Source organism: Streptopelia decaocto (assembly GCF_964273445.1).
Source record: "Streptopelia decaocto genome assembly, chromosome: 6".
Lineage (NCBI taxonomy): Eukaryota > Metazoa > Chordata > Aves > Columbiformes > Columbidae > Streptopelia > Streptopelia decaocto.
Window position 1 is genome coordinate 4,874,876 of NC_138660.1, and position 123,303 is coordinate 4,998,178.

The 123,303-nt window shown below is 41.7% G+C and overlaps 6 protein-coding genes across 9 annotated transcripts; 4 read left to right on the forward strand and 2 right to left on the reverse strand.

The window, feature by feature from the left end:
- Positions 1-26,474: 26,474 nt before the first annotated feature.
- On the forward strand, positions 26,475-40,206 carry MYNN (myoneurin). 3 transcript variants are annotated; one of them, XM_082055903.1, is made up of 8 exons: positions 26,475-26,523; positions 27,235-27,533; positions 29,420-30,222; positions 32,013-32,172; positions 33,718-33,896; positions 34,127-34,210; positions 34,613-34,699; positions 36,333-40,206. In XM_082055903.1, exons 2-8 carry the CDS (start codon positions 27,268-27,270, stop codon positions 36,599-36,601), a joined length of 1,848 nt encoding a protein of 615 aa, XP_081912029.1. In that variant the 5' UTR covers positions 26,475-26,523; positions 27,235-27,267; the 3' UTR covers positions 36,602-40,206. The 3 variants fall into 3 exon arrangements, with proteins under 3 accessions (XP_081912029.1, XP_081912030.1, XP_081912031.1); XM_082055904.1 differs by lacking the exon at positions 26,475-26,523 and adding an exon at positions 26,734-26,975; XM_082055905.1 differs by lacking the exons at positions 26,475-26,523; positions 27,235-27,533 and adding an exon at positions 28,501-28,583.
- A 571-nt stretch (positions 40,207-40,777) lies between these two features.
- LRRC34 (leucine rich repeat containing 34) lies at positions 40,778-52,256 on the reverse strand. The gene is made up of 11 exons (XM_082055461.1): positions 52,139-52,256; positions 51,731-51,852; positions 50,754-50,875; positions 49,539-49,603; positions 48,747-48,830; positions 47,062-47,190; positions 45,582-45,677; positions 43,917-44,071; positions 43,670-43,825; positions 42,391-42,517; positions 40,778-42,097 (listed from the first exon to the last, which is right to left on the reverse strand). The coding sequence occupies exons 2-11, from the start codon at positions 51,844-51,846 to the stop codon at positions 41,894-41,896; spliced, it is 1,254 nt and encodes a 417-aa protein (XP_081911587.1). The 5' UTR covers positions 51,847-51,852; positions 52,139-52,256; the 3' UTR covers positions 40,778-41,893.
- Positions 52,257-52,261: 5 nt separating this feature from the next.
- LRRIQ4 (leucine rich repeats and IQ motif containing 4) lies at positions 52,262-56,363 on the forward strand (the record flags this gene model as incomplete). Its single annotated transcript, XM_082055282.1, is given in 7 exon segments — positions 52,262-52,348; positions 53,648-53,701; positions 53,704-54,006; positions 54,009-54,061; positions 54,063-54,283; positions 54,286-54,391; positions 56,258-56,363. Coding segments are annotated over 7 exon segments (930 nt in total).
- Positions 55,788-70,768, reverse strand: LRRC31 (leucine rich repeat containing 31). 2 transcript variants are annotated; one of them, XM_082056106.1, is made up of 11 exons: positions 70,469-70,768; positions 69,103-69,360; positions 67,696-67,845; positions 67,379-67,546; positions 64,732-64,899; positions 63,690-63,857; positions 62,761-62,928; positions 61,495-61,662; positions 60,117-60,284; positions 57,998-58,943; positions 55,788-56,148 (listed from the first exon to the last, which is right to left on the reverse strand). In XM_082056106.1, the coding sequence occupies exons 1-10, from the start codon at positions 70,479-70,481 to the stop codon at positions 58,624-58,626; spliced, it is 1,749 nt and encodes a 582-aa protein (XP_081912232.1). In that variant the 5' UTR covers positions 70,482-70,768; the 3' UTR covers positions 55,788-56,148; positions 57,998-58,623. The 2 variants fall into 2 exon arrangements, with proteins under 2 accessions (XP_081912232.1, XP_081912233.1); XM_082056107.1 differs by lacking the exon at positions 63,690-63,857.
- Positions 70,769-86,705: 15,937 nt separating this feature from the next.
- Positions 86,706-95,095, forward strand: SAMD7 (sterile alpha motif domain containing 7; the record flags this gene model as incomplete). The annotated part of the gene is made up of 8 exons (XM_082055510.1): positions 86,706-86,808; positions 87,744-87,870; positions 88,016-88,152; positions 89,216-89,294; positions 91,756-92,429; positions 92,851-92,972; positions 93,844-93,954; positions 94,823-95,095. The coding sequence occupies 8 exons, from the start codon at positions 86,706-86,708 to the stop codon at positions 95,093-95,095; spliced, it is 1,626 nt and encodes a 541-aa protein (XP_081911636.1).
- A 9,024-nt stretch (positions 95,096-104,119) lies between these two features.
- SEC62 (SEC62 homolog, preprotein translocation factor) lies at positions 104,120-121,688 on the forward strand. Its single transcript, XM_082056575.1, has 8 exons — positions 104,120-104,238; positions 111,664-111,772; positions 112,174-112,279; positions 114,830-115,034; positions 116,594-116,686; positions 118,594-118,654; positions 119,574-119,693; positions 120,245-121,688. The coding sequence occupies exons 1-8, from the start codon at positions 104,203-104,205 to the stop codon at positions 120,709-120,711; spliced, it is 1,197 nt and encodes a 398-aa protein (XP_081912701.1). The 5' UTR covers positions 104,120-104,202; the 3' UTR covers positions 120,712-121,688.
- Positions 121,689-123,303: the final 1,615 nt, after the last annotated feature.

Sequence of the window (123,303 nt, forward strand, 5' to 3'; positions counted from 1 at the left end):
GAGGCGGGCAGCCGCCGCCAGACTGAGCGACCGCGGGGCAGCCGCTCCGCTGCCTGCGCAGCCGGGAGGGGTTTCGGGGGGGAGATCTCCCCGGGGCAGAGGCTTGGGGGGAAGAAATGACCCCTTTTTTATGCCTTTTTTTTTTTTTTTATGGGATACTAATGCTGTTCTGGCGTCCTTGCAATATTTAAATAGTTTATTCTCACCCGGCTCCAATTATCATAGATCTCTACGTATATACAGAGAAAGATATATAATTTGATAACACGTTTTATTATGTATGCGCACCATTAAATCGTACACTTTCCCAGCACTCACACTTTCTTTCCCCACCTTGAAGTCGGCTCAGTCACCACCATTTGGGCAGAAAAAAAACCGCTTTTAAAACAGTAACACCGACCGCTCTAATCTGTTTTAATTACAAGGTTTGCCAATCAAAGAGGGAGCGCGCAGAAATTGGGAACTCCTTTAGGGGATGGTTGTGTCCGAGGTATGAATCAATCCAAGCTACATATAGATTTTCCTCTGGTACAACCTCCTTGCATTAAACAGTTTTGTTCAATACCTTCCATGCGCTATTTATGTTCCCATTAATATCTGTTGCAAATCCTGCCAGACACCATAAAAGAAAATTACAATCTTTCAGACTCGGGGCTGCGCCAGTACATACACGCTGCTCAACTTTTTGTTTTAATAAAATCCTCAGCATCAACCCTTCCCCCTTCAGCCCCCTCACACCCCCCATCCGCCCCGGCTGCCGGTGCTGTGGATGGGGGCCGCCCGCGGAGCGCCCCCGCGGGCCCGCACTCCCCCGGACCCCAGTGGTGACAACCTCCCGGGCCGTGGCGTGGGGACACCGCGGATCCCCCGCTGCTCCCCCAAACGCCCGGCAGACAGGCGCAAGCACCTGAACCCGCTCCGCGGAGCCGTCCTTGATGCCCATCGTTATTTTTAATTTACAAATTGGATTTTTTTTTTCAGGGCCACGCAGCTGCTCTGTGCCCATTAGACTACCTCAGCGCAGCCAGGCAGGGATGCACCTAATGCCCCTTGAACAAGATGGCCAGGACACTGCGCGGCCGCGTACACGCACCGGGCTCGGCCTCCCTCAGCCAAGGACTTCCCGCACCCCCCGGGGTGCGCAGCCGGGGCTGTCCCGGGAGGAGCTGGGCCCCTCTGCCTCAGCTCTCTCCGTTTGGGAGAACCGAAAACACTCGGCAACTTTGTAAAACTTCCCCCGCGCCTGTCGCCCCCCCTGGTTTAAACGGAGACCCGGGCAAAGCCGTCGCCCGGGCAGGGGTGCATGTCCTTTTCCCTGTCCAGGGAGCCCACTCCCACTCGGGCGATCGAGTCCGGCGCCGAGGGGAGCACGCGTGGGAGCCCCGTGGCCGGGCCGGGCGCACAGATGCGTGTTTCCCGGGCGAGCAGCCCTGACCCGGCCGCGCCCGCCTGTCACCGCCACCTGTCCGCCGTCCCAGCGGCCCCGGGAGCCCGGCAGGTGCCGCGCCGCTCGCCCCGGGCACCCGGCCGCAGTCCCGGGACGCCCCGCGGCCGCCCCACGCTGCCCGCCCGCCCGCGTCGCAGCCCTTGGCATCGCCCGTCTCAGCCCCGCCACGTTCGCCCCCCTCCCCGAAAGGTCCCGGCCATCTCCCCGGGAAATCCGTTTCGTTCGTACGGGGAGGCTCCTCCGCGCCGGCTGCCGCCGCTCCCGTACGGGTGGGAAGCGGCTGGCTGCGGGGATGCGGGCTCCTATTCGGCAGATCCACGGCCAGAAAGAAATATTTAAATTTGGGGTTTGTTTGGTTGTGGTTTTTTTTGTAGTTTTTTTTTGTTGTTGTTGTTTTGATGGAGGGTTGGAATTGTATCTAATTTCTAATACAGGCTGGGAGACAAAATGCAGCCCCTGACACCCAGGTTTCAGTTCATTCCCTGTAACAGGAAATTTTCCCTTCCTTATATTATAATTGAACAAGCCCCGCAGCCTACTTGAAGAAAAGTTGGAATTCTTCATCGAGGTATTTGTTGTGCTATTGTCTTTGTGCAGTGAACTTTACGTCGTGTTATTCAATCTCAATCTATATTCTCCTAGCTACCAGTAAGATTAATTTAATCATTGTAATGCAATTATTAATACTGTTTACCCAACGCTTGATTTCAGGTTTGCTGTTAAGAAATTCAGCTTCTTGCTGGGTGACCGAAAAAACTATGCAGGGATTTTCAGTCTACGTTGAAATGAAACAGTCCTCTTTATTTAGTCTCAGAACTCCAGCTTTCAGCCACGGGCTCAATTAGCCAAAATGGAAACAATTTTCATTCATTGCAATAACTCACTGTTCTGCTGATCACTTTCAAAATATACACTTTATTATTATATGCTGACCTCGGTGCCGCGAAGTGGCAAAGCTAGAAAGAGGCAGAGGGATCTCTCCAGCCCCCTTGGGCTGTAATTATTAGAAATTAATTGGGTTCAGGACCCTGGGTAGCATGGGTAAATTAATAGCTTGTCTGGTTGTTTAAATCCGAATTCTCAGTCCACAGGAGAGCCGGGGAGGGAGGTTCTCCCTCCCCAAACCCGCCCCGGGAGAGCGCGGCGAGGGCTGGGGCAGCGCGGACCCGCCGGCTGATTTCCCTCCTTCTTTTCGCCAACGCATTGTTTTCGGGGAGCTATTTAGGGGTTAAAAATCAAAAATAAAGATCTTGTATACTTGGAGCTGTCGTGCGGGAGTAAAAGTGAAAAGGGAGCCTTAGGCAAAAGGAAATTACTGCAAGCCCGCGTGACCTTTCCGAGAGGTAATCAATCAAGTGATCAACAGGGATATTTATCATTGCTAGATGGGGCTACTTTACAAATGCACAGAAAGGGGGGTGTGGGGGGGGGGAGGTGGCACACACACACACACACGCAGACAAAAGTTTGGATAAACCCGATAAGTCTGAAGACAAATACGGAGACTTTAATCACTGGGAAGACTGCACATTTTCTGAGCCCTCAGAAGGTAAGGAAGGGAGAAAACCGCTCCAAAGTATTCCAGTAGAAAATGCCTCCTGTGCTAGGTGGTCACATGGAAGCTGTCCACTCTGCTTTGCAGCCCTGGGAAAGGCTGGGAACGACAGATGTGATTTAAAAAAAAAATAAATAATTTTTTTTTTTTAAAAAAAGGCACCAAGTACAGGGGAAAATAATAGAGAGAGATTGAGGTTTTGATAACCGGGCTCGGTGTTTGTTTTTATGTAATGTGTTTTTATTTGCTGTCTCGAAACTCGGAGACTGCGGAGCCCAGTCCTGCCTGCCTCTAGTCCCCGAAACGGTTAACTCCGAAAACAAAACAAAACAAAAAAACGCACCCCGTGCCCCCTGCTATATGAAATCAGCGATCTGGTTCAATTAAACTTGCTCTCCGTAGCATAAAGCATCCACCACAATACAGGCAATGAAAACCAACAATAAAAGCCCATGCATTTTCTGCGCAGTTTCCTTCTCCCTTGTAAAACATGCCGTCGTGTAAGCACCAGACATTTAATTTTGCTTCCTATAACTTACCGGATTCCTTAACAAACCTACTATGACCACTTTTTTTTTTTCTCTTTTGCACTCTGTTTCACGCACACGCCTGCACAAAGCCTCCCTGTTTGCGCTGCTGCCTTTAAACGACTTTGGCGGGGGTGGGAAGCAAACGCCAGCTCCACTGTTACCCCCCGATAACGCTATTCGACCCGTCTTTGGGGAGAAATTCGTGGTTAACGACTGCGCGCCCTCAGAGCCCGGCGCTGCCCTGCGGAGCTGCGGGCAGGAACAGCCGCGGTGCCCCGCGGAGCTGCGCGGTCCCCGTCCCCGCGGATGGGGCGCGTCCCGGCCCCTGCGCGTCCCTGCGCCGCGCTGCGCGGAACCCCGCGGTCTGCGGCGCCCCCTTGCGGCCGCCATTGGGCTCTCCGGGCCGGGCTCGGGGGAAAATGAGGGGGGACACCCCATGCTGCCAACCGCCAGCAGCAGGGACGAAAATAAACCGAAAGCAGGTTTTAAAGGGATATAATGTTTAAGTCAGTTCTAGGCTCTTGGCAGGAAGCAGGGCTGGCTCGGGATTTCCAACAGGCCTGGGATTATCCTGTCCCCGGTAAAAGTGCCACTGAAAACAGCGGGGCTGGGAAGAGAGAAATGCATTCATAGGTTCAGAGCAAGTACAGAACACCAGTGAGCCATGCAAAATACTCCTCTAGAAAAATTTCCCTGCGAAAATGGTACAAGATGCCAAATGCGAAGCAGATCTTGTTTTTCCCTGTAGGACGGATTTGGATTTTCACAACATTGAGATTGAAAGCAAAACAGAAAAATTAACAGGGTAGTGGCTAGCTTGAAGGACGAGGGTGGAGGTCAGTTTGGTAAAAGGGGACACCAGAGAACTGAGTTTGATTTTCTAAGTCATCACAGATTTCCTGGGTTACTTTGCTTTGGTCCCCTAGTCTCCACATTCCTCCGTCCCTCACCTGACGCAGAGAGAAGCTTGACCAACCCCAAGAGCTGGAGGTCTCGGTTTTAAGGTATCAGCCACAGGAGGGTTTGCAGACCTCTGCCCTCAATACCCAAGAGGGTGGCAATGCATGACCATCCCCAAACATGCCACAGGACTTACATATTACCTGACCGCAACCAAAATCTCATTTACCAATTTATCAGAGAGAGGTACAATCAATATCCTCAACCCAAGACTTAAAGCACTTTCCGGCTAAAAAAGTCAAATCCTCAAGAGGTTACCCCCAGTATGTCTCGTTCTTAAAGGAGCATCAGTGGAGATGTAATTGGAAAAATTAAAAAGGAAGAAGGGGAAAGTAATTACAGGCCACTAGAGAGAAACAAACATGTTCTGAATGTAGACAAAACATTGAACAGAGGGGAATTAATAGTACTACAAATCAAAAGGGAAAAATGTCAGCAGAGATCAGCAGAAAGTGAACATCCTATTTGAAGTGAAAATAGAAATAATCAAAATCATGGAGAACCACAGAAAGGGGAAGCAATTTGAAAAGCAACCTGAAATTAAAAAAAAAAAAATCAGTAAATTTTACCGTGGTACCAAACAATAGTTCAATCTGATAGCTGAAGAGTTAAAAAAAACTGAAGCCACATCACACAGGTGGGTCAGCAGGTGAGAGAAATCCTCAGCTGATTAGACATAAGAGTTTAGTGATTTACACTAAGCTGGCTTCCATTATGCAAAGTGAACTGGGCAAGTCTAGAAAATCCCCACAGAAGTTGAAAGGGGGTTTCCTGGTGTGTCCCATGACTTTCCCCTTCATCTCTTGCATCCCAGTAGGAAAGAGCTGGGAATTGGTGAGATCTGGGCTTTGAGAAGTTGTTGTCCCCTTGGGGCAACAGAATGAATGAAGATGGTGCAACATGCACTGCTCAGCTCTAAGGAGTCAGTGAAACTCGCATGAAGCACGTTTTCTTTTGCTGAAGCCACGTTCACAAATAGGGCTCTTCAGTGCCTTGAAGGATAGGCAAGCTTTGGCTATTAAGCTGTTTAATGAGAATAGTATGACAAAATACAAGGTGGGGAAATGGAATGGGGTGATGGCAGAAAGGCTTCCAGCAAGTAGCACAGAAATAAATGAAAATTTCAAGTAAGAAATTAAATAATCTGTTTGTGTCGTGAAAGAAGGATCATGACCAAGGACTGTCATCACAAACATGGAGTTGGCCTTTGTTTGTGTTTTACCTGCTTTCATTCCCAGTGCTACTACCAAGCAATGAGCGATCTTCTTTCTGCTGGTCTTTGCAGGAACCACAATGGCAGGTTAACACATCAGCCTTTATAAAATCCACAAACCCATTTTTCCCTTTAAAGCATAAGGAACACATTCATAATTCACTCTCATTTCTCTCCAGTACAAAAGCACAGGGTCAGAATTAATGAGTAAAGTATTTGTGTGACGTTTTATATTGTATTGGCATTTATATAGTGCTTTTCACAGGCTTCATGTCAAAACCCTTTACAGGGCAATAAATCATATACCTTTCCTGATGAAATTGTATGTAGGCAATTGGGCACCTATCCTGCCCTCAGCAATGTCCCGCGTGCGAGACACGGGAAGTGTGATGAAACCTGCAGAAGTGGGTCTGAAAAAAATGGATGTAGGTCAAACCTTCCCCCCTTAATATCCTGCAACATGTTAAAAAGTCTTTAGAGCCCACTTGAACAGCCACAGGAAAGACCTAACCTTAACATGACAAAGCTTCTATTACAGTCTGAATTACTCAAGATGCAAATTGAATTGTGAGTCTTACACTTAACCCAGGTTTGGTGGTGTTTTTTGCCTCTGAATTTAAACAAAATGTCCATTTACATGGAAAATAAGGATTTTTTTCAATTGAGTTCAATTCTAAATATAGTGTTCATTCACAAGACTGAGCCCAAGTATCAAATTTTGGATCCTGAGCTTTCTGTTAGCGTTCATAAATATCTCTGCTAACACTAAATTTGCAGTGTAACAATGCATCTCTGCCCTGCTGGCATTTGCTTTCCTATTTGCAGTTTTTCAGATAACAAAGAGTAATGAAGTTCTGAGAACTGTAAGTCAGATTAGACTGACTCTTTTATACATTTATTCGCATTCCTGTCATTTTTCCAAAGCCACCTTTGGGTCAGAAAAAAATGGAAATTCATTCAAAGTGTTTTTGGGGAGAGATGGCTGGGGTTGGTAGGCAGGAGCCAGAGCTTTGCTCCATTGCCCATCCAGGAGAAAGACAGCGCTTTGTCCAGGTAAGAGCTTTTTGGGTTCCACAGGTGTCAAAGGAAGCTTTGCAGAGCGTCCCTCCTGGCAGACTGTACCCCCCACCACTTAAATGCAATTGCCCTGAGATTGCTGAGAAGCAAATGGAAAATCTTTGCAGTAGCTCAACACCATTTCAAAACCATTTTTCCACTTCCCCTATCTGTAACACATGAAAACTGATAACATTCTGTGCATGCTGGCTGATAGTTCAAACGCATTAGAAACCAACTTAGTTATGATTTATTAGCCGGAAGAGTTGTTAGAATAATTTCTAAGCGTGAAAGAATACAAAAAAAGTACTGTTCCCCAACAAACAGACTTTTAGATTACTTAATCTAAAATCAAAGTAATTCAGAAGTAAACCAAAAGTAAACAGGTAAAAACACATCGGCCTCTTCCATTAACTGCCACAGGCTATGTTAAAAGTGGAGGGTTCTTGCATCTTTTTAGAGGCCATTAAATTCTTGCGAGCTCCAAGCACAAGCAGTGCAGATGTGCTGCCACGTAACAAACTAGCGCTGCCTTGGCTTTATTCTGAGTATTGGATCACAAGCTCTTGACTTACAAGAGCTCAAATTCACACACTGTTGTTGTGCTCTGATGGCAACGTAGCATAATATTATCTCTTGTTCCTGTCTCAGTATACAACTTATTTAGTAGTTTAAAGAATGATCTGTAAATAATATACATGCATAGACTTCACTAAGATGGATGACAATGATAATTAAAATGGTCTTTTCAGTGAGAGACACTATCAGCATCAATAGTTAAAGCGGAATTTTAAGAGTAACCAACACATTAGAGGCTGTAAATTCTATTCTTTCTGGCAGTAATACATTCGAAGATTAAATTAGACTAAATGTTTGTTACAACAAACAGATTTATGTTAGCATTCAGTATTATATTCCCAGTCAATGTTTATTATGCTTTTGGTCATATTTATTTTAAAGGTCTCATTTTCCTACTTCCATAATTTTTTGATCAGTTTTGTTTAAACTGGAAACCTTTTACTTTTCACTTTAAAAATACTGTTTCTTCTTGAAACTTCTAGTAGGTTATGATATCTGAAATGAGCACTAAGAAAAAGGAAACAAGCTAAAATAAATTACTATCTAATCTAACCCATCTGACTATTTCCAAGGTACTTATTATTGTGGTATCAAAGCACTGGATCTCTGATAGCGTGTGATCTTTGATCTTAGATCGGACCTCTGATAACATTTTTTAATTAAACATCTTATTTGATGCCTGCTGTAGCTAACACACAAATAGGATCACGTAAAGAACAAAACTTAGGAAAACAGGGAAGAGAAGAAGGTGGCTAGTCATAGTATGTCTATTGTACCAAAACAAAGAACCCCATCCTCCAGTCCCTGCTGAATTAAAATGATCAGGTTCAAAGTTCAAAGACTGAGTAAAAACTACCTAGAAATTAAAAATGCTTATAATCTGTTAAAATCAAAAGTGAAATAAAACAATTTGCTCTCAGCAAATTAGAGGTACTCACAAAAATAGTTCAGAAAACCTACAATTTTTTAACTTCCTTTGCCCACCAGTGCCCAGCAAATACTCTGTTCTGCTGCAATCCTTCAGCAGTTTTGTTTAAGACTTCCACACTGGCTGAGACAAACCACCCTTGTTCTCTTTGAAAGGCATTTTCAAATTACTTTTTGCATAGGACTCATTAGTATTAAAGCATGAATGCACTGACAAACTTTATACGGCTATATTCATAGTTGATTTGATAGCTATTTCTATGAGACATTAAGAAGGAAGATATCATTAGAGCACTGCTATTTCAATTTGTTGAGGCTTATATGAAAGCACATATCGACCAACACATTATATCAATACAGGGCATACACAGACACCATTTACAGCTGACAGAAGTTAAGTGTATTCAATTCCTTCCACATCAGATAGGAATCACTCCTTTGTATGTTATATGCTGTTACGTCTGCTTAGGACATAAGTACAGATACCATTGCTCAAACCTCCTTTCTACTATATATGGAATCCCAAAAATATTTCAAACACATTTAAACCCAACATATTTTAAAGCCCTACTGCTCTAGATGAGAGTCATCAAGTACAGTATCATGATACTTTGGCTCCAATTTTCTTTTCTTTTTCTTTCTTTCATTCTGCACTCATCATCACATGTGAGCACACTCTACTAGCACACTAAACATCACATCTGAGCACACTCTACTGACACACTAAACAGCTGTTCAACCATTTTTTTCCTCAACATCTTCCCAGAAGGGGCTGCATAAACTCTGTAGTGATTTGTAAGATTATATTTTTCACTGTGATACAACCCTGTGTATCACCGTGAGTTCTCTGGCAGCTCTACAGCCCCGAGGAGCAGCCTCTTGGCATCTGCTGCGTGGAAGAAGGCCGACTATAAACAGTAGTCATCTCACATTTATCTGAGGTCAAAATTCAGCTCTTTTAATTGTCACACAGGTAATAAAAAAATTATAGCTGCAACTTCAGCAAGCAGTAAATAACGATAGACATTCACATTCCAGAAAGAAGAACGGATGAAATTTCCAGTTGTTTATTTTACAATGTAGTTGGCATTTCTAACTGCAGTGACCAAAAGAGTTCATGAGGGTGAAGAGTCAAGTCAATTTGTGGCTCCCCTTGGAGCAGCTGGGCTGGTGCTCATGAACAATGAGGTCCAGCAGAGCGCTGCCTGGAGTCCCTAGAGATGCCACGGCCTAGTGCCAGCTCAGCACCCACAAGATCCTCCCCAATAATATGGCAACACTCTGCCTGCATCTGTGTTTGACCAAGAGCAGCCCCTCTCTGCAGCAGGAGAAGCTGGCTGAAGAATGAATGACAAAACCCTATAGAAGAGACAGGAGAGCAAAGATCTCATTTTTCTCTTTCTTTATATTTCCTAAGGTAGCTGTGGTTTAGCCTTTTGGTTTTCATTTTTCAGGAAAGTCCTTAAGCCTATTTCACAGCAGTCTTTATGGCTGAGAGCTCATTCATCAAGAGCAAAATCTCAGATGCAAACAAAGTTCATGACAGAGTGCTGAGGTGCAAAGTTGAAAGAGAAGAAAAATAACTTTTCCCATCCCAGAAATAATTTCAAAATTTCAGAAGCATTCCCAATTGCAACAAGATGAACTTAGAAGTGGGATTTGTTTGTTGTTTGGAGCAGTTTAATTTGTTTTTATGAAAGCACATGAAAAGGGCACTCTAACAACATCACGACCCAGAACTAGGGCTCTCCTGGAACGTGAAGACTTTGAGGGTTAAGTCCTTCTTCTCAGGCAGGCAGAGCAGGGTTAGAACACACTCCCTCTAGATCCTAGCCTGAAATCAAACTTTTTATTACAGAAGTTTCACTGAAACTGGCTTGTTCCCACAAAGTGTTTCAGTGGTGAGAAATAAAGAGTTCCCGAGTGGAAAGCACTGCCAAAAAATTCCCAATCATTTCTAGCCGGTGAGCAAGCAAATGCATTATTTTGCCATCAGTGGAGAAGAATCTCTCTGTCCCAATGGTGCTATAGGGTTGTGCTTCAGCTTCCCCCTAGTAACTGTTTGTGTGTCCATACTGCTAGGTACCTAAAATAACGCAGGGTCATTTTCAAATGCATTTGAGCAGTTTGTATTGTAAATGCTTGTATAAAAGCAATGAGCATGGCAAAAGAACACAGACAGAAAGCTACCGTGACCTCTTTTCTATCCTTTTACAGCAATCTCTTTTCCCCACATATACACATACACACCCATTTGTGATGTGTGAAGAGATTTTAGGAATAAATGTTTCACAAATATTTACTCTTCAAACTCATATGCTTTTAAAAGAGATCCAGCTTTGGCCTGTGACACTTAGCACTTGCCTCTTGTTCACATGTTGGGAAAGGCCAGAGAAGAGAAGCTCTTATGTTGCCTGAAATTGAGTGCAAGGTGATAACTCCCTGATTTGTCAAAACTCAAAGTCTTTGTGGAGGATAAATCCTGAGAAGGAGCTGGTTAACATAGCACAATTGCAGTTATGAATCTCACTGAAGGTTTGGTGGACACTAAAGCAAAGGACAGTGTGAGTTCCCCTATCAGCTGAGCACAGCTGGATATTTTGGAGAGGGCACACTTTTCTTGACCAAACTCAGAGAAGTGGCTGTTTCAGAAGTCAGAGATGCTGAGCCAGCACTTTTAGAAACCACTCTTGTCTTTATCACTTGCGAATACCGGATGCAGTCAAACATTTCATATTAACATCCCCATGCTACATTTACTCACGCTACTCCTTATTATACAAAATCAATAATAATAGCAAAGTTTTCCAGTTCGAATGCATTAGTCAACACACGCTAACTGCGGCTTTTTCCAAATTCCTTTGCTATCCCCAAACAGGCAACAGAACACCTGCTGTAATCCCTGACAAAGCAAGGACTGCTACTCGAGGAAAAGCCCCTCTGTGTTACAGGCTCTGCTCTCAGAGAAAATCGTGCTGAGCAAAGAAATCCTGCTTTCTCTCTGAAGAAGATGTTGTGTTCCCAAAACAAACTTGAAAGAACTCAAATACGTCATTTAATTTTTAATTAATTCTATCTAGACACACAGCAGTCTGAGAAGTTATAGTGTTTTATATCTGACCTCCTTATGTTTCACTATTTACATTGTGTTGTTCTCTGGCTATTTCCCAACCTTATTCATTCACCCTAGAGATCAATTTATGCACCAAAATAAAGTATGATGTTATCTTTGCTCTGTACAGAAAAGCGAAACAAAATTTCTCACGGGAGGCAGGGGTTAAGATACTGGACTGGGTGTCAGAGAAGTGGTGTTCTATTCTTGGCTCTACACTCACTTGCTGTGGGAGCTTGCAGAGCAAGATACAGAGCAGGAATGGAGGCTTTAGCCAATAAATTCCTCCTCTGTAACTTTTACTCTTTCATTATGCATGAGAGTGAGTTTTTCCAGTGTTCAAGCGTACATCTGAAAGCTGAGGAAACACGACTCAACCAAAATACAGAACCAGCAGAGAAAGAAAATGAGTGGAGAACATCAATTATAAAGTTTTCTTGGGCGCCTCTGAAGTACTGAAACAGAATCTCTACTCACACAGTAAAGACAGAGGACCAAATTCAGCCCCAGTTTCAGTAGGCAAACTTCCAACTATTGCACTGGACCTGCGCAATGGCCAGCTTTGGCCTGCTCTGCCTCTACTTCTTGATCCATTTTCTGCTTTAGGCAAGTTTTCTGAGACAGCAAACAATAAAGACTCAGGCCAGGGCTGAGAGGTTTTTCTTTGTTTTTAAATAAATAGGAACCTACACTTTGGTTTTTAAATAAATAGGAACCTACACTTTGGTTTTTAAATAAGCAATCTGACTTTTCAGAAGTAAAAATAGATTTAATTAAGGCAACTTTGTTTCAAAAACCATAGCTAAGACCATATCGAGATCTGGAGTAGCTAACAAATTGCCTAAATTAAGAATGACAAACTCTCAGTTAACTCCTACTGTAAGCGCTATTTCCACGCCCTTCAGTAGGAACAGATCAGAAGGTACTTTTTGCTTTAGGTAATAGCTGTGACTTAATGCACAAAGTTGCAATTTCTTTGTTTGGGAGAACTGAAGAAAAGGTAAGCATATAGGATCTCCTTTAGGCATGGCTGGGGCTAGGCTCTTATACCTCTACGCTAGCTAATGATTGAAGAGCCAGATTTTTGCAACTGGAGTTAAGCAATGTAAGATGCATTGTCATGAAATGGATTTATCCCAGTCTCATTTATTTTTAATCATTTTACCACCTACTCGGAGAATCTGCACCACATTCTGCTTTGAGTCATGTTCTAGATGTTCAGTGCAGACTCACCTCATTTGCTGACAGTTTTATAGCTGGTTCTTGGATCATTTAGGCAGAGAGAAACAGAGCACTAACCTAGTTGTAGAATATTGTTCAATATTAACTTTTGTCTAAATTCTGTATATGATCTACGGGAATAGCATATACCTCGTTTTAAAATTTTAAGAGTCATATGACTGATCGGTAACTTCACAAAAGCTCCTGCTGTACAGTGTTAGTTCTCAAACACAGGTAACCTGGTTCTATTATATAACAAAATATGTTATCTTGGCCAAGGCAGGAAAAAAAAGAAAATCTTATTCTGACAATCCCTCAAAATGCCAAGTTTTCAGAAACTTTTGGTCTGAACGTCAGTCTCATTAGAGGTCCTTTAAGGTGGCCCAATATAGGATCTTTCAAGCTATAAGTAATTTATTGGAGATGTTAGAAGTGAACATTGACCTCCCTACATCGCAAAGTGTTTGTTCTCTCCTACCTTTTTCCTGGCAAATCTCTAGAATGCTTTTTATTTTTCAGAGCCTGTAAGAAACTGCCCCAGCCAGCTCAACTGGCTTCTTGATATGTAAGACCAATCCTCCCAATTTCATACTTTCTAAAATTGTCTACAGTTTAATTGCTAGAATATTAGGTAACCAGTCTTTAATCTAAGTGCAATGCACACTTGATTTATAACAATTATTTCTTAATAAAACATAATTATAAAAAAATCAAGACAGTCTCAGTGAATGTGCAACTGAAACTGTTAAAATACCTGCGGGGTTACTTCCAGTCTTATGTATATTAAGCATTATACACAACACAGAATTTCTTGGGACATTATCAACAAAGGACATTTTTTTAAAAAAACCTGCTTTTTACAGATTGCATTATCAAATTCAATTTTATTAGCCTGAATCTTCTGGGAAGGATATGATTTTAATAATGCATAAAAGGTTTGCCTAGTAGTTGGCTGTTGGCTTTTACTTGATACTTAATGTAATCTGTAATTACTATAGCAGCTCCTATGTTGGCTAGTGTGTTAAGGTCACTGGAAAGCTATACTGTGTTGTACTCTGTGTACAAGAACAGTGTTCTGGTGATTGATGGCTACACCCTATGGAAATGTTTTAATTTTGTCCTTGAAGCATGCCTTTAAGGAACGCTGTCAACATGTGTTCTTCCTTGTCAAGCAGCACATGGTCCTTAGGAATCTGCAGACAGCCCAAGATCTGACTTTCTACCAGTAAGCATTAAAGAACGTCTCCTTCGGATTTAAAATTTGGTTCCCAAGTCTTCAGCCAATGAACTTACGTCTTATTTATTACATAGTGTGAATTTAAAAAGCACGTTTTACCTTGCACAAGCATTAAGATGGAAAACAGTTGAAGCCCTCACTATACTTTAAAAAAAAAAGTGTTGCAAGACTTGGCTTCAGGAAAGTAGACTTTCACCTTTTTAAGTATTGTTGCTTCTTGTAATAATTTTTCTTTACACTGTACTCCTGAACTATATGAAATATTTGGCCAGAATTTACAGCAGAGAAACACACTTAAAACATGGTTTGAACTGGCTTATATTACATGACTAAACTGTATTTTAAAGGAGTTTAACATTACCGTGCTGTAGCCAGGCCCTTCGACACAACAGGCTCTCAACCAGCAAGTCACCTGCAGCTTCACATGTCATCTGCTTCAGTGGTGCCACCGAAATCAGCCTGCAAGTAGAAGCAAGGCATTGGAAATATTCCAAAACTGCAGTATCCCCAAGCTTATTAAACTTGGACTTTATACTCACAAGATTTCCATGAAATAGATTGACAACTAAAACAATCATCAGTATTAATCACAGAATGAGCAATTTAACTATTAGTCCACATCTGTTTATGATCCTCACTGGATGTAAACCAACTTTTTGTCCTGGTGATACAAGTTCGCTACAGTAAAAATGGCGTTCCCGGGGGAAAAATCAATGTAGAAAGTCCTCTGATTGCAGAATGAAAAATCAACTTGGTAGGAAAAAAGGCTTATTCTGAGGAGCTGATTAATGGGTGTGTTTTTTTCTGTACTACATAACAATTTCTGTACTAGATAACATTACCTTTACATTACATAAGTTTATTTCAGACAAATTGTTCACTGAAAGGTTCATGTATTTTCACAATGAAAATCAGGAGCAAGACTCGACTTGTCATTTACCAATATTTGCCATACATTTTGCTTGTTTCAAATCCATGGCTGCTGCTCCCTCTGAAAGCAACTAGAATACTGATTTATAAGCCATATGAAGAGAAAATTGTAAAATACATTATCAATAATGTTTTAGTATAAAAAACATCAATAAAGAATCACCACCTTTGCCTGAGATTTGTTTTCAAGATTCATGTTTTAGCTTGTTGGTTACCTATTTTCCTCACTTAAATTAATTCATTTCATGTTCACTAAATGACCTGCTGTGGACACGGGTGTCCTCATCTCCAGTTCTAGCCAAGAGTGATGATATATTTCTACATCTCCCAGCTCATACTGACAATGGTGTAGATTCTTCTCAGGAAAAGATGCATTTAAATTGTAGACAAGAGTCAGGAGGATTTTTTTTATAATACCAATTCATCTCAGCTCTTATTGCAAGTTTAAACCTGCTGAAGATCAACACAGATGGGAAGCGAACATGTCGTTGTTCATGTCTAATGAACGAATAGGGAGCTTTTAAATGTTGCTCTCTGTAACTGCTAAATGATGAGCACGTACAGATGATAAAGCTCTGCCTTGGAACAAGCCTTGTGCTTCTCTCCACTGAAAATTGATTGTGTTGTATTCATCAGCTGTGTTGCATCATTCTAGTCAGCAGGAAAAAACCCCAAACAAACACCTAATATTTCTACATCCTGTGTGACCAAGTCTGTGGGTTTACTTTTTTGCCATAAATTAAACCAATCTAAAATCAACATTAATACAGAAGAAAACTGCTATTCAACACATCAGTGAGAACCTTGGTTACCTGTAAGGCCACTACTGTAATCCCTGATAATTTCTTGGGAGAAGAATCAAAGAACGACAACATGCAACTTCAATAAAAAATACAGCCAGAATAAATAGAGAAAACATGAAAACAGTGATTTTTCTGGCATGCCATTTGAAAGGAAGAGTTAAATTAATACATTAAAAGATCCTATCAGCTCTGATTTGTTGGAGTTATTAATTTACCACCTTCTTGGAAACATGTAGATAAAGACGTGTACCTTAGAGAATACAAGATAAGAGTGAAAGGAAAGGGAGAGAAATTAGCCGTTTTGCCAGTTCCCTCCCTTAATTGTCAAGCTAAGGTTGTTTAAAGCTGCCTAGAGGAGGATAATATGAAGTGGTAACTAAAGTGCAGGCTGATGATGCAGAAGATAAAAACTTCAGGATTATACTTAAACATACTTATCTTTAGACACAGAAGAGGCTGTAAAGCCAGCTGAACGATATAAAGCTGTTCTAAAGCAAGACAAATGTATACTCCATGTGTTATAAGCAGTTCAAGCTGCTTCCTGTGATGAAAAACATGGACTGTACGGTAGACATACTACAGCTAAGTACAATAGATCCCATGATACAGTTGTTTAAAGGAATATTAGAGTGATGAAAGAAGTGATGGAATTCTGCTCTTTAGGAGGCTCAGAGGCTGAACCAGAGAGAAAAGGCTTAAGCATGCAGACTTGGTAAATTTTCCTGATGCTGAAAGTTTGCGACCTAACAGACAGTTTTATGCGTGAAGAGCCCGGCATCTCAGGAAACGATACAGCTCTATTGCCCCAGGCAACAGGCAAAGAGGATAGCACTGCCTCAGCTTCTCATCCACAGCTGCAAAAAGAGGTCAGTCTCGTTATCACCATTTTATAGACAAAGAAGCTAAGAGGCTCAGAAGGGCACATCTGGAGTCAGTAGCAGTCTTGGGACCAAACCCCCTTCATCACTTCGTTTCAGCCAGTTTCTATCCCTTCTGCCTCACTTTGTGCCCCTTCCCAGAGCACAGTGAGGCGTCCAACTGTACAATTCAGATAATACCAATACAGTAATAAGAAACAACCTTATTAAAATACTAATTGCAGCACTAAAATGTTTTCTATGAAATAATCATAGCTGCCAATATTCCATCATTAATGTACACAAGTCTGATTATCTTTTCAACAAAAACAGAGGAATGTTAGCCTTTAAATTCATTATCATTGCAAAACAGAATGCTATGATAAGCATGAGAATTTTGGTTTGCAGCTGTAAAATTCCCAAAAGTCTTGTGACTCAGTTATAACTTTGTTATGGATTATTACCTTCCTCACTCACATAGCTCCCACATTCACTTTTGGGAAACAAAGTATATATTCCACAAAAGCAAATAGTAAATTTATTTAAGTAAATGAGAAATGGGGAGGGCAGTTTATCCTACAACATATCGCTGTATACTAGAAAGGCTAATATTTGCACCTCCAGTTTCAAATTGTACAATGCATTTCTTGAGGCAAAACTAAACCCAAATATCTGCAAATGCTAATCTCTGACACTATTTTCAATGGAGTCAAGGTGTCGAACTAATTTGTCAAGTTGAATCCTAAAGTTTATAGGCAGGAAATAATATTATTTTATTTGTGTGAAGATATGTTTTCATTAGTTTCTCAACAAAACATAAACTGAAAATTACTACCATTTTGAGCAAACTTGAAAAGGAATAAAAATCTGGTGTTAACCAACACTCTTTAATCACTTGAATTTATCTAGAATATACCCTGAAAAAAATGAATTTTTAAATTCCTTTTTACATAGGAATGAAATGCCATTATAGTACCCTCCTGTGAAGCTTAAATAGCATCTTTCAACATTTCTGCTTTGAAGTGTATTCTAGAAAAATGTAGTTAAACTTCAGTTTTCTGTTTCATGGCAGTTTAGCTGTACTTGAAAAAAAGAAAAAGTTTTTACAAATAGTTGCACTTCAATTCCTACCCAGGAACGTTCCTACTTGCACGTTAAACTCTCTAATGCACCGAGTTCTGCTCTCATGTTTTACAAATGAACGGCTACTGCCATCTACTGCTGGAAAAAATATCAACAGCAGGAGCACATCCAACAGACCTTCCCATAGTACAGGTAAGATACAGAAACCAAAGACTGCACCAGCCACAGGGTGCAGCTTATCCTGTTGAAATATTTGAAATACAGAATTCAACTAGACAAAGAGCAGCAGAAAAAGGTCTTCTCTGTTCCCAAACTTTTATCATTTTTAGTTCTGGTATAAGTAAGAACTGTACGGGAATACAAATATTGACAACTGTTATTTTTGTATAGATCTGAGAGTTTGTTAACGCTACCCCAAGTACTGTGGCCAGAGTTGCATATGCAAAAAAAAAAAAAAAAAGATTAACAAATAAAGCTTAACTTTAAGATACTATTAGACCCAAGTTATAACCACGCCTCTGCAAACTGAAAGCCATAAATGCAGGAGGTAAAAGCCATCCCCCAGCTTTCTATGCAAAGGCCACACAATACAGAACTCTTGCTTGAAGATGGACCTGATCTGACCCATCAAACAGGTCAATGTCACCCCGCACAGGACCGAGACCCAGAGCTGTTCCGCCAGGCTGTGGTGTCAGAGGTACAGCACTGCCTGGCCTTGGTTTTTCAAACCTCTTTTGGACAAAATCATTTCCCCATGCAAGTGTGTTAAGCTGAATACAGAGAACTGGGCAAAGAAAGACAGAGAAAGTTATCATACAATTAAACTACATTTAATCCATAATTTTAGCATTTACAAAGATTTGATCATACGACTTCACTTTTCCATGAAGTCACTTGTTTAAAAATTATTTACATGTATGCTTCTTCTATTCCCTTTGCTGATAAATATCCTTAGATACGACATCCGACCTCACTTTGAAAGCATCCCTTCTTGAGGCCATCTACAAACAGAATTAGGGTAGGGTTCTATTAATGTTTGCCAGACCTGTCAGAGGTTAAACAGCCTTTGAATTAAACCATTCTTTACTCTTTGATAATTATTATTTCTCCTTAAGACACTTTTGTTGTCTCATAAGCAAGGTCAACTTGAAATATTTCAATCGACTCGGTATCGCAGTTCAATGTTAACTCTACTTGCACTGTTCTTACAAAGCCCACATGTGCTATCACCTCTGTGAACAACTTGTGGAAATATCCAGCAGAATTTTAGGTAAGTGAAAAAACTCCAGCTTTTCTGTTGGTCATTTCAAGTACACAGCAAAGTGTACTTCAAGTTTAAACACAAAGTCATACCAACATGTGAATCTATGCTCGTTTCCTTAAGTTTGCCCAGCTATGTGTACAAACCTCTTGAACTGATTTAAATCTTCCTTGTTTTGGTTTGTTGTTCACTGGCACATCACATAAAACCCAAACAATTGTGATTGATTTAAAAAGAATGCAAGAAAGCTAAAACAAACTGAAAACGGCTTAACGAAACAAACATAAGATAAAATACTGCTGCTTTCAAATACAGCAAGTTTTTCAGAGAGTGGCAAAGCATTCTTGTTGAGCTCAGGAGGGGTAATGGTGTTGAGAGGTGACAGAAGGCAGAGGCCAGGGTAGAGCAGCAGTGGAACACAGCTCACCGTGTGCTGCACGCTGCCAGAATAAACCACAGCTGAGACCTCGTGCTTAGAATGTGCACTTGAAAATGCAGTAATAGGGGAGGTACAATCATCCCCCCAGAGCCCCCAAACAGGTCAGTACTTGAAACACTCTCAGAAAAAGGCTATTTGCATGAGCACTCTAATATTACACCTCCTGCTACCCTGTCAATCCTATGGGATTTCATCCACATTGTGCTGATTGTTTTTCTAGGTTCTCCACAGGAAGGGAGTGATTTCCCACAGGGACAGAAAACTCTCGAGTGTTTAGAAATAGCACACTGGAAAGATGACCACGCAAAAAGAAGGTAACCCCATGGATGTATTAGTAGGGTGCACTGAGGTCATTTTGTGCTGCCAGCGCAATCTGCGGTGCTTTATCACCTTTGCCCAAAGCACTTTCCGTGTACTCAGCCCGATAAGGCTAATGTCATTTGGCTTTTCTCAAACAGTGAAAACACCCACCCTAAGCAGATGTGAGCAAGACATCCTTCAAAGTTCATCACCTAAACATTCATTAGAGAACCTCCTGATGACTTGGTGTTAATTTCTGGGCATTTGGCACTTGAAAACAAGTCACACAGGATGCACAATCCTAATTCCCAAACCATCTAAATGGCAGCACAGAGCACAAACCTCAATAAAGCACTTTCATAATTTTATTGAGCGCAAGTGCTCCTATACTCCTAAGTCACCGCCTCTCTCTGTATCGCTCCGTGTCACATTGAGGGTAAACTTTCTCAGTATGCACACATTTCAAGCATAACATGAGATTTTTTTAAAAACAGACTAATCTGAAGGTGTTTACAAGAGCACTTGTGATCTGCAGGGGAGAAAATCCACTTACTGCCAAGTGATTCAAGGCTGACGCGGAGATGGACCCACTTCCCCGAGCTGCCAGCTGAGCTCAGCTCAGCGCCATCAAACACAACATCTTTGACACACCGTGGTGGCCACGTGCAAAACGGTTTAAAACTCTTCAGGGAGAAATCACTGGGAACTTCTGTTTTGATTCCTAAAAAGCCACAGCAGCACCTTCTCTGGAATTTTTCACAGGGGTTGGTAAGGCAGCTGCAGGCTGTTTACACATAGAGGCAAGTTGTAGCCACAACAGCTACATTTGTTGCAGTCTCCACAAGACCTTATTGCACACTTTTCCTTCCTACTATAGATAAATAGAAACAAAAGTAGCCCAAGTTCTCAGTTTCTAAACATTTCCTCTCCGACACATCAATCTGCAGAGCATCCACTTTCTCATGCGTACAGAAACTTGGCAGTTTAAGCTTATCACCTCTTTCAAAAGTGACAGCAGAGGAAAAAAAAAATCACTGTAAATGCCACAAATCAGATATATTTAGGAAACAAGACTTTCCTCGGGGAAATGACACTGGTAAGACGAAGAGTTTCATTTGAAAAAAATAATGTACTAAGCACACGAAATATCTTGGCTTTGCATGTTTAGTTGTAATTCTGAAATGGAGTCTTTGATGCGAAGTGAAAGCTGTTGCTCAGAAACGAGATAAAACAATGGAAACACACAAGTTACTTTGAAACAAGAATGTTACCAGAGGCAGAGCCAACACCAGCTTTAACTAGATCAGCTTTATTAAGCAACATTCACATTCCACTACCAGAAAAGACCTTTACATCTTCGAGTGTGCGATGTCAGATTCTCCCATTTCCACTTATTCTGGCAAAAGAAGGTTTCCTTCAAATGGAATTTAAAAAATTAAGCACCCAAGTTCACTCCCACCCTCTGTACAAAGATTAAAAAAAAATAAGAAGGCCACAAGATGGCACTGGTCAAACACTCGGGAAATTATTGATCGGTGGGTAAATATGAGCAGTGGGTCATGCCCAAACCCAATTTCTAGGGCCATATCTCTTCCCTGCTGAGGAGAGACCTGCAGTGGGACAGCGGAGCAACGCTTGGCTTCCATCGCACATGGCAATCATGTGTGTGTGCATTTCTGGTAAATTTCTATAAGTGCTTGATACAGACCAACAGAAAAGGTTCGGCCTACGGTAAGACCTACCTTCAGTATTCAAGAAGAGACTGGACAACACCCTCAGACACATGGCGTGACCTGTGGGGTTGTCCCGTGCAGGGACAGGAGTTGGACTCCATGGTCCCTGTGGGACCCAGCTCAGGACTTTCTATGGTTCTACCAATTGGTAACTGCACAGCCCGTTTCCACGCTGGCGAGCGGCACAGGGCGGGCTCTCTGCACGACTCCTTCGGGGAGCCGGTGCCGTGGCTTGGAATGCAACAGGAGGTTTTGCTGCGTGGCAGGTCAAAGCCTCGGCACGGAGAGGAATGGCTGGAGACAAGCCCCGACACTTTCCCCCTCACATCCACACCTCAGCGAACTATTTGTCGCCGGCTCGCTGTACTCGGAGTCTCGCACGTTTCTGCAGAAATTCAGCTCTGCGCTTCTAAAAATCGAGTTAAAACTCAAGATTTCCTAAAGCCGATGAGTAAAATTCAAGAGTTTGAAAAGCCGATGGGTAAAGTTCAGGATTTCTTAAAGCCGATGAGCAAAATTCAACATTTGTGATTTTCCGTGGCCGCAGAGCTCTCCGGATGAGCGAGCCCAGCCCCCTATCGCCCACCCTCTGGGAGGGAGGGAGGGTGGGGATCCAAAACACATCTCCCGGGGAACTCACACTTGGGGGCTCCGCTCGGCTCGGCTTTCCGCCGGGTCCCCGCTCAGTCCCGCGATGCCCGCCCGCCCCACAGCGGGGGCTGGGGAGGGGGCGGCGGAGGGCGGTTAACGGCCCTAACGGTCGGGCGCGAGGGGGAAGGGGTCGCGCGCCGCAGCCCGGGAAGGGCGAACCCGCGCGGGGCCGCCGCGCGCGTGTCGGAGCGGCGCCGGCCGCGCGCCCCACGGCTGAGGGAAGCGGCGGCGGTCGGTGCCGGGGGCGCCGCTCCCGTTTTGCTCTGCTGGGGCCCCCCGGTTCGCGGGGGCGCGCCCCTCCGCTCCCGGCCGCCGCCGAGGCTGACAGAGACGAGCTCTTCGCGGCGGCAGTGGCGGGAGCCGGCCGACCGCGGCCTCCGGGCGGTGCGGCGGCGGGAGCCTCTGCGGCGGGCCCCCGGCTATGGGGGGAGACTGGGACCCCAGGGCGGGCCGGGGTGAGGAGACCCCTCGCTGACGTTTTTTGATGGCGGAACCCCTTCCCCTCCACCCCCCCTCCCGAGCTACTCCCAGCGTCCGCTGAAAGTCAGCGAGTAAAACAGCGGACGGGCGCGGGGAGCGCAGCGGCGGCCATTAGGGTTAGTCACACCAGGGCCTCCCCACCCGCCACGCGACGTGGGGGCGCCCCCGCGGGGCGTCTTAAACCCTCCGCGGCCACGCCCGCCGCGCCTCCATTGGTCGAGGGGGCACGTTCCTCCGCCGCCATTGGCTGCGGCAGGGAGAGGGGACGGGAGGGAGAGAGTGGCGGGAGTTTGGAAGGCTCGGGCCATTCGTCCCCCCGCCGCACCACGTGCTCCCGGGCGCGCGCCTGGCCGTGCCCCCCGCCCCCTCCCCGCCCCTTCCCCGGGACCGGGCCGTGCGGTCCGGGCCTGGACCCGGAACCCGGAGTCAGGCCTGGGGCTTAGGAGCGGGATCTGGGGTTTAAGGCCGGGACCTGCGGCCTGAGGGCTGCACTTAGGGTCAGGACCCGCGCCCAGGCTCTGCCCGATTCGGTCGAGGACCCCTAGGTGAGGAGCCAGGCCCAGAAACTCCCCCCTTCCCCCGAACCGGGGCTGCCCCAGCCCCCGTGCTCCGTTGGAAGAGGGTATTTATCTCCGCCATGATCTCTTTGTGCAGGGCGCGTTCCTCCCGGCGCGATACCCGCTCCCTGGAGCGCTCGCCTGGACTCCACCTGCTGCATCACCTTCCGCAGAACGGCTTTTGTGTCTTTGCTTTTTGACCCTGAGATTTCCACCGCAAAGCAAAGTGTTTCAAGGCTGCGCAGACTGGCAGGTACAGTGGAGTGTGAAGCAATAGCGTAGAATGCTCCGTTTTCCTAACTTTAGTCATATATAGACTGTACAGCATTGTTCTGGTAAAGAACCTCTTTAAAAACATATTCTACGCCTATTCACAAAGATATATTCTTGGACTAAGAAGGAAGTAACTGTGCCAGACGTGATTTTTATTGCACTTTCAAAAGGCACGCTATGTACACAGACTTCCCCCTACACACAACCTTCCAGGTAGCTGTAATCTCAGGCTCTTTTCCATTAAGCGTTAAGTAACATCTGTTATCAAATCACATGTATATTATAAACGTTTGCCATGCACCGTGTTAGGTTCGGCCTCCCTGTACTCTTTCACGATAATCCGCATTGTCTGGAAGGCACTCAGGGAAGCGAGGAGCCTTCTGTCCAAACCAAAAGCTTCCTGTCGGGGGTGACATTGACTTTCACCTTAACGCCACCTGGGACCAAGCCAACTACCTCCTCATTTAAGCGTTCAGCTTTGTTAGCAATCAGGACACATAACCACGGGCGTAGTTATATGCGGTGCTTTATTTCAGCGCTGGGAAACCAGGGGTTCGCACCCAAAGCTGGCTTCGCTGGTCAGTCTAAGTTACACAGTATTTATACAGTCCATTCACATACATATTCATATATTCATTAAGATATGTAACGGTTACTCACTGTTGATTACAACATCGATTGCTACATCTTGGAACTATTTTGATCATGTGCAGTGTCCTCACTCTATACGTATTTAGGCTAAGATAAAAGCTAGGTTGTTAAGATAAAGTATACTTGAACACGATATGCTTGAACATCCTCTCAGGGACAGTTTACAAAACTGATTCATCCTTCCAGGAACATTTTGTAAAACTGGTCCGCTTACTAACAGCTTCATTCCAGGGCAAGAGCTGAAACCACCAGGAAGGACTGGAATAGAAGTAAATCTTTATGCCAACAGCACGGCGATGATTCGTGATACAACTGGAGCAGAATTTGAAAATCTACCATTAGGAGGGTGAAAGGGGGTTTCAAGACAGCAAAATCTTTGATGTGTTGATATCTACAGGAGTCAGTGGTGCTGGACAAGTGCTCTTCCACTTTGGTGTCCACGGCAACACCAGCATCTCCCCTTGGTCAAGGTAGTCTGGGGAAGAGCCGGGTAAAGAACATTAGGAAAAAGCACTTTGTGAACATTTAAATGGGGTGTATTTTTTCAAAAAAAACACTGCGAAGACCTTTGGCCCTTTCACAGGCCAAACAACTTCAGCAGCTGTGAGATGGGTGTTATTAATATTGGGGCAGCAAGCGACTGGGCAGAGAAGTGGCTGCAATGTCAACCTTTTTGCACCAGGTGCTAAAGTTATGCATAATAGATCTTGTGATCCCAACATGCCACTAAGAACACAAGTGCATTCCCACAGGTGTTTTTCCACATTGACATGACAGACGTTGCAAGCATGAAAAGAGCTGGTAAGGATGCTGATTTTTCCCAACGATGCTCTTTTGTGGCACCTCTTACCCACACATCCCTGCCGCTATGAGAAACCTCTGCGTGATGACAGCAGTGGTGTTAAGAAATCTTGCGGCTCCCACCGCCAAACAGAATAGTGTCGCTGCCCACTTCCAAATTCCTTCTGTTGCCCCTTCCCTGTCACTGCTTTCTTCTGGAGCCTTTCCTATTTCATTCCTCTCGGCTTTTCTTTCTCCTCCCACCAGCTGGGATTTGGCTTGTGTTTCCCTTTGCAAAGGATGGCAAAGCTGAGTTCCTTTCTACAGCTCCTTCCAAGATCAGGCATTTCAGTGCCTGGAGCACAAGACAATCCAGGCGGATTAGTCATTTCCTCATTCTCCGAGCTCCAGCCGTAGCCCGAGGCCCGCAGAGGAGGCGCTGCCCGATGTAACTGTAATGCAAAGCTGGCAGTGTCAAACAATTCTATTTCTCCTCCTTGGCTGGGGCTGTTTCACTCTGATTTCTGACAAACACGCTGAAACTGCTCCGCTCTGTTCCTATGGGAGCTGCAGTGCTTCATGTCCCTCTTTGGCAGCCCTGCCCCATTAGTCCTGCTCATCCCACCTGCATTTGCTGGTGCCAGCTTTTTAGCTCCTTTTGTTGGTGCCTTTCTCCATGTCTGTGCCTCATTTCCAACACAGTAGTCCTTCCAACCCCTCTAACCACAGCAGGAGGTAGATTTGTAAACAATGGTGCTTCAGAATGACACGTCAGTGTGATATATTACCAAACGGTATGGCTTTTTATCTACAAATATATTGAAAATCAATGAGAATATTCCAAGAAAGAGCAAGATCTTGAAGTTTCTCGTTCCTACCAACGCTGTTACTCATGGTGTGCACGGAGAAGGGGCAGTGGGTGACATCCCTGGAGCACCCCACAGCTCGGGGGTCACTGCGGTGCCGAGGGGAGGCCCTTGGTGGTGGGGGCGCCCCGGGGGTGTTCGGGGAGCTGCCAGGGGGATGATGCGGGTCCCTGGGTGAGCCCGGGGGTTGGGGCAGCGGTGCGAGGTCGGACGGAGACTCTCGGGGCAGCAGGGGCGGCGGAGTGGGATCGCAATAGAGCGGCCGCCGAAAAACCTTTGGCAAGCGGCGTTTCCGTAGTGTAGTGGTTATCACGTTCGCCTAACACGCGAAAGGTCCCCGGTTCGAAACCGGGCGGAAACACCGGCAGGGTTGCCGTTTTTCTTCCCTGCGCTTTTGAAAGTGAAGGAGCGCTGCCCCCTGTTGGGCTGCACGCTGCTAGTACCGCATCTCTGAAATTTAAAAACACCCTTCTTAGATTAACTTTAACTGCACGCACAGCGACGCTGAGACCCCTGAGGGCTGCCGCGGTAGGAGGTACGTTAAACCCGTGTATTTTACCGATCCAGGGCGCACGGAGAGGATCTGCAGGGCAGAAGCTGCGTTAGGTCCCTCCCGCCCGCCCCTCGGGTACCGCAACGCGCCCCGCGCGTCCCGCCGGCTCCGCTCCCGCTGCGGGTCCCGCTCCGCTCCGCCGGGTGCGACTACACCTCCCGGCATGCACTGCTCCTCGCCGCGCTAACGCCGGGCCATGCCGCGGCGCGCTGCATTATGGGAGTTGTAGTCAGCACTTCCCCGACCCTCCCGGGAAGCCGTTCGCAGCGCAGCCCAGCCCTGCCCTGCCCGTTCCCCTCAGAGGGACGGGTCGTGGCCCCGTTCCCGCTCCCATTTCCCGTTGTGTCCTCTCCCCAGCCGCCCGGACGGGCGCGACACCGGAAGTCACCCCCCGGAAGCGGCGCGCGTGGCGTCATCAGAACATGGCGGCCTGAGGCGAAAGCCCCTTCCCTGCCCGTCCCCTCCGCAGGTGCGTGAGGCGCCGCCGCCGCCCTCCTGCCGGCCCGGGGGCGGCCCCGCCGGCGCCGCAGCGGCTCTCGGGGCGGGCGGGCAGCGCCAGGGGCGCGGACGGCGCCTGGTCAGCCGGACCTGGCCGCGGGGGACACGGGGGTGGCGGGGCCGGGCCCGGCGGGGGGCGGGCGCTGCGGGTCCGTCCCGTCCCGCGGCGAGTGGAGCCGGGGGGCCGCGGCTGCTGTTACCCGGCGGCACCGCGGCTGCTCCCCTGGCACCGGGGCGGCTCTTCCCCCGGACCCCCGATGGCCGCTCGGGACCCCCCGTCCGGGCTCTGCCCGTCCCCGACCTCCGCGGCGAGGAGCGCGGCTGAGCCCCGGGAGCGGCTCGGGCCGAGCCTCGGGCGGCTCGTTTCTGCAACGGGCCCCTTGGAGCCCCGTGTTGACACGATGGCTCGTAAGATTAGGCGAGGTAATCCTCTCATCTGGGTGCGGGAGTGGACACGTCTCTGCCCTCGCCCCCTCGGTCAGTCTCTAAAATTAGCAGCTCCCCAAGTGAAGAAGGACCCACCCATCTCCCTGTACTTGGCACAAAAAGCTCCACTGCGCCAGCCGTCCTGCAGGATTCAAGTGCAGAGTCTTCTCTAATCATTAACTTACTCTGTTAGGGTGGGAAACAAAGTTAAATCCTGTATGTAAATCGATTTTTTTGTTTTGTTTTGTTTTCCCAGATCAGGACGAAGAGGCTGCATCTCGTTATCAAAATGCAGTGTTCCCATCACTGTGAGCACCTTTTGGAGAGACTGAACAAGCAGCGAGAAGCCGGCTTTCTGTGTGACTGCACTGTTGTTATTGGCGAATTCCAGTTCAAAGCACACAGAAATGTGCTTGCCTCCTTCAGCGAGTACTTCGGGGCGTTTTACAGAGACGCATCTGACAATAATGTTGTTTTGGATCAGACTCAAGTGAAAGCTGATGGATTCCAAAAACTCCTGGAATTTATTTATACGGGAAACTTAAACCTTGACAGGTAACATACGCTATTAAAGGGGGAAGCAGAATAGGGAAATAAACTTTGTGTTAAGGCAGCACTGGGATTTTTGTTCTTTGTAATAAGTTCTGGAGGAACAAATAGTAGCAGGTATGATATGTATTAGACGTTGAAGATAATCTGTTTTTATGTTTCAAAATACCGAATGGTATGTGAGTGCCAAAACAAAGATATGTTGTCTGATATTTCACTGATTGATAGTTTCACTCTCTGAGCCTTTCTGTATTAATTGGAAGGGATTAACAATCTTTCATGATCTCCAAGAGGGTGAAGGATATGTGTATTCTTTCTAAAGTTGGATCGTAGAAGTCAATTTTTGCAATGAACACACAGAAACCATGTGTGTAGTAGAGACTGAAGTCTGAGGAATGGATGAGGATAGGCACGATTTTAAAAGGTTCCAAGTGTTACAATTTGCACAAGCCTTTACTAAACTCTCATATTGCAGTGCCCAAAATGTCTCACAGAAAAAAGTGTTTGCCCCTTTACTGTGTGGATTTTGTGCACATTGTGTGTTTTCGTGTACAGGGAGAATTCTTCTCTCTTAGGGAAAGAGAGAGAGATTATCACATGGGAGCTGTGACACTTAGAACTATGTAGACCGGGATTTTAACTCTTTTCTCAATGTCTGCTGTCAAATGCATTTCAAAAAGCCTTGTTGCTATTGGTGCCTGAAAACTCATCCCTGATAATTTAAGTACACAGATGTAGAGTGTTTGGTTTTTAAATTAGCCACAAGTATTAATAGATGAACGTGCAGAGCCGTGTGGTGAAGTTAACAATTGGAGTGTTGCAAATTACGCAGAGCAGAAGTGTGCAGCGTTCTTGACGTCTCTCTGGGACCGCAGCAGGAGAGTTTCTGGATTCGTTCTGAGCATCTGAGATCTCTGAAGGAAGTGGGAGGTGAAAGTACAAGTCTCAGCCAGGGGGAGGTGACACCCGCAGCTCTGCTCACATGCAGCCGTCACCTTGTCCTGTGTCCCTCGAGGCGACTGCTGCAACTGGCTGCAAATGCGGTTGTCCTCTGTGGTGGGTACGCGGGGGACACCAGGAGGGTGCACTTCGAACTCAGCGCTGGTCCAACACAGGACACTGAAACAGTTGTGTTCATGTACAGAGCGTAGTTGTGGCTACTTACTTATTGTTTAATTACATTTCCTGTGTAATAGATTGATAGAATGATGTTATTTACCATTAATCTCTCTTCAGAGTGCTGTAGATTCATTGGTGGTACAAGTTGCCACCTTTTCAAAGTTATTTTTTTCTAAACCATCAAGGCCTGTGTTGCAGGAACTGAAAATAGTGCATAGCAGTTGAAATGAGGACTTGCTTGGTGTTAACGTTGTCTTTGCGCAGCTGATACAGAATTAAGACTGTTTGCAAATCGTTTTATAAAACAGGATTAATACCTGCCTCCCAGAAGTGCTGAGGTGAATGCGCTGCTTGCAAATTGCTTAAGGCTTTTGGCAGAAGGATTATAGAGTGTTAATTTATGTGTTTTATTCTCCAATGTTTTATCTTTTTTGCTGTGATTTCTGAGCTTTTTGGACCAACAACCCCATGTCTAGCCTCACCGCCTTACAATTGGGCTTTAAACTTAAAATTCTACAAAAGGCACAGAACTTAAAGTAAAATTCTCAGTTCTGTGGCTCTGCAGACCCCACTGGCTGTGGTTCAGGAGTAATCGTGGTACTGGGGTCTTGCAGCACTACAGCACTAAGAGATTAGATCTTCCTCTATATGTTCTTAAAGTTACATTTTCTGACAGTGTAACTTTTCAGTAGCTGTATTTGATACAGTTGGTACAGAACAAACTTTTGCTATGTCCAGAATATTGTCACCCAAGTCTTTTTTTTTTCTTGCAGCTGGAATGTTAAAGAAATTCACCAGGCAGCCGACTATCTCAAAGTAGAAGAAGTGGTCACTAAATGCAAAATCAAGATGGAAGACTTTGCTTTTATAGCTAATCCCTCTTCTACAGAGACATCCAGTATCACTGGCAATGTTGAAGTGAATCAGCAGACTTGTCTGCTGACTCTCCGAGATTACAATAATCGGGAGAAAGCAGATGCTGCTTCTGCAGAGTTGGTTGAACCGCAGGCAAAGAAAACAGCTTTAGAAAAGAAATCTCCTCAAACCAAAAAGCGAAAGAAGAATTTCAGCTCCCCCAAAAGCATACAGAATAAATCCGGACAATATCAGAACGACGTGACCGAGAACGCATCCGTGGAAATGTTTTTAGATGCGAATAAGCTGGCCACGCAGATCACGGAACAGGCTGCCCAGGGCAGTGATAACTCCGAACTACAGCTGGCAGCTGTGGTGGAAAGCGAAACGTTGGCAGCTCAGGATCTTTTAGTTCAGACTATTGCAGCAAAACAGAAACGGGGAAAGCCCCAGCAAAGCTGTGCGCTGAAGGAGCACTGTCTGTCCAGCATAGCCAGCGAAAAGAACACTTACCAGCTGGAGACTTCAAGCGAAGAGCTTGACCAGAAGTTCTCCAAAGCTAAGCCGGTGTGCAACACCTGTGGAAAAGTCTTTTCAGAAGCCAGCAGCCTCCGTCGACACATGAGAATACACAAAGGAGTGAAGCCGTACGTGTGCCAGCTTTGTGGGAAGGCATTTACCCAGTGCAACCAGCTGAAAACACATGTAAGAACTCACACAGGTAAGCCGCTGGCCTCATCTCCGGGACTGCAGAGACCTGTAATCGCAGCCTGTGAGCGCAGGACTGAAAAGGTCTTTGCATTCTGACTTCTTCCTCTAGAAATGTTAGCTGCTGCTGGTATGCATATGGGGATAGTACCTGTATCCGGGTAGCATTACATTGTTTCAGCATTTTTCAGTACAAAATCAGAGTTTCTACGTTAAATAGCTGGAGTGGACTTTATTAGTCTGAGCATCTTGGTTTCTGGAAAGACTCAGAAGAGCTGGCTACCCTTTAACTCTGTAGAGTGATGAAATGCCAAAAACTATCACCAGTAGAGCATGAAAAACTCACTGTACTTGATATCAGAATTTCTGTTGCTTTTTTAAAAAACTTCTAACATATGTTTGACAACAAAAGTGGGAAAAAATGCAGCCTTTGATGAGTAGGTAATTTCTCCCATAAGGTCTTCCAAAAAGGTAAGGGAGGTGGCTGAATTACTACAGCATTTGGGATTTTATTCCATAAAATGTGCAGCTGAAATGTGCAATGGTGTTATGATCTCTGCATTCAATAGCATAACGAAAAGTTTGTGTTGTATCAAGAGCTATTGGACAAAGCATCAAAGAAAAATCAGTTATGAACACTGAAAAAGTTTGCGAGCAGCCGGTTGCTGGAGCCTGGGAAGAGATACAGGCGGAGCGCGGTGCTTGCTCGTCTTTTCGTGTGTTCTCTCTGGAGATGGAAGATTTGATACTGGGTTGTTTGGTTCTTCAGGCTGATCTGGTGTAGCTGTTCTGCTGCTGTTGCCTTTGCTGCTGGACTTAGCCCAGCGAGCAGCAGAGGGACCTGGTTTATGTAGTTTTCTTCCTTTTGTGACTGGCATTCAGGATTCTGAAGTAACAGTGAAAACAGATTAAAAATTGTTTATTTCTGCACCTTTTCCCCTTTGGAAAACTCTGAGCAGAGGCCAGCGGTGGAGCTCTTTCCAGGACGCTGTGAAGATTGAAAGGGGTGAAGTAGGAGGTGCTGAGGTGCAGCTGCAGGAGAAGGATTTGCTTTTTCACTAACCAAGGGAGAGGATTTCAAATATTGTCAGCCACTGATTAACCAAAGATTCATGTGCAAGATGGAGCTTGTGAGGAGCATTCAGGGACAGTTTGCTGCACTTTCAACTGTTGAGGGTGTTGCACTGGGAATTTTTGTGTGGCTACGTAGGGAATTTCACGGTGCTGGTTGCTACATGTTAAGTACTTTTATTGTTGATGTTTTTATGTGCACAGTATACTGAAGAATTGTTGAGTTGCTGTCATCTAAGACTGTGGAGTTGCACAATGAGAGTGTTTCGATCACTAAGAAAACATGAATAGTCAGAGAAGTACCTGTAGCATCTACAGCAGCTGCTATCGAGAAATATGGGGGCACTAGACTGTACGTTGTAGAGCTGTTGCGGTTCGACAGGCAAGAAAAAGCAGATGATTTACTGGTCCTTCATCTTGAATATTCAAAATCGTGAATAGACATAACCAGCAAAAAGTCTGAAAATGTAGTAGTAGCATTCTTCATGTGGGGAAAATGGCATAATTAAAAATAATAATTATTACCTTTTTCCTCTAAAAAGCAATGTGTTCAAAAATGGTCTGTTATCCGCTATACTCCTGGCGTGTTCCACTTCGGTGGACTGAGGATGGGATGTTTCAAGATGTTCTTTGTAAAAAGTATTACAACAGACACTTGAGCTTTGCTCAGGTAATGGATTGGAAAGTGTTCTTAGCAAATGCAGAGGGTACAAGGGTTTTGTTTTTCCCTAGGGGAGAAGCCGTACAAATGTGAACTCTGTGACAAAGGCTTTGCCCAGAAGTGCCAGTTAGTGTTCCACAGTCGGATGCATCATGGCGAAGAGAAACCGTACAAATGCGATGTCTGCAACCTGCAGTTTGCAACTTCAAGCAATCTGAAGATTCATGCCAGGTAGGCAAAAGTGAGAACCTGCAAATACTTACCTATGTGTTTATTTAAACAGAACAATTTACTCAAGTGTGAGCAAGAGTTACATGCTCACATAATTTGGTCATGTCTACTCCGTTTCTCTCGGCTCTTCTCTCATACTGGCTAACAGAATAATTACAGCTATGTATTTGTTTATTAGGGAAGCAGCTTGTGATTTATGAATGTTATGGCATACGTACTGGTATCCTTATGGCAATGATGTGGGAGTGGTTTTTGTTTTATTTTGGTTTGGTTCAGACTGCTGGTAGCATCAAGGAGGAGAGAGTTCCTTCATGGGAAGTGAAACAGAATGGTTCTTGCTCTTCACTGTCCTTTTGCAGGAGCAGGAATTATGTTCCCTTGTTGGGAATTATTGCTTTATCTTTCAGTACACTGTAATGCAAAACTTGTTGCATTCTCATGGTCCATTAACACATGCAGGGCCTGTAGTTCAGTTCAGCTACCACTGAAATCACGAGCGCGCTGATTCCCAGAGTCAACAGACGATTTTTCACTCCGTGAGAAACTGCTATCTCAAAACCAAAGTCACCGTTTTTTCAGTTTTTTAGTTCACAGAACATTAGCACAAGGAACTTTGGGAATAAAATCACAGAATCACAGAATCGACTGGGTTGGAAAAGACCTCAGAGATCATCGAGTCCAACCCTTGGTCCAACTCTAGTCCATTTATTAGATCATGGCACTAAGTGCCATGTCCAGTCTCAGTTTAAAAACCTCCAGGGACGGCAAGTCCACCACCTCCCTGGGCAGCCATTCCAATGCCTGACCACTCTCTCTGTAAAGAATTTCTTTCTAATATCCAGCCTAAATTTCCCCTGGCAGAGTTTAAGCCCATGCCCCCTTGTCCTATTGCTAACTGCCTGGGAGAAGAGACCAATCCCCACCTGGCTAGAACTTCCCTTCAGGTAGTGATAGAGAGTGATGAGGTCACCTCTAAGCCTCCTCTTCTCCAGACTAAACAAGCCCAGCTCCCTCAGCCTCTCCCCATAGGTCTTATGCTCAAGTCCCTTCACCAGTCTTGTTGCTCTTCTCTGGACTCGGCTCCAGCACTTCAATGTCTTTCCTGAACTGAGGGGCCCAGAACTGAACACAATACTCCAGGTGTGGCCTCACCAATGCAGAGTACAGGGGAAGGATCACTTCCCTTGTCCTGCTGACCACGCTATTTTTGATACAGGACAGGATACCATTGGCCTTCTTGGCCACCTGGGCACACTGATGGCTCATGTTGAGCTTCCTGTCAATTAGTACCCCCAGGTCCCTTTCTGTCTGACTGCTCTCCAGCCACTCTGTGCCCAGCCTGTAGCGCTGCAGGGGGTTGTTGTGACCAAAGTGCAGCACCCGGCACTTGGCCTTATTGAACTTCATCCCATTGGAATCAGCCCATTTTTCCAGTCTGTCCAGATCCCTCTGCAGAGCCCTCCTGCCTTCCAGCCCCCACTAATTGAGGGAAGGTGTTGCTTTCCTTTCTGCCCGGAGATCACTGGTGTCTGTGTTGTTCGGCAGGAAGCACAGCGGCGAGAAGCCCTACGTGTGCGATCGCTGCGGGCAGCGCTTTGCTCAGGCCAGCACTCTCACCTACCACGTGCGTCGCCACACGGGAGAGAAACCTTACGTGTGTGACAGTTGCGGAAAAGCCTTTGCTGTCTCGAGTTCTCTCATCACCCATTCCCGAAAACACACAGGTGAGCAGAGATGGAGCACCGAGGTAGTGGGACAGGCCTGGCTGCCTGCGGAGGGGCTGGAGACCCTGAAATCTTCGTTGGGAGTTACTCTGGAGTTGTCATTCAACTCCTGTCTCCTGTTCTTCCCTTTTGACTCCCTTTGGATGTTACCTCTTGTTTCATTTGGGTCAGTTCTTTATGTATATTCTGGTTTATGCATTGAAATAACAAACTCCTTGTGTTTCCTTTAGGAGAGAAGCCATATATCTGTGGCATTTGTGAAAAGAGTTTTATTTCCTCCGGAGAGCTCAATAAACATTTTCGGTCCCATACAGGTCAGTCTCCAGACAGGCTGCTTCCTGCACTATAAATAATATTCTACCCTTACCCTTTTGCCTTTAAAATATTCCATATTGCGCTGTAGCAGAGTTTCTTAATTTATGTATCTCTCTGTTTACAGCATTTAAAGAAAATACTTAAATATTCACTTAATTGCCTTTTTTAGACTAATATCTGTGTAACAGCATAGGTGTTGATGTAACATTCTAACATTTGGGTTCTTTTGCTTAGTTTTAATCTGTTATTCTGGAAACAATTTTATTCTGAATACAGACAAGCAGACAAAATAACAGTTACAAAGCTGCATTTTAAAATATGACATTGAAATCTATTATCCTACATCTCTGTGTTTTCTTTCAATTTCAAGGTTGTTCTAACAGCCAAACTGTTTTTCTCAGGTGAAAGACCATTTATCTGTGAAATGTGTGGAAATTCTTACACAGATATAAAAAACCTTAAGAAGCACAAAACAAAAGTTCACACAGGTGAGTTCCTTATGCAAAGAAAGGTTAAGAAACTACATCAGTTATTGTTTTCCTCCATGCTGAATAGGGTTTTTTTGATAGTAGCTCTCTTTAGGCCCAAAAGCATCCGGTTTAGAGGTACCCAAACCTTTTAAAGCATAAAGTACATGCTTTAAAGTAGATTCAAGACAAATTTCCAAGCATTTGCATTGCCAAAGCAAACACATGTTGACCAAAATAGAAGTGAATTGCTGCTGACAAGAATTTCTCTATGTGAATATTTCCTTACTTGTCCCAGTAACTCGGGAGAGCTTCCCACATGAAGGCATAGTCTGAATTGTAGGAAGCTTTTTGCCTCTTCTGAATATGTTTTAGGAGTATGTCTTCACAACAGTAGTAACTGAGGTGAACAAGGCACGCTGGTTACAAGGGTTACTTTACATCTTGAAGGCACAAATATTTTTAATGCAACAGTGAAAGATATTTTTAATATATATGCAGTTAATGTTAATCCAAGTTAAAGCAAACACACAACATCAGACAGCTGGCAGAATGTTCCCAGCTGCCAATACTGCTCTGAAAAGATTTTTCAAATACATTCAAGTCCTATTCTAGATACCAGATTTTGATCAGGAAGAAATTTTATGTATATTACTTACCTGTGGTACAAAGCACAGAGGTGTTCAGATCTCCAGCCTCTTTCAGCACTGGCTCCAGATGCCTCGTTATCTGTCCATCCTTCAGTCTGTTGCAAATAATTTCCTTGCATCTGTCATACAGAAGGAGTAATAGGTGTGTGTGTACATCAGGATCTGGACAGACAGAGCAGGTGAGGGAGAGGATGAGAAAACAAGTCGCAGACAGAGGCAGCTTTGAACGTGAAAAACTTGAGCAGCCCCATTTAGCAAGGTCCCAGTGGGGCGAGGGTGAGGTGAGAGCAGCAGCGAGCGGGTCAGCCCTCACGGACACACAGACAGACAGACAGCAGGCAGGAGCGCCGCACCGCGGAAATAACAGGCTGCAGAGCACAATTCCATAGAGGAAGGGTCAAATATCCCAGGTGGCTTAGTCAGAAAGGTGTCCAAGAGCAGTGGTGGGCTGCATTCACACAGGAAGGCAGTGAGGAATCCGTTAGCAGTGATTTAAATTAAGAATAGAAACTATTTTTCTCAGGTGACTGGATAAAAACTGTAATGGTTCTGAGTAGGATGGAGTTAACAAATGTTTTCTTCCAAATAAGTTTATGGATGAATGATGTACTGTACATTGCTGTCAGTTAAAAGAGAGAATGTTTGGGTGTGGCTGCAGTTTTTCGTTTTTCTGGGACAGAATATCTTAAGAAAACCTTAATAGTTAAACCTGATCTCCAAATCTTTGTTCACTGTGATGTTAAGGATTTGTTCTCTGCACAGCACCAAATAGACATCAAGTAGGAACGTGTGAGCTATGTAGTTGTCATGCTACAAGTAGCAGAGGATGCGATTCTCAGTGCTTACATTGTATTTACTGCTGATTTGGGCTTCGCAGCATGTGGAAGTTACTGACAGCCCAGCTGCCCGGGCAGCGTTTGACACTCCAAGTGTCTGACGGTCATTTCAAAGGGAATTTGCAGAATTTTTGCAGGAGCTTTTGAACGTTTTTCTTTTCCCCCCAGGATCCGAAACTCCCCCTGATTGTAACGCACTTGATAATTCTTTCAATGAACAAGAATCCGTTCAGAGTCAGAAAAGTCCTTTATCGGAGTCCATAGACGTGAAACCCTCAGAGATGTCTTTAGCACTTCCCCTTCCCATTGGGACTGAAGACCATCAGATGCTGCTGCCCATGACGGGCAGTCAGTCTCCTTCATCAGAAACGTTACTAAGATCTGCTGTGACTGGATATTCAGAACCTCAGTTTATTTTCTTGCAGCAGTTATACTGACAGTGCAGTACGGAGCCATCGAGGTAATTTGGTCATGAACTTGGGTACTTTGGTAAGATGAACATAAGCAAGCCAGCAGTCACACTTTTTGAATTGGACCTGGTCTTTTTTTTCTTTTGTGTGAAGACACTTGTAAGGCATTTCCTTTGTGCCGTGCTGTCTTTTGGGTTTGCTTGAATTGTGCTCATACACAATCAAATTTCTCTTTGCAATTAACACTGATTTCTGGGAGACGATTCCTTTCCAGCAACACCTGCCTTAAGAATTCTCTGTTAAATATCTTGATGTGTTTTGGAGATCTCCTCCCATGTTCCTGCTGATCCGGTGCGTCACAGTGTCATTTGAGAGCAGACGTTTAAAGCCATATTTGATAGTTTATTAACCCAGAGGTGTAAGGGGAAAATAATCATTTGAATGTATTAACACTAACAAGCTTGTACTCCTGCATTCCAAGGCGATGTAACGGTACGTGACGGAAGGTAGGCCTGTGCTCTGCTGAGGTGCTTGCAAAGAATTCCTGCTGTGTGCCAGCAGTAGCCATCTTGAGCTGAAGTCTGACCAGAGGGAGAGAAAGTTTTGGGTATATTTTCCTGATAAGGCAAGTAAAGGAGTGGTTAATTATTTTTTTCTGTAGCGTGGTAAGTCAGAGGGTTCTAGGGGCAGAGATGCTACTGGGTATTCTTTCCAACAAGTCACCTTTTTCCCCTCTTCTTTTATTTAAGTGAATCCAGCATTGTTTTATCTTGTCCCAGATTTATTTTTCACATCCTTAAAATTCCCCCGTTTTGGCACAAACAGCAGCATTTGCTCAAGAAAGCTGGAACGTGGATATTGTAGATGAGATTAAAAGATGCATTGACTTAATGTAACACATGACTTATAGCTTCATAATCCTTTTTTGTTTTTAATAGTAGTGCTTCTAGTGTTCCACAGTAGGTACAGAAAAGGAAATAAATCCTGCCCTTCACTGTGAAAATAATAAAGTGAATGCTACATGAAGAACATTAAGGAAGAATAAACAGATCAGATTGCTGTTCTACAAGGCAAAGGGTTGTTAGAGTAGGACTGATTTATTTTAATTGAAGTATTTATGTATTGCTTTCTATCTCATGTCACTTGTCCACAGTAACTGCACAAAACTAGTATCTAGCAAGACTCATGAAAGGTGTGTTTTATTACTGATAATGTACATTTTCAAGAGCAACATTTTTAGTGTCTTGGTAGGGTCATCACTTTAAGACTTGTTGACAATAGGAGTACTTTTATACTCTGTTTTGCCAGTTTGTGCCATTAACATAATGTAAGCATTATTTAAGTAATCGTCAAATTAGTAAGGAAACATAATAATGTACCAACAATGCATTTAAAGATAGTATTTGTTGGTTATTTACTTGGTGCTAGCATTTTACTTCCACTGATGCCTTGTGTCCAGACACTGATAAATAGAAGAGCATAAGACATACCTCTTAACCAATTCTGTTCTACGTGGAGTAATAATTAATCTGCACCTTAATTAAACAGACTTGTGACAAATTTCTTGGAGGATTCCATTTAAATATTCTGCAAATGGTCTCGTGACTCCTCAGCATGACTCTAGATTTTTTGAATTTTTTTTTCCCTCCCCTCTTCCTACATTTGTAGTTGTAATAGACCTTTAACTGCTTTGTGTTGATTGTCTTAAGATGCGACATGTTTAAAACTCAGCTTCTCGATCGTATTCTGTGCTTTAATACATGGTCAATTTGCTGATAAAGTCTACTGCGGACAGCAAGGAGTACAACCATACTCACCAGGAGCATTCTTAATGCAGGCGCTTCTAACTGTCCACTAAAGCTAATTACTGCCGTACCTGCCCACCCTTTATTTTCTTTGCTATATCTGCACTACAACATTTATGACCAGCTCATTTCCTTCAGAATGCTGGCAAAGGACAATGGATTAAGTTCTCTGATTTTTTTCTTTCCTGTTTGGCATTTTCCCCTTCTCCCCCCCGCCCCCTTTTATTTTCTAGCTCTGTTATTGATGTAGCACCTGAAGGATTCCTTAGTCTTGCCATTTGTGACTGAAGAACTATAAAGATGAAAATCTTGACTGTTTTAAAAAAAAAGTGAACTTTACACGCTTGTCCTAAGGTTCCTCTTTACTTTCTCTCTCTGAAAATAAAGCAGAAGTCTTGGGATAGACATAGGCTTAGTCATGAATACTGACAATAAACAATACCATACAATTAATAAATTTCATATTTAAACAGCTTTGGAAGATAACAAAAGCATATTATTAGTTTATCTGAGGAAAAGTATCTGAAGATTAACAGATCCAGGATAAATAACAACAAGAGAGAACTAGCTCTGGAAAAATAGTTTTTAAAAACCCACATTCCTGCATAGAAAATGCATTCCATAACTGTGTGTGTTTGGGCTGGTTTTATATTTCTGAAATTATAGCTTATTACTGTATTCTTAGATTTCAGACTTTTTAAAAAAATACAGTGCTTAGATTTATACAGGATTTGTTTAGATACTTATACCAGTAGCACTTGCTTTATTAGTCATATAGTTTTCTTTATAGACAAGAAGATAATTATTTTTTACAAGACAACAATTTTAACCTTTCTTAATAGAATACACAGGCTTGTAGTTTTGTCTTGGAGCAATAATTTAGTTACCTGCACTCTTGAGTCCCCATCTGAGAGTTTTGATTTTTATCCTCACCTTTCGTGAAGATATCTCACCTGCTGAGGTATGATCTCTATGAACTGTATTCATTTACTAGAATATAGATTTTAAATATATATATATATATATATATGTATATAACTATTTGTAGGTGTGTTGAGGCCAGGTGCTGCAGGACCTGAAGACACAGGTCCTTATTGTACCTTTTGCCAATAGTTGCATGGAAATCAGCTGCACATCTAATTCCTGGGCTTACAGATTCCGAGTTCATTTTGGAGGTACAAGGTTTATAACAGTATTGATAACTGTCTGTAAGGGATTAATATGGGAAAGCATGGAATTTTTTTAGGCAGACATCTCCTTCTTGAGACCTACCCACAAAATGAAAGAGGGAATTTTAATAATTCCATTAACAGTAATTTAGAGAAAATGACATGATTTGTCACACTGTTGTTTCAGGCAGTTTTGCACTGATGTCAGTGCCAGTTTTGCCTGAATAAATTATCTGCATCTGGAAATTTCTGAATTGGCTGTTCAGAAATCTTACTTGAGAATAATTCTTTGTGTGACACTTACTTCCAAATATGTGCCTAAATGTGAGCACTAACCAAGCATGACAACTTTTCTGAAATCATGTGTTTCAAAAAAACTTTCAAGGATGGACAAGTCCCATGTTAAGAATTTCAGGGCTGCAATCATGGAGAGGCTGTTGATAAGCCTTGCAGAATTAAGTTCAGTTAAGGACGAATAACTGGTTTTTTTGTTAAATTATTTTTAAAGTATCTTTCATGTATATACATTTTTTCCTCTGTTATTTGTATATAGCTCAACTCTCAATTTTATAATCCCCTGGGAAGGGAGGGGGTTGTACATATTTAGCCTGAAGTGTTTTCTGTTAGACTTTAATAAACTTGTTTTGTAATTTTCCCTTACCTGGTGTCTCCTGTTTATAACTGCAAGGGGTAGCAACAGAAGGAGGGAAGCAGCTTCACATAACTACGGTCAGAGCGCCCTGTCACCCACGGGAGCCCTTTGCGCAGCTACTACCACAGCAAGGATTACGATATTTTCTTCTCATCAGTAAACAAACCTAAATTAAACACAGACTTTATTCTACTTTATTTGAGGTGTTTGGGGGGGGGGGAAGCTGGTTGGTTTGGGGTTTGTTTTTTGTTTGTTTGGTTTGGTTTTTACTCTGTTATTTATTCTTTATACTAACTTTTAACAGGCATGTTTAGAGTTGCAGAAGATCACATTAGTGAAAGCATTTGAGCAAACCTCTGCTGTCCTATTTGGTGACTTTCTGTTTAGGAGCATAAATCAAGTCACTTCTACAGGTACAAGATGAGTAGGTGGAAAGAGGAAATGATTTAATGATTCCCAGGTTTTTAAGAAGCCTGTATCCAAACCATTAAATGATTTTTAACTACCATTATATACATATGTCATCTTATTCATGTATAGGAGTTGCTTCATGGTTAGAATGACAGAAATATTTTTAAACAGTTTTCAAGAGACAGGAGGAAATAATGAAACCAAGCTTGGTGTGTTTCATTTGTAGTACAAGAAACAAGTACGTCCTGCAAGTTCATCAAAATACCACTTTGCTCACTTTAAAGTTCCAGTGTTACGGTTGTGAAACACGTTCATTTAACTTGGTTTTAAAACAAAAACAAAACAAAAAAGAACAAAAGCACACCATTACTAAGTCAAAGGAGAGAGTATATAAAGAACAGTAGCAACAAAGGGGTTTACCCAAACCTCTCAGCTTTAACAGGAACCATTTTTTACAGCATATCTGATTTACTGTCAGGCAAAGCTGGTGCCCAGCAGCACTCCTGGGTATCAGTTCTTGTTGGTTTGATCTGCCTGGCTGCACTCCAGCCTGCAGAGGTGCAATAACATTCGCTACCAGTGGGCTCTCCCGGCTATGTGGACACGGGCCTGCAGGGACTGTAGCCTGGGAAGGACAAGGAGAGCTCTGCTGCTGCGGGAGAGGACCCTGTGATCATGGAACTTCATCCACAGGCGCTGCTGCTGCTCTGATCCAGCCCCTGCCTCTTTATAAGATAAGAAGCCTTTGATAAAAATCCTGATCTGAGAAGGTGTCCTAAACAGAGCAGAACAGGTCAGCTGCTGGGAGTTCAGCTGACATGTTTGTGCTGCTGCACAAATTGCTCATGTGCCTCTGGTCAGTGACTGTTCTATTCCCTGTTGCTGCTATGAACACCTAGTGTCACTCTTGGTGCACTGCGCCATGGTGAAAATGATTTTCCTCTTCACATTTTATTTTAATAAATTCACCCATCACCTGGGAACCCTGGAACTACATCTAACTGTGGTAAGGCAAAGGAGATGGTGTGCAATAGAAATAACTGCAGCAAAATTAATGCCTTTTCATATTAATAGGCTGTTAGTAGCTTGGGCATCTTTAGCAACAAATTTTAAGGTCACTGGTTTGATATTTTTTCTCCAATGCCCCCTTGAGTGCTTTTAGATTCCTTCTAAAGACCCTGAAGAAACAACATGCAGCAACTTTGATACTGACTAATCCATTTTACTAGAAACCAGATAGGAAAACCTCAAGCACAGGGAGTGCATCGAGCTGCTGCCTCACTCACAGGTTTTCTGAAACAGGTGCAATCGCCAGACTGGCATTAGCGTCTTTGTCCATCTCCTCCCCAAAACTGGGTGTCCAATAGTAATGCTTCTTGAGGCCATGGGAGAGCTCCGCAAGGCGAATGTGCCCATCCACTTCAAACGGTTCCACATCTGTACAGTTCGGTTTCAGGCGGCCTGTCTGAAGTAATTCTGAATATGCCTGAAATGAATAATAAGAAGAATATGACATATAATATCCCACTTTGACTGCAGTGAAGGCTCTGGAAGATAACACACAATAGGCAAGTAATTGATCATTTCATTATGCTGACGTGCAGTGAGTCTCATTACAACAGCACCACCATATTCTAATAATCTTTTTTTTTTTTAAAGTAAATAAAGTATCTCACTGTATTCACAAACTTCTGTAGTCTTCCCAGTTACTGTAAAAACAAATAAGAACAAACAAACAACAAACAACCCTCTTTGAAGAATTCAGAAGCAAATACTTACCATGCAGGTGGCTTCATCAAATGTGTTCCCCCAGATGTAAATATAAGAAAGTTCTGTGTTTCTTTTCATTGCATCTGAAAGAGCTAAAAGTCCTTTGCCACATATATTGTTGCTTGTTACTGACAACCTAATAAACAAAGAAAATAGTTATGCGAATGTGTGTCAAACCACTGAATTACCATCCTAATGAAGATTTAACTGATTTATTCTTATTTTATATTTAATTGTTGTATATGTATATTGAAATGCTATCTTTGTTATTAATAATGCAATTATTTATTTGTATCAAAGCCAGTCCTACTATAACATTTTTGCAGGTTGCAACAGGCAGTTTGGACTACGGGTTTGTACTATTTCTCAAGGCATTTCCATGCCCCGTGCACCCAGGTTGTTCACTATTTAGTTCTTCAGTGTCAGTGCCTCACTGCAAGGTGACCAGGTCCCATCTCCAGCCTGCTTTGAAGCCCAGGCCTTGGCATTTAGCCAGGCTAAGCTTTGATCTTCGTGGAGCGGCAGTTATTTTTATGTTGGTGAACCTGGAAGGCTTTCAGAGGCACCCAGCAGCCGCCACCTCCTCAGTCTGCTACTTAAAACTAATGGCTTCAGGTAACACCTTTGATCAGCTTTTACATCCTGCCCGTGTGCGGTTTAACGCGGGCTACAAAATACACCCTGATGGAGAGATTACAGTTCTTTTGGGTTCACCTGGAACCTAACTTAAACAGAGGATTTTCTTAAGTGTCGAAGATGAGAATTGACAGATATAGTGCTTTATGCCTGCATGGAATCTGATTATCTTAAAATTCTGAAGATGTACAGCTTTCGGTTTGTTTTTGTTTATGTGCCACACCTAGGCTTTAAAGATGCAAAAAGAACTAACAAGATCTAATTGCCTTTCCCACTCCTTAGAACGACTGTAAAAGCTGTGAATTGCATGTAAGATGAACTGCTACAAAACTGATCTAAGTGTCAGTGCAAAAAAACCCCATGAAATACAAAAACAAGCATGTCAGGCCACACAGCAGTGGATACAAGATGGAAAAAAAGGCACCTGCCAGTGTCCCAAGACATCTCACAAGCCTTGGGGCCTCTAACACAGCAGGAGATACCAATGCTTAGCAAAGGAATCCCACCCAATCTGATACATTTTTTTTCCCTGAGAAGGAAAAATGAACTAAAAAGTTTGGAAACTCCTGACTTGTATTTCGATCAACATCAAAGCACAGAGCTTTGATATCAGTTCAGCCACTGCAAAGTCCAAGCTTCTTATAATACTAACGCCTGAAGAGTGTTGTTGTACAACGCCAAGGCTTCACTCAGGTAGATGGCTCCATCATCTTCTATTCGGTTTGCATTCAGATCTAGGATTTGAAGGGTTTCATTCCATTCTAATAGTTTTGCCAAAAATTTTATACCATCACAGGTAATTTTATTACTGAAAGAGAAATGAATACATTTTTTTCAAAAGGTGCTAAGAAAATGAGTTTCTAAGGTTAGTCAGGGCTATGTCACTTCATAACTCTTACCAGCTAAGATCAAGGTATCTCAGGGTGGAGTTCATATACAGCGCCTCACACAGTTGCTGTACACCAAAGTTTTTGATTTCATGCTTGCCCAAGTGTAGTTCCAAAAGAGAAGAGTTAATTTTCAGTGTCAGAGCTACATGAACTGTGGTCTCTTCCTAAAAATATACAGTCAGTTTAATTAAGCTATACTTTAGGACTAGATGTGGTCTTCCTTCAATCAAAGAGAAATGCACAACTAACAGCAAGATTTGGTCGTCAGTGTTGTCCTATTTTGCATATTGCAGCTTTGTATTAAAAATAGCCAGGAAACAATACGTTATGATAATGCACAACACCAGAAAGATCTTTGCATATTTACAGTACTGTATACCTCCCTGCAAATATCAGGAGCATCAATGTTTGAATCAGTATGTCTAATGAGTTTTCTTCCCATTCATTGCTTTTAAAAAATTGAATGTTTGAGTCAGTCTTCATTAACATTAGAAGTATTTTGTTATGACACTAATATATCATTTCATAAAAAGAAACAGGATCGCTACAGGAAAAAGTATGTCCTGTCACTGTAAGGCAAAATAAGTTAGTTTTGAAGTTGTGATACTTAGTTAAAAAAAGAGACTGAATATGTTGAGTCAAAAATAAGGGAACAACACAGAAGCCTCAGAAAATGAGAGAGTTGAAGGTGAGAACAATGGCAAATAGTCCGCCACAGATACAGACCAGGCCCTTAGTGGTCTGTATTTTCAATAGTAGTAGTTTAAATTGACTTCTACAACTGGGTTTAGATAGATCAAGCCCTGTCCTAGTAGAAGAGAAACAACTAAAAATCTGTTTAAACTGTTAAATTCACTTTTGGGAATTTAGGAAAATCCAACCTTCATCATACATTAATTTCGTTATCCTGCCATCAGGAAAATACTGTACCTGTTGCAGACACCTGACAACTGCTGCCAGTCTGCTGAAACACCACTGTGACCAGCTCTAGAGCCGAGACTTCAGCAGGACCAGCCGTGCACACAAGCTGCACGTCTGCAAGCAAAACCCCGCGGCTCCCTGCACCTGCGGTGCTGTCCCCAGCAGCCTTGCTAATTTGCTTTTCCATGCTCAATTGTTTTGGAAGGTTTGTCTCTTTTTTTTTTCCCCAACTAATGCACTGCAGATTTTACATGGATGAGGTTCATTCACTTGTTAAATTCATGCTTTAAGTGAAAGAAAAAAACCGTACAGCATAGTGAACGTGGCCTTTCTTCTTTAGGCTGTGGGCTCTGGTATCGCACTGCTCAGATAAACAAGAGTCCTTTGTTCTTCCCCTCATTTCCTGCTAAGCAGCATTTCTTCCTCTGTTTACTGAATGACACATAAAACCCTCCATGCCCTAAGAGCAGAAGGAATACCTGGCTCTCCAATAACAAGCTGTCTCCATTAGCCTATTATTTAACAAATGCATTATGTACCAAGAAAGACATTTTAAAAAAATTAACCTTCTAGTTAAACAGGGGCAGCCTATGACTGTACAAAACTTGGCACAGAAAGAGAAAAAAATATCTCTTCAGGCATTTACATCACAAGGAAACCCAGAGAGCCGTGTAGTCCAGCTGGCCATAAATACATCAGTACTGACTTACGCTTCTCTCTTTGCTGAGCTGACACTACGGTCCACTTACATACCCTTTGGCTGTGTAGTAAAGGACGATTTAGGTTTATTGCTTTGACTGATTGGTTCAGATTCAGGGCTGTTGCCAGGGCTATTAGACACTCTGTATCCTAGAAATGAAAATAAATAAACTCTTAAGAGAAACTTGTCCAATGTATAGATCAAGCTACCAAATTACTGTGGCTTCTCAGAACTGATTGTCAGAAGATCAAAAATATCAAATAGTCTCAGATTTGAAATACTATTATTTCTGACTCCATGAACTCTGGAGAAATGCAAGTGCAGTAGACAGGTTCTTACAGACACATAATGTATTTTCTGATCATACCAACGTCAACTCCCTATGGAATCAGAGAGAGGAATTAGACTAAGAAGTACAAATTACTAGGAAATTTGCAACTCAGAAAATAAGAAGCAAGAATAATGCATCTCAAAGATCCTTGTCCATTTAATTGATTCTGTATTTTGGTTTTCCTGATTTATGAAGCAAAATCAGCTTGTGTGTGTTCCCTAAGGTCTTTGGTAAAGGTAAATTGATACTGAATGTGAATAATATGATACAGAGAAGTGAGAGTCTAGAATGCAGGCCAATTCAGATTTTTTTTTAAATTTTCTTCTAGTTTGCTCACTAATTTATATTTATGTTACTTTCCAATTAGGCTGGTCTACACCCAAAGTCATTTAATTTTAAACGAACTCTCTATCCTCTCTACCAAGCAGATACGTGTTAAGCTTTCAAATAAATCCTACACTGGCTGCACTTCCCTTGTTTGTGTATTCATAACACCCTTCATGCTTTCTGAGAGGTATTCCCCCTTCTTAGTTTAGGAGCAAATGCTGTAATTCCAGGAAACAAATACAGGCTTTTAAAAGTCATCCACAGGTTTTTCCTGGCTAGAGTGGGAAGCGCCCTGCATTAACCCATTGCTACCCCACTGACCTTCCCTGTGCACTGTAAAAGTCTCAGTACTCGATTTTAGGAGGCGGCAAGTTGTTTAAGATCAAACTGGGTGCCCTTCTACTTAATTCAGCACTGTTGTGCTCATGTCCCACGTCCTTTATGGATTGAGCTCTGATCGGAGCAAGAGAGCTCTGGGACTGGATGACTTACAGGTGTTATAGCACTGCACACTTTAGAAGGAAAAGAAGCTCCAGGGCATAAAAAGTCCTTTCTTCAACAAGAATTACACAAGACTTAGCATAACAAAAACTAACAGCAGAAACAAACCTTGGAAAATGGGAAAGCCAAGCACTTGAATTCCCAGGGACATAGTGGGTCTAATATATATCATAAGCTATGACTTCACAGGTGTTTTCTGCAACATGCCTTTCCAAGTATGCATTGCAATTTTAAATATTGTTTTACTTCAAGCTAGCAAAAAATGCAAAATCAATGGCAACAGATGGCATTTCCCCTTAATTAAGTACTGCAGGACCTTTGTCATACCCTTGAAAGACTTATGTCATTGCTGATAATTTTACTGGGTTACTCACCAAATCACAGTCTCCAAGATCCAGCCTCTCTAAGGTTGAATTAGATGGTAGCATTGTGGCAAAGGCGAGCCCACCTTGTCTTCCTATTTTGTTTCCAGTCATTCTCAAATATAGAAGTGTTTTATTCTTCTAGAAAAAAAAAAAAAAAAAAAAAAAAAAAATCAATGTCTTTGAAATGGCCTGAAAAACAACACTGTCCTTTTTCCTGTGAATCCTGCTGGTTGTCACACAGACAAAACATCCCTCCAGAAGAAATGTGTCTAAGCGATAACACTGACTAAGCAGTTGGCTCAGGCTCCCCATAGTGGAACCAAATGTAGGAGAGTCTGGAAACAAAACTTGAGCATTTGAAAACTTTTGTTTCTCCCAAGTTCACAAATTCGCATTCATGAAAATAATCCAGGCAGATATTTCTGCCTAAACTGGCAGCTGAAATGCAAATTATCTCAAAATTATTTAGATCTAGTAAGTGTATTTTAAACAAAAATATAATTTTTCTTTCTTTTTCAGAGGCTTTTAAACCACATGACCAGCCAAAGCTCAACGAAGCTGATTGACTTCAGCAGGATGATGTGGCGCAGAGTCAAACCAATATCTAAGTCTTTGCAGGGCTGGAGACTTCACTGGCAGTATAAAGTTCTGATCAGAGGTTGAGAAAAGTCAGCATATTTCCCCTCACCCTCCACAGAATTTCAACAGATATTAAATATCAATTCATCTGTTAAAGCGTTAAATGCAATGCAGAGTAGTTTTGTAATTTTAATTCCTCAGTACCACCATGATCACTCATTACCAGAGATTATCACCGAATCATAGAGTCCCAGGTTGGAAGGGACAACAAGGATCACCTGGTCCAACCTTTCTTGGAAAAATCATGGTCTAGACAAGGCGGCCCTGCACACTGTCCAGCTGAATCTTAAAACTGTTCAACATCGGGGAATTATTAAGTAAGAGATTACAAAACAAGTAGTAGTGTGAGCAGCAGAAGCTTTTTCAGCCAAAGGGTTGCCAGGTTGCTCAGCAAACCCAGCAGATGCTGCTGGGGGGCTGCACAAGCAGCTTTGAGGGTTTTTTGCAAGCCCGGTGTTGTACAATCTCCTGTACAGCCTCAGCGTTTTGGAGGTATGTCACAGTGAGCTGAAATCAGTTCAGAGTTCAAAGACTATGAGGGAGGAAGAAAGAGCTCGCGTGAGTCTCATTTCATAAACACAACAAATCTTACACACAAGCCTCATTTCCTTGGCAAACCACATTAAAAATAACAAACATGTTTTTATGCTGCTGCTGCTGTAAGGCAAAGTTTTGAAAACACATCTCCAGACATCTTGAATCAAGATAAATATTGACATCAAGGCACAGGCAAATTTAATACAATTTTTTAAAAGTTATGGCATTTTATATCCTATAGCATAGCGTTTTTCACACAGAAAAATCCAGCTGTGATAGTTGTGATCATTAAGTGTTAATAGCAGCACAGTGCAACTTTCTCATGTGTGAAATCTGATTCCTGAAGAGCGCCCTGGGAAAACAAGCCATCCCTGTGATAAAGCAAAATGCTGAACGGACTGAAGACAGAGGGCCCTTTGAGCCAGCGCTGATGTTGGCAGGACAGCCAGTACTGCTCATCAAAAGCAAAAATATCAAACTGGATGCCAATGTCTAAAATCTCCCAGACACATACTCACACGGAGTGCTTCTGCTATCAGCACCGCTCCCCTTGTGCCAATATCGTTAAGCATCAGGTTCAGGTACCGCAGAGTGGAGTTGTTCTAAGGAACAAACAAAGCAGAAAGCAATGAAACTTCTTTCCACAGCGTGCCTACATTTTTCAAAAATGTTGTGTCATACACATACTTAAAACCTCTGTTTGCTGCATTTCAGGCAGCCCTTGATTTGGAGATGTGGTTAAAGAATGCCAAAATAAGTGAGATTATGATGGAAAGGCTTACAGAAGCCACCATGTGCTCAGCATGAACAAACAAGGCCAGTGGTCAAGCTCAGCTGCAGATCCTCAGACATTTTGTGAACTCAATGCCCCCGCTGAGTTCCAGGAACACAGGCAACTCACCATTTTTCATCTGTATTCCTGTGCTTACAATGACAGAAAGGCAGCATTAAAGTTTCCTATGTTTAGACCTACAAAAAGACTAACAGAGATGATAAGGCATCTAAAACAAAGGCCCTGGCACACTTGACACTATGTTTAATTCAATAGTAAGCCTAAAAGCCTCACAGTTTATTCCACTGTTCTTTCTTCATGACACCCCAGCCACATGTCAAACGGTTTTCTACCAGAATTTATAAATCTCCCCAGAGAATGCAATCTGAGATTCTAGTGGGATGGATTTGGATGTGAAAGTCAAAATGAATGGAATTTTGCCAAACCAATGCATTCTTGTCTCAAATTTACCACAGATAAACATTATCAGAGCCAAAAAAAATTACAAGTTGCTGAATGATAAACATAATTTTGTCACCTCAAGGAATTTTGCCATGTGCTTTCCTCCAGCATCAGTCAATACATTAAACCTAAGATCCAAACCTGAAAAAGATGAAGAATGAAGAATGTGACAGATCACAGAATCACAGAATCACAGAATCGACTGGGTTGGAAAAGACCTCAGAGATCATCGAGTCCAACCCTTGGTCCAACTCTAGTCCGTTTATTAGATCATGGCACTAAGTGCCATGTCCAATCTCAGTTTAAAAACCTCCAGGGACGGCGAGTCCACCACCTCCCTGGGCAGGCCATTCCAATGCCTGACCACTCTCTCTGTAAAGAATTTCTTTCTAATATCCAGCCTAAATTTCCCCTGGCAGAGTTTAAGCCCATGCCCTCTTGTCCTATTGCTAACTGCCTGGGAGAAGAGACCAATCCCCACCTGGCTATAACTTCCCTTCAGGTAGTTATAGAGAGTGATGAGGTCACCTCTAAGCCTCCTCTTCTCTAGACTAAACAACCCCAGCTCCCTCAGCCTCTCCCCATAGGTCTTATGCTCAAGTCCCTTCACCAGTCTTGTTGCTCTTCTCTGGACTCGCTCCAGCACTTCAATGTCTTTCCTGAACTGAGGGGCCCAGAACTGAACACAATACTCCAGGTGTGGCCTCACCAATGCAGAGTACAGGGGAAGGATCACTTCCCTTGTCCTGCTGACCACGCTATTTTTGATACAGGACAGGATACCATTGGCCTTCTTGGCCACCTGGGCACACTGATGGCTCATGTTGAGCTTCCTGTCAATTAGTACCCCCAGGTCCCTTTCTGTCTGACTGCTCTCCAGCCACTCTGCGCCCAGCCTGTAGCGCTGCAGGGGGTTGTTGTGACCAAAGTGCAGCACCCGGCACTTGGCCTTATTGAACTTCATCCCATTGGAATCAGCCCATTTTTCCAGTCTGTCCAGATCCCTCTGCAGAGCCCTCCTGCCTTCCAGCAGGTCGACACTCCCTCCCAACTTGGTGTCATCAGCAAATTTGCTGATGATGGTCTCAATCCCTTCATCTAAATCGTCAATAAAGATGTTAAATAGGACTGGACCCAACACCGACCCCTGGGGAACACCACTAGTGCATATCTACAATTAATTGATCTCTAAACAAAAAGAAATAAAGACAAACTAAGGCTGAAATCAAGACTGCTTATGTTTTCTCAAATTCACAAGGCAATGTCAAACATACCTGAAAAAAAAACTTACCTGTAACAAATGCCGTATTGTGTAAGGCAGAAGTGAGAGCTTGAAGATCGTCATCTGTAACTCTTTGCACAGGCACTAGACGATTATTTCCAGCTATTTTTATTGTGATCCCCTTTGACCATCTGACATAACACCAAAATGTAAACACATGGGGAGAAGTACAACAACAGAGAAAAATTAATTCTCTCTCCAGATAAGAAGTGTACCCACACTTGCCCTCACTGCTGCATTTGCACGCAGTTAACTGCTGCCACTGCCTTTGGTAACACCACGACAGACGTGATTCAAGCTGTACCTCAGCACTGTCCTTTTTGATACTCTAAAAAGCACACATGCACAGAAAGCAGGAAGAAGCAAGATGAGGGGAAGGCAGATAGAAATAAAGACTGTCTTGGAGGTTACCTTATCATCTCCTTTTTACTTGTTCCCTTTATTTACTTTCTCCTGCCCTCAGAATCAAAACCTACCACAAACCATTTCCCTACACTGTACTTCTCAGGTTTTCTCTCCAAAGGACAATTAGCTTTGATCCCAGGAGCATCCCTGAGAGGAAGCCCTGCCCAGCCACAGAATGAGACTGAGTTTTGGTGGTCAGAGTCACTCCAGGGAAGCCTTACCAGCTGGAAGCTAACTGGATGCAGCTGAGGCTCTTTAAACAGGAGCAAGACAAAAGGCAGGGAGTTAGAATGACTAGATACTGGGTTTGGCTTCTCCAAGGGACACAAAGGCACCATCCTGTACATTTTTCACTTTTTTTGATTTCTCTGCTTGTAAAGCTGCCCAGAAAGGATATATAGCTACAAACTTCTGCCAAGATGTCAAAATGAGTCAAACCAGAACTTCAGCAGTAAATGCTAAATATGATTTGAGTTTAGGCCTGAAACTGTATGAACTTCCTCGTTGTTCAGTTCCTAGTCTTGCTATCTTGTTTAAAGGTTTCAGAAGCATCTGAAACATGCTGTTTATTATTTCCTTACGTTTCATCATTTTTATCAGCTTCCTGAAGCATGTGAGCAACGAAGGGGTTTTCAGATTGGCCCAAGTTTTGGCAGGCCTGCACATACTGCTGGTGAAGATTTGGACGAAGTGACATGACCTGCTAGAAAACAAAACAAAGTGTTAGTGCATTGTTAGGGCAGCCTAGCAACATCATCCTGGACCCAAGTGCTGTTCTGCCGGGCTCTGCATAACAATAAAAATGGGATTGGTCTGAAATGGTTACAACACTTGGAAGAGATACAGAGAGACAGGAAAAATGGAGGAAAAAAATGCAGATTTGTGGATACGTTTCTAGTCTACCATTGCGTAGGATCTGAGCTAATATTCGTACACGTAGGTCCTTTTTCCCCATAAAGCAGTGGGGTCCCCAACCTCCGCAGGCCTACCTGAGCAATGAATGCCTGCGTTCTCTCTCCGGGCTTCTCCAAGGTTAAGAATGTTTGGTCACAGAGCCCATCTCCAAGGAGAACACCCCGAGGAAAGGCAGCCAGGTCCTGGCACAAGGCCCCATGGCTGTGGTGTGGCAGCCAGTGCAGTGGAGACATGGCCACATATGGTGCCAGCTGCAGAGGGGAGATTTGGCAGCTTACCCCAGAGTATTTACTTAGTGGTCTGCCCATGGTCTCCAAGGAGCCTTTGCAAAAATTTCCGTGGTTACACGGATTAGCAGCTACTTCAAAGGTGCCTGTGCTGGTCCTTTCCATGGAATAAATCCTTCTGCCAGCTTCACCACCCCAGGAGGGAGTGAGCTGGGGCAGCACATTCTCCTGTCCCACAGCATGTAGGGCTTGCTCCCAAATACTGAACTCAGGGCCAATAAAAATAAAATTATCTCAGGCAAAATCTAAATTAGACAGGTAAGCCCAGCACAAATGTCTACCTGTGGTGGTTGTTCAGTTCTTTTTCCTCATCCTGGTGACACCTGGAAACCACCCATCTCTGGAAACATGACATCCTCTTGGCATGGTTATGGCAGCAGAGAAAAGGGTATCAGTGGGAGACGACTGACAGCTGTCTCTCGATCTCCACTTTCTCATCATTCCCTAAATGCCAGCTGAAAGGTTTCTACTGTTCAGACATCAGGGGCTGGTCAGGTAGTCACCACTTTCCACCTGTTGCTCCTTCGCTATCAACAATACAACTTCATGGGTTATCAAATATCAGATTCACTGGCATTTCTTTGGCTCAGAAACCACTAAGTTACAGAAGAAAGTGCCACCTTTTTGCAGTAAGACTCTTCCAGTTTTTCAATCAGCATTGCTGAAGACAGACCTCAGTCAGTGTTTGTAAATACAGGCCTTAAAGACTCAAGGAGGTTGTTTAGTCCAGCTTCCCTGACATCACAAGGTCACCCTCTGAATTTGGCTGTTGGGGCAACTTTGGGATGCACTGGGATTCAAAGATATGGTCCCACTGTATTTACTGCAGGATTTGATCTTAGCAAACACAAGCAGCTTTTTGCAGGGGTACAACTGAGACTAGAATGTGTTCCTAAACGCTGAATTCTTACCATAATTATTTAGCGTAGGAAGGTCTTCAAGTACTGTTCATTTCTAATTTTTTTCTTTGCTGAAATTAAAAATAAGGAGTCTCAGCAGAGCCAGAAGGCCAGCGAGACGCTCACTGCCCTAAAGCCAACTCTTGGTTTTGAGGGTGACCACACTGAGACCGCAAAAGAAATACCAGTGAATGAAGCGCCAGAGAATGAAGCCTGTTCTCCGACACATCACAGGAGATTTTTTTATTGATTTAGCTAAACCATCTCACCAGAGGCCTTGAGTCTAGAATATCTGGAAGAGCTGCACGTGGAAACAAACACAACTGTAAGCATCGCTAGAGACATCAATTGCCTGAGGCACATGTAGATCCTCTACTTGGATCAAAATCACACACAGGACCCATGTGAGGAACTGGGGGAACTGAAATATCTTCTGAGCTTAGATTTAAGTATTATAATCACCCCCTCTCCTGTATTTCACTGCCAGTTATCAGCAAGTTGCAGCCCCTTTATCAGCTCAAGCTCTTGCATGAAATCCTAGAACAGATCTGTGAATATGTTCATCACGTGGAACTGCTTGCTCTTTCTGACAATAATCTCAAGTGTCTGTCGAAAGAAATAGTGAACCTGACAAAGCTCAAATTTACCTCCAAAAAAAGTAGACTTGAAAGTTTTCCCAAGGAACTTCATCATATTGCTAATTTAGAAATAATGTATGTGCAACAAAATCTAATCAGTCTCATCCCAGGAGAGGATTTTTGACAAAGTCAGTTAAGCTATTTTTAGCTTTTAATAACTTATCCTCCATTCCTCCTACACTGCCAGAAGCTGGCTGTGCTGGATCTGCCTCATAATCTCCTGCACAAGCTCCCCCCAGGTTTGAAGAGTTTCACTGAAATAAGAATATCCAGACTGCCTGCTAACAGCCTGGAGAAGATCCCACAGCAGATCTGCTGCTGGCCATCCCTCTCCCCTGTTTATCCGAGGAACACCCAACAGCACACAGTACCTGGGTCCTTCACCAGATTAACCAGTGTCGGATACTAGATCTGAGTGAAAATTACTTTGACGAGATTCCTAAAGGAACATGCACCATGAAAAATCTGGAAGTATTGGCCCTGGATGGCAGTCAGATGCAGAGGTATTTGTTGCTCTGGTTTAGTTTTTGTTTTATCAATACCTCGCTTTTGCAAAATCTAAGCTCTTCATTACAACTGTCACCTTTCCCTACTACAGTGAGAAGGCATGTTCCACCTAATGTGCACCTGAGCCTATGTTACTCATTATCACTGACATCTGAGTATTCAGACAGGAAAAGCAAGAACATGAAAACACCAACCTTTGTGTTGGATCATAAAGATAAAATACTGACTGGAGGGATTGCTTCAGTTTTTTGCATTTTTTTTCTGTGTATGCTGGAAAATAAGAGCTGCATTTACATAGAATCAATGTCACAAACTGAAACAGAGCAGAAGGTAGCTAACAAATGGATGTGATATTGTTAATGCCTTTAAGATCACTAACATTTGCTGTTCATTTGATAATGAACAATTTTGCACCCTAAAGTGTAACAGTATTCATGGAACATACTCTAGGGCTCAGAACACACCTTCCTTTTTATATAATGTAGCATTTCCAAGATTTTCACTTGTGCAGTTTTCTTCTGGAAGGTTACATTTACAGAAGTAGTAATTTATGCAAAAGAATCACTTTCAGATTTCATTCCTTTAAATCACTCTCCCCTGCACTTTGTGTTCAAAGGAAAAGCAGCAGACAAATGTTTCTGCTAAGAAATAAAATTAACCCCATAAGAAATCTTTCCAGCAGAAGACATGAGCAAATCGCAGGTAGGAGTGATAGAAGGGGGAAGATCTTTTTCTGATGCAACATAGCACTTCTGTGGACTTCAGCTGCTCCCAAAAGCAGGACTGAAGGTTCTCCTAATCTCTTAAGGTACATGGTGCAGCACCAGGGCTGTCAGAATAGGAACCATATCAAAACTCTGTGTCTGAAACGCATGTTGTCTTTGTGTTTAGTAGATATTCCCAAGGTAGTATCAGTTATTTAATGAGCTTTATATTCAGAAATGATCAATACCTTGATTGGAAATATGGAGGAGGATTCTAGGTAGTCAGAACATATGCAATTATATCAGAACCTGCATTACCACCCTGCCTTTCAGAGGTGTAAAAAGCTGTTTTGAAAGTATCTCTACACTTTTGCAAAACTGTTCACTGATGTTTTGACAATCTGTAGTTAGAGTATTTTGACTGACTGCAAGCTGTCAAATCCTTAGTGTTATAGCTCATCTCTCAGATAGCCTGGCAACAGTTTGTAAAACATCTGTGTATGGCAGGCTTATTTGAAAGCAGAGAGGATGCAATATTCTGCAACTGTTCTGGGTCCTGGCATGTCTTAACACCTTTGTTACTCAAAAGAGTCAGGACCAACTCTCCTTACTATAATTCTAGCATGTCAAATTCATATACAGCCATGTCCTTTCACAGCACTTTACAGAGAGCTGTACTTACTCCTTAAGCCCCTCCAGAGTTTTATTTGCAGCATCCATAAAGCACAGAGCTGGACTAAGACAGGCCACTGTGCAGACTTTAAAACACACAAGTGGGTGGATCAGAACCCTTTATTTAGTTTAACTGGTCAGAACTGCAGTCCTGCAGTCCTTGTTCAGCGAGTTGTCTCGGAGAAGGTGGTGGCATCCTGAAGCAGGTGGCAAAGGCAACGTCACTGAGATCCAGCTCTTCCTAGAGCTCCACCTCCAGGCAGTGCTCTCCGAATGCCGCAGCTACATCTGCATCCAGGGCATGGATCTTATTTCTGTTTGGTTCTTGAATCAATTGATACTGAAATCTCATCAATATGCTTGTTGGCAGGAGAGAGCTGTGAGTGAAGAAAAGCGGGATGGCTCAGTTTTGGTTTTGCATTCTACTACATGACTGATGCTGTTTTGATTGTTTGGAGGTGTCTTACAAAATTTTTTCACTTTAAGTGAAGACAGAGGAACAGAGACAAAGGATGATTCAGAGACTACGAAGGAGGCAATCACTGGAAGTGAGAGCTTTTTGGGAAGATTGGCAGATAAACATGACATTTAGTAGAGGGATTTAATAAAAGGTTTTTAGTGGCACAACAGGTATGATGGAACCAGAGGGCAAATGACTGAGAAAGGGATCAGCAGCAAATGGAGAGGTTGCCAGCAGTGAGTCCGTAATATGCTCTGGAGCTGAGAAGAAACCCAACTATTACTATATGACAAAGAAAGAAACTCCAACACTGAAGTCCAGTTCAGTCAGTAAGAGTACAACAGATACCAGACACTAAATATGGCCCAGCTGCTTTGCTGAATTAGAGAGAGGTTCAAATGAGAAACAAGTGATTCAGAGAGATTCTCACAGAACAGTTAATGGATTAATTTCCCAGTTGGACCAAAGGCAGAGTCACAGGAAGAAGGTGAGTGATGAAGAGATTGGTGTTCTTCTGTTAAAAAGAGATGATGGTACTTCCACATTAGGATAACTCTTGAGTCACTGCTTGAAAGTCTCTCTTGTTATCCCTGTATGAAACAGGGGCTCTTTGCTTCATTTCAGAGGTTGAAGAACTCTGTAGAAAATAACTGATCCCACACTGCACCAATTCCCTGCGACCGCTGGCCAAGACACTCCAGTTCATCACATTTCTCAGAGCTGGGGCAGCCAAGTGCACTTTTCAATTGAAACCAGGAAATCCATAGAGACCCTCACATGAAATCATGAATTAAATGATCAAGAGGTATCAGCATAGCATGGTCAGCTGATGGTTGTAGCCCCTGATCAGCCAGAAGCTCATGTTGGAAGGGTTACCCAGACTGAAGGCTGAATATTGATCTGCACCTGCATGGCAGAACTTGCTGAGTGAGGTCCTGGAAAGTTAGGAAAGTGCAACTGAATGATGCCATTGTGCCTCTCCTCCAGGAGATTGCTGTAGCATGTAGATACACTCAGGGCTAATTGAGCAGCACTTTATCCCTCAAGCTGCCTCAGGATTTCTCTAAGACTCACTCAGTGGGCAGATCTAATGCCTTTACTTCCTAAAATACCTTACCAATGAATAATCCCACATCAGTCTCTGAGCTCACATGTGGGTTAACATGCTTCATGACACAAGTGACTATGCCAGAATTTGGCTCTGTATTAAGCAAACACAATAAAATGCCAAATAAGAGGTTATCAAACAAAAAAAAGGAGGAGACACACATCCCAAGTTGGTGCTTTTTCTAACAAGTCTTGGGCACAGAGCAGGGTGCTCTGCTCTTAGCTAGAAGTTGCCCTGTGGCTTTGAATAATAGTCTTTGCTTATTTCCTTCATCTTTAGGGTGAGGATATGTCACAAGGTATTGTGAAGATTAATGGATTAATCCTGGATGCAGGAAGCATGAAGGCACTGTGGGGACTCCCACTGGCTTTCACATGCTCTAGATCAGAGTCTTAGATCTGGAAGTCTGGGTTTATGCTGTATATCATAAAAGGGTCTGTCCAGAAAGCACAGTCTGGGTAAGGCTGAAACAGCTCAGGATGAGACAGAGCATCCCTGAAGTATCCTGAAGTATTCGCATAGCGTCATCTAGAATGCTTATGGATTGCTCTGTGCCCAAAATCCTCGTTAAGGTAGCTGGACATATCTATGATTTAACCTACCGCACCACTTCCCTTGCCCCTGAGACCTGCAAAGACACAAGTCAACTGTTTCTTACCTTGATTTTATGCTGATTCTGTAAGCAGGACTCATCTGCGCTATGAGATGCCATTAAGGGCCAGAGCAGAGGTAGAACAGCCCCTTCTGTATTTTCCTTGCTGGACTGAGTTGTTTGGATGCTTTCCAAACCTCACAAATCCGTAGATTTAATGAGCTCATGAAGAGGCAAAAGTTTTGGGAGAGAAGAAACTAAAATTTAAAACACAGAGGTTTCAAGTATTTTCACATTAGAGGCATTTTCCTTATATCCACATTCACCCTGCCCACCCACCTGCATTAGCACCCACCGCAGGCACTTCCCTCCCCCGCAAACCTGCAGCATGTCCATCTGAAATCACCATCACTCTTTGGACAGGAATCATTACAGTTTTCACAATACAAAGGTTAAGCTTGTATTGTAGTGTAAGCATGGCCCAGAGAAGCTGAAAAAATATGTTATTAAATGCAATGATCTATACATGCAGAAATTAAGTTAAATAACAGTTTTCTATAATTGTCAAAGTATTTCAAGAGCTCTCCTGAGACAAGATTACTAAAAACCAGGGCAGTCTTCTAAGTCAGAGACACACAATACTCGCTTTGTGTCCTGCTTGTGAAAGGCCTTTCAGAAACCTTCAGCCTCCATCAACAGTCAAAACGAATGTTTCTTTTGTTGTCTTCATTAAAGTTTTCCAGTCGTTTTTGCTGTGATTCTGAAAGGACCCATCTTTGCATCCCCAGCTCTGCCAGGGCAGGCAGCTTTGTCAGGGCCGCTAACAACTCACTGAACCACATCCCACAGTCGCGGCAGGACGATGGGCGAAGACTGATGTCCAGCTCTGAGAGTTCTTTGAATACTGCTAAGCCTTGACAGAAAACAACCCAACCTTCATCAGAAATGTTGTTATTATAACTCAAATCCAGCTTCCGTAATCTGGCTAGATGGCCGTCCTGCATCAGTAACGCTGCAAGAAATGACAGACACAAACACAACTAATACATCCTGGCAATTGCTTTAAAAGTTTGTAAGTAAAAGCAGCAGTATTCTAATACAATTTTATGTAAGGCTTTTCAGTAGTCAAACAGCAAGATTCAACTCCTCGGCAACATAAAATCACTTGCTGGTGACCTCGTAAAGACTGTACTAGCACAGCTGAAGGAACGTACAGCATTTTAAACACGGGCAATACAAAAGGAACAGAAGTGTCAGGTTAAAATTGTATGGCAACCTGAAAACCTTTGCGTCAGTTGGAAGAAGGTTCTCAAGTGCCAACTGAAATAGGCGGACAAGCTCTACAGGGGGATATTGAAAGAGGAAAGCAAAAATAGATGAGGTTGCACGATTACAACAGCCAGCTCTCACTGTGGGAGGGTAATGGGCCTAATATACCCTAAAGGGAACCAGAATCCTTAATGTATGGTTGGCAAAGCAGACATCCACCAAGGGTGGCATTTGTAAAGTCAAAAAACATTCATGCTTCATCTCACCAGCCTTCAGATTACTGGGCCTTAATAGCTGTTACCCAGCCATTGCCGTCTTAGACACTCAAATCCCACGGGTCAGGCCCACAGAATCACAAGAATTAAACAAGTTTAAGGATCCTAGATGTTATTCTTTCATTGGGTTCCCATTTTCTAGTATTTCTCAGCAGCTCCTGAAAGGTAGGCTAAAATATTTCTGTTTTAACTCTCCCATAATAGTGTGACTCCAAAAACACACCTAATGGACAGAGCTGGTAGTGCCTGTATTACTGGCTGTCAGCACATACATTTCCCATAAATTACTGAACCCCAAACCAGTAACCAAGCAAAATTAAACTCCTCAGAGCTTTAAATATCTAATATAAAACACAGATGCAAAAGCTACATTTTCTAAGTGCTGTCTTCTTGTATTAATAGATAAAACTGCTCAAAGATTCTTGGCATTTTTATCCTTTTCAGCTTTTGCACTGTGCATGTATAGGACACACAGTCTTCAGCAAAATGAAAACCCTTTACGGGAAAAAACGCTGCTGTATTTTCCATCTTTTAATTTGATTTATGCAAAAACGTGCTCAGCCCATGGAACAAGTCCCTTCTGAATTGTGGTCTAAATGCCCTGGCTCCTTGACTGCTAGTAAATACCATGTTATACGTACTTAAAAGTGCCAAATCTTCAGCCACCAAGTTACAGCTGCTCAGTCTTAACACTTGAATCTCTGTTGCAAGCTTTAGTGCTTCCCAAAGCAGCTTTAGGTTCCCACCAACGCACTTATTCCAAGAAAGGTCTAATATCTCCAGTTCAGGAAGGTGAAGGGCGGCCTCAGCTGAAAAGATTAAGACCAGCAACTTCTGCTTACTAAGAGAAAACAACATGGCCTCAACAGACATCTCACACACAATTCACCTGTAAATAGGCTCCTATCAGGCTGCCTGCTTGTGCTTGGAATTACTTCTTTTATCCTAATAAAAGTCAGACAAAAATATCTCCTGTGCTCTTTATGGAAGATAAGAAGCGCCTGCCTATAGAATCTTTAAGGATTCTGTGGAGGAGTTTCTCCTCTGTTTATGTTATTGGCTTGGCCTTCTCCCACTGAAGACAATTTAATATAAAAACTTATTTTAAAACCATTTTATATCAATTTAAATATGGCTTTTTTTTTTTCTGTGAACTCACCATGCAAGGCAAAGTGGTCTGTATCTTTTGACAACACCGCTTTCCGTGATGTCACACTTACATAATTGTAATGATTTAAATATAGTTCTTTTCCTGCAGGGACCTTAGACCAGTTTAGCTTCCTATTGCTTCTGCTGGAGGCAGTCTAGTTTTACTATAGGTTTTGATATCACCAGTAAACAGTACAAAATATACCATAATTGCACAATACACAGTAAGTGACAGATTCCCCCCGTACTTGGATGTCATGTGCCATATGGAACGCCTATCAAAGGGACAGTGTAGCCACTAATCCACTGAGATTTGCAACAAGTAGGCAAAGAGAGGTGAATTTACATATCCTGTGTTAGACTGGACTTCTCTTCAAGGCTGTGCAATATCTCTTCCCCTGCTACAGTCATTGCCCCAGATCCTCCATTGCCCCATGCTTAACTCTACACCAGAAACTTTCTACTGAAACCTTCACCTGTTTTTCACTAAGTGAAAAACATTCAGCAAAAACTTTATCCCACTAAACTGAAAATGTAGTATTACAACCAAACTGTAATTACAGGATGATATGAAAGCATGTTTTGCTTTCTCTTCCAAAACCAGGCAGTATGCAAAAGCTCACTCGCAGACAAAGGACTAAAAGCACTTCAACCAGTCGGGTGTGACAGGGGAAACCATACAATGGTCGTCCCTTGCAACCAGGTACCATGAAGCACTAGTTTCATTACAGGCTTTTTCACTCAGGACCTGTGGTATAATGTAACCATGATCTTTGGAGTTCAGCCAAAGGAGAATGAAGTGCTTTGTCCCACAAGGATACATAGAAAATAGACACACACAAAAAAAAAACCCCACAATTACATTCCTACCTAGTGATGAAAATGACTCTTCACCTAAACCACAATTGCTGATGGCCACGGATTTCAGCTTTGGTAAAAACCTGAGCCTGCCCAGAAGAGGATAAGATGAGACTCCAACATTTTTATTCGAGGATAAATTCAGTTCTTGAAGACTGGAGAGTAAAGGTATCACCTGGGCTGTGAAAACATGAAATATTTATTAGACAGTCACCGATCCAGAAAAAATATGTAAGTTTTATATTTGCCTGACATCATTTCTTTTCTTTATAAATCAATCCAAATGTGAAGGCCAAGTTTTGACACTCAAATTTATGGTGAGCAATGTTTCAGACCATAAAGAGCCTTGTCATTTTCAGTAGGAATGTTTAAGAAATTAGGTATTACATACTGTGTGGAAGGTTGTCAGAACACAGCTTCCTGTTGAAATTTTCTAGGTGAAGTAGGGAATTTAACATTAAATGAGATGGGGGCTATTTCCAAATGTCTTCACTAACTGAAACTCCTTTATATTAGTAGTGTTATTCTCCATTGGTCAATAAATTAAAAATAAATAATGACTGGTATTTTTAATAGTTAATACTTCCCAATGTTTCATCAACAGCTTTTTAAATTATAGTTATCATGGAAAATAAGATGTGGACAATACAGGCTTTGATTCATAGGATTTTTTGTTGTTGTTCTAAAGAATAAGAACCAATGTCAAAAAGTAATGATCAAGCACACAGGAAAATAAACTGCCTCACTGATAGAATGGGAAATGTCTTTTTCTTCCTAACACTATTTACGAGATGGATCAATTCAATCTGGAGACTGCAGTCTTCCGCTTTTCTATAAAGCACACAGCAGCAATGCCAGGTCTCCTAACATCACTCTCAACTTAAAGCTCACTAGGGGAATTTTACACAGTTACATGCACATACATACCTTGGATCCATACCAATTTATCCCAGCAGGGGAACTGTCCCTGGATACTTCTAAAATTACTGGTTATCAAAAAAAAATGTTTGGTGGCAGTTCCTACATTCCCATCATGCATCTGCATCACGGTCCTTAGCTCCACAGGGGATCAGACACTATGAGATTTCCTTTGATACAGCAAAAAAACATTCCATATTGATTGAGAAAGCTATCCTCCACACTGCACTGCCAGAACTGCCCCATGAAAACGAACCAAGCTCTGCTAGACTAAGTCAGGCAGAACATCTTAACGCCTTTGAGATATTTTCAGAAGTCAAAAATCTACATTCTTAATGGATTTCCTCAACATGTCCTTACACAAAACAGTCATGTCCTCTTCTGTTACACAGCACTGGTGGAGATCAAGGACTTCGAGATTTTTCAAGCTGGCCAAATGAACTGTTGCGTCCTTAAAGCCACCGCCAATCTCTTTGTTACCCGATATGTCTAATTTTCTTAGCTTGGCAAGGTGCTGTAAAGCAGTGTCTGAAATGGAAAGGGGAACATGCTGGTCACTGGCTGCTACAATAGCTCAGGTCATGGCTTTAGTGTTTATTTACTTTAAACTCAAAGTTTGCCCAAGATATTGCAGGCAAAGCTCTCAGACTAAGCTTCAGTGTAAAATCACAGCAGACACACAGGAACCATAAGCTTCCCCATCCATGCAACTCCATCCTTCTCCAAAAGAGCAGGTGAAGATGAGGCCAGCTCATCCCCCACATCCAGTCAGTCCTCAGCCTTTTGCTGAAATTACCACTGGATGCACTAATCAGTGCCAGTTTTGTTTTATGGATAAGACCTCCACTAGGGAGAGACACAGATAATAAGCCCATTTCATATGGGCTTCACTGGACACTCATTAAGTGATAATGGTGAATTTGAATTCTCTTCTGAGAGTAGGATTAAGTCATTAAAAGTTAGCTAGTCTGTCTGTGCCCTTGTCTTTGTTCTGTCTGGGGAGAGAGGAAGCTTGTCCAGAGAGCCAGTAATCTACCCCAAGATGTGTCTCAGACAAATGGTGTGGAGGGTGACTCCCCCCACCAAATTTCACGTGCTTGAGCTCAGGAAAGAGAAATGTTGTTCCTGCTGAAAGTCTCTGTAGTCTTATCAATCCTCCAACAGCAAATACCGATTGCCCATTAATACTGCCAAAGCATCAGCAAAACCCCACCTCATTGCCTTTCTTAAATGATTTTCAGATGTACAATTTATTCAGAATGAAAGTCTTTCTGAACATGAAGTCTAACCTAAGCCCTGGAGGCTGTCTTGCTTTAATCCACACATGTGCAAGTTTAACTCTTTCAAGCCTGGCACATTTTTCAGATCCTGAGCAATAACCTTCATGCTGCTGCCGATGTGTTTGTTGATAGAGAGATCTAACACTTCAAGGTTTGGGATCGCATTTAGAATTTCAGCTGGGAAAAAAAGAAAATAAAACCAGAATTGGTAACTGTTTGGGATATATACAGATGAACCCTAGAAAAGTATAGCACCATGACAAACAGGAAGAGGTAGGCTGGGTTTGCCTATGTGTGGTTTAGACTTACTAAGTTCCTGTTCTACCTGAAAAATACAGCAAAACAAAGACTGGGTAGGAATCATGAAAAGCAGTGAAATATTTGTATGAAAAAAATGGGGGAGGCAGGATACAAGAACAGTAGGAAAAATATAGGGGGATAAAAAGCAGGAATACAAAGAGAAATAAAAATTTCTAATGAATATATATAGGACTGTATATCGCATATGGTACATCACCTGCTATGGAGATGTGAGCATGGGGGCTTCTCTTTAGGGAGAAAATACATTTTACAACCCAGAATCGGATCAAAAGGCCCCACAGGATTAAGCTATGGTGAGAGGAAAGAGGGGAGGGTTGCTCAGTGTTTGCCAACTCAGCCTAAATTCCATCCCTCAGGCCTTCTTTCCCATCCCATGGCTAAGTACATATTCAGTTGTTTAACTTAAAGCAATCAGTGTTGGAAATTCTGGCACAGATGACTTGCTCAGGGTCTCAAAGGATCCAGCAACCCTGAATCACTGAGGCAGCCAGGCTGTGCTTTAGATGGAGCTATTCTCCTTAACCCTACCTCATGTGATTAGAGAGAACAATAATTTTCTTTGGAAGAAAGTGCACTAAATCCCAATACTGTGTGGTAAAAATTGTCATAATGCAGAGCCTGAAATAAATTAACTTTCCACTAACATTCAGATCAATATGGCCGTAATCTAAGTCAAACAAGTTGCATTTTTATGAAGCCAGTCCCAGTCCAGCTATGTGGATACACATACCTAGGGATTCTCCATCCTTTGCCATCAGGTTACAGTCTGTGATTTTCAGAAGTTTTAACTTGCATCCTTTCTGGAGTTTTTTTGTCAGGAGTGAGAGTTTTCCACCTATGTTACTGTTCCATGATAAATCCAGTTCTTCAAGTTGAGGAACAACTTCAAATGCTTCTCCTGTAACAAAAGCCTAAGATGATGCATTCTGGGTATCAATTTTAGTGTAAGACAAAACCACAGGTTTGGAACACACAAAAGAGGAAAGTTTAGCCACTGAATTCTCAAATTATTATATTTTTAATGGCTTGCCAGGAAAATTGCCGTACACCGTGAATTGTTGCTACTGCAGCAATGTTGTATAAATTCTCACCTTGTCTAAGGATCAATATAGATCACAAGTCACTGTCACAGCACACAGACTTCTCAGTCAGCATTGTAGACCTGTGCCAGGACCCGGAAAGTCTATTCTGTAGGGAAATCAATACAAGTGACAAGCCTGAATTTACTGTCCCATATCTGCTCTATTTTATTTTTCAAACTTCCAACGTCCTCTGTACTGTGTCCACAGGTCATTTTGGAGGGAATGAAATAAGTTCTCTCATGGCTATTTCTGAAACTTAAAAGTTCCATTTCTGACAGGCATTTCTGACTCACTTCATAAAGAATCAAGGTGAGCATTGGTTTAACCCAAACTAACTTTCCCATGATTTCAAGGCAGACAGCACAGATTTTGATTACATTCAGAAAAATCAGCCTTCTCCAGGTTTGATGCACCTGCCAACACAAACTGTGTTAGTGCTTCTTCATAATACTAACATCCCACTACAAAATCCAGCTCCTAACTTCCTTCATGGAGGAGGAAGGCAGATGTATATTCCCAAGAAAGATAAATTAATCTGACCACATGCAAACGCAATTTCCAAGTGTCATACACAAATTTTTTATCTAAAGTCTTGTCACCAACCTAATAACTGAGAATTGGATTTTAATAATAAAGCCCTTCCATGTCTGTGTGTTTTCACTATTAATTTTTCACAAAAATATTTAAAATAGAAAAATAATTATTTCTGTTGTTGTGAGTGAATATCCAGGTTTGAGAGAAAAGGATATATCTTAATTTTTATTTTCATATTTTTATTTTAGATTATTGCCTCAGTCTTGAAGACTGAGCAATGGTCTACAGTAAGAAGTGGTTTTGCCTCTGCAGCACAGCCCATTTCTGTTTGATATGGGGACAAGTATTCCTGGCACGTTTTCCACCCAGAAGATAAATAAAGGACTATAACTCCAGGAATGGTTTCCTACTACCTCTCACAATCACAGCTCTGAGCAATCATATTGGAGAAGTTGATATTACAGTTATATATGAGACACTGCTTTCTAAGCAGAATGTGCTGAGTCCACAAGTAGCCACATCTCCACAGATAGATGCGGATGCAGTCAAACAGGCAATATTGGCCTAAATATGTACCATGTTTTCAACATCACAGGCAAAAATCAATGCAAATTGACTGTTGCTATTCCACGTATCATGGGCATCACGTTTTGACTGGAAATTCAAGTTCTGTGTTCAGTTTTGTGTCTGTCTCAGCAGAGGAGCAGAGGCCAGGCCAGAAGGGGGAAGGAAACAACACAGAAGAACCATGTAGAATAAATCAATTGGAAATGCAACCAATAAAACTCAAGGAAAAAAAAAAAAGATAAAAGGGTTTGAAAAAGAATGAAATACATCTGAAAAAAATCTGACAGAGGATCAAACACAGATTTTTACCCTCATCAGAAAGAGAACAAATATTTTCATCAGCTTTTGTAAAGATGGATTTTCCCTCCCCAACGGATAGCATGACCCACCTTTAAGCTACCATCATAAGTGTCATTTTAGTTCTGAGCCTTTCTTGGAAAAAACCTTGACATGAATGACATAAAACCCAGCTTTATAACTCAGACTGGTTTTTAGAACTTGCAAAATAAGCAGTAGTTTTTTTATAACATAGTTCCTAGTTGACCGAGTTTGCTCTTCTTTCAGATAGATATTACAGACCCACCCCTGAGTAAACTCCAGGCCCAGAGGTGACTCATCATCAGAACCTGAGCGCATAACACCACCTATAAAATCTATAAATCTCACGCTTTGCAGAAAGCAGTGTTGCAGGCACTCCAAACAAAGTAGTAAGCAGAAGAATAAGCTTTTCCCAGACTTGCAGAAACAAATTATAAAGCTCTGAGGCAACACTTCTGGTTTTAAGTCTCAAGACTTCAGACCATCAATTTTTTTTTAATGAGCACTGCATCTGTCCTACAGCATGAAGACCTAAGATGACCTTATTATAACTGACTCTGTTTCAGTTCTTCCGTCTGCCATTAGACATCAAATCGAGAAAAAAAAATACTAATCCAAATTGAAAACAGGTTTTCCTGCAATTAGGGCTGAATTCTGTTCCCTTCAGAATGGGAAAGCTTCATCCCCTGAGGGATGGACTTGGCAGAACCATTCAAATAGACAAGGTCACTCATAAGCCAAAGCTCTTTCTCCTGTTTTACAGCAGGAGTTTACATGGCGCAGCATGGAAGCAGCAGGAGTAGGATGCAGGAAGAGATGAGCTGGATTACATTAGACCCAAGCTGTCTGCAAGTAAATGGGTGTGAAATCCTGTACCTAAGGAGGTGACATCCTCAGCTGTCAGCCTGCAGTTGTTAAGTCGAAGGACTTTTAACAGGTTCACATGATGGAGCTGAACAGTGAGAGATTTCAAAGTTCCACCAACACAACCATTCCAGGACAGGCTGATCTCTTCCAGCTCTGGGAGAAATGGCAGTAAAGAAGCTGGGGAAAAAAGAGAAAAAGAGTATCCTACTGAAATATTATCTGCGGACCCTGGATGTCAATACCTCTTAATACAGAGTGAATAATCAAATAGGTAAATAAGAATTAAAGAAATATGATCTATGTAGTTGAATAAAGTGCATATTTACCCAGTTCTATTACATCTGCTGCACTTAATGCACAATTATTTAGATCTAGATTCTTGGTGTTGGGTTTCTTTCCCAGTTTCTCCATGAACTGGTTAAATCTCTCCTTACCAGATGGTGACTCTTCTTCAGAAACGAGACGTGGAGGTTCATCTGAGTAACAAAGAAATGGGATCCTGGTTATCTCTGCTACTAACACGATGTGTAAAACCTGTCAGTTGCTGTCAGGTGAAGACTTTAGCAAACAAACTAAATCTGTCAGTAAACTGGGCTCTATTTTTTATCAATGTGGACCAATAACCTGAGTGGTAATTTCACTATAGATCAGATCACTACAAAACTACTGATGCAGAATGAGAAAGAAAATCTCCTGTTGCTCATCTCCATGCTACCTTATGCCAGTGACTTTAGATGCTTGCACCACCACAAGGACATGAAATTCATGCAAAACTCTGAACTGCAGCTACTCTGGATGCACAAGTCATATAACCACCTCTGTGTGCCTGCCCTGTAGCCACACTGCTGTGATACAGTCTGTTCCTGATCAGTGGCCCCGCAATTGTGTGGTGAAACTGCTGCTTCTTCCAGGACACCCTGTGCTCATTTCAAATATTGTCTGTGTAAGGCAGTTCCTGCTTTTATCGGCTTTGCAAAGCAGCTCCTACTGACCCTCTTCTTCGACACAGTTCGTGCAGCAAGGAAAATTGCACTTACATTTATTGCTAAATCCTTCAACAAATCAGTAATTTCATCTAATGCCTATAGTTGGAAAAAAAACAGCCAAAAAATTACACAGAATAACACTCCAGCTGTCAGTACCTGTCCTCTATTTGTTTCCTCAAACCTACCCAATGATAGAGATCTAAGCGTCCCCTTCCAGCTCCTTTTTAAAAACAGCCTCATCTTCTCTGGTGTGAATGTAAAAAGTATGCTAGAGTGCACAAAACAACATCATCATGAACTTCCATTGCCTCCCCCTCCCCCTCACCAGTGTCAAGTGGCAGGAAACATCTGCTCTTGTTGTCTTCAGATCACTTTAGCAGCAGGGCAGACAGAGACCGATCTTAAACACAACAAGCCAAGCTACTGCTCAAAGCTTGGCTTTCAAACCAAATAAGCTCTGCAACTAATGAGCTGACTCCAGCACTGACCTCTCACATTGGAGATCAAGAGAGAGGTCACCCAAAAGCTTTATCCCTCCTCAGCAACATGGATCCCAGTCCTTGTTTAGCACCTATCAAATTAGAGCACATATCCTTGACAATATTCCAATCAGAAGCAAATCCTGGCTAAAGGATAAACTATAGGCAGCAAATTGCAGCATTTTGGCTAGCAAGAAAAGCAACTGATTTTCTATGAAATTAAAAAACACACACATGCACATGTATTTCATTATCATACCAGCATTACCTTCTGCAGAGAGATCTTGCTTCTCACTCTGATCATCATCTCCAGAGTTGTTTATTTCTGTTTTTTCAATTTCCCTTCTGTCCTTGCCTTCGGATTTCCCAAAGTCAAAGCCCCTGAAGAATTCTTTGATGGCTGAAGGCTGCTCTTTTCTTTTTCCAGAAGAAGACCTCTTCCCTTGGAACTGTTTTATAACAAAGTCAAATGGGGAACTCTTTGGTGTGTTCTCTTCATGCTTATCCTGGCAGCTCTTAATGTCATCTTTCAGGAGGTCAGCAGACATAGAAGGAATTAGTTTTAGTAACATTTTTTTTCTTGCTTACCCTCTTTCATAATGGCAGATGCACTAAGAATTTCCTCCAGTTCCCTCCAAGCCCCCTAGACAGTTTGTTAGAACAGTTCAGTACCACAGTGACCTCAGTTTCAGCGGCTACCTCAAAGGTAAATTAAAGTTAACTTTATAATAATTTATACACATTCTTTCCTTATTGCTGTTTATACTATAGCATCATCTGGTGATTCTGAAGCTGCTTCATTTTTCCCTAAACATTAATTTAATGATCTTTTAAAATTCTGTTTTAATTCTAGCATTCTCCCCCATACATGTGCTTTTAACTGTGCAATCAGTCATAAAAAATAAGCAGACAACCATCGACTTTTGCTTTGTTAGCACTATGCAGAGAAGGTATCAAGTACTACTAGAGGGGGAATGACCTGTGCTCAGACCTCAATACTTAATACACCAGAGCTCAGGAATGGATTTTTGTGCTCACACAGATTCCCCTTTCCTCAGCACAGACCCCTACACAGAACTCGCTGCACAATTCTCCGTCATCCATAGAGCACACGAACTCAATCATTTTAATAATTATGTTATATGTAATGTCACAGGCATCAACTTTCCAAAACAGAGAAACACGTGAAGAAGTATCAGGAGCCCTATGAATTTCAAAGACAGTTTTTGTATTATTATAGTGAGAGTCAGGTCGGGGGAAAAATGTCAAAATAAAACAAATGTAGTTTTTATTACATATACTTTTTTTTGTGTGTGTGTGTGTATATATATATATATATAAATGTAGATATATATATATACACTGATGTATCTATCTATATATTTATGTAAATTTTCTTATTGTGTAGGAAGTTATCTGCCCCAATACAAGTGTTCAAGGGCAGAGCACTTACAACTACAAAAAGCTGATGCATTGTTTAGTCTTGCTCTTAATAGCCTGTCACAGCTGTATTTCTTATGAGTACAAAAATTATACAAAACAATGTATATATCTGTACATGCACATTCACTGAGCTGTAAAGCTATGCCAGTTACCCTGGCTGTGTTTTTGTTATTTTAAACAGAGAAACATACCTGTCTCTTCCATTGGTACACTTGAGGATCTGTTCCACCCTGTACAGCACTTTCAGGGCTTGCAGGAGCAGTAAGCCATGGCATGCAAACAAAACCTCAGTTTTTTCCCCCTAACAGGACTTTCCATGTACTTTTCTTTCAAGAGTTTCTATCTTCATCAGTTTGAGAGCAGTGAGTCCGCACAAGCGGTTTGTAGGCTCTTTCCCGATGCCTTTGTTCCCCTGCACTGTCTCCCGACGTCAGCCTGCTGTCCCTCGCCTCTCTTTTCTGGGGGAGGTTGAAAAGTCCGTTTAAGTGCTCTGATCATGTCCCAGCTTAGATCACTCACAAAGCAGAAATCAGGAAGTGGCAGCACAGACTTCAATTCTGTACAATAACCACTGCATGTCCTGAAACAGCTGGTGTTACAAGAGGCTGAGTCACCTTGTAGATCAAGTTACAGGACTACCTGAAGAAAAGCTTTTTGTTTGCCCACCCCTTTTGTCCATACTGGTCAGAAATACTGTGGGAGGCTGAGCAAAGCCATGCTGTCAGCAGGATGTTGCAGTTTGGTAAGAAAAAGGAATACAGAGGACTAGTGCACTCCTGTTCATTTTAGGGCAAGAGGAGATATGAGAGGAGAGGTCCTACCACATCATCTGTACAATCTGCTTGTAGGCAACAGCATGATACAACATTATGATGTAATTATTTGATACATTGGGTATACCTATATAAAAAACTCCACTATACTTATTTTTGTCTGTCTGTCCTAGTATGTGATTTCCATGATGGCAAACATTGCAATTTCTAGGTTAAATATACTCACAGCCACTTATCCTGAGTCTTTTTAGTTTTGATGATGCTTTTTAATGTATGAGGTCTACACATTTGTAGGCTAAACCAACCAAACTCTTCTTATCTCACCTCACATGGCAAGCTCTCCATTTGCCTTATCATTTCCTGCTCACCTTTGTTGTCTGCACCTGTTGCGATATAATTGACACGTCCTTAAATACAATGGACCACCCATCAATATGTATACACTAAAGACATATGCGAACTGGAGTGTTTTTGGTGGGGAATGATAAAGCTGGTCAATAAAACTAACGGCTCCTTTGGAAGCAGCTGAGCAGACACCCACTGTGAGGACAGGCTTGACTCAGCATGTCAACATACAAATGATTCAGGCAGGGTGGAATGAGGCATGGGGTGCTGCTGCGAGCCAACAAGGTAAGATTAAGAGAAGGAAAACAAAGTGAATATCAGGAAAATCCTCCAGCCCATGAGAAGTACCACTCTGGGAAACATTTACAGTAGGAGAAAATGCACAAAACCACTGTGATGAGCCAGCTTTCCCTGCAGGAATGGAGGCCACAGTTCTGTTCCCAAACAGAAAGAATCTCCAAGTTGGTTTTAGAGTTTTCTAGCACCAGGAGTGGCTGTTCTGTCCCATTTTCTGAAATGGCCATCTCACTTCAGACCTCTACCCACTGGGAAAGATCACCTCCCTGTGCTCTAATTCACTTCGCATTTTCACGCATCTCAGCTGTTGGTAAAGAACTCATGGAATTCAACAGCTCTTTTCCACTTGTGCTTAACAATGGAGTGGACAGAGGTGAAACAGAGACAAGATAACCTGTGTTTGTGAACACATGCCAGGCTCTGCTGGCCCAAAACACTTGATGCCTGCTGCAGTTCAATGGTAAGGTAGAATGGGAATATCTGATGATCTCTGGTCCCTGGAACTTCAGAAATCCTTAAGCACGTTAAGCACTGATTACAGTGGTTAGGCTGGGCTAACTCAAATGCCCTGACATCAGTGTATTAGGTGATGTGTTGCCCATTCAGAAATTCTTTCACCACTTTAGGATGTTGAATGATAGTGCAAATACCTCATGGCTCCATGACAGCATCCCTGTAATCCAGGGAGAAAGGAAATGTAGTTTTGCAGTGATCCAGTTTTTTTCCTCCTAGAAGGCAAATCTTTGCCTTTATTCACAGTGGCTATATGGGAAGACAGAACAGAAGAGTTATCCCAAAGCAAGCAGGGTAACTAGAGTAAGGCAGCTGCACTGTGCTGAAAACATCAGCGTTACTTTGCAATAGCATATGCCGTGCCATAAACCTGTGATGTATCATGACAGCCAAGCCCAGCCATGCCCCTGTGGTAAGGAAGTTTATTCCCTAACACTCTGTTAAATGCTAGACTGGGCCCTGCAGCGTGACTCGCTGCATCGCTCACTGTTTTCTCCATGGTATAATTCCAAATATGTGTCCTGCTCTTGCCTACCAGACCCGTGCATCTGCTTCTTGCAGCATGTCATGGACAGCACAGGGCAGGCTTAGCTTTTGGAGTTTAAAAATAATAAACGCCTTCCCCTTTCTATCCAGTTAAATGGCTTGTGACCATCTGCCGACTGCTCAGTGTCACACTTGTTTATATCTGCTCTTCCCTTGGTGTAGACCTGGGGCAAGGTTAGGAACAGAACCAATTTTGGAACAAAACAGTTAAAGTTGCAACCCACACAGCATCCACTGGTGAGAGATTAATGTGGATTTTCGTACTTTGCCTCATTGTGACTCCTTAATCCAGCATATATTCCAAAGAAATAATGCCATTAGAGGATTAGTGCCACAAGTTCATTTGAAAAAAAGGATTTGCAAACACTGAAATCCTATATTCTATGTACTTAATCACCAAGTATCATTTTGGGGATTTCCTCTCCCTTTAGTAGTGTCTCTTTCAATGAGACCCAAACAAAGTAGCGACTCTGTTTTGGATGGCACTTATTATTCATTAAAGGAAAACAAAACCCCAAGCATCTGGTTAAAATAATACAGTATATCTAAACACACAGGAGTAAACCCATCCTTTCTGTCATACAATCACTGGAGCTATAGCAGGGAGGCACTTGGCCCAATCTTTATATAGAATTTAATGATTTGGGATATTTATCTGATAGGCATTTGTAATATTCTGAGTCCTGTAGCACGCAGGAACACCGTGAGCCTTGTTTGCTTCTAAGGCAGCTCCCTTCCCAGCTCTGCTTGCACCCAGTGAAGCCACTGTTCTCTCTGTGGGAGGAGGAGACTGAACCTCTGCCACACTATTCATTCTCCCTTTCCTTAGCATGCATCTTCACTGCTCTGTTTCCCCTTTCTGCATAACTGTCACTGCCTGCAGCAGCTTTTGTGGGCTTCTCCTGCTTGGCTCCACTTGTTGCAGGCGGTTGCATGGGCCAAGAAATTGCTGGGGGTGAAAAAATGCTTCTTGCCCCATTACTGACTTTGCCAGTTCCAGGTGACTTGTTCTTGGGCCGTGCTGACCCAGAATAAATGAGCCAAGAGCTGCTGCCAAATGAGGGTAGGGGAAGAGTGGCTGCTCCAGTCCCAGCTTCACTGCCCTCATCTTTCTCAGACACCTACATCAAACCATGCCCTCCACAGCTCTCTCCATCCTGTTGTGTCCCTTCTTTCCATCCTCTGACTTCAACCCAGTTCTGACCCCTTACAACTGAGGCAGCAAAATTCAGTCTTGCCTACACAGCTGAGAAGTCTTCAGCTGGCTGCGAAGGTATGTCACTAGTACCACAACATCTGTGTCATCCACTAATTTGATGTTGACTGTTCACACCACAGAGCGGCAAGGATCAGCAGACAAAACCCTTCAGAAGAGGCTGCAGACATGATGGGCTGGAAGGACCATTCTCCGAGAATGAATGAATGAATAGATGCAGTTGCATTCACTAGCAGGAAGTGCTCTGCAGAACCTGGGTTAGGAAACATCACTCAGGCTTCAAGGTAAAGTTCAGCAGTTTGCTGCCACCTGGATAAACACTTTCTCCATATATTCCTATACTGTTAGAAATATTGTGCAACACTGACAATTCCCTGGAGCAAACTCAGTCCAGACTTCCCTGCACTGAGATCAGTGTGCATGCCTGGGGATTCAGTTGAGTCCAAACCATTTAAGTATCCCCATCATTTCCCACAAAATGAATATCCAACCTTCTGATTTTAATAGCCCATCAGCCTACAGTAGTAATTCCTAAGATAACTGTTTAAAATACATTTTACTTATTCTGTACTTAAGTACAACCATAGACTGATCACAGTGGGGGTTGAACTGGCACAGAGAACATAAAAAAACAGCAAAAACTTTGGGTTCGGAAATGCATACACCTCTTAGTAACCTTACGCAGTTTCCTAAACTCAGTGAAACTTTTCATGGATTGAAAGGCTGAGAAAAATTCTGACATTTCACTGTACTGTCACACTTTAAAACCTAACAAAGAGTTACAAAACTCTGGTGCGAACACACAAAGGTGGGCTCTGCCTGACATGAAAGGGCTGACACTCAGCAGGACGATCACGCGGGTTCATGTGCTGGATGAACTGGTCATGAGCAGGGGAGTCTGATGGCCCCTGTTACCATTGATTTATTAGAACTACAACAATTTCAACCTTGTATATACAAGCACAAACTGCCAAATACAAACTGTAGAATTTTAAAACATTCTTTTTCTCAAAGCCAGAGTTTACCTTACCTACTACAAAATACTAACAATAAGTACATTTTCCCCATCTACTATCTCATATTGAAAATGCGTTTTCATTTCCATAAGAAAGTGTGACTAAAAGATCTATTGCAGCAAATGTATCTTTCTCCCCACCATGCAGATGCTTTTAACACTCTGAGTTAGTCTTTTTTTAAATGGAACTACACAAATACAAACTGATTGTTTCATTCTCTATTACAAGTCTGTCGGAGACAATTCTCAGGGATGGAAAACACTTTTTAGTTGAACTTATGCCAGGAATAATCCCCTTTCAATTAATCATTTGCATTAATATGTAATCTGCAGAGTTCATGCAAGGCCTGCAAACTATATTAATTACTAGAAACCTAATTAGAAATCAACAGAGTCAAAGGATCAGTGTTACTTCCATACGGTACCATCTGGTACAATGGGGTTGGATAGTTCAGCAAAACTCCCCATTCCATTCTGTGAAACTTCAACCTGAATATGTGCTGCCAGAGAGAGCAAGTTTATGCTCATATGGAGTGGGTTGCAAAGCAGTTTTAGGGTCATCCTAAATGATGGCATCTAAGTCCCTGTATTTCTAGCAATTACTTCAAAAATAAGCTCTAAAAAAAAAGGAGTATTTATTCAACAGTTTTCTTTTTGAATGCAATACCAATGCAGTTGCAATTCGCCTTTCCACATCCAAAAATACCTTAAATCCATACACTGGCTATTGAAAACAAAACAAAAACCAAACAAACAAAAAAAAAAAACCCAAACCAAACAAAAAAACACAACCACAAAATGGTTTAATTAAAGATAATAAGTGTGTGCATTGTTTTTTTGTTTTGTTAATTATTACTCCAATGCAAAAAGTCATGTCCAGAGCAAAAAGATTGAAATTCCATAGATGAGACAACCACATTAGAGTGCAGCTTCCATTACTTCTGGTGTGCATGCATGGAAATGGTAATATAATTATACCAACTGATTTGCTTTTTCAACATGCTGCCAGTTTGAAAATTTTGACCAAAACATTTCAGTCCTGGTTGAGACTATGCTAGCCAAACAAAACAAACAAAAAAAAAAAAACAACCCAGGTCTTCAGAAACTGAACTTGTACAGTTTTAAATCCAGACCTTTGCAACCAGTTTGATTCATGGACACATAAAATCCAATCTTCTTTCCACATACAATATTATGTCCATTTAATTTTCAAAAGAACTTTATGGTTAACCACTTAGATTCACTCAGTAGCTTTTGGAATTGAGATCAGCCATGCCAAGTAAAATTCAGTAGCTTCAGTTTTGTCCCTGTTTGGGTCCAGTTCTCTCTGGTTAATTCCCAGATTTCCACTGGGAATGAAACAGCTGTGTAATCCACCTAGTCTCTCCAAACTTCTCTCAAGGTAAATATAACGCTTTTCCATTGAACAGCCAACTGTGTTACAACCTGTGTCACCTTTCCAGTGAGTATTTGTTGATCTTGTCAGTATGTATTGAAACAGATGAACACCAAAGTTGGGCACTTCCCTCTTCAGAGTGTCCTGCAACTCAGGAAGGAACTAGAGCACCTACCCTGCAATCAAGCAAAGGGCTGAGAGTTGGAAAAAACCTGACCTCCCAAGGAATGCTATAGTTTCTAGGATGTTCTGCATACCCACAACTCAAATTATTACAGTGACACTGACACAGAGCTTTGCCCATTCCCTTCTCTAGTTACTTCTCAAATTCTTGTGAGGGGTCCCAAAGGCAAGATCCCATGTGTTTCTAAACCAGCTGTGTCACTGTAAAGCCTTGTGATTATTTCTAATCCCAGGTTTCTAGGACACCACTTCTCCGTTCAAGATCATTCTTGGGGTTTCCAGCCTACCAGTCCCCAACTTCCCAATCCACCCACCAAACCACCCTGCTCCTCATCTATGCTGCCTGTTGCGGACACCACTATTCTTCTAGTTTAAACCTTTCGAGGGGGGAACATGGAAAGAAGTGAGGTTTATCTGAAGAACTTGGTATATCTGCATATAGATTTAATTTTGGAATAAGACAGGGTGACATTGATAAAGAAGCCATTTGCCAAGTTCTGTAACCATCTAGTTCATTGCATTATACAGAAATAAGTCTCCATTGAAGCGTATCTTGCTTCAGCAAACTTCATAAGAAGAAATAAGGATCATCGCTCTTCCTGAGTGAATCACCACAGGTTCCTCACACAGACATTGTTTAGAAACAGTGGATTAAAACCTGCTTAGACTCTAGTTTAGCAGGTTTTCTACTTATATAAATCAATTCCAGCATTACATTTTGGTAAACATTAATTCTTGAACTGGTAATAAAATTGTCTAATGCATTTTTTTGCTTTCCATTTCTGAAGATCATATATCCCATCAGTTGAGACATGTCTGTCATTGATTTTGTCAAAAGGGAATCAAGTTAATTCGGACCCAGATCAGTACTGACAACATGTCTGGTGGCAATGGTAAGACTGTATCTACCTTAGTGCACAGATTCCACACTGATAACCCATTCTGATACTTCAGGAATTAAGATGTGACAGTAGTTGTAACTGCTTGTGAAATTAATGGAGAGAGTCTCCTGGTTCTTAATTCAGTTTTAGAATAGTACAAAATGCCAAAAACTGTTGGGTTTTTGGTAGCATTCTTCCAACTCCTAGAAGAATTCTACACCAGGTAGTAGCTGTCAGACTACACTTATCCCCTTTGTACAGAAGAATCCAAGCGCTGGTGTTTCCCCACTCCAGATTCCTCCCTGCAAAGGGGATAAAGTGGGACTACACTGCCATAAACCATCTTCATTAACAGCAATACTCATTGACAGACCAAGGCCCAGATCAATTTGATATACTCTACATTACTTGTTCTATTCATAAATCACCTCCTATATCCCTTTCTCTCTCCTTTGCTGCTTTGCCATGTTTCCTGTCAGTGAAGATGACCAGCAGAAACAGAACTGCTGAAAAAAACAGAGACCACTGCATGATTCAGAAAAATACCCTGCCTGATGCTTGTGAAATCCAGTTAAGATATTCTAGATCTTCAGTAGAAAGGAACTGTCAAAGCATCTTTACGAACTGTGGTTGTCACACTCCACCATAGCACACAGCAATCCTGCTGCTGTGCCAGAATCCAAAGGCTCGGTGCCAGGGGTCATAAGAACTAGCGTGCTCTCTCGCCAAACTTCCCTCACTGGGTAAAACAGGAAAAAATAAATTTATATCCTTATATTGCTGGTTTTGTATCTACCTCAGGAAGTAATCTTTCCTAGTATTAAACTTTTTGTGGCTTTCCTGAAACTTGATTCACATGGACTAAGACATCTGATGAAAAATGGTTGCTGATGCAAGACTTTGCATTTAATTAACTCAGGCAACTTCATTTCTTACAAAGCATTTGCTTCAGCCTTGCTCAAGCAATCTGGAAAAATCCCAGTAGAGAAACCAGGCACTTACAGAGGGGACTAAACACAAGCTGAAAATTATCTTTAAGCCTAGGATGCTCCTTTGGTTCTTTGTCTTTCTGAACATGAAAAGATTTGGACAAGCACATGAAAATTATCCTCAGGTTGTTTTAGCTGATCTCTATTTTTTTTAAATGAACTATTGAAATTATTTTAGAAACCCAGTACTGGAATTTTTTTTTTTTAAAAAAACAATGATTCTAGGTATCATTTTCTTCTTTATAAAGAAGGTCCAGATAGCAACAAAATAGCCATGGTAGCATTTATAACAAAAATATTTAGAGTCACTTTAAAATCTTAAAAATAAACCCACACTAGATACTATGTATGTATTTTGTGTTATATTATTAAAAATAGTTTGTTTTCTGTAAAGGTGTGCTGAACTGTAACAGAATTACATCCTTTGCTATCGATAACACTTCCCTGGGAGCAATTTTCAATAGGAATGGGTCCATTTTCTCCAGGTTTTGGGGTTCTGTTTGCATTTCAGAGAGGACAATGGACAATTTGTTGTTGTTGAAGCAAGCACTTGATGAACTTTAGGCAGGTGAACAAGGGATTAACAAACATCAGCTGACATGGATATTAGAAAAGAAACACTCTGACATTTGAAAACCTGCCATTCACTCGGCATTCATTGTGAGAGCTAACCCACTGACAGGGAGAATTAAAGAGTAAATTGCCGGCTTGAGCAGTATAACCATCTGATCCCTGTGTTAGCCTCACAATATGCTTAACAGGATTTCCATCTTCTAGTTCCCCCCAATCCAATCGGATACACAGTTCTGGGATAACATGGTTCTGGGGTAACCACTTGTCAATGGTCAGAAGTACGTCCTTTCTAAAAATCAGTATAAACAGGTAACACAATGTGTGAGAGCAGGGCAACCATCAACCTCCTGTCATATTTCTTGTTGGAACAGGAAGATTTTAAGTGAATGCACCAAGCATCTTAAAAGCTAACAACAGCTTAGCAGGTTACATGTGAAATAGGTTTATCAGATCAGTGCAGTGCTCTTCTTGTAATTATGTTTTTACAGCCTGGTTAGGGGATGGTATTGGAGAAGGGCTTGTGATGTCAGAGTGGGTAGGGCTTAGAAGCAGGGATGAGGGCTAATCAAGATAAGTTCAATTTGTATTTAAAGTGAAGTCAGCGTTAGTTAAGGCAGTTTTTGACATGTTAATCTTGATGTGTTTTAAAAGCTGCCAATCACATTACTGAGGCAGCTGGAAAGGAAGACTTACAGTGAAGGCACAGGCTCTTGGATGCTCATGGTGGCTTCATTCTACCCCAAACTAAGGTCTTCACAATAGACGTAAGTATACATGAAATAAAAAGTGCTAGTTTTGAATGTAAATGGTGATGCGACATCTCCTAAGCAACACCAATAGGTGTAGGTTTTTTCAGATTTTGATGGTAAAGACTTATCTCATGATAGAAACAGCACAAGTGGAATTCTTCATGGTGTTTTTCTCTAAGAGCAGCAAAGCACTGCAGAGAGAAAAGTTCAGAATTGGTAGTGGTGATACAGAAAAAGTAAATTATGTGACTATGTTCTGATTTCTCAGCAATTTGGTAAATGTATTCTTATGGATAAATACTGTATATTCAGATGGAAACACTATTTTTTTATGACCCAAGTTTGATCATTTTGGAAACATTTAAAGATCTGTATCACAAATGGAGGATTTTAGCTTACTTTTTGTTTCCCATTGCATATTCAGTATTTTTCTAGAAAACTCTGGATACAGATTGAGTTGCTTAATGTATGTGCACAAATGTTTCACTGTCTTGTCTAATAGTAACAGAATACTCTTAAAAAGCTAATGAGTTGTTAATACATATAGGTTAATCTTTATGGTAATTCTTCTTTTTAAAGTACAATAAGAAAAACCTCAATATTTTACAGATAGCTCCTGAAGCAGCAGATTGGCTAAACCAGTGTGCAATCAGAATTAATCAAGGTTATCATCACATAGATATATTTGGCTGTTTTAGTGTAGTGTACCTAAATTAAACTTAACTAATTACAATTTTGCTTGTGTGCATAGTCATCATAACAAACCCCAGTGCTACCAGCTTTGTGGAACACTAATGTATGCAGGGGGATAGAGTTTGTAAATGTGTGTGATGAGGTTTCCTTACATCGTATTATTATCTGAATACGTGGGCAGAATTAACTGTAGACTGGGAAAGGCTTGGGCACTATTGCATTGCCTTCAGAGCTAAAATTTCAAGTTCCTCAGTTACAGAATACAAATTTCTGTATATATACCCAGTGCCCCGAGATATGGAAAGAGCGAGAGAGGCAATCCTAACTCAAGTAATTTTATCATAGCCTGATCCTGCAAACTAGAGCTGAAAATGTTCAGTGTGCTCAAGATGCTGATTTCCAAGTCTGTTTGCAGGAACAGGTGTGCTATTTCACATGTTAATCTCACCAGGAGAAAAGTTCATATTAAAACTTGTGACATATATGAATGTGGAAAATAACAGTGGTTTTATAGTATCTGATATATGTGACTAACATATTTTAACATACCTGCAAATATTTTCTCAGATGAGCATGTGCTGTCTTATGCTTTGTAATAAAGAAAGCTAACCTGAAATGATGTGCAACAAAAACCCATACCACCTTGTTTTACCTTTGTGGAATACAACACAAATGCAGTTTTCTGTTTTATCAGAGGATCTAGGAAGGTTTGAGGGATACTGCTACAATATTTAATACCCTAACTGAAGACAGAAGATACTGAGGATTCAGTACAAGTTTTCCAGATTCAAACTCTTAGTCAGTGAAGTGAAAGTGTTGTTAAACAAAAATAGTTTTAAACAGCCTTCCTAAAACCCACTCCTCTCTCCACTACCTGGTTTCTTTTGGCACTGGGAGTGTTGTCATTTGCACTAATATTTCATGTTTAGGTGAGACAAATCCCACTAAAATTCAACTGCATTTCATCTGTAAATACCAGCTTTGCTCTCCTATCAACAGAAATATTTCCATCCCAAGACTTGGATTTCCAGTATTCAAAAATTAAAAACAATTAAAATACTTTAAAAGTAAAAATTATTAAAGTTTACTTTCCCTTTATCTGATCTCACTTATGCCTCATTTGGCAATCTTTAGGCTTCTAAAAGAATCAGAGACAGGAGGATAATGTTTCAAATGTCATCCTTAATTATGAAATAAGTCCACAAGGAAAACAAATGACATCATGCTTCTATCTCTTGTGTATATAGCCTATGTAATAGAGAAACCCAACCCTTGTAAACAGCTTCTCATGTGCCAGTTTGTCAGGATACAGGGTGGGTGGACAATGTTACACACACACATTTGCACGCGCACACTTGCTGTGCTACAACCACTATTTTCATTAGTTTTTGCTTAGTTATTTATTGTATAAAAGGCTCAGCTAAAGCACTTGGTGTGATCCCAGCTGGAGCCTCTGGGTGCTGCCACAAACACAAATGAATAAATAATATTAGCATGATGGTTCTGCAGAAACCAGCCCTCTGGTTCCAGCCCCAAGCTGAGAGGGAGAAGCACTAAGCCCAACTCCCACCACAGCTGCTTACTGTCCTGTATCTATACAACTCCACCATATCACATGGCAGTTCTGCTTCTTTTTCCTCCACCATCTGTCTGTCGCTCACCCAGTCAGCCTGGAGGGCTCTTGCTGTGTGTTTGTGCTCAGCACAACACATATCCACCTTTGGTTTTAGTCAGTACATTAAGCTGACTGTTGCCTTATCAGCATGCAGGAGTAAGTTTTCCCCTTGCCCCTCACCATTCCAGGGAGAACAAGATTAACTTCTGTTACAAACCTGACTTAGTTCCTGAAGGAGTGAATTCACCAATACTAAGCCAGTATTTCTTCCGGAGATCAGTGTGTTTAAATAAAATGAGTGACTTGTTGCTTGCAATCTTACCAATTAGCTAGCCCAAAAAAGGTGCAATATTTGTGCCTTCATTTCAGCGCAAAGGCACGCCGTGCAAACTGTGCTGGCTGACACACACAGTATAAATATAGTTATTTTCCTTTCTTTAGGGAATGTATCGCTCTCAATCCAGTTTCAGGATTACACTCTAATCTCAGTCTCTGCCCACATATCTAGGATTAGAATTTAGCCCCACAGCCTCTCCAGGGGTACCTTACCCCAATTAAGATTACATATTTCATGCTCCTGTATGACATAATGTTGGTATAATTGCTTTCCAAAAGTCATTTGTTTTGCTGACTGTGGGTTCTTGAATAAGTAAAAAAATCTCTAGTTTTATGACTCTTAGCATAGGTTTGGGGCAAGAAGCCTTGATACTACAGCTAATAACATTAGAGTATTAGTAATATAAGCATAGGTATCTATTTTTTAAAACAGCATGTAATTTCAAGAAATCAGGAGAGCTTTTTCTAAAAAGAGAGCAAATGGGAATGAAATTGAGACTATGCATGAGTTTCCTGATATATTTCACTCATAAGCATGTACACTTATTTATACTATATGTTTAACTGATTTCCCTGACACAGATTTACCTGAGCATTTTCAACAATACCCAGCTTCTTCCAAACACCGTGGCTCCACTTCAAAAGTATACTGGACATTTATGTACATAGAAGCAGTATTAGTTAATGAAATCTGAATGTGTCAAAAAACATTTTCCAACAAGTCTATATTATACATAAGACAATGCCAGTACAGATACACAGACTGCTATAGACATTTTGAAACTGCACATAGCATGATCATATTTGCAAACACTTCTGGTTCATAAAGTTTGTGTCTTGACACTTCTCATCTAATAAATCGAGACAGAATTAGTTCTGGGTGAGTGGTTCTGCCTGCTGCCAAGAAGGGTTTGCTAAGGGTAAGACTCTAAAGGTAGAGATTAACTTGTCTTCATCCCTGTAATGTGCTGTACAGCCAGGATTTGTGCAATAGGATCAGGGAAGAGCCATATATGACTGGAACACTGGACAGCTGGTGTGTATGAATTTATATGAACCCCAATGCAAGATTTTGAGCTACTCTCAAATCCCAGCTAATAAATGTATCAGAAGTATACTTTCCCTCTTCTCGCAGAGATCCTTTTTTGCTGATGTTGGTTTCTAACATGCTAGTTGTTATGAAAATAGTACAGACCCTAAGTAATCTAAATTTGACCTGTAAGTCAGAACCCCAGCTAAGTAATAACAACAACAACAAAAAAGGTGTTTTTCCAAATGCAATAACATAGATTTATCAAGTTCAGTATCCCCTCCTGACACAGGGTTACATATAAATCTTTAGCTTAATAACATAATATAATTATTTATCCTACCTGATCAATCCAATACCTTCCTTATAAATAAACAAGTAATTTAATACTGATGACACATACATACAAAATGTGTCCTTGAAGTAAAATTTACACCATATTGATATTCAAAAGTTCAGCTAGGGAAAATAGATTGGAATTTCAGTGGAAATAACATTTGAAAATTTTTACCACAAATACCAGAGTTATTTTATATATCTGAGAAGAAATCCAAGCTCAGTTAGATCAGATTGACTGGCTCACCAATGAAAAACACCAGAATGACTTTGTGGTGCAACTCCAGTGAAAACCTCATTAAGGAATCAAACCTTCCTTTAGGCTCATGATGATTCAAAAACTGGGTCAGAGGAGTCAGTAAGCTACAGCTTTAGTGGAAAAAGATACCAATGAACTTTCAAGTCATATTACTCTATGACTTTTTTCAATACTGTATCTTTTCTACATCAAACCAACAAACCAGCTGGTCTGCCTTTGCAAGGATAAGTTGCTTATGTGATGCAAGCTGCCTGAAGCAAAGCTCTGTGAATCTTGGCCATCTAATGCATAATCAATAAATATGGACCAACTCCACTACGAATCCTGCTGTATATGGTACCCTACACTAAGTGAAAATGCCAGGATTTAAAGGAAAACTTCACTTTTAAAATGGAAGATTTTTAAGAATGGTCTTACATAGTTTCTCCTTCAGCTCTGAAAGCAGGTTACGTGAGAGACTACCTGCCAACAGAAGTTTTGTTTTCCAGATTTAATACATAGACACTTCTCTGTGAAAGGAAGCCACCTAAACAGCTCACAGGACCAATATGGTATTGCAAATACCATCATCCCAGTTGCCATCTATTTTTTTTGAGCTGCTGTAAAGTTTGGTTCAGCACTAAATCGCTTTAGTACTGAGCTTTAAAATGCTTTAGCAGCTCAGAAGCACTTTGGCAGCTCAAATGCTCTTCATGAGGCACCCAGCATCCTAAACCGCTTTAAGCCTAAAGTATCCTAAAAAAAAGGCAAATGGAAACTCGTCCAGCAGCACACATTCAGATACATATGTCAAGAACAAAGGACACAGTTTTGTTCTTGGATTTGACAGGCTTGTGAGACCAAGTATCTTCACCATACCAAGGAAATGGTAAATTCATGGTGCACGTGAATTAGATCGACAGCTTTCCCTTAATTTTTTTCGTAACTCATCAATAGGTCAAAGGCAGTAAAAGGAATTATAATGATTATTCTAATTTATAAATGGCTTGGGTAACAAAATACATGATTTGGCTTCCATTATATTTTGGATAATGAACAGTTTTTACAGTTTGCTTCTGTTTTGGAGAAGGACTGGCTGTGAAAAGCAGAGCTTCAGTTGTTCTTGTTTACTATTTCTAAGGAGTTTCTGTATGCTAGCTAGCTGGTTTAAATGTAAACAGACTACTTGGAAATTGGATCCATCTTGTACTCATAACAATGCTAACATCTCAAGCTGTGTTTGATCTTACTGCTACTTGTACAACACCACTGTAAGTTTGGCATAAATGTGAAAACACATGGGAAAGACCTGGGCAAATGGGCCAGTAAGCCATAAAAAGTAAAACCATCCAAAGCTCCAGATGGTTCTGGCCATTTGTGCTTCAAAGATCACATCTCTGTGAAGTGATTATTAATATGAATTCAGCAGTTGTCAGCAGTCAGCTGAAATGGTAGATTCTCTGTGCATTTCTAAGGCATCCCTCACTATTATCTATACTAAACGCTGGCTGAACTCACAGAGCTGTAGTTATCTACAGGATGAGAACACTTATGTGTTCCATCTTTAAGAAGAAAGCTATTGGGGAAGAAAACTCACTAAATCCCCCCCCCCCACCCCCAAACAAAAAAAACAAACCAAACAAACCAAAAAAACAACACACACACACACCACCAAACAACTCCACCCCCCGACCCATTTGCTGTGCAAATCTAGTTTGCAATGAATGTCCAGATGCCCCAGCCACCCTTAGAGCTGGTCTGTTCCCTTCTGCCAGCCCCTCAACTTCAAGCCTCCCACACGGGACAGTTTTTAACACCCAGGCTGTGAGTTACAGGACTAATTTCTTTTATGACCTATCTGCACAGATAATCCCGCTGTAGATCGTTCCTCTCAAATCCTAAGTACCACATATTGTAGTTACTTATTCTCTTTTTACCAGGATCATTTGTAATCTAGTCACCTGCTTCTTTGGACAGACTAAGACAAGCTCATGCAATCCACCTCAATGACACCACAGCTGTTCAACTATGCACTTGTAGCGTATTAGTTTTTAGTCTGGAGTTGTGCTCCTCATCTGGCTTTGTTTACCTGTACTTACATAGATAATTAATCTGAGCCTAGCTATTTTAATCACTGTTTTCATTACTACAAGCATGTTACCTTTTTTTACTTTATTTACAACTCTTAAGGGGCTGATACCATTTGGAACAGCTCGTTTCTATCATTTCTTTCCATCTATTTATCTTAGTTCACAGCAGACAGGGCTCCAAACTATTACAATATTCAAATTAAACCAAAGATACCTGCCTTCCTGAGTACAAGCATGTCACTGTTCTTAGGGTCACTGTGGTACACCAGGGCCTGCAGGCAAAAAACTCTGGGGCTTAATTATGTCCTTCTGAGCAGCTAATATTTCTCAACAACCTGACTTCCCTTGCATAGTAAGACCCAAGGACACTGGACAGCTTGGTATAAACAAGGGCAACATTTGCATTGTCCTGAAAAATGAAAGTTTCTATGGGATAACCAAAATAATCCACATGCACTCAAGGGTACAGCTGCGAGTGGCAAAAGGACTACCTGTCTGAGAAATAACTTGTATAACCTGCTCCATTTCTTACATTGTTGAATGTCTTATTCTGTTCTTTGGGCCTGCTGATTCAGTTCTTTACAAAAGAAAAGTTGTTGTTGTCTTCTTACAGCATGACTCCACGAGATCACATGAGAAAAATGTCTATCCTGGGGGAACAAGGAACTCTAGAAGAAAAGCACTTATACCGATTAGCAAGCGGCATGGCAGCAGGAGGTATGCAGGAAGAAACCAAACTGTGCATTTCTTTATAGGATTGCTAATATCTGTACAACATACAGGAAACAGCCAGAAACAGGCTTAATGTCTTTAAAAAGGTATTTCAAGTTTGTCTTATGAGTAGCTGGAGAAACACTTCTCTTATGGTAAGTAAAAGTTAACAAGGCGGGGATCCTGGCATTCTGAATTTCATCAAGGGATGATAAGCACCTGGAAAGAGAGTCAAGGTCACACAGAAACTCAGCCACAAAAGCCACAGCTGGGCACTATGAGGTTCTGGCTCCCCACCACAGGCTCTGCTTTCTAGAGCTGCTGTCTCATGACAAGGCAGGTTCCCACCAATAAGATTTTTCTAAAAATAAAACCGTATTAGAAATGAAAACTCCCTAAAGCAGAGAACTTAACATTCACAGCTATTCTTTTTGTTTCATAGTGATATGAGTTATTGGATATTAGGAAAAAATTCTTCCCAGAAAGGGCTGTTGGGCATTGGAACAGGCTGCCCAGGGCAGTGGTGGAGTCACCATCCCTGGAGGGCTTTAAAAGGCGTTTAGACAAGGTTCTTAGGGACATGGTTTAGCGTTAGATTTAGGTTGGGTTATGGCTGGACTTGATCCTGAGGGCCTCTTCCAACTGAAATGATTCTATGATTATTAATTGTAAATTGTCCTTTTGTACACTTGGCTGCACACATCCTGTTTATTTTCACTGTAGTTTGACTGTATAAACTTAGATTACTTAAAGTGGCTAAGGTGGCAGTGGAAAGATCTTTTTTAGTTGCTGATATTAAAAAAGTATGATTTTCTAGCTCATACTAAAATGCTGGTAGCTTGAGGGAAAACACCTTATTGTTTCTGGTAAAGTTACATTGCAGACAGAATCATTTTGTAATTGACTGCACTGACAACAGAACTGTCTATCCTTTGTGTCAGAACTGCGGCAGCGGCAAGAGATGCTGATGAGAAATCAGTTGATGGCAGTAAACCCTCAGCTAATGGGTGCTGGCCAACAGAGAATGCAGGCAATTCCCTCCCAGTTTGAGCCTCGACTGGTAGACAGGTATTTTGCACCATTTCTCTACTATAGCACTGCAGTCAAAGAATAAATGTCCATGTGCTGTACCTGAGTATATAAAGACCCTAGATTGTTCTTAACTAAACAATGTCCTTTGCATATCTGAATTCATTTTTTTTTTTCCTCTCAGAGATCTGTTACCTTCAACTGAAATGATGGCATCTGCTGACCCACGACAAATCCATATAGCATCCCACCTTGGACCCACAGTCCCACAGCATGCAAACATGCCAAACATATTGTCCAACCGTGTTTACCCAGGCCCAGGTAACAAAGCATTGTTTGCATCCTGAAAAAGTGATAGCATGTACATGAGAAAGCAAACTGCAGCTGCTAGTTTTTCATAGGTTTATCAGCAGTGTCAAGAAACAGTTAATTTTCTTTGGAAAAAGTCACTAAAAGTTGGTGGTTTACCTATCAAATATTCTAAACTGCCCCAGTTTGAGTCCAAACACATCCATTTTAGCTTTTGTTAAATACACTGTTTTCAAAACCATTGCATGGTTTTGTTCTCTGCTTTTCCTTTTGCATTTTCCAGGCATTTTCACAGTTAAACAGCAGGTTGTAGCTAAACAAATTAGTCAAATCAATACCACTTTTTGCTACTTTTCACTTTTGCTCATGTATGAGCATAGGCTAATTTAAGAGACTACTGATCATATTCTCTAATCGTAATATTGCATGCCATTTTACTGATGTAGGGCAACTACAAGCCCTTTTAATAAAGGCTCAGAATTCCAGGGCAGAGCTCTAAGGGAAAGGCTGGATATCGCAGCATGGCAACACAACTGTGGCACATGGCATGCAGCACATAAAGTTACATATCACTTCATACAAAGAGGTCCTATCTTAGGGTTCTTACTTTGAAATGACAATAAATCCCCCCCAATGTGGATTTCAAATAAGAGATTCCCTCAAGAGGAAATGTCATGTAAAAATAGGGGGCATCTAGGCTGAAAAGAGACTTGAAAGAGCAGGTTTGCTTTGGTTAACTGTTGGTTATTATTTTCTAAGCAGCTATGTGTACTTCAAAGATCTAAGTCACCAAATAAAGCCACGCTGCTGTCTCTTTCCTTCACATATAATTACAGGTATAACTAATTACAGATCTGATCCTGCATACACCTGATGTAGGACTTCATGTTTCTATTACATATTCACAACAAAGCAATGAACACATTGGATTTAACTTGAAGTCATATCAGCTTCCTAGCAAAGCACATAGTTCAAGTCTTACAAAACTTTTTAAAATGTCTCTGCACTACTTTGGGGTTTGTGCTTGAGGAAACAAATGAATTGAAGATTTATTTTTTTCCCCCCTCCCTTTAAGGATATAGCTTTCTGCAACCAGAATCCATGGAAGCTGTGGCCAGAAGACAGGAACTAGTTCAAAAGCAAAATATTGCCAGGTAATCAATAGTAAGCTTTGCTCAGAGGTGCACACCAGGATTAGGGCAGCAAAGGCAGCTGGAAGTTACTAAGTCACAGACCTTTTGTGGGTTTTTATCTACAGTGATTGAGATACTTTTTCAAGTTACCCAGAGAAGCAGAGGGCCCTTGATTATCTCTTAAGGTCTGAAGTTACTGAACTTTCTGCTTGTCCCTATTTTGCTTTTAGCCTTAAAATAATACAAGAAAAAGAAAATAAACCCTCAGCTTGGTTAAAGAAATAAGCTACAAACTTCAGCCCCAGCCCTTGGACTCTGGATCCGAATACCCTGAAGTTACAACAAGTCAGAAACAAATTCGAGCTTTACAGCTGTGTGCTGCCACACAACATTTTACACATCTACAGCTGGGCCCTCGGGATGATCAGGGTACCAGGGTAGACAGCTTTCCTAGTTTAACCAAATAGCCTGAATATCAGGCTGACTATAGAAAGCCCAGTTATTTGTACCAATTTCAGTGTAATCAGTAGCTGGTTAAGTTACCACCAGTGCCCTCCCTCACAGTCACACCATTTCCACAAGGAAACTCTAACCTCAACCACACTAGCACTGGGCTTCAGCAAAGTACTGAGTAGCAGCACCCCTCACACAGTAAGATTAAGAGCAAAGAACAGATAAATTCTGAGCAGGAATCTCAAGAGAATTATTACAAGTGTTTTAAGCTCTTCAGCCAGCAAAGACCTCCAAACACAAGATTTGCATCAACAATGCATTTCATACAGCTCTCACAACATAGCAAAAACCCTGAGAAAAACAAGTAAAATAGCTGGTAGCAAGCACGGTTATGACATATCCCTCAGCCACATCGGAGCTAGTCCTACCTGTTCAGGCTCTTCCTTCAGCCCATCATATCAGGAAAACTCCAACAAAAAAGAGCTCAGCCTAACTCCCTGAGATAACTTTTACCCCCTTCTTTTGCCACCTTAGCAATTTCTACCAGCTTCACAGTGAGTAGTACAGCACACTTCACCTCCAGAGCTGCATGGTCTCCTTTTACCCTTTATAGAAATCAGGTGTTACCAAACAATCTCTCACACTTCCTGCAGCTGGGCCCAAATCCTTGTTCTCCAAGGGACTCTGCCTCCTACCAAAGCTCACTGATCTTCTGGTTCTCAGAGGAGCAGACTATCTTACCTGGAGGAACAGTAAGGAATGTAATGCTCTTCTCTGTTTATTTCCACCTCAAATCTATGTGTGAGTAATGAAAATTGGGCAAAATGTACAAAGACATGGTATATACACAAAACACTTCTGCTGAATCTCTGAAATCAGAAAATTAATAAATCAGACGTTGTTGCAAAGATGAAAAGAGAGCAGAGAAAAAGACCTGAATGTTATGGAGTGATCAACTAATTCCTTTTCACAACAGTCACCTGAACAGATACCATTTGTCCAAAATGTTTTCCTGACAATGTTAAATTAATGAAAAGTTTCCTAAAAGTCAGACTGTCTCTGACCTGTTACCCTCATTGCAGTGTTAAGAATGCAATCTTGGTGCACTTTAAAGTCTTGGCTGCTCTCACAAGCCCTTTTTCTAAGAGAAATGTGGAAGTGCCATTGAAAGCTCCTCAAAACAAGGAAGGCAGGCTGAACCATTTCTGGTTTGTGTCTGGAAGAGTGGCTCATTTCTCCCATCTCTCAGCTGAAGCTGTGGAGCTCTAGCTTTCTGTTTGATCACTAGCTTAGCTCCAGAGAAAGCTGATGCCAGCAACGGAGACACTTACTACTACTTGTATTCTCCGTAGCTCACTGGTAAGCCTTCCCACCCACAATGCCAGGGGCAGGAGGCTGGCACAGGCTCTGAGGAATTGGTTTTATCCATCAGGACAGAGATCAGTTGAACACTTACCAGCAGGATCTCACCCTTCCACACTTTCAGACTGTGCACAAGTGCCAGGCACCATAGAAAGTGCCTACTAATGTAACCTTACTCTGAATGTATGCAAATGTTCCAACAATACCATAATTCTAGTTCTTTATCACTTACAGTATCACTGCCATTTTCCAGTTTTCAGTATAATTTTCTGATTGGTAATGTAAATAACTTATTTTCTTTAGTCTTTGACCCTTATGACCCTGGAGACAATTTTCCAAATCTCAGATTAGCATAATCACTGTAATAATGCCCCAATTGCCCAAATCCAAGTAACACTTTTTAGCGTGAAATATTATCTGGAGGCACCACATGGAAGATATATTTTCTTTTCCTTTTAGTTTAATGTACGTATCTGGCAGCACATTAAATGTAGCCAGCTTTGCCATTTCACCTGCAGTTTGTGATCTCTCACACATAGCAATATCAGGGAGAGAGAAGAAAAGCAGTTCTCTTACTTATTTAACTGAGTTTTAATCTGCCACTGAAAAAAAGAGATGATGAAGGAACTGAGCTGCCCTAATTGCTTGTGTTCTGTGTGTCTCTTAGAATGGAAATGGAGATGAGTGCTATTTTTCAGCAAAAAGAAATGGAGAAAGCTCATCGGAAAGGACTGCTGGGCCTGGAAGCACCTTTCCTTTACCATGGCATGCCAGCTAGTCCCATTGCTTTCCGTAGCAGGCACAGGCTACCTGAAGGCCATCTTCCCAGTGACTTATATGTTCATCGTACCACCCTCGATGAAATTCACGGCAACGCTATGCTCATGGCCACCAGCCCATACCCTCCAGTCAGCACTTTGCAAAGAGATAGGGGACGTCGACCAGGGAGACGAGCTGGAAATCACAAAACTGCCGACTGTAGCACCAATGGCACAAAGAACCAAGCTGACGACAAATCTACGGACCCTGCTTCAGCTGCAGTGGATGATGAGAAGGAAGACAAGAAAGAAGCAGAGGTGGAGACACCGAACAAACATGAACAAAGTAAAAACCAGACTGAGCCATCTGCGGTTGCCAAAAACTGTAAAGAGTTTGAACAAGGCTTGAGAAAAAACTGCACTACTCACGAAATATCTGCTGAAACCAACAGCAACATAAATGAGAAGGAATCTAATAGCTCATGTGCTGCTTTTGATGACAAGTACATGTACCCTTCTGCAATCCCATTCTCAGCATTACCATATGGATTTCCAGTACCCAGTAACCCACTGGTACCTTCAGGTTTGTGAAGACTCCAGATTACAGTTAGAGTGGTATGGTGATATTATTTAGTTTTATTGGTTCGCTCTCTCATTTCTTCCCTCTGTTTTAAGCACATTTTTGGTATCACAGAATCAAAAGCACTGGATAATGTACTGCTTAGAGAAAATACTGAGGTATGATTTGTATGTGCAGTGACTGGCACATACAGTGCCAGCAGTAAACAAAAGAAGCCACCAAAAGAAAACCCTCCAGAATCAGCTACTCATGACTATCTGGTGATTTTGGTGTCTAGGACTCCCATATCTGTCTGTGGCTACACACTGCTGGTAATATATTAGGTTCTGGAGAAGTGTAAAAATTCTCATGTTAACAGTCATTTCTTATTGATTCATCAGCAAAGTCCTACAAACATAATAACATCTGTGTTTCCTCCTCAAAGGAGCACACGGCCTGGTCCTGAATGGAGAAGATATTCCTTCCATTGAAGACATTCGCAAGTGGACCATTGATGATGTATACAACTTCATTGTTAGCCTCCCAGGCTGTTCGGATTACGCCCAGGTGATTATAAACATTCATCGCTTTTTCAGGTCTTTAGGACCATCTACATGTAAAGGTCATGAAACAAATGTAAATGTTAGAGATTAACTGGTTGTCACAAAGTTACAAACAAAATAGTTTTCATTGTCCTTCAACTAGAGATGCCACTTGCTTCTTCAAGGGAAAGCCAGTCTGTGCTCTGAGAGGTTATATGTACATCTGCTGCAATCTGGAGTTATTGGGCATGACACATACCAAAAGGATCAGCAGCAAAACGATGCTATAAGAAAAGTATCTTAATTTTTTCAGTCCACATGCCCTGCACAATCTTTATTCAGATTAAAGTAATTTTGCATTCTTGGATATTGGCATAACCCATGCACCACTCCTAAGCTCTTACAGGCATTATTCCATTTAAAAATAAAATATCATTCCAAACGCAAACAAACAGGTTAAAATCCTGTGTATTCCTGATAAAGCCTTAATAAGAGAAACACTATTCCTTCTATCATAGCAGGGTGCTCACTTCCTAAAAAACAAAACCAGCAAATAAAAAAACAGACAAAAACCCCACAAAACAAACCAAACAAAATGAATCAAAACAAACAAAAAGCTAACCAAACCAAGCACAAAAAACCCCAGGAACTAAATAATGCTAAAACATTACAAAGTTCCCACTTGCCAAGAACAAGTAGATAAACTACAGGCAAATGGACCGATACTCACACACCTAAACAAGAGGCCTCATGCTGCAGTTAAGAAATAAATATGAAGATAAACCACTAAAATTATTATGTCCTCCTTCTATTGTCTCTGCCTCAGGATTAAGCATAAAAAAATAACCACTGAAGTCTGTTTCAGCACAGCATGTTGTGTTTTATCATTTCATAAGATATTTAAAGACCACGCTATTGATGGAGAAACCCTCCCACTTCTAACAGAGGAACATCTCCTGGATACAATGGGATTAAAACTCGGACCAGCGTTAAAAATCCGCTCTCAGGTATGATCATTAAATGTATGCCCAAATGGCAAGTCACAGAGATGTGAGTCAGAAGATAACAGGAATAAATTTTTCCAAACTAAACTATATTTTTTTCTCACTGATAGGTAACTATCATGAGATTAGGAGAAAAAAAATTACTCCAGCACAGTTTGCTTTTGCTTCTCTGCATGTTACAACAGCACACAGGGAGACACTAGGAGGAGCTTAGGACTGGTAGTTTGAGAGACGCTTTAAGTGGAGTCAGGATACAATAGCACTGGAGAATAGGCTGAGGTTGGAAATTGAAAATATGTTTGATGAATTACGTCAGTTCACTCCTCTTTTCCCTTCCCAGCTGGTAAGAACTGCTCTGCTACACACTTGCTTTTGCTTCAACCTGGCTTTCAAAACATACCAAGTAGAGTTTTCTACAGCCTTTCTGGGATAATCATCTTACATGTTTCATGGCTGTCCCTCTATGTTTAAAGTTTTCTGCTCTCAATTTCATCCAGTAATATCAACTCTATGTGTGTTTCTATCCTTGCCCAGTTATTTTCTTTAACCTCTTGCTCTCTCTCACTGTTCTCTCATTAAACCCACCTTCCCTGCCCCTGGCTGGCAGTTTGCCTCCCTTGCTGTGAGACCCAGCACACTGGGACGTTTCTTTTCCCCATCTCCTCCTGCAAGAACCTGGGTCTAGAAGAACATGAGAGAGGGAAAACTGAAGAGATTTTTTTTCACTTTTTCTAACCACTAATAACCCTTTGAGATGGCTGGGATTTCCAGGATCCCCCTGGCATTGCTACACCACAGTCAGCCTTGATGTTTAATGGCTTTAACACTATCTCAAGAAGCAATTGCTGCAATTGTGCTTTTGTCCTTAAAGGTGTCTCGACGTCTGGGCAACGTGTTCTACATGATGAATCTTCCCCTGTCCGTGCCCTTAACACCTGCTCCAGGCAAACCCTCAGACCAGCCCTTGGACACAGCCTCCCCTCTTCACTGCAACAGCAGTGGTGACACACTGGATAGTCCCTGTTCGCAGGACCCAGAAACGTCAAAAGCCGTGGAACAGATTGTTTCCGAAAGCAGGGAAAATCCATGTGACACAGCTGGATCTCAGGCTGACTTCCAGATGATCGCTTTTCAGAAAAGTTGAGCTGACTCCAGGACATAAAACATTTTTAATCATACAGGAACCACTAATTACAAAGTGTTTGAGAAGACAGCTGCAGCCTGAAACCTCTGTATGACTGGTGCTGAAGGAAATATGCTGCAAATGCAGTGTGAGGAAGTATGGTATCTGAAAAGCGTTTAAAAAGTGCAACTGCATCTTGGTGCAATTACTTTCAAGTGCAATTCATTGAAAAGAATACCAGTACAGTTAACAGGTAAATTTGATTTTTCATTAAAGTCCAGTGTGATCACTAAAATCTGCCAGAGACTCGGGGTGCACTGAATGACTTACAGTGTGTCCCTGTTGAGAAACTACAAGGAAAAGTTACAGTTTCCACATAGAGCTGACTTCTGCTTCTGTTTAACAAAATTTAAACATAATTCATTGGGAGAGTATGGAACTACTTGTAGAATATAAATATACCCTAGATTCAGCAATTCAAGTTAATTCCAATGCTATTCGAGAGCTAAGCCTTTCTAAGTGCCTGGGAAGGGTATACAGGGTATAGATGAGATACCGTGGACATGTAAATACCATGTGTAACAGCAGTTTTAATTGTTCCGAGGCATTATTGCTGGGGTTTGAGCTGAGCTGAGTTTAGGAGGAAGCATAAGCAGACTCCACCATAAAGACCAGTCACTGGGACAGTGGGACTGCACCCAGTTCCTTTCCCCCCAGCACACCTGGGCAAGCCACGGGACACCCTTCACTCAACAGCACGCGTGATGTTCTTCATTTTGGAAGAGGCCACCAATTTTAGCCTGAAATTCCCCCTTCTCTTCAAAAATATGTTTTCACCTCATTTCTGCTACTGATGACCTCACAGCAAACAAGAAACACAAAATAGAGATTTTTGCTAGAGATAAATCCCCAGCATCTCATTGCGATTCCTGTGTGAATTATCTTTGTTCCCTCCTCAGGAGTTTGGTCACAGACTGGTGTTCCACTTTGGAAGTCAGTATTACTACAGTGCCGTCTTCCACTCTCCTCCTTGCAAGTACACTTCTTTACTCCAAAGAACACACAAATATTTTTGATAAAGTTAATTTCTGTAACTCGAGTGTTGATAGATTGTGGAATTGCTGTATATTGCTACTTCAGATCCTCTCCCTTTAGTTTAGTTTGTGTGGCCTCAAGTACTTAAAAACCAAGAGATACACTGCCATTTAGATGACAAGTGTCTAAACGCATGAGGAGAGGGAATATTCTCATATTTTAGACTGTGGGCACCTGTTCTTTTCCTTTAGCTTGAGATAAATTATTTTATATCTTTGGTATATTCGTGAACTAGATATTATGTGATTAGAGGTTTGCAACACTGACTGAAGATGTTTACCTTACTATACTCTCCAAACTTTGCAGCCTTGAGAAGAAGGGCAAGTACCTATAGCACTCCTTTTCTAAACTAGCAAAGTCTTTCTGTAAAAGGAGTAGCGCCTGATTCTGCTTTCAGTGAAAACTGCCACTGACACCAGCTGAGGCAGTTTTGGGCTCTGTGCATAAATCTCCAAATACTATAAATGGAGTGTGTGATTTTAGGGTTAATCGATAAAATCCAGTAAGACCCAATGCCAAAGTGTGGTTATGCTACGCAGCAAAATACTCCAAAGTTGCAGACAGACCCTGAAGTAATCCCCACCTAAGTGAAGTGCTGTCCTTTCCATTTGTGATCTGGTGAAATAATGGGAGTCTTGCCCAAGAGTTTGGATTATGTCTTATGCATCATCTGTGGATATTTTTCATATAAGGAACTATTCACTGAATACTCAATGGTGTTCAAAAAAGCAGAATAATAACCTGAAGCTGGAAAGTTTAAATGTAACTCTTTTAAACAAAGATGTACACCAGCAATATTAATCTTGGACTGGCAATTAGTTTGCTTTTCACTTTGTCTCAATTAATTTCAAAGTGTTAACCTCTGTTCTCTTCATTAACTGCTCTACATTTTTTCATGGCTTTAAAACCTAGTAAGGCAGCTTGGAGAGTTTTATGTTGAATTTGGTAATGTAAATGTTTACTTTTTCAGGTTTGGGATGAAACACAATTGTCAATGTAAAAAATCGTATTCTGTTTGAAATGCTTTTACTTATTATTTTAACACACAACATCTCCAATTAGTTACACCAGACAAAATGTTTTACTTTTACAGTAGATTTAACTATGATTTTTTAATGTAGCCTGTTCTTATTCCATGAGGAAAAAAATAAAATATTTTTATATAGTAAAAGTGCTTGTTAAAATAAAATTTTTAAAAAAATCAGGGACATCAATTGTGTTGATCTGAAACAATCACTAACCTTTTTTTCTTTTTTTTTTGTACAACTGACAATCATGTTGACAATACCACTTATCTAATTAAACACAGTTAATGAATTGGTTTTCAAATGGCATCCTACCTCCTCATTGTCTGAAATATTTAACTTAATCCACATGAGACTTTCTCCACGCTAGAAGAGGAATCTCCAATATGTTTCCAGATCATGAGGCCACGAGGCGTCGCTGCAAAGCTACAAGAGGTTACTTATTGCCTCCCCCCAAGTGAAATGAAGCACACTTGAACTACAGGTTGCCTGTTAAGTGCAAGGATATGAAGAAACTGAACTAATTTTTCTAAAGTAACAGCAGAGGAGCTTGACTTGAAATCCTATATGTCAGGGAAGAAAGATTGAAATCTGGTTTTGAAGAGCATGACTGTTTTTGTAAATGGCTCAGACACGAACAACGCCCAAAGCAGAAAAAGCTGGGATGCGAGGTTTGCAGTCTGGTACTACTTCTGCAATTAATAAAAAAAACCATATGATCCTTTGCACATATTGGGCTCTTCTTCCCAAAATGACAAAAAGAATGACTTCATGGCTTCCTGTACTGGAGCAAGATGTGCTGGAGCAGCCAAAATGCACTAAAGGCTGGACTATGTACAGCTGCAGAGTGAAATAGGAAGGAAAGGGACTTATCTAAATGGACATAATCAATTCTAATTCTAATGAAGGAAATACCACTGCTAATGAATGTTTCCTCCCCTACAAACACTTCAGAGAGAATGAAAAAGTAAAATGGGTAAAAATTTTAAAAATACATAGAATCAGTAGACAGATCCATATTTTCTGATTTTGATGTGTTTTCAGGAATTATGTTTATATGTAAACATTGAGGCCTTACTGATTCTCAGCAGCTACATGTTCTTTTTTGACTTTTAATACTTATTCCAGCTGCAAAGGGGTGTAGCTAGCAAGCACAAGTATGTAAGAAAGCTGGCAGAACTGTGCTACTTAATGATTTTCTGGTACCTATGCATTCATTTTTTCTGCTATTCCACTAAAATCACAATGGGATGCAGATGATGTATTTTAAAATGTGTGGTGTCATTAGAAATGTTTCACTTATCATCTGTTGTTGTGTAAGTCTCTAATAGTGATGCAGTTAACAAAGACGAGAATGTTTTTGATGAGATATTTTTCAAGTGTCTGATTTTGCCTGTATCTACACTAAATCTGTACATTCCTAGGGACAGGGACTTCTATTTCTTTCTTTTTTTTTTTAAATAGAGTGAAGTTTTTAAAAAAGGTAAATAAAAAGGTATAGCAAACATAAAACAAAATGGTTCTATACTATAAATGACCAATTTAGGAAAGTCCTGAAAAGGAACAAATGGCCTGTCCTTCCTACCACAACCTGTGTTTCTGACCTCATGATTGCTGCATATGATGATGATGTGGAATACAACTTCGTAGAGACCTAAACAGATAATACTCTGCTCAGTTCCCCAGGTGAAAAATCTCAGAATGTGAATTTATCCTTTGACTGTAAAATAGAAAAAATAATCACCTCAAGTTTTTAAAATAATCTCTACTTCTTAAACTAAGTAGATACTTCTCATATTTTAGATTTTCCAAATACCCTAATATAATGTTGATTGGTTGTATAGTGTTTTGAGTCACCACCAACATCAGACATTTTACAGAAAAGCATCCAAAACTAGCTACAGGTCTTGTTTTGGTACCCTGCTTTGATAATGGCACAATAAATATCCTATCTAAGCCCTTTATTGTTCACTGGAAAATAACAAGTCAGGTCTATGAGTCTGGGTGTCCATCAGGGTTCTACTACCTGTGGTGTTTAGTTTTGACTAAGCCCTTCATGCTATAATAAACAACTATAGCTATATAGCTATGGCAATTTCAGTATGAAATGAATGCAGATTATGGTAAGGGTAAAACTCGCCTCTCCTTTTTCATTTGTTTGGTGGTTTTTATTTTGGAGGGTTGTTTTCTACCTGTGCATTTGCATATCTCCTTTCTTTGGGAAGGCTTTGATCTTACTAACACATATATTGAGGCCACAAGAATTACTAATATTCTGTTGACTTGACCTTTATTCATTCCTTTTCTAAGTCCATTGCCAAGTTTACCTGAGTCTGTATTCTCCAGAGAGACATTAGTTTTGCTACTAAGTACACATTCTTCTTTAACCAGCAATGTCCCTACCTAGACTGTAGAAAAGAGGAACCTATTGTCCATGTTGTATATAGAATGATAGAGTATTTTTTTCCAATAGTACAGAAAAGGCATGAATAGATGTTTCACTTTATCAACATTTAAAAACACATACATGTGGCACCTGTGTGTGTGTGTGAATTAACAACAAAAGAATCAATCAATCTAAACAGCAAAAGCACAGCTGACCGAGGGGAAAAAAGAAAGCATCAAGCCAACCTGGTTTTCATCTCTGCTGATTACCTTTTAGTTACAGGGTTCCAACAGCTCTGGTAGAGAGGAGCGCTGCTCAGTCTGTGATTCATGGGCCTCCAGCAGGCTGTAAATATTCTGCACTGAAAGATGCTCTGTAAAGCAATCACCGGCTTCTGGTTGAATCTGTTAATTGGAGAGATGTAAACTCAAGAATCACACTTCCATGTAACAAATATTTTTAACTCAAGCACTTGTAGTCATAACAACAATTTTATGGTTTTATAAAATAATGCTTTTCCTAATGCTATATCCTTAAATATTACCATTCTTCTCGTCCCCTCCAGCCACTGCCAAAAAATAGAGATACAAGCAAGTATATATTTTTTTTTAACTTTTTTTTCCAAAACTTCAGCTGGTTCTTCAAAAAAAACCCCTGGATTGATGTATTTTCTATTTAACAGATATATATGTCCACCAGCAGAACTGACTGGAGACTTTAGGAAGCACGGTACGCCACTTGGCATCAGGACAGCCATGACTTTATATTAGAGTTCACCAGTTGCTGCTAAAATAAAAATATATTCTAGCAATGAGCAAAACTGGTATGTGAAAAATCCAGAAATACAGAAGGACCAGAATCAGTGGAAATTCATTCCTACTTCAACTATGTTTTTTCTAAGTTATATGTATCGAATCATTCTGAGTTTTATAGAAATATAAAGGAACTTGCAAGAGTCCAAGGATTTAAGAAGCTTCTTAGTGAAAGATAATTCTAGATGTTTGTCTAATGAATCTCTGTTGTTCTGCTAAATTACAAGCTAAGTGGCTAACTAAACATTTGTAAGCTTCTAAGATGGAAGTGACTCAGGATATGTCTACGCTGGATTGTGCTTCTGAGTAGTGACTCATGTGTTTGTGGGTGGATTTTAGCTAAACCTGCCTTGAAAGTATGTGTCACTGTACAGTACAAGGCTCATATTCCTTTTATTTTGAACCCATATCCAGTGCTGAAGCTGACTGGATGAAATGGGAGGTCACTCCAGAGCCTGCATGCTACCATCTGTGGATGATCTCCTAAATTATTGCTGGGGAATTTGCCTGTTTTCCTCAAATCCCTCTTTGGAAGCTCCTTCCTTCCTTCTTGCCTCCCCTCCTGCCTGCCTTCCTACTTGTCAACACAATAGTAGAGGAAATTGTGAGTTGTGTTCTCCCCTTTCTTCCCCCAAAGCCAGAAGGATTAACCATGGGTCCAGTGGATAAGTTTCTTACAAGCGAACGGTTTGTTCAGCAGAACAGACACTTGCTCAGACTTCTAGTGTCACTTCAATTTCTGTATTGCAGATGGCAGTGTGACTCTAGAGATACAAATGTTGATAAATTGCCAGGAACAAGTGAATATAAGGGTATAGGAAAATATGTACCAGAAAGAGTGGAACACCACCTAATTTGGCATCCTGCCTCAGAAGCCAAGAGAGGATACCTAAAGCAGAGAAGAACAAAGCAAATATCTCAGAATACTCCCTTTATCTCCTTTATCTCCTTTGTCTCCTTTATCACAGACAACCAGAGGTGATTTTTACATTCGATAACTCATAATACATTTTTGTTTCATGCATGTATCCAGCTGTTTTTTGAACTAAGTTTCCAGCATCCATGCTGCTGTATTAGATCTCTCTGTTGGGGTAAAGTTGAGGAGGATGAGGGAAAAGAGGCTAATGATATGTCATCGGTTTGATTTTGGTTGAAAAAGGAAACCACTCCACTTGCATGCAATATCCTTCACAACAGTAATTTCGGTGGTCATGATTCTGAAATCCTACTCTAATCAAAATGGCAGTTGGCACGTAAGAGGCTGTAATTTTACTGCATGGTTCTGAAATGCTTCTTTTGCAACCTGCCCTGCAGCTGACATTGACACTAACCTTAAACACGAGCCGGTTGAACCTTCACTTCCACTCCCTAGCTCTCTTGAGATTCAGACACTTGTCTCCTGTTTTCCCGCCATACCGATGACTGCAAATAAGCTTATCCCATCTAAGATTCAGCCTTGATTGGCTCTGTGCTCCACAGTGGTAGGAAGTTCACCATCCAGTGCCTCACACTGGAGGACATGTTCCCCGGCTGCTCCTTGTGCTGCACATCAAACTGCTGCTTCATGTCCAGCTGTGCTGTGAAGAGCTCCTGCAGGTTGTTGTTTCTCAAACTTCAGATGAATTTGAAGTTCTGTGAAAAAAAAAAAATTAAATTAACCAGAAATCCAAGGTGCTTTTCTGGCAGCAAATAGCTTGATGTACTGCAGATAATATACCATGCCAAAAAAAAAAAATACAAAATTAAAAGCTATGCATTAAAGGTGATTTTGTGAATCAGCAGTATATTGAAGACACAGAACTAAGGTCTAGTGCTAAGCAAGGTCTTAAAAAAGCCTGAAATCAGAGGTATGAGGGATGATGATCTGGAATGAGACTCGTCATATGGCGCTTGCGCTCTCCTCAAGGAGGGCAGCGAGCAGACAGGAGCGCAGTTCCAAACAACCTCTCCCATACAGCAGGGAGGAGCTTCCCCGCTGAAGTTCAACTTGTGCTTATGCAGGGAAAGCAGAGAGGCTCTGAGCTACGCCTTGTTAAGCCCTCACTGCAGACATTGTGTATTATTAGCACACTGTAAGTTACAGATGGCTAAAACTTCTTCACAAGAAAACCTTCATTTCTAATGTGCGTTTTTGTTACTGTAAGTTAAGCACATGAAATAACTGTTGAAATCATTGCCGTTCAATTATTTTTGAATAAATGCAGTTTTCCCACTTCTCCCAAAACTTTGTTTTATTGTAACCACAAAAAAATTTAATTCCCTATACCTGCAATTTTATCTTTTGAATTATACTTTTATAGTTCACTCACTCTGCCGTCAGTCAGCTTAATTTGTAACTTATATAGATTTTCCACCCAGCAACAGCAAGAGAAAAACATTCAAAAGAAAGAGACGTCGTACCAATAAAAACACAAAAACTGGCACGGTGACTCAGGGGCAAATATGCTGCTGGAAACAAGTCTAAGTTTTTAATTACCTCGTTTTCAATCCAAGAAGTTCCAAAATTGTAGGAACGGGAAGGGGTAACAAGATTTGAAAGGACTGGACAAGACAATACAGCACTGTACATACTTTTCCATCGTAAAGTGCCAGGGTGTGGTTTGGAAACACGAAGCCAGGATAAACCATTATATGCTTTGCTAACTTGAGTGACCTCATGGTGAAAGCACGCAGGACAACTCCTGACAAAAGGCCATTTTACTTTCTAAATCTGATTCTGTAGGTACATGAGAAGGTCTTAGCAACCAGAGTGCGTTCAAGTAACAACTAACAAAGGCCCGCTGTATCAAGCGTCTTTAAGGCCTAGCGGCCTATTTAGGAGCATGAAAATTGAACATACAGATTTTTACTGCCTAAAAGCTGAAGCACCTTTTTTTCCAGCAGGACAGGTCCTCACATCCCAAGTGACATCTCCGAGCACCTCAGTGCCAATTTGGGAGCTGAACTTTAGACAGCAGGGCCCGAGCCCTGCAGGATGAGGCCTGGCCACGGACAGGTGACATCTCCCCTCAGGGGAGTTTCTCATTAACCAGACCGCTGCAGGGGAGGCCTCACAATCCGGCCCCTCGGCCAGCAGGCGGGCAGAGATGCCTCTTGAACCAGGGCAGGGAAGAAGGACGAGCAACTGCTTGAGAGAGTCCAGCGCAGGGCAACAAAGATGCTGAAGGGAGCAGAGCATCTCCTGTGTGAGGAAAGGCTGAGGGAGCTGGGGCTCTGGAGCTGGAGAAGAGGACACTGAGGGGTGACCTCATTAATGTTTACAGATATACAAAGGGTGAGTGTCAGGAGGATGGAGCCAGGCTCTTCTCGGTGACAACCAATGATAGGACAAGGGGTACAAATTGGAACACAAAAGGTTCCACTTACATTTGAGAAGAAACTTCTTCTCAGTAAGGGTGACAGACACAGGACCAGGCTGCCCAGGGGGGTTGTGGAGTCTCCTTCTCTGCAGACATTCCAACCCGCCTGGACACCTTCCTGTGTAACCTCAGCTGGGTGTTCCTGCTCCATGGGGGGATTGCACTGGATGATCCTTTGAGGTCCCTTCCAATCCCTGAGATTCTGTGATTCTGTGAGCCAGCTTTCCCTCAGAGCCCGGCACCGCCCGGCGAAGCTACCGAGGCTCGGAGAGCTGAGGCGCTGAGGGGGGCTGAGGGAACCGCGGCCGCCAGCCCCGTCGCCGCGCTCTGAGGGGGCACGCGCGGCCCTCGCGTGCCCTTCCCGCCCCTCCGCCGGCTCCCGCCGCCTCTCGCGAGGCCGCCGCCTCCCCCCGCCCCGGCCCACGTCACCGGCGGAGCAGACGGGGACAACATGGCGGAGCGGCGGAGGCACAGGAAGCGGATCCAGGTAGCCGAGCCTCTCCCTCCCTGCCCGGCCTGCGCCCCCTCCCCGGGCGGCAGCACCCCCCTCCGCGTCTTCAGGGTAGCCCTGCCCCGCCAGGCGAGCCGTGCGGGGTGGCCCGGCCGCCCCTCAGAGGGGCATCCCCCTCGGTTCTGCGGCCTCGCCGTGCCGTTGCGAGGAGGCGGCGGCGAGCGGTGCCGGGCGGCCCGGGCGCTGGGGGAAGCGGCCTCGTCTCGGCCGCCGCCGGGGCAGCGGGAGCGCCGCATCGGGGGTCGGTCAAAGCCCGGGCTGGCACCGGGAGACAGGTTTTCTTCAGAATTTTCTAGCAAATCCACAAGTCTTAGTAAATACCGAGAAAAGCTGGCGGGGAAGCGCAGGTAGGAGCGTTTCGGGGGAGCTGAGGGGCGGCCGGGGGAAGCCGGGCCCGGCTCCCCGGCCCATCCCTGGCCCCACCTGGTTGTCCCAGGGCCCCACGGTTCTGTCCTCACGGGGTTTGTGCCCTCAGCAGTACATCTTAGAGCTTGAGATTTCGAGTTGTTAATAGTTTTTAATCGCTGTATTATAATTGGGATCTCACCCGTTACCCATGGCAAACAATAGCTCAGTGTGGTGCAAACACTCAAAAAACCCCAGGCGAGCAGCCACCGTAGCCTGGAGCCGACACTCGGCCGGTCTGTTCTGTGGTTTGTAAGCAAGACATGGGACAGATGGTAAAAGTAGCTTAAAAACAGACGTGCCCCAGCCAGGAAATAATGTAGTAAGGAAAGGAAATTTGGTTTTAGAAAACGTATACAAACACTCGCATCTGAAAATAAACCTAATCAGCTTTAAGATGGTGTTGAAATGCAGTGAGAATTATATGGTGTTAAAAGCAAAATGAAGATCGTTTAGGTATTTCACTTACCTGCAAATATGGACTTCCTGATATATAACTTTTAACAGTGAGTTTTACAGAGGTTCTAATGGATATTTTGGGCGTAGTTACAGCATCAGTTGCCGTGATGCCTGTTACTGTTATGTATTATTAACCCTAAGCCTAAATAGTGTTTGTTTGGGATTTATTGCTCTGCTGTAAGTGGAGATAATATTCATGAGAGAAATCATAGAGCTGTTAAACAATGCACGCTTCATATGTCATCCTTCTGCTTGGTTGCCCTCTCTCCTTTCCCTTCCTTTCCCTTCCCAGCCCACTTTCCCTTCCCCCCAGAAGATGGAGAAGTGTCTGTACTCTAATGGTTCCTTTTTTGTTCTTTTTGTTCCTTTAATTCAGATTACTCGTGGGGTGGAGAGGGGAATAGATGCAAAGAGTAATTAATCAGAATCTTGTTAAGCAAACCTTATCAATCACAGGCATTCAATGAATTATTGTAACACATTACAGAATTATTCTCTTTTCATAATCATAATAGACTGTCCCTTAGTAAGGACGACAATAGCTCAATAAAGCATCCATCAAAACCAAATTAAATGTAATGTAATGTTTTGTATAATACCCAAGGCTGTGGTCTTGCAAGCACTTAAGCACATGCTTAATTTCGAGCCTGTTAGCAGAAGTATTTCCTGGATTGTCAGTAATGAAATCGATGTCTGGCTGTTAACACTTAAGCTTTAAGATTGTGGCCTAAATTTGTGATATAATTATACAGATAAATGTGTATTGCATCTTATTAGTTTCCCAGTGTTATGTCGACAACAATGGGAAGACAAGGCAGCAAACAAAGAATACTGTTGAATGCCCAGAGGATGTTCCTAATTGGTCAGTGAATAAAACAACATGTATTTTTCTTGGCGCTTTGTTTTTTTGTTGTTGTTTTTGGTGAGCGTTTTTAAAGCTCTTTTTGGACTCTATTGGCATAGTTACAGTATGATTATCATGTTTCAGGATAATGCTGCAAGTTTCTTCTTTTAAAATGAAGTGTGGAAATTTTATTTGTAGATGTTTCAAGTGCTCTAGAAGCGTGTACTTGTTTTATGGTGATATGTACTCCTTAATAAATAGACTACCATACTTTGTATATGTCCAGCATTTGAAAACCCCATTGTCATTAGGCAGAGCTGTATTTCTTGACAAGAGGAAGGTTCTTCGCAGGAACAGGTATATTCAACTGGAAGAGACTGATGTAATAGAGTTCAGTTACAAATAACTATTTGTACAGAAACGGGGTTCTGAATAATTTTAATAGGATATTGTCTGTCATCAAGATTGAAATTGTGGTAGTGAGATCAGCCAGCTACATGTGAGATGAGATGTGAAAAAAAGTCTTCTAAGTTCTAACAAGCTTACTTTATGTGTGTTCCCTCGGAAGTGATAACAGGAAGGATGTGTTTTCTATGCATTTTCATAAAAAGACACATTGCTCAATCTGTATTGCACAGTTAAGGCTCTTCCTCTGGCTACAAACTGGAAGTGATGGAAGTTGCAGAAATCTTAACTTCAAAAGTTTGAATAAAGACATTTCAAAGGTAAAGTTTTCAGAGTGTCATTCCTGACAGCAATTTAACTGTAATTAATGGAATTACTTCAGATGTGCAGGAGTGAAAAGGGACTGGTCTGTGGGAAGCAGATTGTTTGAGCCAATGTGTCCCCACATGATACAAATTTCTGAAATCAAGAATGCTTGCTCTATATAAAGGACTTATTAAAAGAAAACACATCTAACAGCTAGCTTAATTTTTTTTTTTTTTTAGACATTTACATCTCAAAAGACAGGGGATGTCTCTGAATGCCTGTTACTCCAGCAGCTTGATCAAAGCTATTTCATCTCTCGGAAAAAAACCACATATCCACGTATGGAACCGTATTTTTGCCAAGAGCTGAAATAACTCACTTAAGCACAAAATCTTCAGAGTTGGTTACTTTGACAAGCATTCAGCTGGGTAACACGTGGCACTTTGTTGGCAGGTCTGCAGTTTGACTGTTAAGTAGGCATTAAGTTTTAATTACCTTGGCTGGATTCCATTGTGCATGGTTTTATTCTGCCCATGGGAAGTTTTGTTTATCTTTGTGTTGTGGTTAATAGCACTTGAGCAGCACCTCAGTGCTGTGCCCTCTACTCTAGAAATGTTAATGCATATAAATACTGCTCTTAGGAAGAGAGAAGACAGTTCTTAGGCAAATGTCTCACTGCAAATTGATGGCTGAGGTGGCATCAATGCCCTGTATATGCCATTAATAGCACATACTTTCCTTGTTAACTTTTTTTTCCCTCTTGAATCACTGGATTCAAGTTTTGAGAGTCTTCTGATGAAGGACATCTACTAATCAATATTTTCTATCGTGTCTTGATTTGGGCTCTGCTGGAAGGAAAACATGCGACAGCTGCATTGCTACTTCCAGTGCTGTATTTTTTGTGAATGAGTGTGGAAAGGATCTTCAGAAATTACAATTCAGTTTTTCCGTGATGCAGATTTTAATTCAGTTTGCCCATTTGTCTTTTTTTTTTTTTTTTTCCTCATGAATTCTAGTAAAACTGACTGGGATGGTAACACAGAACAGTATCAGGTGATACAGGAGGAAGAAGCAAAGTTTGGCAGCGGGGAATGCAGAAAAATATAAATTCAGAGTAGCAGCCCCACTTTTCAGTAAAAGAAGAATCACTGTCTTTTGAAAATCTGAATTACACTTTTGGAGGTGGGGAGGGAAAAAGCCAAAACAAAACATTTAGGGTTAGAAGGGGACTGAAGCTGGCGTGTTCGAAGTACTGTACATTGCTTCTTTGGCACGTGTTTTAGAACTCTATATTTACAGCTTTTGCTCAAGAAAAATAGTGACGGCTGAAAAGAAGGAAGCAAACAAATATTTTTATAGGATATGTATAGGCCAGAAAATATCTGTTAATCTTCTTCTGTAAAGAAAAGTTAATGTCTTATGGCTAGCACACAGCCATGGTAATCCAGAAGAACTGGTTTCTCTGCATGAGTCTGCAACAGTTTCTTTTAGGAGTCCTCAGGCAATCCGTGTACTGGTCATCAGTGCAGGAGTCAGACTATTTTATGTTTATTAGTCACTGAAGAAAATATAGATGGAGTCATAAAAGCAAATCCCGAGACCCTAATGTGTTTGTTTCTCCCTACCCACTCCCACCCAGTGATAAATCATGCTAATTTGTGTGCTTTTTCTTTCTCCTACTGCATCTTGATTTATTTTAGGCAAAATATGAATGTTTGAGCAGAATGAATGAGGAGTACCCACTCCCCTGCCACAGGACATCTTCTAGTCTAAGGTTCTGAGAGTCAACAGGGGAAGGAAAAATACAGTCTTGCGATTCAGCCCAAGCTTTGATGTGCTTAGACCATCTTCAGGGAAGATAATTCTAATGCAGTTGTTGTGCCCTTATAATATGAGGAGAAGTAGGAGGAACGGAACATGGGTGGACATAATGTCATTTTTGACGTAGCCGCTCAGCTTGAAAAACAGGCCGCACATGACAAATGTGCTTACATTTCTTCTTTTCCTTATCTGAAAACTGTATAAACTGTTAGGCTTCAGAGGTCTTCTGCGAGGGACAGTGTTCTGAAAATCTAAGTTCTCAGATGTAGGAGCAAAAGAATAATCTAGATATTAATTTTATTGAAATCAAAGAATATTGATGAGCCCTTTAGCATAGATCATTGTAACATGTCTGTCTGCATGTGAAATAAGTTGTCTTGCTAGTGATAGTCATCATTTACTCTCTTCTGATTTTCCAGAAACCTTGTTTACATTATAATGCTGTGGAAGGAAATCAGCCTGTCTTGGGTTCTGCTTGTCTTCTCACAACTGTGATACAAAGCGAGGTGGAAAAAAGGGTGACATTTCAGACCACAAATATACCCTGGCCTTTTGACATCTATTGAAGGGTTCCAGGAGTAAGAGAACCACAATAAGTCAACCTTAGTTAGAGATGAAGGGGAGAAGGAACCTCATGGACATGCTCATTCTAATAGCTCAGTTCAGATGTTTTTATTTTCAATGTATACAGGTCTCTTTGCTGCTGCAGTCCCGGTTGGAAGTTGAGTTAACTGGGAAGTACATCAGCATACTGACGGAAGTTCAAAATGCACTGTGCTATAATTTGGTTTGGAAGATAATAGTAAAAAAAATTGTAATGAAATTTAATATTCTGACAGTCATCTATTTTCATATTTTAACAGAAGCATGTCTCTTCAAATAAAGGGGTGAAAATAGGATGAAAAATGGGGATTAAATTGCAGGGGAAACTTGCTCAGAATGAGCGGGGTTAAACTGTGGCAGTCTTTCTCATAGGGCAGATTTTGCTTTTGCTTGGGATATTATGAAACTATCCCACAGAAAAGGACAAAGCAATAGACAGTAAGGAGCAATTAAAAAAAAAAATCTAGTGCCAGCCACTGCCTATATAGTGAGTGTATCACATGGCCTAGCAGAGTCATAAATATTTTAGGAAGAAAAAAACATTCTAGCAGAGGAATTAACACTGATGCGAAAATCTGAAGCTTCTCTGCCTGTTTTACAGTCTGTGCTGTGAAGAACATTTGCCCTCTAAGTTTCATTTGCTGGTAGGAAATATTAGAAAAGCATTATTTTGAAACTGGGTTGCTGCACATAGTCATCGTTTTCCGTGGTACTTTAGTGCATTTGCCATGCGGTGATGGTGGTACCTTCCCTCATTTTCTTTAAATGCATTGTCACTCTTTTAGTTGCTGTTAAACCAAGTCTGGTTTGGTACCAAACTTGGCAATTTAGCCAGTGATTTACAATCGCTGGTACAACTGCACTGTATCAGGGGACATCAAACCACAGCATATAAATTATGTACATACACACACTGCCAATTAGTGAATTGTTTTCTGTGAGTTATCTGATGTTTTATACAGATTTTTAAATCATTTAAAAAAAAAATAACATGGAGAAGGAGTTAATGTAATCTATATGAGGACTGTTAGGGTCATCTGTCTCAATTTGGGCACATGTTTTTAAAACTGCCTGACTGGTGAGTATGAGAGCATACTCCTGCATGCATATAAAGAATTTAGGTTTTAAATATCAGTAATCTCAGAACTAACAAACTACAGAATGCTTTTGGTCATTTGGATATCTCATGTCTGTGTTATTCTCTTTAAAATTGTCCTCAGATAGGAAAAGCAACAATCCAGTCAGGAAGGATAATTCATTAACCAGTTGATTTTGAAAGTTAGCCATGCAAACTGTTGAAAATTAACAACTCTCTCGCCATCTGAAATTTTTATTCTGCTGTAACAACATCTATTTGACCTTGCATTTCTGTTTAACGTGCTTTCAGTATTATGGTTACACACCTCAAAAGTGCTAACAGAGCTTGTATATGTTTATTGACCTTTAAAAACATTGTCTTGAAATAGAATCTTTGAATTCTACACATTCCTGTACGTCACCAATCTGTTTTGTGGCTTCTGTAATCTATTTCTTTGGCCAGCATGAGAAGAATAGGTATGGAAAAAAAGGTACTGGCACTCTGAAAAGATGTCCCAGTGTTAATTCTGTTACTGATCTGCAGGTCGGGGAGGGGAGGGTTGAGAATTACTGATGAAAAACAGTCCCACAGAAAGGAATTTTCAGGGAGTTTGCTTGAGTCATTGTAATATGGAAAATGTTTTTTTCAGGTATGTTGTTGCAAAGCAGGAACATTAGTAAAGTTGTCCTTTCCTGCTTGCAAATATTAGGTCTTAATTTTACATAATTGAAAATGACCATCTCCATCCTTCTGTCTTACAAACCTGAGTTCTGCTACCTCTCTGCAAGTTGGTAAATGTACAGAATTAATAAATTCTGTGTGTTAATAAACTCTGTGTGCAGACTGAGGGCTCCCTTTTTGTAAAATGTCTGGTTTGATGTTTGAGTAATTCGTCCTGATGTTCCTGGTCTTTAGACTGGAAGAATCTCCTCAATGGTACTCTGAAGTTTCAAGTCATTTTATAGTCGTGCAGCAGTACTGACATTTTGTAGCCAAATCTTCCAGCTTCTTTTCAACATGGTTTTATCCTCTTTCACATGAAATTCAAGCAGTTTTGTATTCTGTCGGTATGCCTACATTGCTGTCATTTCATACATACTCATTCCTCACTGTTGTTTCTTTGCTCTCCAGCTTCACAACTTTTTCTCCAAGCTTCTTGTGCCTTGAGTAGCTTCCTGTGTGCCCAGTGCCCTCCTCTTAGCTCCTCCTTTAATTTGCTCTCTTTCCAGAGCTGTTAAAAGCGTTCGTAGTCGTTATGTTCAGATCATGTAACTTAAGAATTCCTGCTGTTTTTCTTTATGTAGACAGAAAGTTCTTGGGAAAATTTACTTGATCTAGTTTCACATCTCTTACATTTTATTTGTTATTTATATATTTCCATAAAATAATGAGGACTTCGCAATGTCTGATTTTTGAACCCAAATGAATGATTTTCCCATGTGTTTAGAACTGTATTAATTTTGCACTTTTACTGTTGTAGGAGGTGGGTGAGCCGTTCAAAGAGGAGAAGGCTGTTGCTAAATACTTACGTTTCAACTGTCCAACAAAATCCACCAACATGATGGGCCACCGAGTTGATTATTTTATTGGTAGGGGTATTTTTAATTAGAGAATGAAACTTTCTTCTAACATTGTACCTGGCGGGGGGGACAGGGAGAGGACTTGTTTTGTTTTTATTATTAGTGCTTTATCTAATAAATACTGATCTTAGAGTTTGGGTGTGAAAATTTATCTAGGCATTAGATAGCCATAAAATTTATCTTATTAGCCTTAAGTAAACACAGTAACTTTTAACTCTGTGATTTAAACGTGTATAGTTGTCAAGAGTAAAGTATTTCAGAATAGTGGCTGGTCTTACTTTAAAGATTGAGAGGATGTGGAACATCGCCTGAACTGACTGACTGGTTGGTGTGGTTCAGGGAATGTAGACTAAATCTTAAAATAAATGTAATCAATCTTAACACATTTTTAATTCCATTTTTCCCTCTAGCCTCAAAAGCTGTGGATTGCCTCCTGGATTCTAAATGGGCAAAAGCAAAGAAAGGAGAAGAGGCTTTATTTACAACCCGAGAGTCTGTAGTTGATTACTGCAACAGGTATGACCTAGCCTAATTCATCGATTTTATTAATGAGCGTAGCTGTCAAGATGTCTTAGTTATTTAGGAACCAGTTTCACTCAGGCTTCCTGCACTGTAAAACATCTGTGGTTGTATGTAAAAATAATGATTATATTTTTATTACTGTGTTTGAGAGTGTCACACCAGAAATGTAATTTCATTAGCTTTATTCTCAAAACTCTTCCTTGCTTTCATTATGCTACTTGGAGCAGCAAGATGAACAAAATTACTTTCCTAAATTTTATAGTTATTTTAAGTTGGTAGGGTCAGAGCTCTCAAGTCCTGCCTTCCTTTGGACCTATTCTGCCATCACGGCAGAAGCTGGACTTGGAGGTTCAGTTTATGCCTCTCAAATGTTATTTCTCTGCTGCTTAATGTACTCTGTGTGCTTTGTTTAGATGAATGGCATATTGTGACTATCACTCATTTGAGGCAGATGCATAGGTTAAAAGGGACTGCCTGTGTTTTGAGAGCTTTGCGAAAGCTGCTTAGAAATGAAGAAAATGGCTAATATTTAGTCTTTTTTTCTGGCATTTTTTTAGATAGCCATCCAGCAAGGTGAGATTCTCCCCCCAGTTCCAGGGCTGAGGCAGGGTTGATTCTGTGCTTGAACTTTAATCCTTTTGCTGATTTCTTCAAGAAAGTTTAGGAAAAAAAGCATTTTTTTAATGCAAGCATAAAAATAAGTCTTCCCTTCCGGAATCTTTGGACTGAGGTAGAAGTCTGTGTGTTTGTTCTTCAGTTACTAAACACCGGATGAGATGACAGTTGGTTAAGCCCTTCAGCTCCAGCAGTGTAAAGAATGCCTGAGCAGCGCGCAAAGAAAATCCGCTGTTCTCTGGCACTGATTTTTATCACCAGTATCGTTTCATGCCTCGATGATCCATTTGGCACCATACCATGTGTGCGGTTTGATTTCTCTTGCTTGCTTCTATATTGCTAATGCTAAGGCCACCTTTGGCCACTGAAGCTGTTTTCAGAGCTTTAAACGTTAACACTGTCTGCTTCCTCTGCCTTTTGGAAAGGATGGAGGAATGTCTTAATATAGCTAGTCTCTTCAGTATAAGAGGCTGTTTAAGCTCTAATTCATATTAAAAACAAGTACCTTAACTCTCTTGTTGTGGTTATTGCTTGTTTTACCTTCTCCATCAAACAAAAACTGAACATCAGGTCCTGCTCCTTCATCCCTTATCAACTGCATCTATCAGTTGCATATTTAAAACAAGTTATGAACTGAATTGATATGGCTGCTCCAGTACATAAGCTCTCCCTGTACACTTACACGTTGATCTAAGTTCAGCCACTTTTCTTTTGAGGGGATTTGTTCACAAATAAGCTACATCAGTAATGCCTTGTTCAGCACATTCGTAGAGGGTTAACAGGTCGGGAATCAGCAGTAATGTGAACTTTGTTAGTTACGTCAGGGTCTGTCCCACTTCAGGACATGGCTGTGAGCAGCAGGTCTTGCATCGTCCTGTCTTTTTGTATTCCATCCGAGACAGAGGTCGCTCCTGTAAGTGGAAGAGCTGTCCTGCAGGCCAGACCTGTCCTGTGCGCTGCTCACTACCTGAGCCCCCTAAACTTGCAGCTGTGAAGAAAAGTAGTTTCTCCCAAACAAGTGATTTTTTTTTTTTTGCTAGAAAGAGAATCCGTGTCAACAATTGCCTGCAGGAAGTTTTTATATATACCTGAAACAACTTGGTTTGATGGTCAGCATGCACAGAAGTTTAATTGGTTGAATGACTTCTCTCTCTTTAGTGAGTTTTCCTAATTTAACAATCAGTAGGCCAGCATAAGGATTTGGCCTGCAGCAGGAGATGAAAGAAGTCAAGGACGAATAAAATCGATTTGAGGCATAGAATCGGGATTTTTGGTGTGAATGGGTGCTTGGATTTCATACCCTGTGGCTTCCTCTCAGTCTCTGTTCTGAATTTGGCTGTGAGCCTTTCAAGGAAGTTACTTGTTGGTGAGAACCTTAAGATTACCAAATACTGCTTATGGTGCCCTGCTAGGGGCTTCCTGTAAGGTATGTTTGTAGTTTCGGAGTCCTTACGTATGTGCTGCAGTTCCAACAGAGTGATTCTATTTTGTCGTGCTCCTCTTACCAAGGAACTTGACAAACAGTATGCCCATTTTTTAAATTTTTGCTATGAAATTCATTAACATAAGCTTGAAAATTGGATGGAGTTTCGTTAATGGGAAAGATAATTAAATTGACCTGGTGGCTTCCTCCATCCTACATCTTTTACATTCGTTTCTATGTATACAAAATGCCGCCACAGAAAAGTATGGTTTTTAACCCAGTTTTGAACAGAAGAACAAAAAAAGCAAAGCAAGAAGTGAGACACAGCGAAATTAGGTCTGGTGTATATAGTTGTAAATAGAGCAGATGATGATGAGCTCTGTCTTTAGTCATGCTATTCATTATTATATTAGATAATCTAAACTGGTATCTAATAATGTAATCGAGTGTAAATGTTCTTATTGAAGCCACACTTAAATGTACCATTTAACTTTTTTCATGTTAAGGCTGCTGAAAAAACAGTTCTTTCATCGAGCATTGAAAGTGATGAAAATGAAACCTGACAAGGATATAAAGAAAGAAAAGGAAAAAGGAAAGGCCGAGAGTGGGAAAGAGGAGGAGAAAAAGAGCAAGAAGGAAAGTGGCAAAGATGAAAAAACTAAGAAAGAAAAGGAAAAGAAAAAGGATGGTGAAAAAGAGGAGTGTAAGAAGGTAAGTACTATCTGTGAGAGAAGTGATGACCCTGTCACAGAGAATACATTAACTGACAAGATTACATTGGCTTAAAATTATGGTTAGTTGTTCTAATATGTGACGTGCCTTTTTTGCCTCTTTTCATCTCTAAAATTTACTGCTTTTTTTTTTTTTTTTTTAACTTTGGAGTTCTTCTGATTTTGATCTAGATCAAAAAAGAGGCTTCAGTTGGGCCTTTGTGTGCCTCATCATCTCTAATGTAGATTGAGTTAACCTGTTCAGCTGCGGTGGGCAGTGATGCTTTGTACAAGTGTTCATGGGACCTCACATCTCAGAACAGTGCAGCTGCATGTGTGAAACAAAAACAGTTTTGCAGTGTTTGGTAATAAGAATGTTTGGAATGTAATATGTGATATTTGGTGCTTGGAAATAGCTCTGCAAGAGCGGGCACTTTGGTGTATGGCAGCTCCATTACTAATCTGCATAATGCCTGGTTTTCGGACTTACAGTTTACTTTCTTTAAAGTGCAAGCTGTTATTACAGTACAAGTTTTCATGTGCTTGTTCACGTTTTCATTCCTGATTTCTTTTATTAGCAGAACAGAATTCCTAAATTAAAATGTTAGGAATCCACAGGAGAAACTTGATGAAGGGGTGTGTTTTTTCTTCTGCATACAGTGGTTATGAGTCCAGTGAGAGTTAGCAGGGTAGTCTTCAAAAGTTATTCCAGCCACTCCTAAGTGAAATAATGGCATGTTTAGTGAGAGGTATGATCTGTGTACAAAGGTCTGGATCTCAGAAGAACACTGCATGTCTAATAAAAGAATTATAAACAAAATCTTGCTGACATTCTAAACATAGAAGCCAATATAAGATGACCTAACTCCTGAAGTACTTTAAATGCCAATAATGAAAGTTACGGACCCTTCCAGTTCTCTGTCATCTGGAGTGATACATTATTAAATGTAATGTTAATTTTAAACTGATCATTAATTATTGAAATTATATTTTAGTGGATTATGTAAGTCATTGGGTAGTAACTTGAACAACAACACAGGAAAAAACTTAAAAAGTTAATTTCAAGCAAAGAAAAGGAAATGGAGGCAGGGAAAAGAAAGCACAAGATCCAAAAAGAGATTGAGGAGGGCAGGGAATAAACAGGCGGAAATTGATTCTGAAAGGATCCCCATGTGGTAAATGTGGCACCAAGGTACTAACTAATTCTAATAAAGCAGTGATTACGAAGCGTTGAACGTTGATTTTTGTGCAGACTTTCTGCTATGCATTTGAAGACGTAATGTAACCCTGAAGACATATTCTCATCCTTAGACACTAGCTGAAAATAAAATTTCTCTTTCCTTACAATTTTCCTTTATTTTTGAGATACTCACTTGGTAATAAATGAGAACAGGAGGAAATAAAGCATCTTCACTTTAAACAAAACAATATAAGCAAACAAAAAGTTAATATATGCAAATACTAGAAATTAAACCCCTCTTCCTGGTTTTGTTTGTCTTTGTTGTTTGTTTGTGGGGTTTTTGTTGGTTTAATATGTGTATAATTTGTGTTTGTCCCCAGGATGAGACCCCGGGGACACCCAAGAAAAAGGAAACTAAGAGGAAATTCAAACTTGAGCCACATGAAGACCAAGTTTTCTTGGATGGAAATGAGGTAGGATTTACGGGTACTTTATAACTGTTAGTGCCAATGTACTGTTGTCAGATAAGATGTTAATTTACTGTATTCCTGCAAACTCACGTTGAAAGAAAAATTAATGGCAATATGAAGGCTAATCTTGAAACATCTGATTTTTAGATATTTACAAAGAGGTGAGATGGAGATAAAGGTAGGACAGTAACTTAAGAAAATCTGAAAGAAAACTTAACCACAGGTAGTTAAGTGTTGGTGAGCTGTCTGTCTGCGGGGTGTAGTGGGGTGTTGGTGCAAGATGCCCAGAGCAGTTCTGCAGCCTCCAGGCTGAGGAGCTTTCAAATCCAGCCTGGGTAGAGCCCAGAGTAACCTGGGCCGGCCTCACATCTGACCCCACTTTGAAGAGGAGGGTGAACTAGAGACCTCCTGAGGTCCCTTCCAGCCCAAATTATTTTATGGCCATTGTCACGCTGAAATATCTCTAAACAAAACGCAAGACTTTTAGAACATGATCAATCACAGGAGGGGAAACCAAAAGTATCTGCTATCCAGAAGCCGCCTGGTTCTGTGATCTGAGCAGACAGTGGCACTTAGGCATTCCTGAATTCTCCTCCTGGCTTTACCACTGAAATTGTGGTCTTAAATACTTCTCTGCACTTTGTTTTCCTGGAAGACAAATAATTGAATTCTTTAAGAGCTCTGTAATGTAGAGTCATATTTGTGCTTTTAAAATTTGGGAGAAGTGGTAAGTCTTCACTTCAGCAAAATTATACTGTGCTCTGTGTTGATGCCGTGTGCACTGTACTGGAATCTCCCCTAAGCAAATGCTGTAAATAAATCACTTGCGTGGAAAATATGCTTCCTCTATGAATGTTTGTTTTCTCAGTCAGTTCTCTTACCACCTACCTTGCTCTGTTTCATCCCACCTCATACAGAATCACACCTACCTCTTGTCCTCCCTGTTGTCACCGGAATGCCTGCGGTGTTCAAAATGAGGGGCCAGGACTGTATTTGCACTATAACAGTACTTAGCAATAGTTAAGATTCAAAGTGTTTAGTTTGGTAAGGAAAAAAAAAAAAGCCCAGTTTTTCTAGTTTGGAAAGTTCTGCACTTTACCAAGCAGCCTTGTTTTTTTACAAGGCTGAGCAAATCTGGTTGAAATGGATCCACAGTTCCCGCACAAACGTTTGGTACTGAGTGTTGCAACTGTAGACATTCAGATAACAGCGCTGTGGCACAGAGGGTACAGTTGCACTTATCTGAGGCCATCAGATGGGACTGAGGCCGAATTGAGCGTTTCAGCTGACTGCTTTGTCCATATGTTCAGTCTGGTGTTTTTCCCACTTAAGGGAATCTCTGCAAAACTACAAGTATTTTTTGTTTGCACGTGGTGCACTTGAGGAACTTTTTATGTTTCTTACACAAGTTTTTTTGGCTTCATGCTGAACAACATTAATGAATAAAGAAAGATGAAAAGAAACCTTGATTCGGTGATATTTCTGAATCTTATATTTCCTCATCACTTTTTACTGCCTGATTGTTTTCCCCAGGATTTTACATCCCCTGTAAGTTACTCTGGGTATAGCTTCTTTCATGAAGTAATTCTTTGAGAGATCCAGCCTGTTTTTCTCTGTGTGGAAGCTCCTTCCCTTCCTCCTCCCCTCCTGGCTGGAAGGCTCCAGCCCAGCCAGCACATTGCCCAGCTCTGCACCATGTCCTTGGGCCTCCAGCCACACAGCTCCACTGATAACAATCCCGTAGCGAAGGCGGTCGGTGTGGGCACGTGGGTGTGTGGCCCTGGGGCTGGTCATCTCCTTCTGTGCCTGTGTATTGCAGCACAGCCATAAGCATTTGGATAGGGGAATAAATGAAATCATTGATCAGAGAGCTTGATTTCCAAGTGTAAACCACATTATTTCTGTTCTAGGTGTACGTGTGGATCTATGACCCTGTTCACTTTAAAACTTTTGCCATGGGACTTGTACTTGGTAAGTAAGAGTAGAAATTAGTGAGCACACTGTAAATGTAGTCACAGTATCAGCAGGTCTGTCTGTCCGTGAGGAGGTTTGCCTTTTCCCTGGACAAAGCTTTTGCTCTTCAATGTCAGTGTGATTTGATACTGGTCCACTTATGTGAATTTTGATCTTGTGGTGGAGGAGCTACACACGCTTAAACAAACAAACCCAAACCTGAAGTGTGCTCTAGCAAATACATGAACTTGTACAAGTTTGCAAGCTGTTAATTTCTGTTGCTTTAAACTAACGAGTAAGTTGCCCAACAGACAAATGTAGGATATATATATAAATGTGAAAGATGTTAAAGGCATTATTTGAAACTGTGAGTGATAGCCTTCTGACCTTAGAACTGGTACTGTGCAGGGTAAGCCGAATCAGTTAATTTTGGTTTTTAATCTAAATAAGTATTCATGCAACTTGACACCAGTGAGCTAACAGATCTCAGTACTGCTGGTCTGACACCTCAACCTGTGCCTCCCAGCTTCCTCACCATGAGAGCACCCCCTTTCCTGAGAGTCCCTGTCACCCTCGGGGCCATATTCAGTCCTGGGGCCACCACCTCCACCCAGCTCCCTGCTGTGCTGTGTCCTGCCGTGCTGGTGACAGCAGCTCCCTGATCACCCGCTCGCTCGTGCGCTCTCCTCGGAGCGGCTCTTTGCGCTGAGCACAGCGACATCGAGTCACTGAGCGTGGTCCGGGGGTGCCCCTGCTCCACACGAGAACAGGAGGTCTGGGACTAGACAAGGTTTTAGTCAAGGACTAAAGTACTGTCAGTAGCTCGTACTATGCTAAGGCAGTACCTTGAATAAATGTTGAGCCTAGAACCTTTTTTTCATGTACAGGGGAAAACGAGTCGTGGTCCTCAAGCTTTTCTCCTTATCTTTCTATTCAGTGATTGCCGTTATAGCTGCAACGCTGTTCCCTCTCTGGCCAGCAGAAATGCGTGTTGGTGTCTATTACCTCAGTGTAGGCGCAGGCTGTTTTGTCGCCAGTATTCTTCTTCTTGCCGTTGGTAAGTGTCCGTCATCATCGCTTTATCAGCCAGTGAAAGTTAAAAGGGGCAAGACACAGGCTGCTTGATATACGTGGTCTGAGATGTGTGACGCCTGTCTGACTTCCAGACTGATTCTCTGTACGTATTTCCCTCCTGGCCACTGGGTGTCAGAATTGGGCCACAGAATAAAAGAAAACACAAGCTTGTGTCACCTGCTTGTGTTTCCTGCATAGTGGAGATTTTTTTACAGCCTCCATTTAAAAAAAAAGGCAAAACAAACCCAAGAACTGTATATATGAAGAGATTCAGTAGTGAGAGTGGTGTAACCAGGTTTTTAAGGTATTTTTTGTCCTATATTTCTTCAGCAGAGGGGATAAGAGCCGAATAATACATAAAATACTTGGTTAATGGGGTGGGGAGACGTGGTGAGAACAAACTATTCCGTAATGTTGCTGCAGAATGAGACTCTCTCCCAAGGCAACCCCTGTCCCTGGATTTGGGAGGGTGGTAGTGGATATCTCTCACACCGTAGCTGTACAGTGTGGATGAATTTCACCTTTTCTATACAGCTCGCTGCATCCTTTTCCTTATCATCTGGCTTATTACTGGAGGAAGGCACCACTTCTGGTTCCTGCCAAACCTCACAGCAGACGTGGGATTCATTGACTCCTTCAGGCCCCTGTACACACACGAATACAAAGGACCAAAAGCAGACTCAAAGAAAGAGGAAAAATCAGAATCCAAAAAGCAGCAAAAATGCGACAGTGAGGAGAAATCAGATAGCGAGAAGAAGGAAGAAGACGATGGGAAAACAGAAGCAACGAGGAACTCGGGAACAGACGGCTCGGGAGGAGAGCGGCATTCAGACACTGACAGTGACAGGCGTGAAGACGACAGGTCCCAGCACAGTAGTGGCAATGGAAACGACTTTGAAATGATCACAAAAGAGGAACTGGAACAGCAAACAGATGAAGAGGATTGTGAAGAGGAAGAGGAGGAAGATACCGAAAGTAGGCCTTCACATGAAAAATCATAACTCACTGTGGTTTGGGGACTAAGTATGTGCAAAGAGTTGGATTTTCTTTGTTGGCTGATCACCAAAACATAGACCATACAGTAGCATCTTTGTTCGCTGAAATGTACGTGTTACCGAACAGTTTTATATCTAGTTCCTTCATTTTTTTTAACCATTAACTTGATTACTTGGTACCATGTTAATCATTAATATCCATTTATGGAAGTTTTATCAATCTGACAAGTTTTCTGTTGATTGATAGATTGCCCAGATTGTCCTCAAACATACTGAAAACCGTAGTTTTCTGGCACTTGCATAACTGATCAATCAGTTTCGCTTCTCAAACTTGCTTTTGTGAAACAGGTAAAAGTTGAATGACCAAATCTCAGATTATCCCTAGTTATACTCATTTGACAGCTAGTTAAGTAAAACCTTTCAGAGCTCACAGCTTTCTTGGTATTTTTCTTGATTTTATTTTCAAAAGATTGTGAAAAATTTCCGAAGACAACTAGTTTTAGCAGAAGTATTTTGCTGCACATAAAAAAGGCGGTAGCGCTGAATTTGGCTGCAGCGTTCTCTGTTTCTGCGGGCTGTGTGCCAGCAACTGAGGAAATCCAAACTGGTTTTGTACATCTGGTTCAGAGAAAGATGTCATCTCCAGCAGGTGAAGGAAGCAGCACAGTTTGGAAATTATGGCTGTTTTCTTTCTCCTGCTCCATCTTGATTTAAAAAAAAGTGTATTCTGTACATAATTTACAAATAAAGCGAACCATTTACTTCATCTGCTACTTATTATTTAGAGGTTTGATCCAGCATTCAGTTTGTGTTATTAAAGCCATTTTGTGGTGTATCTATCAGAAAAATGCAAGTCAAGAGGACCTCACGGAATATTTGTGTATGATTGGTAGCTGTTCCACAAGAGCTTTAGTTTTGTGCCAACATTCCATGTATTTGAGTATGAGTAAATCGATCTTTATTAAATGAAAGCAAACAACCTAGCTGTATGTATGCCTTAATGTTAAAACTGTCTCTTTTCTGGAACTGGAATACTTTTTACACCGAAGAGGCAGGAGGTTATTTGTCTGCTTAGAAATGCAGGTAACTCAAAGCTAAGATGAAGTGACCATTAATAATTTGTTTATAAATCTCTTGGAGAAGTTGTTCAGTTTCTCTCGCGCATCCCTTTCTGCTGGATGTTTGGAACACGTACGCTGTGTTTGGGTTAACGAAGTGGTGGAGAACTTAAGACCTGGCATCATTCCTCTGGATGACGCTAACAGTAGTGTAGATATTTGATCATCTCCCAAACCCGCTCAGAGAAGGATGAGCTTGACCTTTTAATAACTGACTTAGCGAACTTTTTTCCCCAATCCTAAGTTACTTCCCCTTCCTGCCAGCATCAGCATTTTGGATAAAGATACTAATTTTTCAGATTGTGCAAATATACACATCATAGTGGGTTTGTTGATAAGCGATTCATGGATATGGTGTATTTGCTTCTCAAGTCTGAATATTTACTCCGTAAGAAAACGCAGAAATCGGATCACTTTTTAATTAATGTAGATAAAAATTAAAGGACCCATTACTTAAACAGGTTGACTCTTGGGCACTTTTGTGTTATCACTGATTAAAATAGCTAACGCAGTCCTGTCACTGCCGTCAGTACCTCACTGAGACATGTTTTGTGATGAAGCATTTGACCAACAGCTTGGTGATGCAGTAAATGACGGAGCTGTAGAGTGAGCCTTGCCGCTGAACTGTGTTAAGCCACGCTTTTCTTTAAGTGATCTAAAATTCCTTTGTGGCAAGCAGGCCCCTGAATCAGTCATCCACCTGTCACCAGTGGATTGCGCAAGCAGAGCTGCAAGGAAGGGTTGAGCTGTGTTTAGACAGCGAGTCTCAAGAGATGACAGCCCACAGGGATGTCTTTGCTCTGACGAGTAGCAACAGCCTCAGAGAAAGTGCAGGGCATGACAGGAGGGGGTGCAGCGGAGGGCAGCAATTAAAATCCATAATTGCCCTTTCAGGTCCTTGCTGTAGGGCTCTGTATATGTTAGGGTGAGCAGTTGGCACACGTAGGGCTCTTCATCTGCAGCCTTTTGCAGGTGTTTAGATTCATCCTGCCTGATGGAGTGAAAGAAGCCAACACACAATATATTTTGGGGAGCGGGAGTCCTGCTAGTGAGAGAAGGAAGAAACTCTAATGTGTGGACAAGAACTCAGTCCTAACAGGGAGTTTGCAAACCTTGGCTGCTGAGGGAGGCATCTGGCTCTAGACCTGTTTGGACAAGTGGCCAGCGGAGCTGTCAGTCTGTGCTTCCAAACAAGCAGCACAGCACTTTTATCGAGGACTGTGATGACCCCTGAGGAGTGTTCGCCTGTGCTGCCTCCTGTACTTGGTGGGACGAGATACCTTCTGCAAGGTTAAAGGTGTAAAAAATGTACTGCCCTGGTTAAAGCCTCAAACCATTTAGAGACACGCAGTTAGGTTGGACTTGATGATCCCAAGGGTCTCTTCCAACCAAAATGATTCTATGATGCTTCTATGATTCTACGCTGCAGGTGAAATTATGGGCACAAGGTCAACTGCTGCTCATCAGTTGTTGAACTCCC

Bases quoted from the DNA above. Each gene is read 5' to 3' on its own strand.
- MYNN (XM_082055903.1), top strand. From the start codon at position 27,268: ATGCAGTGTTCCCATCACTGTGAGCACCTTTTGGAGAGACTGAACAAG. The intron at 30,223-32,012 runs GTAAGCCGCTGG...GTTTTTCCCTAG, and splicing joins ACATGTAAGAACTCACACAG to GGGAGAAGCCGTACAAATGT. The intron at 32,173-33,717 runs GTAGGCAAAAGT...GTTGTTCGGCAG, and splicing joins AATCTGAAGATTCATGCCAG to GAAGCACAGCGGCGAGAAGC.
- LRRC34 (XM_082055461.1), bottom strand. From the start codon at position 51,846: ATGTCACTTCGTCCAAATCTTCACCAGCAGTATGTGCAGGCCTGCCAA. The intron at 47,191-48,746 runs GTGAGTATGTGT...TTTTTTTTCTAG, and splicing joins TGATAGCAGAAGCACTCCGT to AAGAATAAAACACTTCTATA. The intron at 42,518-43,669 runs GTTAGTATTATA...TTTGTTTATTAG, and splicing joins TACAACAACACTCTTCAGGC to GTTGTCAGTAACAAGCAACA.
- LRRC31 (XM_082056106.1), bottom strand. The intron at 64,900-67,378 runs GTACAGGATTTC...CTTTTGTTACAG, and splicing joins TGAGGATGTCACCTCCTTAG to GAGAAGCATTTGAAGTTGTT. The intron at 61,663-62,760 runs GTAAGGACATGT...ATGTTTTCACAG, and splicing joins AGAGGACATGACTGTTTTGT to CCCAGGTGATACCTTTACTC.
- SEC62 (XM_082056575.1), top strand. From the start codon at position 104,203: ATGGCGGAGCGGCGGAGGCACAGGAAGCGGATCCAG. The intron at 118,655-119,573 runs GTAAGTAAGAGT...CTTTCTATTCAG, and splicing joins TGCCATGGGACTTGTACTTG to TGATTGCCGTTATAGCTGCA. The intron at 119,694-120,244 runs GTAAGTGTCCGT...TTTTCTATACAG, and splicing joins TATTCTTCTTCTTGCCGTTG to CTCGCTGCATCCTTTTCCTT.